General features: G+C 39.9%; 5 protein-coding genes across 15 annotated transcripts; 4 read left to right on the top strand and 1 right to left on the bottom strand.

Moving 5' to 3' along the window:
- The first annotated feature begins 5266 nt into the window (after positions 1–5266).
- Positions 5267–9330, top strand: LOC125760490 (chorion peroxidase-like). The gene is made up of 7 exons (XM_049420653.1): positions 5267–5765; positions 5856–5943; positions 6003–6335; positions 6406–7444; positions 7509–7697; positions 7772–7961; positions 8047–9330. Exons 1-7 carry the CDS (start codon positions 5669–5671, stop codon positions 8211–8213), a joined length of 2103 nt encoding a protein of 700 aa, XP_049276610.1. The 5' UTR covers positions 5267–5668; the 3' UTR covers positions 8214–9330.
- Positions 9331–9652: 322 nt separating this feature from the next.
- Positions 9653–10252, top strand: LOC125760491 (uncharacterized). Its single transcript, XM_049420654.1, has 2 exons — positions 9653–9820; positions 9882–10252. Exons 1-2 carry the CDS (start codon positions 9726–9728, stop codon positions 10216–10218), a joined length of 432 nt encoding a protein of 143 aa, XP_049276611.1. The 5' UTR covers positions 9653–9725; the 3' UTR covers positions 10219–10252.
- Positions 10253–10500: 248 nt separating this feature from the next.
- On the top strand, positions 10501–11858 carry LOC125765239 (heme peroxidase 2-like). Its single transcript, XM_049430156.1, has 3 exons — positions 10501–11319; positions 11391–11579; positions 11661–11858. Exons 1-3 carry the CDS (start codon positions 10501–10503, stop codon positions 11856–11858), a joined length of 1206 nt encoding a protein of 401 aa, XP_049286113.1.
- A 39417-nt stretch (positions 11859–51275) lies between these two features.
- Positions 51276–109661, top strand: LOC125764108 (lachesin). Of its 11 annotated transcripts, XM_049427969.1 has the most exons (10): positions 51276–51446; positions 53657–53744; positions 61501–62580; positions 67841–68179; positions 79301–79474; positions 91953–92081; positions 94914–95118; positions 95673–95821; positions 104849–104908; positions 105679–109661. In XM_049427969.1, the coding sequence occupies exons 3-10, from the start codon at positions 62469–62471 to the stop codon at positions 105858–105860; spliced, it is 1350 nt and encodes a 449-aa protein (XP_049283926.1). In that variant the 5' UTR covers positions 51276–51446; positions 53657–53744; positions 61501–62468; the 3' UTR covers positions 105861–109661. The 11 variants fall into 11 exon arrangements, with proteins under 11 accessions (XP_049283926.1, XP_049283924.1, XP_049283922.1 ...); XM_049427967.1 differs by lacking the exon at positions 53657–53744 and having other exon boundaries at positions 51276–51549; positions 61498–62580; XM_049427965.1 differs by lacking the exon at positions 53657–53744 and having other exon boundaries at positions 51276–51549.
- Positions 109662–137645: 27984 nt separating this feature from the next.
- Positions 137646–140823, bottom strand: LOC125764106 (uncharacterized). The gene is made up of 2 exons (XM_049427962.1): positions 139287–140823; positions 137646–139184 (listed from the first exon to the last, which is right to left on the bottom strand). The coding sequence occupies exons 1-2, from the start codon at positions 140541–140543 to the stop codon at positions 138150–138152; spliced, it is 2292 nt and encodes a 763-aa protein (XP_049283919.1). The 5' UTR covers positions 140544–140823; the 3' UTR covers positions 137646–138149.
- Between the last annotated feature and the right edge of the window lie 3356 nt (positions 140824–144179).

Here is a 144179-nt window from a genome sequence, read left to right on the forward strand (position 1 = left end):
CTCGATAACATTCGCCGAACGATACCGACACGGTGGATAGACAATGTTGATGCTGATTACTGACCCACGCGTACACGAAGATGAGAACGGTTTTACCATTCTGAATACTTTGCCCGAAACTATCTCATTAATATTTCATTCAAGATTAGCACCTTAGTAAGAGGAAGGATTTTTTGCTGTTGTTTTCCAAGGATTTTTGCAATTCCCGATTCGTTGTTTTTTGTGTGCCATTTCATTGGTCGGGACATTCCAGCGAATGAAGCCGTTTTCTGCAAGCAGCGCTAGAAGACGTTGATGATTTTCATAAAATTTTGTGTGACTTTTAGATTACTTCCGGGAGCGGAATGTACCGAAAAGACCGTTCGAAGTCGTGGCCAGACGGGCGGAAAATAGAGGATGAAACATTAGGCAGGTACCATTGCTGACGGTGGTACTTACGTGTCGATGCGATTTGTTATTATGGATTAATTTGCGTCAAGATGATGTGGTCATTGGGTCGGTAAGAAATGGTTCGAACGGGAGTGCTCCGATTGAATGAATGTATTTAATGGAGCATTACCGGGGGTCAGCGATGAAAATGAAAACGCTTAATCTTTGCGGCACGAAGGTGATGCTGCCTGAGGGTAGATTGAAGTTAGATAGTCGATTTAACGGGGTTTGTTGCTCAATAAACTGTCAACCCAAGGGACAGCTTAGGGTTTCGCAGAGGAAACGATTGAGTAATAAAGCTTCTGTATTAGTAATGTTAATATATTCCTTTTTCTGTTTAAATAATGTTTTACAATGTTTGGTAAAGGTAATAAGCTTTATTTACTTTTAATTGCAAAGTAATCAAAAAATTGTTTAGTGAATATTATAAAAAAATGTTTGAAAACTAATTTGAAAACAGTTTGCTATTTTTTGTATGTTTTTTTATCCTTAATAGAGTTTATTAGAGACTGCAAGCTCTTCAAATAGAAAATCTTCATTTCACTTCAAGTTGAAGTGATGTCAGTGATTTATCCACCAAGAAGGCAAGGATAATTGGCAAGCGACGGCGCTCGACCGTTAGAGCTTTGCAGCAGGTCCAGATCGCGACAATAATTTTCCTTATATAAAAATCTTTGGGAAATTAAAAAATCAACACAAATTAATGCATTGATCCGTCTACCACATACATTAGATTAATTTGATTCATATATTCATTTCAAGGAATACAATATTCATACTCAAAGTTTGATTGTTGACACAATCCGATGAAATGCTTTTTTAACATAAAGCTTTTCTCTTGATCAACCTCCGCCATTTTAAAGCACGTGCCAGAGCCCTCGCCGGCGAAACACTGCGCAGCGTACGGCAAACAAATGCACCACAATTGCATACTGCAGGTCGGATTATTTACTGGGCCACCGAAAATTCGTATAAATTTGTGGTTGCACCGACACCGCACAACCCGGTTCCAGCATAAACATGTACGCGTGCGGTGTTTTTGCGAAAGGATGTGCGGATGTATGCATGCAGCGCGTGCATCCCGGTTCGGTGCAGTTGCATCGATCGCAGCTTTACAAATATGTTAATGAATGTTAAACTCGCACTACATATTCATAAAATGTCGTCAGGACTGTCGTGAGGACTCTCGGGACGATCGAAAGACCTTTTTGGTTGGGCGACGAGAGATGAGTTAGGCGTTGAGTTGTTGGTTTTTGGGGAGCACGGTGGTGAAAGATGCACACAAACGCAGGCTTCAGACGATGTTGCGATGGTGCGATGATGATGATGATGTTGTTGTCGGTAAAATTATGGAGTAAGAGATGTGGTGCAGATTCACACCAACGGAATCAGGGTTTGAATGTTTGCAAAATGGTAGATTTATGTCCTGCAACAAAACGGATGGACGAACCTAGAGGCGACACATAATTTTGTATAATCACCACTGACAACACAATCACACATACACGCACACATACCGACACATACCGCTAGCATTTGGATGGCTGCAGCCACAAATGAATTGTTACATTCATCCGTACGCCAACTCCAACGCCCTTTTGCATATCCCCGGGAGAGTTCAAAAGCCCCTAAAGGATCCAACATGAAACGGACGGGGTGTGTGTTGACGAGACCATCCGAACGGAAGAGTGCGATCGTAGTGTTGTACATTGAACAACACCACAAACGCACAGCCAAACAATGCGCACTGGGGCGATAGAATCGTACCGAGGATTGTGTAATTACTGAAAATCTTTACACCCCGGGGCATTGGACGAGTGAGTACGGAATGGACCAAACGTATTCCCACTCCAAGATACAAAACAGAGATCCAATGCCCGAAAGCTGCCCTACCAAAAGTTACCCCGTAATCCGTTTCAGAGTGTCACTGGTAGTCGGCATTCCTATTCTGTAGGCTTGAGAACGCATTAATTTCAAACGGCACACGATGATGCCCAGAAATTGTCGGCAGGCGCCCAGATGCGGGTATGCCAGGAATGCAATTACGGTGCGTTTTGTTAAGGTTTGGGAGCAGCGTACTGAAAGAACCCCGAGCTGTCATTCTCCGATCGGCAACCGATCGTTTGCTTTGATTTGCTGCCAGTCGATGAGCGAAAGCAGCCACCCGGCAGCATTTGGTTGGAGCGACATAAAGCGTGAGGGTTGCAATTATGTCGTGCTGTGCCGTGTGTGTGTGCGTGTGGTGTCAGTTGGTGATAAATTCCATTCCCTACGCCGTACAATGACATTTCTTCGTCCCGGTTCTAGAACGGTACCCCGACAAGGATGCGTATGCTGACGGGATTCGATGAATAGTGTGTATTGCAGGAAAGTTAGAGTGATGAAACGAGGCTAATGGGGGAACGGGTTGGATGCAGGCAGATCGAAATGCACACATTTAATTTACAGCACCTTGTTCCCCCCCCAAGGGAGTCGGAATGTCGTTGTCTGAAGGAAGTATTGTTCTGTCATGAATGTCGTTAGTGGTTGAGATTGAGTGTTGATGTTTGGCAGATGGAAGTACCGGATCCGTCTTCCGGTAGGGTTTGTGGGGTGAGTTTGGACTACATGTGTAATGATAAATTGTGCCCGTCTTTAATCGCAGCATTTCTGTGTTCATCAATTCAACATAACCGTTTTGAGAATTGGTAGTGTAAACCAGGATTACAATGTGTGATTGGTCATTTGATCATTTGGTGGCTTGGAAGATCATAATAAAAAGTTGAAGAATATTAATTTGCATAATTCAATTCTTGAGAAGTTTCTATTTCAAAGAGAAGACGATGGATATTAATATTTGTTATTCAAAAAGAATAATAAAAGAAGACTGGTAATGCCAAAATGAGCAAAATTATACCACTCAAAAGGTGCAAATGTTAGATTCGCTCTTTTTAAGATGCTTTATTGTTATAAACTATCTATGGCAGTGTATTTTGAATAGTGTAAGTCATGGCAGCTAGCTTAGGTAAATTAATCTTTATGATGGTTGATTGTTAAATAGTGAATAAAGAACAAAGAAATTAAATCAAACAAATTCTCCATTATGTTGCTTAAAAGACAAATCAAAGGAAAATATTCATATCTATGCACATAACACCGCATTCTGCAACAATTCGTGATAGAACCTAGATAGCAACAGTGACGCATCAAAACAAAAAAACAATGAAAAAACCCAAAACCCTATTCCTTCGTTATCACGTTTTTCGCGAGCTTACAAACAAGTTGGGCGGATGTTCTGTTGAACAAACTGTACGAAACAGACTAAAAGAAAAAAATACATTCACAGTGTCCCTCAACTTTCCCCACAACGAACATACGAACGGGTGACACTGAGGTCGTGGAAAGGCGAGCCACCGAACGGTGAACAATAAATATTACCAAGTGGTTGTATTTATGGAAAAAGTTTCACGTGCAACACACAGCACAACTGCACCGCTAGCGGCCATACTTATGGGAGCGAATCTTGGGAAACTTTTTGCAAAACAGCGTTTCGGTAGATGTAACCCAACAGAACAGGATGGGCAATGAGCAGTAAGCATCATGAGCTTCGCATGATAATAACTATCTGTTCGGTGTTGTGTCACGGTTGTTTTTCGAACGAATGGTTAAAGTTGGGGTTTTGTTTGTTTGAAATTATATGAATATTTAATTACAATTTGTCTGTGTTTCATACCGTATCGGGCCACCAGAGTGCGACAGAAATGGTACGAAAAAGATAAACGCAGTTTATACTTTCTTCTTTCTTTCTTTGGAATGTTGATTGATCATCTCATTTTAGTTGTGATGGCTTCGATTGATATGGAACTTAAATGATGGTTGTTGTCGATCAACTAGTAGGTTATTTCCGCCGAAGGCGAATGAAGAGCGAAAGCAATAAAGCGCACAGCTCGTAGGAGAAACCGTCCAAATGGAGAAGAAGTACCAAGAAAAGTAGTTCCCAAGAAACTTTTTTGGACACACCTCAAACAAAGGATCATTTGGAAGAACTTCGAGGCTAGAACAGATGGTAATATAACGATTTAATTTTCGATATCAATACATTTTTTGGGAGACTTAATTAACGTAATATTCAAAGATAAAATCTGATAATATTTTTGTTAATACAGGGTTTTCTAGGGGAACAATGTACATGCACGATGAACTCTTTGCCGTAAAGCGAATTAGACTTCAACGATCAACGATCAACGAACCCAATGCGACGATCACACAAGTCTTCAACTCTGGTACATTCCCTTTATGCAGTAAAAGTTTTCATGGTCCACTCATCATAGGTTCACTTCGTACTTATATGGACCAATCGTCATTCCGTTTCTAGGGAGCTTATCCACACGTTCTCGGAATTTATGGTGTTGAACAGATCCGACATTCCTGTAACATTCCTTCCGCATATTTGAGATCTAATGATGCGGTGGGAGTTGGTTTTCGTTCTACTCTACGACGTATGTCGAGAATAGATAAGTGAAACAATGGAAGTTACTGTAAGACTGAAACCGCGCGATTCTGTACCTATGATATTTGATTTGTGTGTTCTTTAGTCAAGTGTGGCACAGAATAGCTTAGGATAAAGAAGAACGGAACATAAAGAAATATAAACACATGTTTTTTATTCTAACAAACGGGAAATTTGTAATCGAACAAATGTGTTTTTTGTTTAAAGTTATTATTTCATTTTTATATACTTTTACTGTTACCTTTGTAGCTCAGTTTGTGCGAAGGATACAAGGTTATGCAATTAGTAAAAAAAACATATTAGAAAAAAAGCATTACATCAAAATTTAAAAACGCTCACGTTTTAGCAAGTTTAAGTTTTTCTTCTCCTAATCGTTCTTGAAATTGTGTCCAAATTTTTTTAACGTTACTTCAGCACATTCCACACCGGAAACGCGGTATGACAAAACAGCTACCATCAAACGTCGGTACATGGCATTTATTTTGGTACGAATCGCCACTCCTAGAAAAGTGTTTGAGTTAAAAAGTATCTTTTTGCTACCGATAATGAGAGAATGAAATGAAAACTGCCTGTTGGTCAGGGTACAACAACATGATAACATGCACACGCTAACGGGCTGATAGTTTTCCAAGGGGGAAACGGTGACCGTATATAAATTTGTTCACCCACGAGCCCTCGCGTTCTATTTCAGCACGGTGAACCCAGTGAGGCGTACACACGTGCAGTGAGTAAGGTTCGCTGTGATCGAAGATGGTGCAGGTGTATAACGCTTTTACCCGTCGAACAAGACACTTGACGGTGTTGTGTGGCATCTTTGCAATATTACAACTCGTGGAAGCTGAATTTGGTATGGAACAGTGTGTCTGTGTGTGTTTGTGCAATGGTTGAATTTATAACGTGAACACGCATTGGGGTGTTATGCACTTTGTATTTCCAGACATCTACCAGCTTAATGGGAACTCGGTGACGTATTATGGGTACAATAAGCAGTGCGGTTTCCAACACAGCTGTTACGGCAATCACAGGTATGCAGTTCGCAAAGTGTTCAATATAAAACTGTAATTTAATTCAACTCTTTCGTTAGTTGTCCTTCGCTGGCAGGGCTGGAAAGCTTGGAGAAGGTAGCGCTGGAGCAGGTGATACATGAGCTGCTCAACAATGAAGTAGCTTCGAATGATCCTCGGTTTCTGATCGATGCTACGGAGTTTGATGATGGGTTCCATCAGACACAACCTATCGAACCTAATGAGCAGCTCGGTGTAACGCGTACTCGCACCACACAGAAGGTGCTGGAAGCATTGGCCAAACGGTTTGGGTGCTGTCAGCTGAGAAATCTGTTGGATGGCAAGTGTTACCCGAATGTAACGCTTCCCTGCTGCAAAGGAAATGAACAAATATATTGTGATCCTTACTATCCGTAAGTGTACAGTGATGAAAACCATTAGTCAATTTGAAGTCCATAACACTTGCTATCGTTTGTCCACCAGGTATCGAACCTACGATGGAAGTTGTAATAATCTAGAGCATCCAACGTGGGGAAGACGCGGCAATGGACTAAAGTATCCGATCGCACCGTGTTACAGTGATCTCGTATCGAAACCGGCGCGCAGCAAAAATGGTGCATCGTTACCACAAAACCGTAAGCTCATTGCCGGACTGGCCGATGTATTGCGCAAGCGGGAAATTAATTTCACCTCCAAGCTGAACATGTGCTGTGTATTTTTGTGTGAATTTATCAACTCGGACATGATCGGACGAGCGAACAGCCGTACCAAACGAGCGACCGGTGGTTTTCGTGGGTGCCGTGCGGATGGAACGGATCGTAGCCCATTCATAACGCCCCTTTCAAACCCACTGCTGGTAACGTCTAAAGATCGTTACTATGGGCCGCTTAAAGTGCGCTGCCTTAACTTAAGCCCGCAAGAAAAAGCCAACGATAAGTGCGAGCTAAAGCATGTGCCCGAACGTAATCTGCAGAGTAGTGCTTTAGATCTTTCCAGCTTGTACGACAGCAAACCTAATTATGACGACTGCGGTAGACTGAATCTGGAGCTTTGTGGTGCTACGAAACCGATTGCCAAATCGGAACCAAGTACGGTGCAGTTTATTGCTATTGCCGGTCTATTTGGTAAGCTGCATAACTACTGTGTGGATCGTGCCAGTACGTGCCTGCAGTCGCCGGGACCGGTACAGGAACGGTGCCGTGCGTTTGCGATAGGCGTTTACCAGAAGATTATATTCGAGCAGCTGCTGCCGGTGTTGTTTGGGGAGGAGTTTTACAACGAGTGTGACTTCAACTGCGAGTATAATCCGGACGTCGAGTCTGTTGTTTCCATGGCGTATCGGAATGCCTATGGACGGTTTCAGCATACATGGATACCGGAAACCATGCTGTACAAGCCAGGAGGGCAGACACAATCGTTACCGTTTAATGTGTTCTTCCATGAACCTGAACAGTTCGATTGTACGGGTACACTGGATGGGATTCTGGAAACTCCAATTCACATTGGAAACTTATCTAGAGCGGTAAGTACGGGTGTAGCGAAGGAGATTAGCAGCATAACAAATGTTTATAACTTCCCATTGCTAGAATGTGGACAAGTTTTATACCGTGGATGGAACACGTGGCACCTGTCTGCCTTGTATCGATCTGGCACGTAGCCGTGACTCGGGTCTCTGTCCACTGGTAACGTACAAACACTACATCGAGAAACTTTTTGGGGACGATCCCAACTGCTACGAGACGTTCGAGGATCTCAGCGATATGTTTAGCCCTGATGTAAGTCTCTTCACCTTTTTTTTTCTTTAAAGATCACATTAATTAACATTGCAATCATTATTTTGCCGCTGCAGGTTATTGAATACTTCTCCAAGCAGTACGAACACCCGACGGATATTGATGCACTGTTTGGAATTCTGGATCGTAGGTTCGTGCTAGGCGGATTTCTTCCTAGAATCGTTGCCCAAGCCACCTGCCTTGAGTTCAAGCGGCTCAAGTGTACGGATCGATTCTTCTACGCGTGGAATTCGTACCTTGGTGAAGGTAAGCTGGCGTTTTGCGTTAACTCGTAGGAATAATCGTAGTAATTAATCGTTGTATTTACGGTTTTACGTTGTACTTGTTTTAGGAACCCGGCATCTTATCAAAGTTTTCGATTTCACCACGCTGCTCGCACTGTTTACGGAGTTGGATGAGGTTCCACAGCAACCATTTTTCGTTGGTAGTCCAAGAATAGCGTCGAAAGACATTCGAGATTATGTGAAAACTTTAGACTATCTGTTCTGTCATCTGTAAAGTATGTTGTTAATATTAACCTGTAAACAAAAAAAAAACAACTAAATTAATGAATAAAAACAAATAAATGAAAAATAAATAAATCATATACAAATGAAAATAACGAAACAGAATGAGTTCTCGTAGCAGAGCATTTTTGCAAAGAATGTTCAAAAGATACAACAATTACTTTGTTTAGTACACATTAACTGATATTGAATTACTGTGCAACAATGACGGAAAACAAACAAACAAAAAACGCTAGCGAACACAAGAATGAAGTGAAAAAAGAGAAACTTGCTGTATGTTTATCAAAACATTATGTGCAGCTGTTCGCCGGTAAGCACGCGTGACACCAGCAAGACATAACGTAAAGCGCCAACACTGTAAACAACTGACCATCGGTTAAGCAAAACAACGAAACAAACTTCTATACTAAACGGAATCTTATAAAACCACCTGCCCTGAAACACACCATTCAGTAACGGTGCAGTTATGCAGATGGCACAGTAGTGATTTTCCCGCGTGAAGAGTGGTAATCGTGTAAATTAAACATTTACAGCAAAAGTTTCTATCTTTTATGATGGCATATACACACGGGAATTTAGTTCCGGTGCTAGTGTTAGCTCAGTGTCTGCTTCTGTGTGTACCCTTATCTTCAGCAGATCCTTTCGGTATGATATTTTTGCTCAGTTTGGTGTTTAGTTTTAAAAGAGTTATGACAAATAAATGATTTGACAAAGTAAACCAAGGGCATCTAAAACAGCATGCAATGACATTGAGAATTGAGAACAAAAGTATTGTTGAAAGTTGTCTGAAAGGCAAAAAGAAATAAGTTGTGCCGTACAGGTGTTGTGTATACGGAACAGATTGTTTGTAAGCAAGCGCACGGCTCAACTTCAAACGCCAAACGTGCTTTATCGTGGTGCGACTGTTTCTACGTGACATGGTGAAAACAGAAACAAGTATCAGTGACAGTGACCATAAAACATGGACTTTGAAGGTGAAGCAAACAGTTTGATAGAATTGAGGAACCTTAAGAATGCATTCGGTTTGAGAGCTGGTATTGTATGATGATGTGTGATGATTGCAAACGATTAATAGGAATAAAAAAGTAATGTTTATTGTTGGAATGGCGAAGTGGTAAAGGTGCAGTTCTCTACACCAAAGAACTAGACTATGGGTATCAAATCCGGACCGAATTTCAGTACATCTATTGCAGGAATCTAGTCTGCTACGGGCAAATCAAGTCAAGGAATGCCGAAAATGATAGTCCAAGATCTCACGAGGTGCCACAAAAGAAGAAGATTTGTTTTTAAGTAAATTCTTAATTTCAGTTCTTAGTCTTCAAATGTAAAACAATTTAGAATTTTAACTCGGAAAAGGTGTATTGTATGATGTTGTGTTTTGAATTCTATACTATTTGATTGATCTAAAATACGAGACGATCCACACAAAAAAAGAATTATATCCATATATCAAATTATCAAACTAATTTGATTGAAATAAAATGACTAATTTATTCTGTCTTTTATGATAGATAAATACTACTTATCTGAAGTTCCGGAATATTATGCTGGATATGACAAACAATGTGGATATGAAGCAAAGTGTTACAATGATCAAAGGTAAATTAAGCCTTAAATCTCTCGAGCAATATGCATCCAATAATGCTTCATAATTCACCAGCTGTCCAGCTCTGGAGCTGTTTGGTGAGTACGAAAAAGAAGCTTTCATCAAAGCGGTCGCCGAGTTGTTAAGCAACGAAGAGAAAGCCCAAAACAGTTGCTACCGCATTGGGCAAGGCGAATTCGACTATGGACTGTTTCAGACGAAACCCATCAAACCAAACGAAGACCTGGACGTGCGGCGTACCCTTACGACGGATAAGTTTTTGAAAACTTTGGCCAAAAAATTGGGAAAGTGTGAGCTAAAAAATCTGCTTGATGGAAAATGTTACACAAATGTAACGCTCTCTTGTTGCAATGGTGCCGAACAGATTACGTGCGATCCTGACAATCCGTAGGTGTTCGCGTTTGGATTCCTTTTCTTGTTTCTCCTTTTAACTCAGTTAGTGTCTATTTTCAGATATCGAAGCTACGATGGAAGTTGTAATAATCTAGAGCATCCAACGTGGGGAAGACGTGGGAATGCATTGAAGCATCCCATTGCACCGTGTTACAGCGATCTCGTGTCGAAACCGGCCCGCAGTAAATCGGGAGCACCTTTGCCACAAAACCGTAAGCTCGTTGCCGGACTGGCCGACTTCTTGGACAAGTATGGTCCTGTCACATCATCCTCGTTGAACATGTTCATGTTGTTCTGGATGGAAGTGATCAACTCAGATATGATCGGTCGGGCACATAAGCGTACGCAATGCCCAACCCAAGGTTTCCGTGGCTGTCGTGCGGATGGACGAGATCGTAGCGCTTTCGTCTCGATGCTTTCGAATCCTTTACGCATGCCGCTGGATGATCCGTACTATGGTGAGTCCGGTATTAGCTGTCTTAATTTTAGTCCACAAGAAAAAGCAAACGATCGGTGTGAAATCAAACATGTGGCCGAGCGTAACATGGAGAGCAGCTATTTGGATCTATCCAGCCTGTACGGTGAGACTCCTAACTATGATGAAAAAGGAAAGATGCCACTGTACCACTGTGGAGCATCGGAACCGGTCATTAGAACGGCACCAACCACCGTACAGAATACTGCCATTATCGGTCTATTCGGAAAGCTGCATAACTACTGTGTGGATCGCATACGATCCTGTCCACAGTCCAAGGGTTCGGTACAGGAACGATGCAGAGCGCTTACGATTGGTGTTTATCAGAAGATCATTTATGGACAGCTGTTGCCGCTTCTGTTTGGAGATGAACTGTACAATCTGTGTGGATTAGATTGTGAGTATAATCCATACGCGGAGAGTACGGTTTCGCAGACGTACAAGAATGGGCCCGGGAGATATCCTCACATATGGATTACGGATGAGGTAATGTACAAACATAAAGGCAAGACAGAATGGCGACCGTTTAACGAGTACTTCCGTAACCATGAGTCGTTTGACTGTACAGCAACACTAGCAGGAGCGCTAGAAACGCCTATCAAGACTGATCGAATGGTTGATGCGGTAAGATATTGGGATTTGGAGTTAAACTGTGAATAGGAGTAGCTTAATGTACTCAATATTTTACATTGCAGACTGTACACAAATTCTATACCGTTGATGGTGAACGGGGTAGCTGTCTGCCTTGTCTCGATCTGGCACGTAATCGTGATTCGGGTCTGTGTCCGTTGGTGACTTACAAGCACTTTATCGAACAGATTGTAGGAGAGGAAAGCAAATGCTACAATACTTTCGAAGATCTCAGCGACATGTTTAGTCCGGAGGTATGTGTTCGATGGTAAACTACAGGAAGAATATTAGATAATTGAATATTCACATTTACTGTTCCATATCGTTTTGCACAGTTGATCAAGTTCTTTGCACAGCACTATGAATATCCCGGAGACATTGATGTGCTGTTTGCAAGTATGGATCAGAGAGCTTACGCTGGCGCAAACATGCCAAAACTAGTGTCACAATCAATTTGTCTTGAGTTCAAGCGGCTAAAATGTACGGATCGATTTTTCTACTCGTGGAACCCTAATTTGGGAGAAGGTAAGTGATAATTTTACTCAACTCTTTGTATTGTTGTTGAAGCTAAAAATAATATTTCTTCCTCTAGGAGCTCAATATCTGATCGAGATATTAGATTTCACTGCATTATTGGCACTGTTTACCGACATGGAGGAGGTTCCACTTGAACCATTCTTGGTTGACAGTGCAAAGGCTGCGGCAAAGGATGTACGAAGCTATCTCGAAAGTGTTGACTACCTTTACTGTCAGATTTAAGCACGTTTCATGTAGGAAGATACATATTTTAACATATTTTATTGCAGTGTTTAAGAAAAGCTATGGTTATGGGTTTATGTTTAAAAATTTATATACAGATCATTTTAAAAAAAATTTAACTAAATTATATTGTAAATAAAACGAAAAGAAAATATAAACTATTATCTATATTATATCGCATTGAATAATTAGGAAAGTCGTTTTTAATATTACTGTAATCTCCTTTCTTAATATTCTCTCACGAAATCTTCCGTTTTACGTAAGAGATTTTCAGTTTGTGTCTTTAAGCTTGATTCTTTCCGATTGGCAAGCGTAAGAGTTACGGGAGTAATAAAAACTTCCTATTAAAATTTATTTTTGTATGATACAAACGCATGACCTGGGGCGCATGGGGCGGCCCGGTGGTGCATGTGAAAAACGGCGCCCGTCCACACGGCAGGGACCGGGTTCAAATCCCATCCGGACCGTCTCCCCGTAGCATGGACTGACTATCCTGCTACGTGGTAAAATAAGTCTTGATACGGCCAGGCCGTTCTAACCGAGCAAAAAAAAAAAAAAAAAAACGCATGACCTAAACGCACGAAGCATGATACAAACGTTTCTTCAATTTGGTTTGACAAATTTCGGAATATAGTTTGTTTCGAATGTTTCGAGAATGTATGGATGAGTCCTACCCAACGTGGTGTTGTCTATATCTCATACCGCAAAACAACATAAATCTTCTCTACATAGAAGAATAAAGCAAATCTGTAATAACTAAATATAAAGTAAGCCGTTTGTATGTCTCTTGTCCCATATGCCAAGCTAAGAATTCAAAATCTAATTTAAAGTAAGAAAAGGAAATCGTTTAAAGTGAATTGTTCCGATTGACGTGTTCAGCCTTATGCTTTTCACAATCTTGGCTTTGGGAAAACGTAATCTGAATCGCATTACGTTGTCTATAAAGTTGTTCTATTTGATGTAGCATGTTCACCATTCTTCTGCTACAAGTACGGAGTTATAGGCGGAAACCATATTCCCGGTTTAAAGAATTGAATTACCGAACCATTTTGATAGACTCGTTGTTTTAAGCTTTATGCGATAAGAATAAAACATTTGGAAGGATTCATAAGTTTTGTACTAAAACTTACTATATTCATTGTAGTAAGTACTACATTCTTTACCTACTTCAATGATAACTTCTCAAACATACAATGCTAATGTGGTTAAGTGCCGCAATTGTTCAGAAGCATGGAAGATCGAGCCGGGCAATGAGTTACGTATCAACATTCCATCTATTCTCGCACGTTGGCTATAAATCAGGATTAAGGATGATGAATGCGCTTTCCAACCGACCGGCCAGTGCATAATGGTGCTGTTCGAGAAAAAAGGGGAAGCCTTATTTTTTATTAACGGCTTTGGAAAATAGATCCTTTGGAGAAGTACGATGAAATAATATTGGCAGTAGATGATTTAGCATCGAAATCTCATATTTGTGGAATTCATGTATGATGAAAAGCATTTATCGTTTTGTTCAAGACTATTGCTATTCGTTCGCATCCCTTTTTGCGAGTATCGTCATTTGCATAAGGAAGAAAATAGATCATTGCAGTGCATTGTTTCGAAAGACTATAGCTTATAGTAGTGTAAACAGCCCATAGGATTATGGCAGAGGATGTATTTTTTTTATTAGTATAATATTCATTTATTTATTTTTGTCCTTTTTTGCACCTAACAATTTTTCGTCACTCACTACACTTCCAAGCTTAAAGTTCGTTTTCAAAGTATTTGAATTGCACTTGAAATATCTGCACTAAGGCAACATTTTAATAAAAGGAAAATGAATTTGTTCGCTTGGCCAGTGTTTCGCTTGTACCGCCAGGAAGTAAAAGCGATAGTTGTTGCAACATTTCTACGCTTCCGGCACTTGTTCGAATGTGTAAAGAAATGGAACGATTACGGTTATTAATGATTCCAGGATCAGGATCGAATTTATCATCATTACAAATGTGGCCAGCCGAATCGAATGCGCTCGTTTCGAAGACAGCTGAGACCAAGCTCGGTGTAGCGTACGAACGGATATCTCAAAACGATTCGTACCAATCGGCACACCGTACCGATCCATTCATCCGATTTAACATCGTTTGCAGTCGTTGCAATGGGTCATTAAAAAAAATCCCGTAACATTCCTTTCCCTCGGTCCGAGATTGCGATTATCGTACGTAGTGGATTGCTGTTGAGCTTGTTTGGCAAACGGTATTGACCAGCGATGACACCACCATTCTAGACTCCAAAAGCTCGATGCAGCGTAGAGAGCGAAAAAGGCTGATCCTGCAAACTCCGGTATGAATTGCGACCGTTATCGACTACCGACGCTTTTCTCACATTCCTTGTCCGTACAAGCAGGCGGACATGCGGCAGTTTTCTGAGAATGCGAACGGAAGAAAAACTACGAAAGCGAATCAGGCAGAGTCACACTCGTTGCAGTGTGAGTTTTTCTATTGGTTCTAGTAGGAGGGAGAGCTTTTTGTGCCTCAATCGTACAATCGCATGTGTACAAACCGTGTCGTTGTGTGTATTGTGAACTTTACCGTTTAAAAAAAATTCTTCTGTGTGAGGAAATAGCGGACACGACTCGGTTCGAGCGTTTGCGTAATTGAAGCAAATTGAGCGATAATTTTAATCATGATTTACTGAAATGTCAATTTGTCTACCGTTGCCAGTTGAGTTTGTGCATTTTGCAAATGGAATCGGCGTTGCCTTAACTGATTGTTCCGCCATTTGTTTGGTGTGAAATTGGCCCCAAAATAATACGGTAATTCGGTAGCAAAAAAAACCAAATTAAATGGATTAAAATAGAAAAATTTGGAATAAAGAAAATGTGACTGGAATGAATAAATGGTTAGGAAATGATGTTGAAGAGGACTGTTTTAGGAGTATCATAGACTCTGCCTGACTCTTTGTATGCCTATCACAGTAACAATCTTCGAATCTTAGTTTTAATTCAGAAGCTCGTGAAAGACTAACTGCCAACATATCTGGAATAATAAAGCTTGGGATCAATAAAGGTCCTCTGATATCTGAATTTGTAAAGCAAAAGTGCTAAACGTAAGGATCTTTCTTTTAGGATACACAGTTTCTTAAAGACATATAATAATTTGATCGGTATACTCAACAGAGTCTGCAGAGGGAAACTAAAACAAATAAATAAATAACCAATAAAGATTTATGGCAAGGCGATCTTCACGATCGTGGCGGCCTCATGGTGTTTGTGATAGCGGCGCCGGTCTGTACAGGAAAGGATGAGATGTTTCAAATCTCATCCGGACTGCCAACAATTTGCGATATTTCTTACACTCTAGAATTGAACTAACGTTTTGGGTGATGTTTGTTACTGGGTGAATCATCTTTGTAGTTGATAAGATGCTTTCAAATAATTTTCTTAGATAATTTTTAGTTAAGGAAACTACGTCTTAAAGTATAAGCGTATATTCACCATTAATGTCTGCGTTTCCTTCATATCGAACAAGCCCAAAATGTTTAACTCAGTAAATCAGCAACAGCATAAGAAATAGGATTAAAAAAATAACGACTCGTAGGAGTTCTGCTTCCAGGTGAACCGCTTTTGATGCATTATGTCGGACCAAATGTTGAGCTGGTGTAAAAAGGAAGAAGAAAAAAAAAAGCGAATGTTACCATGACTTTCCAGTACTTGGTTTTTCGATCTACGACGGTAACGGATGTAGCACTGCTGACACTGCCAGCACTTTGGAACGCTTCTTGCGCCATTTTCTTACAGTTAAAATGCTGCATCATCTTGGCAGCGCGTAGCGCACCCTCGGCCCAGTGTGCTTCGTTCGATTTATTTTCCATGGATGTTCCAGTGGTAAGAAAACATTCCCATCCCGTCACGGCATTCCCCGGATGCAAATCGTAAAATTCCTATTTACAATTCGTCGCTGGCGGTGAGCGAGAAGAACCGAGAACAAAAAAAAAAACAAACTTCAGTTCCGGCATGCGGAACAACGGTGGTAAGTATTTCGTTTTTATTTCCTTTCTGTGTGTGTATGTGTGTTGGTGGATGTGCATAAAGCACTTACTTCGAGGTGGGGGAGGAAAAAACGCAATATAAAATCCGTCCCCTGTAGCATTCCGCAACCGTGTGACTGTGTCGTACGCAACCATACACAAAACCCCCGTGCGCACCCCGTAGTGTTTGATTTATTTCTTCCGGTTGCCATTTACGGCGGCTTTTACGCTTTTACGCGGAGGTTTTCCACCGCGTGTGCGTGTGTTTGCATTGGAATAATGCAAAATGCATGATTTTGCCTTTTTTTGTTGCCGTGCCAGAGGGTGGGAGGGAGTTTTCTTTCACCCATCGCCACAGTCAGCTGTTTTCCAGTTTGTCGGGCTTTGGCTGGTGGTGATGCATGGCCCGGGATGATACAATCCGGTCAAAACAACGGACGTACACAGCCGGTATCGCTCTTTGTAAGAAAAAAGGAATTAGTTTTCTTTTTATTAGGATTCTTTCTTCAATCCCATGTGCTTAGACCATGTGAAAAACAAAGCGAGGAACCATTTCTTCCGGTTTCATTCCGGTTTTTGGTTGTCTTAGAAATGGTTGTCCCTTGTCCGGGCGGGCGGGTGACATCTTGCAAGTTGCAACGCGATGGACGGGATGCGGAAGTTTAATTATGCCAAAGTCGAAATCGTGTGCCCAGTTTTTATGGCGCAATATCAGATTGTACGCACATAAAACATTGCCGCGTGGTCGCGACGCAGCGAATGCTAATGCGCTCGATGATCGGTGCAGCGTTCAAGCCGCAATCCACAGCAACTGTTTGTGTTGGTGTAGGTAAGGGCCAGGTTTGATAAAGCGAATGGTGCGGGATGAGGTGAAGGTTTTAAAAATCAATGTAAATTCCAGATGTGCCGCTTGTTTGGTACACGATGTTTTCTACCAGAACAAACACATAGCGACACTGAACATGTTTCTGCTAGGAATGGTAGGAGGTTGGAAAAGTTTGTGGGACATTTGTGTTTATTTACTTTAATTGAAGTCTCATTGAAATAAACATTAATAAAATTGTAATAGAATTTCTTGAAAGTAATATAACATTTAGGAAGAAAACCTTATAAACCATTTTTCTTTGATCAAAAATTAATTAAACTATTTGAATAGCTACTGATAAAATACGTGTTTTTGCTATGTTCCCACCTACATAAGTAACTTCAATGTTACGTTAGAAATGGAATAATAATTTAAATTCATACGTTTCATATTCTATTCAGACAATACGTCGAAAAGCCAGCATCATTAAATTTGAATAAATATATTAAGTACATAAAACTCGTTTTATATTGTCTTAAATATTTCATCAAGGATTTTTTTATCAATTTTCTTTCCAAAGTTTGCACCAGCAAAGCAAGACGAATCACTGTAGAAAGTGGAAACCACTTTTATTGCTTTTGCGTGAGATGGTTCTTTGTTGCTTCAAGATTTCGCATGTTTCTCATTTCATTTTACGACTTTTCGGTGCATATACAAACAAGCAGCATGGTATGCGACGAAAAAGGGTTCAACATTATTTATCACAAGCGATGGAAAAAATTTAATCTTAATATACTTGAGCACTGTAATAGCTTCAGTATTTGTTTAATTTTTATAAGCTTTATTTGATCAGAGTTATTGAATTAGACAAAACTCATTTAGAAATAGACATTAGTTTAATTCTAAATTCAATCTCTTTTTCTAAAAATTTACTTTTTATCGAAAAGCTTTATTTTACTCGAAATCTAAAGGAAATCAGCGATTCCTTTTCCGAATGTTCCACCAAACTCGTAAGTAGTGGCGTAAGTCCACTGAATTATAATCCACTGATTTGCCGTTTGATGTTCGCACTGCAATCATGCCAAGACTTCCAAAAGGCGGACGCCAACTTCGTGCCAAGTACCGAGTTTGCCCTGAACCTGAACTGCATCGACCGCAGCTGCTGGTGCAAAGCTGGTAAAGATGTGACTGTTGACTTGGTTCCCGCGTTTCACAAATCCCATGCCCTGCCTGCCTTCTGCCCCACTGCCCGCTAGCAAACGTGATGCACTAACGAATGCTAATCAGACAAAGAGTTCCGACCCGGCACCATTAGCCGGGTGCAATGATGCTGCAGTAGGACAGTAATATGGCTCCGGAGAACATCGTTTCGCAAGCGCACATGGAACATTGAAATTTTGCAATCTGCGCTCCCTAGGGGAAAAAGTTGCATTTCTTCATTTCAGCTTTTTGTGTGCACACATTCGGTGGCAGCTTTCGGCAGGATAGTTTTCCCGTTTTTGGCCGGGAAATGTGAAAAAGCAACGCGCAACAAACTCTTGCGTACAGAAGGGTTGAGCTAGGCCCAAACATGAGCTCAGAACAGAACGGGTGGAGAGAAAAAAACTTGCCAGGAAAGCCTTCATAAGCCTTCGGAAAAGCATCCCCAGCACAAACGGGTTTGCCTTCTCTTCGGGCGTGTTTTTGGATTAGGCCTGATGTTGCCCATGCATCTAGCTTCCGGGAGGATCATCGTTTCAGCAAAAAAAAAAAACTGTTGCGGTTGTATCGAAGAAGGTGAAACCGAGTTGCAAGACACACACAACACTCGGTTCTCCGCAAAAGCAGCTTGCTTAATCTGGTCGGCCTGAAAACAGGTCCTGTGCTCAAAAGTTTTGCACCCATAAAACACTCAATAAACTGCATCTGGAATAAAATTTATTTTACGTACCGGTGGTTTGCACCGAACTTTTGGCTCGAGGTCGTGTTTCGACCTTTTTGTTGGGCTGGAAAGTTTCGGTTGTTTCATGGCTCGTTTTCGTTTCGCTTGCGTACCTGTGCTGTGGAAGAACCCAGTAAAGGAACTTAATGTTTTATTTATATATTAGATATAATGGTCGTTTGGTTTTACCATAAGCTACCGATCGGAAACGTGGTGGAAAACCAGTTTCTAAACCACTTCTGTATGGATTGGATCACTCGATGAAACGGCACATCTGCAAAAGTGGGTTTTAATTGTTGCATATTTATAGCAACGGAAGAAAGATTACAATGAAGTGAAATAAACTATTTGAACATGATATAATTTGCTCAATGTCGCTTAATGGGCAGCTTTATAATCATGTTGACCTGATCGAATGATGTATTGAAGCGAAAACAATCTTTCGTTTGTATATTTTGTGTTTTATATCACTGTTTGTACTACATTTTCCCGACACTGTATGTCCATCACAAAGTTTTTGTAAACAAATCAAAACCTGAAAGATGTTCTCTTATGTTCCCATATTCTTGATGAGCATGTGTTTCATTTCCTATCACGTCGGGAGATGTTTTTCAAGTTAACGAAAATGAATCCAATTTATCGAAACAGCATTACCCTGCACGACGGGTGAAAGCTATGCCAAAAATCTGCACACACGCTCAATCCAATCACCGTCACGGCCATCAGCCGGTAAAAGTGCACCATTAAACTCAGCAATAAACGGTCATCGAAGTGACTTTGGCTCATCTTCACATACACACACACACACACACAAACATACGCAGGCCAAGCGACAGCGCTTACTGCAGGCGTACTACCATTAAAACACACTGTCGACATACCGGCAACTGGCGTGATTTTACGAGCTTGCATTTTTAGGCCAACAGCTACTAGCCCCAGAGCCGGATGCATGGGCAAAACACACCCGATCTAGTCCGAAACCGGCAACGCGGCCGGTTATGGTGGAAGTCAAAGTTTTTGCCAGTACGGCCACCATTAAAACTGGCGCGGCTCGGAGGGCAAAGTGATTGTGAAAGTTCGCACATCATAAAATGCACCCATTTGCGGGAAACGCGGTAGATGAGGCGTAACAGCCAGTATACCGGTTTAGCGGCGAAGAGATATGAAGATAGTACGTGGTTTCAAATGCTGTTAGAGTGCTTTTCCTTATCGGAGTTAAAAGGAGCTATCGGATGAGAGTGAAAGTGTCTGATTGAAAAGCGGCTGCTTGTGTGGCATTTCAAGTTGAGATAACATTAAGCTTTGATTGATTATTGAATTTTTAATTTACTTTTGATGCAAGGAAGATTTTGTAATTATTTTTTGTTTAACTTTTAAATTTTACTTATTTCTTTATTATAATACGAGGGTGGATTTCAGTAACAACAATTAGAAAACCGTTTTATTTTACTCTGTTCTCCAGTTTTATCTGAATAGAAACTCAATAATTAGACAAATTTTTTAACAATGCAGAAGTGTCCAATTAAAACGTAACGGAGTAAAAAAAGTCAGATCAAAAATAAGTATTGCCAAATTAGTTTTGAGTAAATGGAATTTTCAACGGGTTTCCCACTGCACTGTACATTAACAAGTTGAGAAAAATATATCAAACTAAATGTTTACACTTAATGTAAGGATTTCTCAATTGTATTACCGAAAAATATTTTCTAAACTATCTTTTGCTTTAGGTTGTGTACTTTCTGCAACTTTCACTTGTGAAATATATTCATTGTGGAATAAATTGCGTTGAGTTTACATGTTGTTTTTTTTTATAATACCTGTTTTATTTAGATAAATTTAAACTATTACCTTGTTATCAACGTCAATTATTATTTATCGTATTTGTCACTGTTCTGTTATAGGCACTAAAACATTGATTTTATTTTATTGCTATTTTTAATTGTGTTAAAACTTCATACAGTATAATAATATTCCTTGTTCCATATCAAGTGTATTTAAAAATATTTCGACGTTACTATTGAGCTGATTTGTGTCATGTCTCACACCTTTATCCGAATTTTCAAGAGTAAAGAGTGAATTTCTACAGTATTTGGCAACATTGAAGAACATTGCAAAAGTAATCAAAAACCAAAAAAAAGCCTTTTTTCATGGGCTTTTTTAATGCAGCTTACCCCCGTAATGTATAAAAGAGAGGACAATACATTAAGTATATGCTGTTCGTGAAAGCCGATCCGACGATTTGTCGGAGATGATTTGCATAAAGCACCATGTTTCACTGCTAAACAGAACGATACCTACCGAACGAAGTGGATCGCTGTGTACAATTTATCAACAGTCGTGCCGAATGGAGCTGAATGTTGGAAAAGTGGAACCGGTTGAATGTGCTTGCTTGAAAGAAAACCCCGAATAGTAAACGACCATTTTTGGTTGATTTTACGTAGTGTGAGGTTATGGCCATTCGGCACGGGTAGGCCGCCGACAAGTGAAAAACATTACACACAACATTCGTTGTATCGTCATCCGGAGAGCGATTATGAAGATTAAGGTGTGCTAATTGTGGAAATGGTGCTATCGTCGCGGCCATTCGAAACGAGCTTTACCTTTGTTCGATATTTACATGGGCACAGCGTGTTTGTTTGAGATGCTTTCGATACACGCACGTCAAAAGCTGCTAACATGTGCTGTGATAGTTAATGTTGATGTTTTTACCATTTTGGACATGAATAAAATATGAAGCTGCTTCACAATATTTCGAGTGGAGAAATACGCGAAACGATGTCGTTTTCTACTAAAGTGAGTAAACGGCATGAGTTAATAATAGACAATTGGATACTTTGAACTAATTGAGTGTTTATTGAAATGTGTTATATACTGGTCTATGATGTATGTAAGTTATTTTTATATTTTTTGTAATTAATATTTCTTTAACGTTTTAACAATATTCCACTTACATTCCTTATTGTACTGATTTCTTGAACTACACAGTATAGATTGTACTTTAATTTCTCTTATTTGATTTCTTCTCTGTTTTATCGTCTTTAATCTCTCCTCGTAATGCTATTCATGTTTCTTTCTTTCCGCTTTTGATTTTACGACAGTTCTTTTTTCATTCTTTCTCTTCTCTCGTTAGCATGACTATTTGTATTAGCATGTGAAGCACTAATTTTTGTTTTTAGCTCAAAAATATAATAGTGATTTCCTAAAGGGAAATGAATGAATTATATAAACATAAATGAACACTTGGTTGAATTAATTATTTTTTATGCATACATTTCAGAGTTTTATCATAACTTATTTGTGTTTATAACAGTACATTTAATGTTTTGTTTTGATACACATTGTTGGTTTGTTTGTTAAATATTTTAATTCATTCATTAGTTTTCAAGATTTTCCATTAATATATCAATCGCATTACCCTCAATTGATGCGACTTAAACAAACCACAAAATGTTTCTGTGCTTAAAAGCAAAAACTGTTTTTCGGGGTGGCAAAATGTAACGTTGGCTCAACAGTCACATTGTGGTTTGGTGGGGCTTAAAAAGCTGTCTGAGAACGAAACCGCCAAAAAGGGAAAACTTAACATAGTGGAAAACAAACCCATCCCTCCACACCGCGAATGCCCTCGTACAGAAGCGGATTGTTTCGAGCACTGAAATGCGATCAAAGAAAAATCCGCTTTTCCACCTCAAACGGAAGTCCCAAGAGTCATGAAGCAACAGTTCTGCTAAAACCTTGCAGCAACAGTAAAGAAAGAAACTAAACCCTTTGCCACAGTGGTGCACAGTGTGCGTACCAAACCGATTGAACGACGACGAAACGACGACAAACGTGAAACACGCGGCCCGATGGAGGCGCCCAGTTACGCTCACAAGCAACACGTGGGCGAGTGTACGTGTACGTGGCATGGTAAAGTGTGACACAAGTACACCGACCGGAGGCGTTTTGTCGGCAATTGAATCGAATCGAATCAAGCACTCGTGAAACGCACTCTGTGTGGGAAAAAACCCCCTCGCAAGGTTCAGCGTTCCTTTCACTCGAGAGAATTGTGGTTAGGGTTTAGGGTTTTTGTATTCTCGGGCAGACGTGAACTTTGTGGTCACGGTGGATAACTTTCAAAAGACATAAGGTAAGCGTGAAGAAATGAGCGAGCAAGATGGATGACGTCGTACGGTGACACAAATGGTTTATTCGATGAATGTAACGCTTGAAGCTGACACCTCATTGCGAAGCGAAATCGCTGTTTTGGAAGATTGCCTTATAGAACATGCTTGGAAATGGATAGATTTTAGAATTGAACTGTTAATTGATATTCTAATTAATATTTTGATAAAACAATACAAACAAAGCTGTTGCATTATAGCAAGTGAAAAACATCATAGTTGGTTGTGTAATTAAATATATTTTGTTTTATTGCCTCAAAGTACGTGTTATATTATTCGAGCTTGAAACCAAATAAGCTTCTTTCCTAACAATGTTCTCATCTAAAAATAATCAATTTGTTGCCATGTTTATTTTCCTTAACAAAATGTATGCTAAATTTCAATGAATACGGAACGGTGACATCTGCTTGTTTAATGCAGAAATGTAATATTGATGCTGTTTTCGATGTTTCAATTATTGGCACCGCTTTTTTCTTCTTCTTCTTTCAATAACAATCATCGCCAATGTCCAGTGTGGCATGTTGTGAATATCAATCACTTCAACAAGTGCATGATGACACTTGGCAATATCTTCAGCGTCGGAAACAAATTACAAAACCGAGGCCACTTCCTTATTCAAAGCCCACTTGTTCTTGGCGCACTAATAGCACGGAAGGAGCGACGAAAAAAGCAACATCGAAAGCGGACACAAAGGCGGCAAAAGAAGAAAAAAAATAATAAAATATAATCGAAGCACCTTGGCTGCAAAGGCGACAATGAATGCGGAAGCATACTGTCATGCTACCACGGATAACAATATCCGACAGCCGAGCGAATGCAAATCAGTCATTCTGGGCATAATTGAATATTTCTTTCACCCAATCCGTGGCCCACAAGTCACTAAAGGACCTGCGATTCCGTAACGGCGCCTCCGTATCGAGAGTCGATCGATAGGTCAAAGTTGAAACAAAGTTTAAGATCGGAGGAAAGGGAACACAGTGACTGTTGCAAATGATTTCCAAACCATCGAAAGGCCAGGCAGAGGTAGTAGGGTAGCCTCTGCGGAAGGGAGAAACCAATCATTCCCTCAATTTTTCAGTTTTCTGATTCGTCGTTGCCATTTTATGCTGGGAAACACGCAACGGTAAAGTTCGATCCGCACAATCTGAATGGGATGGTTTATTTAACTTTTTCCCTTTCGGATGAGTCTTTGGAATAAGGTGAAGGAAATTAGGGAGAGTAAAATAACGCCTGAACACACTGGAGTGGATCAGCCAAGCGTGCGAACTCATAATCGGCACTTAGCGAAGCAGACTGACGCTCTGGATGGTTAGCGATTCGTGATGGCTTCGCTCGATGGTGTGATGAAGAGAATTGCTTCATGATGATTGATGTTTGTCAGGGTTAAAAGGGGCACGGGATGAGAAGGTGTTCCAGTTTTATAAAATGGAGATGTTTTTTTGTTTGTTTTATTCCACACAAGCTTCTTCAAGACGTGATTGGAAGGATGAACAAATGAAACGCTAAGTGTCTTCACCCAGCAGCCTAATCAGGGTAAACACGGAACCATAGACAAAAGGTTGCAGACAGATATGACTTTAATTAGAATGTTAAAATATTGACGACATTTTGGTGTTAGAATAATTAGAGGCAATGTGCTGTAGCGTGGGTTAAGCATGAAGGTTGATTAGCAGATAGCACTTGTTGACAGTTATTTAAGATGTTTGTTGACTTACGCTTTAAGAAGAGGTTTAGATATAAAAAAGTTATATTAATTCCAAGCAAATTCAGGCACATCTTGGAAACTTAGTGATGGAGTTGACGTTCTTCGTTTGTTATGAATGGTATCAAATCCTTTTCTCCGATGCACAGGATTGATTCCCCAGAAGTGGGTGAAGGAAAGTCATGGAAATTAAAAAACAGAAGGAAATTGTAGTGCCAAAAACAGGAACATATTTGCTTTACTCCTTAATATTGGAATCACATGCGTTTTTGGATGACTTCAAGGTAAATTGTTAAGCTCAAAATTCATTCAAATCCTTATTATAACCGAGGAGGTACTTAGAGTTGTAGATATGTAAATTATTTTTATTTTTTGTTGGAATGTAACAGAGAATTGAGTGACAAAAAACTAAATGGAAAATTAGCCTTCAATCACTGAAAGATTCATCACTGAACAAGCATCAATTCTCATAATCATTTCTCGCACATAATCCATATACCTTCCAGCCTTGTATATGTAAAAATTAATTGTAGATGAATTGAAGCATTAAACCGTTTACATACATAAATGTAGTGGATATTATAAGTTTGGTTCGACAGTTTATGGTGTATTTGCCTCTCAGTGAGCTTGTACGATAAGGTCGATTTTTCTTTTAAGAACCATTCTTCTCAGCTTGAAATTAAAGGCTTATTCATAGTGAAATATGCTATAAAAAGAAGTGAAAATTTCTTAGATTTCGTATCATTATGTATTCTTCCTAGAGCCACATAATCATCCCGATAGATAAACAGTATCGTGCAAAGCATCGTTGGGTCGTACAATATCGCTTCAAAATACTCGAACATATTATTATTTTTCTCTTTTTTTCGCTCTACTTTATAATAAAAAATGTTACATGTTTATACACCTACACCACACCACACTATCACCATCGCATTAGAGTTTACAGAAACTGTAAAAGATGAGCTAAACCCGTTCCATCTCACAAAGGCCTCCCGCAATGTGCAGGGATTGCAACGATTCACTGTCGTTGACACACAGACACAACACAAACCAAACGATGAAATGTGTTTGCATAAATCAGCAAAACGTAATGTGGCTTCGAACGTTCGGGCACTGTGTGTGTGTGTGTTGCTGTGCCCGCTTCTCCGTAAGGGTTGTCAATATTTTTGCTACACTTTCCACTTCGTCGCCCGATCCAACATTGCTATTTGGTTGGCGTTAGCTTCGCTTGCCCGAAGGGATGAAGTGTTGAAGTCAGCAAGCCCATCTTGGCCCGGACCAAAGCTGACACTAGAGTTCCTTCGTTCCAGGGTAAATAAATGTTCCAGGAAGCGGCAGACAGCACCCGGTCAACCAGGGGCCAGAACGTTGGCAGATGTTACGGGTGTGTGGCTAGGTAAAAGTCGGTATGGTTCGTTCGTTCGGTGTGCGTTGGAATCTGAGCCGTTGCGGATGTGGAGCGGGTGCTCCGACCGGGATGGAAACATCCTTAGGGAAAACTGCTTGAATCGACAAGGGAATTAGAAGGCACTTCGGTGACTTCTCAACTTTCCAGCATCGTCTCGTAGAGAGTAACTCCCGACAATCAAGTAGTGAGTCGAGAGTCTTGCTTAGGGTTCGAGATGCTGATGCCCATCCGTCGCCCACCAGCACATGCATTCGAAATCATCCATACACAGCTACACTCTCGCACACAAACACACATGCTTTCTATTGCAGCATGAAGCCCTATCAGGCTATGCTGCCGTTGTCCATTAGTGTGATGCTGCTAGAGTTTCCTTCCGGTGTTTGGGCGTATGCTCTCCTGGTCGATGGGATGCATTTCCGTGAGGCAAACGAACCCCCTTTTTCGATGCAACAATGGAGCAGGTTTTGTCAACAGACAAGCAAGAAGCGGTTGATGGGTGTGTATGCCTGACGAAGCAAAGAGGCTTAAGGGTTTTCATATTAAAACAACAAGTAGCACTAATGAATTGTTCGAGTGCGTTCGAGTTTAAGCGGAAAATATGATACGCTGCAAGCAGAATGGGGCTATTAGTCAGCAGAGGAAGTTAGTCATATGTTTTCAGGTTTTCACTTCAACATATTTGCGTTTCTTAACGACAATGGCAATTGATCTTAAGTCCTGTTTAATTACAATTCCACATTTTCAATGTGTACGGTACTCAAGGAAATGTTTGCAAATAGTTTTATGAATGCCATGCTTCGGAAGTTTTCAAAGATTATTATTTTAAGGTGCTAATTGCAGTACCGCAGGTTATATGTAAATGTTTAAACTTTAGTTTGATCTAGTTGCGTGTGTTTAGTGGCGTTACAATAGCAAAAGTTAAAAAAAAACACGATTCACTGCTCCTTTCAGTTATATTAACGAAACAATGATTTCTATTCTTTTGCAACGTCACATCATGCTACACATTTACCTTCATTTGCTTATTTATACTCACCGTACGTTAGAGCTGTATTCTTCTCCAGACAGCTAGCGATAATGAACATTCCAATGTGATGGATCTGAACCGTCGCGTGGCGGGCAAAATTCGTAACTGCAGACGACGTTCCGGTACAGTACAAAAGATTTCTTGACAGTACGATATATACTAGCGCACGGTGAACGATAACAACACCCACTCACTCGCCGCTAAAGGTTTTGCACGATTTGATACGGTCTGGTGCATAAATTGCATCCCATTTCAAGAATAATTGTCATCCGGCAGATTTATTCTCGCACTTTTTTTCCTTCACGATTTCCATTCCTTTCCATTCGTTAACCTTAAGCGACAAGCGCCTTGGAATCTGTCACAGTTTACGTACCGTCTGCTTGTAGTAAAGGAGTTTCAAAATATTGCTGACAAATAAGAACGAATTGTATTGCAACCCCTTACAAAACGGGGAACATTTTGGACGGCTAAAGTTAAGCCATGGCTGCTGTTATAATTGTGTACAAAAACGATCAGCGGTGCTTGCTGTTGAGAGAGCCACAAAAAGGGTAAGGGAATGTAGCGTTTAAAATTTTGTAAAAGAAAAAAAAATCGTTGACCAATATGGAACGTGATTGTTTTAAAAGAACTCACTTTCTTAACAACGGCGTCACCGCTCGTTTGCGGTTGGCTGGATCAGCATTTATGAAACAATTATTTATTTCATTTTGTTTTCAACCGTTTTGGTTAGTATCAGCCACATGGTTGTAGAAAGCTTGATTGATTAACTTTTGTTTTTTATTTTGAACCATCGCAAAATTTTGTTCTAATAATAAAACCACATTGTTTCAAAGATTCTTAAACTATATAAGCCAATAAGTAACCGTTTTACTTCTAGTGCTGTAACTAACATGTGATTAAATAATTATTTAACCTATGTGTATGTGCCTATGTTTAACTCTGTCAATACCATTAAACGTACACAATCTTGCCTGTTACATCGGCCGTGTCAGCTCCGAATGGTGACAACGTTCGATACATTATTAACGTGTGGAAAGAATGGCGTTAATCAAACACCTGTCTTCCTAATTATTTATCTTTTACGAATGCACAATGACACATGAAAGCAGCAGAAACAAGAACGACAAAAAAATTCAATTATGAATCATATTGTTTAAATGGTTGTAAAAGATTATCTTAACAACAATTCGGTTGAATATGGAAAATGAGTATTAAAAATTTTATTCTGCAACTCGTTTTGAGGTATTATTATGCTTCTAATTCTAATGTATTTTGCGGTACTTATTAGTAGAATCGTTAATTAAAGTTATTGGATGTTATTTATTGTGTTATTGCGTTGTGTATTATTCTTCAACTTTTTACCATTTTACAGAGTACAGGAGTGCACTCGAGTCCTTCGAAATTGAAGATCAACAGATCGAAAACGAAGGTTACAACTTCTATAGCCTGTTTTTGTTGGTAAACTCTCACTGAACTGAAGCTGCTCACCGATCCTGAATATGACCTCCTTTTGAAGCGGAAATGTGGAATTAAAAAAAATATTTATGAATCAACTTCGTTTGTGTCTTGCTTCCCAATATTTGACTTACTGTATGATCAGTTCTGCAGGTGATTTCATTTATTTTTGAATAGGAAATGAGAAATTTCATGGGTGAAATATTTTTTAATTATAATATATCACGTTGAATCTCAGTTAATGCTAATAGAAAACAAAAAGAAACAAAATTAAAGTTAAAACATAAATCTTTTCTCAATACCATAATACACAACAACGAAACAATAATTAAAATTAACCAATGCTTGATCCTAGGAGTAAAACTTATCAGTAGCTAACAGCACGAACATTAGCTGTTATTTACATTTCTATTGCTTTCTATGCACCTTCCAGCGATTACGAACTCTTCACCTCCTGCCCAGGCATATTACGCTTGAATTAATAATCTCACTATCAATCATCCTATCCCAGGGAGAAAATATCCGATCGGAATCGGTCACGGTGTGCGTATTTGTGTGTAAGTGTCAGTAGTTATAGGAGCGTAGGACGGAAAGGGAGAAAGCGTAGCTAATAAAATAAACTTTTCCCTTGTCTGACTTTTCCATTCCTTCTCGGCCATTTTTCATCCACTTCCAGCTACCACCCCCACGGGTACGGTGCAGGTCGAATGAAACTCGATCCGGTGCAAAATCGCTCACGTGTGCAAACAGTGCGCAATGTAATCAAATTTCCCTTCGCCTCACCGTGTGCCATCGTCTGGTTGGTTTCGTACTGGTTGGGCTTTTCCTTTTTTTTCGTTTCTCATTTTTTCTCAATGGGATCGCATCTGGGAGTGTTGTGAGGGCTTTTTTCCAGCGTTCCTTTACAGCGTTCGATCCATCATGTAGCAATGGCCGATCGTTGATGATTGGTTTGGAGTTTTGGTATCAGTTAGCTTCAGTGTTCGCGGTCGTAGAAATAAAAAGGCACCATAAAGACGGCGAATGAAAAGATATGCTGCCCGGCTTTGGCTTTGGCAAATGGTAAGAATCTCATAAATAAGAGCGTAACCATTGATCCGCCATCGGCAGTGTAGTCTGGATTGTGTTACGCGGGAAAGGAATCAATTATGTAGCGAATGAATACGATTGATTCTTTTTTTTTTGCAATACTATGAAGAAGGTAATTGCTTTTATTTGATTCGTTTTCCCGTGTGTTCATTCATGAATTAGTAGTATTTTTTCCTTTTTCCTTCGGAAACATCTAACGTTACAGTTAACGTTTGCTGCAATGTTGCGAAAACTATTGATCTGCTAAAGTGTGCGTGTTGGGAAAGATGTAAGACGATTGATGTTCGGTAAACCATAATTACAAATAGCGTTGGGAAAAAAAGGAAATGGGATTGAGTTCTAAAAAGAAATAAAATTATATAAAAAATTAAAGTGAAGGACGGAAACTAATCAATAATTATTTGATCAACAGTGCAAGTGTTTATTTTGTAATTGTAATTAGTTACTCCGTTTCATTTGAATTTACCAGCAGATTCTGAATTAAATTTCGATTGGATATTATTCGTTCTTTGCGTAGTACTATTGAATTATTCGTCATCCGATACAGAATTACACTTTTTTAATAAAGTAGAAAAAACTTTCAGACAAAAATAAATTGATTGAAAAATTTATTTTGAGTTATACTATTTCACCTCCAAAACGTCAGTTCAATTACTTCAAGAAGTAAATTAATAGGATATAACAGAATTACAAAACACTTACCTTTATTTTGAAGAAAAAAACGCTTAGAATCGCTTATCGTGGATAATGTATTCCTTCTGCGCTTAATAAAAAAGGGAAACAGAGATATCTATTATTTTTACTACCAAAAAGCTCAGATGCTTTATTTCTCCTCATTAAGTCACTTACACTTTACGACAAGGGTTGTTGTCGGCTAAGCTCGTCGAAGCTTTAAGTTCATAGCGGATGTGGAGCTTCGAACAACACAAGCCGTAAAGAACCGAAGGGATTTCCTTCTAACGGGCACTTAAAAGTTACTGTTAAAAATTGACCTACCTTTAGCCATTCTGATGAGTGTAAAATGTGTCCAAATTATATGAGTATTAGAGGAATCTTGAAAAGGTGATAAAAATGTTTGTTCATTAACCATTCGCTTTATGCGTTGAATGTATGTTGCTTTACTTTAATATTTTTATTGTAATTCTTTTTGAAACAAAAAGAGAGAAGAAAAAAGATTCTGGTAGATCTGTTTTACAAACCCAACAAGCACAACACGTCCAGACACCGGCTGTCGATGACGGTTTCTTGTAGGATTCTGATTGTATTCTTCTCGAAACCGAAACATAAAACATAAACATTTAAAATGGAACGTGACGATCTAGTACGATCACTGCTGGAAAAAGCTGTTACCGGTGTTCTGGGTAGAATAGGCAAATAAAACAGTCCGCCTTGTGCGATTTAGGTATTTGGTCGATGTAACTAGTAGCAAAACGAGCAAGAATGAGATGTAAAACGGTTTCCTTTTTGGGGCTTCTTCCACACGCCCTCCGTCTTAGCCGTACTCGAAATTAACAAGTTTGATTAATGGTTTAACTTTGGAAACTTTTCCAACCCCTATCACCCGTACAAGAATAAACGTCCCTTCCAAAAAAGCTTACTACAGAATCACCTCCACAGTCGCTCATAGCTGAACCGAAAGTTGGCACAAATCTCTTTGGAAGGTTTTTGAAAAAACAAGCGATCCGTTTACGGTGGTCCCCGGATCCCGGATGCAAAGTGGATCATCGCGTGAGAAAATAAAACGCAACAGCAATTTATTGGAATCGGAAACTTTTTCTTTTTCTTCCGGGTGCGCAATAAAAGGTGAGGTTGTGTTCGAGTGTGGCGGAGTGGCAATGGACAGAAAAAAAAAAACGTTTTCAATTTCTTACATCTTCATTAATTTTCAATTTAAGTTTCTAACCATCGTACCATATCGCGCAAACAAGGAAGATTGACCAGGAAGAAATCCGGCAATAGTGTTTGACTCTGAAGCGTGTGGTTTAGTACAGCATGTTTCAGCATTTTAACCACAGCGACGAACATAAATTTGTAAAGGTGTGTCAAATGTGTTTTTAACACAAAAACATCCCCCAAGATGTGTACATACTTTTGAGGTGGAAAACATTTTTCTGAGCAAAATGACGAATCGGGACTAAAACTTTACACCAACACCTGCCTCTGTGTAAAGTGTTTCGAAGTTCAAGCTACATTAGACGAAAAAAAGAAAATGATCGTTGAAGATAGACTTTATGTAAGCCCTGTCCACCGAAAGCGGATGAAATGGGATAAATTATGATTTTCAATTTACATAAATTAGTCCACCCTTTGCGTAGTTTCCCGCCTCACTCCGATGGGTAACATCGTTCGCATCCAATCAACCATGGCTTTCGACCATTGACGGGAGACACCCGTTCCTAACCATTCGAGATTATCCGTCCATCGCAGGTGACCATTTTATGACAGTTTCTTGCCTCGGTTGAACCAATGGAAAGGACCAAAGAACATCATCGGGGGAGAGAGAGAAAAAAAAACAGCAAAAAACGCCAACAAGACAATTTGTTTACGCGGTCAACGGACGAAAATGATGGTCGGAGTTTATTTCTTTCATTTTTATGAGGATTTTCTTCCGAAGGTTTTCCCATCGTTTATGACGAGGGATGAAGACACTCCATTAAAGATTCATGGAACCGACGCTCGTTTCGTGTTGGTGAGATGATTAGTGCTGGGCGACGGGAAGATGAAAATTGAATGGGTCTATTTTGTTTTTTGTTTTTTTTTTGTTTTGTTAGCCTTCATCTTGAACGGAGTGTAAATGTGGTATAATGAAATATTTTTCAGTATTGTTTGAATTTGTAGCTGGAAATTGACAGTACGTCTGTTTGACAAATTGTTTAACTATTTCATCAATGATGTATCAAATGTAAATTTATATGGGATTTATTATTCAACGAAATGTAATTTTACAAGCTGAACAAATTTAAAAAAGTACAGTGTAAAAAGAAATAATCATCAGAGGTACATTTTTTTATTTATTTTATTACATGATTACGGCTTTTGCCGTATTGTCAGCCACACACGGCTGAGGTAATTACAATTTTCGCAAGGCATTTCCTCCTTGTAATTTGCCTTATCCCGGGCATACTCGGTTGTGGATGTCTTTTGAGATGGTTGTAGTTGGTAGTGGTGTTATTATTGAGTGTAGAGTGTTAGTGTCCTATTTCGTTGTGTGCTTGGGTTATGCAGTTCTATTGTTTCATTGGGATGTAATGTCCATGACGGTTCTATTGCCTGGTTTGGTGGTGGTATGCTCGCAACTGCGCTCTGGTCGCTCGATGCTCGGGTCTGCGCGGCTGGTGGAGTGAACCAATGGCGATCTAGTCGTGCGCTGTTCGGTACTGAACGGGACTGTAACAGAACAAAGAACAGTTATAGTTTGTGGACAGCACAAAACACCCGGTCTGCCTCCCTTTTGCGGCTCTGGTGTTGTCCTCGAAGACGTCTGTTTCCTCAACGGCTTGGCTAAGGCACTACAACAAAAACATGTATAGACACAACGGCTAACAATAGGTGTAGGAAGGGGAAGGAGGGAAAGTAGGGATAGGATTCAAAGGATAAGACCGTTGTCCCTGGCGAAGCGGAAGACAAGCCTCATGTACCTCAGGTCCCCGCAAGCCAAAACATCCCGGATCGGTGTATCCGGCTGTCTGCCGATGGCCTCGACTGCGCTTATCAAGCAGGGTCTCGCAGCTTCGAATTCCACGCAGGACCACAGAAGGTGATCCACATCGTGGAATCCAATGCCGCAGCCACAGACTTTCGTCTGAGCCAGATTAATACGCTGTAGATGTGCATCCAGAGCGAAATGATTCGACATGAGTCGAGACATCATCCGAATGAATGCACGATCTACAGAGAGCCCACCGAACCAAGGCCGCAGGGACACTTGCGGAGAGATCGAGAAAAGGTATCGCCCGAGTTCATCCGCCTCCCACATGCTCTGCCAGCGAGACAGGAAAAGTTGCTGTGGAAAACGAAGGAACTCTTGGGCTGAGATTGGTCGGTCGTAAAATGCGCCCTCTCGGACGCCTGTTTTGGCCAGTGAGTCTGCCTTCTCATTGCCGGGAATTCCACAATGAGAAGGGACCCAAATTAGCGAGATTCTGTACGCTTTGTCGAACATTGAGCCAAGAAGTTCAATGATTTTTATGGTAAGGTAATCCTGACTCTTAATAGCCTTTGGGGATCTCAGTGATTCAATAGCACTAAGGCTATCTGTAAAAACGAAATACTGGTCCGGAGGACTCGCTGCTATCAGTAATAGTGCGTAAAAGATTGCGGCTAGCTCTGCGGTGTAAACACTACACGGCTGGCGCAATTTGTAGAAAGCTTCGGTGGACTCGCTAAAGACACCGAAGCCTATGCCCTCCTCAGAGGATGATCCATCAGTGTAGTACTGGCTTATTTGGTCAAGATGGCCATACTTGTTCATGAAAATGCCCGGAACTACCCTCGGGCGAAGATCATTGGGTATGGTCTTAATTTCCTCGCGCAGCGAGGTATCTGTAGTTAAAATGGAACTATAGGTCTCAGGAAGGGCAGCACGGTTTAATGCCTGTGGAGCGCTAGGATGCACTTGTAGGGTAACAAAATCTTGGTAAACTTTCAAGATTTTGCTCTTAGAACCTGTCTCTAGAAGCGCTTTAAAATTTCCTATTATGAAGGGATTTGACACTGAAGAACGGACTAGAAGGCGAAGCGACAGCATTTCAAAACGAAGTTTGAGCGGCATCACTCCGGTCATCACTTCTAGGGACATGTTGTGTGTAGATTTCATGCTCCCTAGTGCGAGTCTAAGACAACGATACTGTAGCCTCTCCAGCTTGAGGATAAGCGTATTGGGTGCCCAATGGAAGCATATGCTTCCATATTCCAAAACGGAGAGTACCGTTGTCTTATACAGTCGCAGAACATCTGATGGGTGTGCGCCCCACCAGAACCCTGTGACTGTCCTTAGAAAGTTGATTCTTTTACTACATTTTTGCACCAGATGGGCGACATGTTTACTCCAGTTTAGTCTAGAATTGAACCAAACACCAAGGTATCGAAAATTGTCGGTTGTTGATATCTTTTCACCATATAAAAAGACATCAATTTGCGGATCATATAATCTTTTCTCCCTATTTTTTTGAGTGTCACTAAAAGGAGAAAAGACTACCATCTCAGTTTTCGTCGCAGAGAACTTGATACCAAGGTTGTCAGACCACTCGGCAAGATTATCCAAGGTGGTTTGTAAAGCCAGTTGTATTTCGGCGGCGTCCCTGCTTGCGACTGATATGACGCCGTCGTCTGCCAATTGTCTAAGGCTGCAGTTTGGCGCTAGACAAGAATCAATTTCACTAACGTAAAAGTTATATAGCAGGGGGCTCAAGCAGGACCCTTGTGCTAGTCCATGGAAACTAGTCCGCTTTAATTGCACATGACCATTGTTAAAATTCATAGCTTTTTCCGACAAAATATTGAATAAAAAATTATTCAACTTTGGACCCAGCCCCGCATTTTCTAACTTTTGACTCAGTTTATATGGTGAGACTGAGTCAAATGCCCCCTGTATATCCAAAAAAACAGATCCCATGTTCTGCTTGCGTGCACGCGCAAGCTCTATTTCTGTAGTTAGAAGTGCTAGACAGTCATTAGTACCCCTGGCTTTACGAAAACCAAACTGGGTATCTGAAAGAAGGTTGCTTTTTTCCAACCAGTCTTCTAATCGGAAAAGAATCATCCTTTCCAGGAGTTTCCTCAGACACGACAGAAGCGATATTGGCCGATATGAATCGTGTCTTGATGGCGGTTTGCCAGGCTTCAAAATAGTGACAACTTTCACTTCTCTCCATTCTTGCGGGACGCTGTTGAACTCCAACATATTGTTGAAGATTCTTAACAGACGTTTCTTGCCTACGTCGGGAAGATTTTGAAGCAATTTGCTGCTAATCTGATCCAGGCCTGGGGAAGAATTTTTGCAAGATAGTAGAGCAAGTGATAGCTCAACCATTGTGAACGGTGAGTCCATCATAGGATCACTGCCAGGCGCATTTTGTATAAAGTTTTGCGCAGGAACGAAATCGGGGCAAAGCTTGTGGGCAAATTCATTCAACCACTCGCCAGAAAAGCTTTCGCTCTCATTGATGTTGTTGCTGTTTCGCATCCTCCTAGCCGTTTTCCAAAGCGAACTAAGTGAAGTGGAGGGGTCTAGGTTATTGACTCAGAGGTACATGTAGGAAATGAAAAAGGAAACATAAGAAGGAAAACAATGATGAAAACGGGTTCAATATGAGATAATTTCTGAGCAATATAGCAACAGTAGAATATTCCACCAATCAAACAAATATTTAGCTAAGTATGAGAAAGATTTATATAAAATTGAATAACTTTAAATTAAAAAAAAAAATAGAAAGATTTTTGAAGGAGTTCACAGTTTAAAACAATGAAACTTAAATTTGCCCTTCCCGTGCATGCGTTCCTTTGAATTTTCCTTTGAAATCATTTAATCTAAAATAAGCATTACATCCGCTTTGAAATTAGGTGTTTTCGGATGTATGGTGTTCCTTTCATTCCTAGATTTCATGTCCACTTCACGAATCATTCCGCTCCATAAAATCTGATCCGTATGAAATTTATAATGGCTCTCAGCGAATGCTTTACGATCTACTTTTAGCTGTGGTTTTGTCTATCCGTCCACAGACCTAATCTGGTGATTCACTATTCCACGACGGAAGATGGAATGCGCGCCACATGTACGATAAATGGTACGAATGGTACAAAGCAAGCATAAAAAAGAAACGTACACGATGCCATTCCATTTTTGTAGCAAGAACTTACCGTTTCGTACTGTAAGAATTGCAAACCAAAGATCGTCTTGCACATTTTCTGACACTTTGTATACTGTCAGTGGTGGAACCACTGTGTTCGCTGGATGTGAAATGGAAGCAGAGAACGCTCCGGTGACATACGTTGGGCTATGCGAAAAAGGTGCGACGACGAAACGTTGGATCAACGGAAAACTCACCCAACCGTAACGGTGGAAGTACACTTTTCCGTTCAAGTTTCTATTACATGTCCAGCGGCTTTCTACGTTGACACAACCGGTGCTAGCGAGCTGTCCAGTGTGGATTTGCACGTGTCGTCTTCCGCCACGGTTGGGGGTCAGGCGTACGGTTGCATGTAAGCCGGAAGTATCCGGCCAGCATGGTGTTTTTTTCCTACGTTGGAAGAATTCAGCAACGTCAGACATTGCAACCCGGTTCCAGTGACAGTCTGTCCCTTGTTCGGAACTTTGTGCGTAAGGTTTGCCGGCACCAGAGGGTGCACTGTCCGGTCTGGGAGGTCCCTAGGTTAAAGGTCTTTCGATCCCTGAAAGGGTAGTACTATTTGCACGCGTCACATCCTATCGCAAGCTGGCTAGAACCCCGGAGAACGTTAGGTAGAAAGACAGTGGCAAAGTTACGAGTCCCAAAACTTGCCTGCTGCTTTGCTGAGTAAGGGAAAAATAGTACATTCTTTCTCTGGTCAGTTACGAGCTCATGGGTTTTTTTCTTCCTTTTTTAATTCCTCATTCCAACAGTCTAACATTGAAGTGGAATTCAATTTTCCACCTGCGAATGAATATCATTCGTAATGCGACGAAAGTATAGAACAACCTTCAGGAATGAAGATATGCACTAGTACACAAGTAGGGTAGTGTGTGTGATGCGACACATCGGATAAAATCCGCCCTTTCAGATAAGATAAACCGAGGCGGAAATTTATTGTAAAAGCTTCGTGCCAGTGTCGGATTTTCTGATCATCGAATGTCCATGCCTTTTGGGAATCTTTCGTACAGAAAGCGTAACCATGTCTGGATTTCTGTGGGTGAATAGAAATGAATGGATTGAATAGTGTCGTAAAGGTGCTTTTGCTGGAGATGGAATAGAAAACACTGAAAGGGAATAAGGTTGTTTTTTTGTGAAAGGTAAGAAGATTTTTCTTCCCATCGGAATAGTGTTACCATTTGAATTTCGATCGAAATCTTACTACTCGTTAGAAGGCCGATTGAAGAAACACTTAACGGGTGAATGGTATAATCGTTTTTTTCTTCTCTCGACCATTTGTGCTTTTATTACACTTCAATAGGATAAGATTGCGTTTGAAGAACTCTTTGCGGATGTTTTAAAAGTCAAAGAGAGTTGAGATTAAATACCATCAGAATGATGTTGTTTGGAGGTTTTTGAGAGTGAAAAATCAAGGCCAAACAGTTATACTATAGATTTTCGTTTAAAGCTCGATTTAGTTCTAGTCAAACGATCAGTTGGTTTACTCTTTAGTTGCTTAAATTCCTTCTGTAGAAAGTGTCACCGTGTTTATTATTATGCACTACTATTTTGCTAATGTTTTGTTTTTTTTTTATTACCATAACTTCAAAAGGCCTGCCAAGATAAAATACCGGATCTGCTGTGTGAAGAATGGCATCGCTATTGTTATGGATTTTCCGCAAATTTTACTCATTTCAGCATGACATTGCTTTCTACATACGAGTTGCCAATATTTATTAGCATTCACTTTCAATTTTTACATTCTATTTTTGTTTGTCTATTTCATTTTATGTGTCTGTTTGTTGTTTGTTATATTATGTTGTCTATTTTAGATTTTTGCACACTTCTTGTACCTAATTTTGTACACTTCTTTTAGTGAAGAAAGGATATATTTTTTTATTACTATTCGTAGAAAGAGAAACAATCGGTTGAGAAACTATGATTGATGGATGGTTCACGTCCACGTTGGTTTGTGAATAATAATTATGTTCCAGAGATTTTCCTGTACCTTATGTATAACACAAAAAAACAAATCCAAGTAAGTACTACGAGACGAATGGTGAAGTCGACTAGTATTATATAAAATTATTAATCATTTGGTTATGTATTATCTCGGTTAGAGACTATTGATTAAAATAATAACAAAACAGAAAACTCTGAAAAGAAAACGTAGAGGAGGAGTCTATAACATGCGATGGACAGAAAAGAAAAAAAATGTATTGATCAAATAAATGAATATTCTGAAACATAAACTTAATCACAAGGCCCACACTCACAATACAATATTCGGTCGTATATTTTGGTCGGTTTCATTTTCAGCATACAAATAGAAACCGCCAAACCGTTTTTTGCTCCACAGCAAGCAAACGATTCAGCTTTCTTTCAAAGAAAAAAGAAACAATAACACCTACTGCCGGAAAGAAACAATATAAACCAACCGATCGGGCTGTTTAGCTGGAAGAAACGAAAAATATCTTCTCCGATGTAACCGATCGACGGTTCTCATCCGGAATCACAATCCGTAGTAACAGACACACACACACAACCCCCACTGGATGCTGTGGCCAAGGGAAGTAAATTATTTGCCACCCTGTCAAGACCACACCGTTGTCCCCGTCAGATATAAATCTTGGTGGGTTTTGGGAGCGCAACACGGCACGCAGTGAAATAAAACACCTCTTACTACCTTTAGGATAGAGTTTCTTTCACAGGAATCGTTTTTTTCTGCACTTCGCGTGTCGATTTGTTACGTTCGAAAGTTTTTCATTTTGGGGCAACGTGATGCGCCGCTGCCACTGCGGATGCTTTGCCCATGCGAGGCACGTGTTGAAGGCATAAGAAATCCACTGTGTGGTTGGAATTTAAATTTTATCTCGAGCACCCCCGGTAACGTTCGCTATTGAAACATTGTTGTTCACTGTTTGGTTTGGAAAGCCTTCTATCTCTCGTCACCTAGCGCGTGCCTTAGGTTTGGTCTTATATTTTGTGTGTGTGTTTGAAAAAAAAAAACGTAATCGACAGAAGGAGATAATTTATCAAATGGGATGAACAGTGAAAATAAATCCACCTCCACACCAGGTGGTTGCCAAATTTGGTGTTTTGTGTGATTGTGCAAAGTGGTATCGGTGGAAAATGTTTTGAATGCGTGAGTTTTTCAATACACGAATGAAAAAGGAAAGGAAAAAAGGAAATACAAAGTCAATTAGGTAATTCGATATTTCTTAACATATCTGCAATGCTTACAGAGGAGGCAATGAATTTATCCCCAAAAAGAAGTTTTTTGTAGGTTAAATTGAAATACTAATTAATAGGTTTTAATCAATACTAATTTGCTGCTGATTTTGAGAAAACTATTGACTGATGCTATTTGTTGCATTTAAACGAATTTTTCAAGTTTTTGAATATTATTGAACAATTAAATGAATTTTTAATACAATTCTAATTGTATTACCCGAGTACGGAAGAAATATAATTAACAAACTTAACTCTAGTATACGAAAAGATTGCATTTCTAGAAATTAAATTCTTTTATTCCCTTTTTTTTAATTTTAAACGGACATTTTTAGCATCAAAATAAGATCTTCTTTCCTTCTTAGAAAAAATAAAGAAATTAAAACTGCGATAAAGAGCGCAAGCTACGGTTAGTAAGTAAAGTTGCCGCGAAAATGATCCCCCAGGGAGTTCTTCATCTGCAGACGACAAGCACTCGTTTGCAAAATAATCTTGGGACTCATTGAAAAATCATCCAGTCTCTCAATCTGATTCACGTTGTACGTGTTTACTCCTTTTTTTTGAGAATTAAATACCACTTTGTTGTCGGGTTCCCGGTGGAACATTACCTCGCCTGCGCTGGTTTACCGGAGGCGCTCTGCTGCTGTCAGACCGACTAACACCGAAGGAAGGTAAAGCAACATCTAGTAAAAAAAGATTTTAGTTCCTTTGGAGTGTTTCAGCGATGCATCTTTAGATGGTTCATTAATTATTTTGTTTAAAAAGCGACAATGTTTGCTTGCGGTATTGAGCGAATTGCGTAAGCATAATGCTTTGCCTGGCGTTAGTTTTGCTAGTGCTTTGGTGTACATTTTTGTCTGCTTCCTCTACGAAACCACAAACCGATTTCAGTGAAAGTTAACATTTTGCCACGTAAAACCTTTCTAGGAAAAGGCGCAAAAGTATAAGTCCCCTGAGAAAAGAGTACCGTAAACGTTGCACAAAAGCGGAAACACTCAGGTCCGATTATCAAAAAGTTCGGGTCCATTAAATAGCCGAGCCGAGTCCTAATGGATTATCATACCCGGGGAAGGCGATAAAGATGAAGCTTTTAAAAACACGCTCAGCGATGATGAAAATAATCAACCGCATTCTGTAGAATGTTGGATGGTTGTGCTGCCTTTACTACCACAATGGATTGTGGTACCAACTGAGACGAGGTTAAGTTTCGCGGGAGCTTTTCATGATAAGTTACTTCTTTTTTTGAATTTGTCCCCGTTCTTTCAGGTTATTCATTCTGGTCGTCCATAATTTTTGTTGCTACACACCTGTCCGAGTTGATGGTTTGGGATGGTAAAAGAGTGTCGATCAAAACGTCCAAGAGCTCTTAGTGACCCTGCGTTTTCTTTCATCGTGGCGGTATGTTGTGCTGTCACCGTTTGTTGGTAAATGAAAGTTTAATCTTTTGTCCCTTCCATTCGATTAATAGCCTTTCCATTTTGATTCGAGCCATTGTTTTTCGGTGGTTGAGAATTCTCGTCTACGGTTAAATCGTGAGGTTCGTACTCTACGGGAAACGAAATAGTATGTGTTGATGCCATGATCTTCATCAGCTACGTCCTGGTTCACTCGTGTGGTTTGGTGTGACCTTCTGGAAGTTGTGGAAATCGATCAATCGGTTGGAAACCTGGCCGGTTGGTTTACTCCATTCTCGTGCAAAATGGTGCTGATGGTTGATGAGGTTGACGACGGAATAGTACGGTACCCCATAAATTACCCCATGACACAGGCAGTCAATCAAGCCGACGCCACTGACAAACCGAGCTAACCGACAAGAAACATACTTAATGATCCAGAAGATACTGGGATTTAGACAACCTGGGAGAGAGAGAGTGAAGCATGTGCCGGATGTGAGGTGTTGGTACATGTTGGTTTAGTACACGGCAAGCGATCCGTACGCTAGTCTTGATATCGCATGCTGTTGCCAACCCTTGTGTTGCTCATACTTGCCGAAGGGTGTCTTGTGGCAGCAGGACCATTGCCTGCTGGACAGCGGTGCGGAATGAAACCCGTTCGACTTTACCGAGGTCAGCTTCATGCGTTTGGCATGCTATCAATCTTAATTAAAAGCATTTTGGTTTGCGATTTCTGTCGCGACCGATTGTGATAAGAGCTGTCCATCCGTTTTATTTGATCCATTTCCGGTGCCGAAACAAAAAGCGAAGGATCGCGGACGGACCACGGACCACGATGATTGACAGTGGAAGGCGTTTCCCAAATCCCCGGGAAGTACAGTCACTGACCGGTACGCATCGCTGGCAAACCGGTCAAGTAGATTTGAATAGATTGCAATGGTCGATTGATGTGTCATGGATTAGCGGAAAATTGACGGAAAGCGTTTTATCAAACGTAACGGATTTGGGTGGCGATTTGGTTGACTTTCATTTAACCATGTCTTGGACGGCTCAGCTTTCATAAGAAGTGATTTGAGGGCGTGTCGTAAAATGAATTTTATTATTAAGCCTGATATTTTCCTTACAACTTTGGAAACGGTTCTTGGGATGGGATTTGCAAGCGGTCAAGTGAGTCAGTGTTTGAGTGTGCCCAACTGCGTCTAATATGTGAGTGTTTGGGGACTAACTTGAACACTTGAAATAAACCCCCAAAAAGCCCACACCCTTTTCAAACCACAAGTAAGGCCATACACGAAAAAAAAGATTTGATTGAAAAAAAAAAACAAATTATTAGGGTAACTATTTGTACATAAATACAAGAACTAAGTTAAAAAAGCGTTTTAGAGCAGAAAATACATAAATTAATAACATTGTTTCCAATGTGTGTAATGAAATGTGCATAGTTCTTTCGCAATCATAAAAGATACCGGATAATGTTCTTATCCAACAATACCAACAGAAACCATTGAATGGTTCATGATATCGTGTCAGCAACCAATCGATTCCAGAGCAATAAAAATAAACATAGCAAGTGTCAAAAACGAACTGAAAAATATGATATTATATGAAATAACATCTTCGATAGCTATCGATACAAACAAGCGCAATGGGTAAAGTATGCTGTACCAGCAGGCAAAACCCATCGATATCGGGACAATATGAAACATCATAAACTGTAACGAAGGAGAAAGCGGTTGTAGTAAACTGGCACGACTCTAACAGGGAGAGCCATTTCATTTCGTTTTTATTTCCATTCGCAACAAACACTATCATCAGCTCGTACCAGTCTATGGTTTCGTACCGGAGCGTTTGACTCGAATCGTTTTTGTAAGAAAGGTTAAGAGACAAGCGGAATAGCGAAACTCAAGAAATCATTTTCCACAAACCGTTACCCGTAATGGGGGGCGACTAAGGCGGGCAATAACTGAACGGTTATCGGTTTTATCGATTGTTAACAAAGTGCAAGATTGTTGTGCCTTTCCCTTTTTTGCTACCGCTGGGAATGTTCCCACGTTGAAAAATCCAGCCCAGTTATAAGCGAGATTATCGCAAGTGAATGTGGAAAAAACAACGGTTAGCCGGTTTAGCCGTGAACAAATACGCTTTCGATTGGATTTATTAAGGTAATACGAGTAAAGCCGTAACAGGTCGCCGAAACAGGCACGAGTTAGCCGGGTGTGTAAAAGCGGGGGAGAAAAAGGATCGTGTTTTATTTTACAACACACCTGACCCATTCTCCGTGGCGAATGTTTTCCTTTGGGGGATTACCACCTCCTAAGCGACCAGGGAAGCTGTAGGCAGGCAGGTTACCTTTCCTTAGCAGTGGTGGTTTTTCCACGGAATGCCCTCACACCATCCGTTGGGATGCTTTGCGTGGGTTCTTGAACGATGCGGGGTAAAAAATGAACTTTCCAGCCTGCTTGACGTCTTGGGGTTGGGGAATTTCTTTTGCCAAAATGGAGACCCTTCCTGTACGCCGCCGTGACTGGGCCGTTACGGTACACGAAACAAAACGCATTGATCCTCAGCAAAATACCAAAAGGGCCAAAACATTGAACCTGGGATGTTGAACCCGATCCATAAACAAAGCATCCGACCACGAAAGCATACCGAATTGACCGATTCGGCCGAAAACGCTGATAAACTCCTGACCATTCTGAAGAGGTTAGCCGATTGAACAGTCTTTAAATTTAACGATCTGACCGCGCTGGAAGACTTTTTGTTGCTTTATCGGCAATATTTTAACGATCAGCTATGAATGGTTCAATAGTTTTTTCGAGGGGGAGGTTTTCCTTCGGTTGGAGAATTGTTGCGTCTGTTTACCAGGGTGCGTTTGTGTGGTTCGGCTAAATGATGTGCAATCAAAATTTAAGTGGTTCGCCGAGAGTGGGCATGATTTTTTTGCTTTGTATTTCGTTATTAATGGTTGAATTCAATGGAGTGGCGTAATGGCGTGTATTAAGATATTTTATTGAGAAATAAAGCTGATAATTTAGAGATGAAAAAATTGACAATCGAATCAAAAGTAGAATTTAATGTGAATCTTAAGTATGATTAGTAAACACAATGATTTGATTTATTACTGTTCGATAGCTCTCAAATAATAGGCAAGACTCGTTTCTGTCATTGTTTAAAACCGACTTAACATTATTCAGGTAGAAAGATAACAATTATTCCTATCAGTAATATGGTTGTTCATAATCTTAATATGAATATGTAAAAGTTATTCTTTTTTTATAGTGAATCTTTATGTATTTATGCGTTCCTGGAAAGTGTCCAAACTTTTGAAATGAAATCATTTTTGGGTACACGAGCTTCATTCGATCCTAAACTAAACTAAAAACTAAATTCGATCCCCGTCACTAAACGCTTGTCGCGCTATTTAAAAAGAATGCTTTAAAAAAATTCTATAAATTTGAAATTCTCCTAAGGCCTTTGCTTTTTTTGGAAAATTTAGCAAAATTTATATATTAATGTATTTTAATGCGAATTTATTGAAATACGTTTCTTTTCACTCAAACAATGCTTTAAATAAAAACAGAACAAAAAATAAAAAAAAATATTTTTTTTTAAATTTGAAAAAATTCCTAAGGCTATAGCCTTAGCAACATGGCGTTTGAAACATGGCGAAGCTTGAAGTCGCGCCAGAATCGCAAAATTATTTTGGAAAATTGAGCTACATTTGTCGCGTTCGCAAACACGACAATTGCTAAGCATGTAGTGACGGGGTTAGAGTTTTGTCTAGAGCTCGAATAAGTAATTTGATCGTAAAAAACTGATTGAAATAGTTAATACGCAATGCAAGCGGTAATACACCAGCAACATTGTTTGTTCATGAATATTTGGTTATTTCTCAATAAACGAAACACACTAAATCTATTTCAATTTTTCATCATCACCACCAAGCGAAGCTAAAAGAAAAGGTGATGAATTGAAGACGCCATTTCAAAGGTGAAGAAATCTTGGCGCAATGCGTCCGAAATTTCCCGGAACAAAGTCACTTTTCTCGGAACGAAATGGACGTCAACAGTCAAGCTGCCCGGGCGGGGCAAGGAACACACAGCGAGAAGTGCAGAAGCAAGCAGGTGAATTCAATTTTCCATGTCCCACCCTAATTCCCTTGTTCACCTTTCATCATCACCAGTTGCCAATGTGTATTAGTGTGGGGTTTCATGGCTCTGCTGGTTTCGGTGGTTCCCAGGAACCAGCAGCATCAACATTATCGTAATCTTGTTTATTGCACACCATTTGCGAAAGGGTGCAGAGTGTGGCGTAAAAAGGGGGAAACAAAAGGTGAAACGACTGTTAATCTCACACCGAAGCGACAAATACTGCGACAAAGTCGCGAAATACGCCTCCAGTCCTGGGGGCGTGATCTTGTCGTGGGCAGAACTGAAAGCTGGAAACCATCCACAATCCAACCATCGTGATAGTGGTGTCGCAGGTTCTTCTTGAAGATTGTAAGCCGCCACCGAAACCATTTGTCTTGTTGATTTCCGGGCTCTTCGGGCCCGTTTTTCATCGTGCACCGTGGTCGTACGAAAACCGTGTCGCTTCGTGTTCGGAGTGGAAAGAAACAAAAAAGCTGAAACATTACAAGGACGTGTGATTGTGTGAGTGGTTGTGCGTGTGTGTGTACGAGTGCTTCCGTTTGCCATGGCTGGGTGACAGGTGACAGTGGTGGTTCAATGTTTTGTGAACCTTTTGTTCGATGAAAAATGATCCCAATGCCGGAGGTTGTGCAAAGGACATCGATTGCTGGGACGCCAATTCCTTACCGCTACATAGGTAATATGCCGGGGCTACGGAATATCCTTTTCCACCGGACCAAAACTAACATTATTGGTTGTGGTTGTAGCAAAACGGTAGGTGAGTTTCACCTCACCTGTACACAGGTTCAGGCAGGCTGGGTCTGGAACCATTTGAGCCTAGTTGTTCTTATGAGCACCGGAGAGCTGCGTGTGAAGTTGACCAGAAGTAAGTTGTTTCCTGCCCCTGACACGCAGTTTTCTTCGGTGGGAGTGTATTGCAGCTTCAAGTGTGATGAAAGATATGCGAGCATTCGATTGCACAGTTTACCCGGGGGGTTTTTGCACGGTGTTTTATGGGGCCGATTGGATGGCCGTTGTACACCATTGAATCGGAAAGCGAAAGGCGTATAAAACGCTCGGCATGGGGAAGAATTTCCGTCATTGAGGTAAAAGAGTGGGGTATGTGAATAAAAAAAAGGGCCATATCTAGGGTTCTACGAACATCGTTTTTCATTTTTATGCTTTAATAAATTATGTTTCTCTCGATAGAATTGATAAAAGAAAAGATTAGTTGTTGTTTTATTCCTGTATGAAACGAAACAAATGATATTGTTGAGTTTCCTTATTTGGAATGATTATTGAAATTGGAAATTGAGTGAATGAAGCATTTAACAGGGTTTTCACATTTACTCATGTAGAACTAAATTTATTATATTGTATGTAATTGCCTTTAAATATGAATTAAAATAAACAACATACCGTTTAGTAAATTTAACTAATTATCAATAAAAAAAGTCAAACTCTACATACTTCCAGTCGTGCTTATCCTGAAGATGAGTTTATTGTTTTCCAAAAGATCGAGCTCCAATTAAATTCCATGGTTTTAAAAGAAATCTTTGTGCGATCTTCATGATCAATTAACTAAAACAATGTTCTAAATTCAGGCTTTTAATCGAAAAGTTTAGAAGCATTTTTGTTACATTTATTCGTCGGCTCACCCATTTGTTGCATTAGAGAGCATTGATCAGTAATTGATCTTCTGCTATGTGCACGCGGCCGCATCGAAGGTTAAAAGTTTGCTCTTACAAACGGTTCACACGCCGGATAGTCTTAATTTTCCCACCAACCAATCAATTATCTTCCCTTCCTTCTATCTTCCTTGGACTTACCCTTACCATCCGAAAGGGGGTGTTAAATGCATTACCGGACAGGAAATTGCGATGGGGCAGCTTATTGAAATTTCCCTACCCTTGCGTTAAGAAGCCCATTTTGATCAAGGCCATAGGCGAGATGGAATTGAAATAAGGAAACCAAATGCTGCATCACCTTCCGAACAGTTAGGTTCACTAATTTGCACCTTCTTCCGGTTTAGGCCGTTCGGGCTTCGGTCTAGCATATCCTTCAAGTGTTCCGATCCTTCTGGCATGTGCCACAACGCAGCGGGGTCAGCAGGAAGCACCGTCAACGGTGGCATTTAAATGCTTTGTTTACCCTGCCATACCGGACACGGTACGGCGCAGGAAGGTCTTACCGGACAAAAGGCATCAAGAACCGTGCCCGCCGTACGACAGTAAGTACTCTGGCCGAGGAAACACAATTATTCCTAACTTTATTACCGCATTCGACGTCACGTAGTCACGGTCCCGCTGTCGGCCTGCACGGCGTCGTACTCCGCACGGGATCAGATTTCCACGTCCGTGTCTTACGGTACGAACAAACAGTCTGAACTGGCAATCAGAGCCCGTTTTGGACTGTTTGCTTGTTTGCTCACTGTTCGCTTGATGATGGACGCTGTGGATGGAGTTGAAGGGCATCGTCCCGATTACGTACCGAGCAGGTATGATACCTGAACCATCCACTGTGAATGTCCACGATGACAGCGCATTTCATCAACCTCCGTGTTGGATGGGACAGTTCCTAGCATCTTGGTCCGGCATTTGCTCAAACGTTTCGTTCCGTTGAGACGACAAACAACAGCTTCCCGATGGTACCGTCTGTTGTGTGGTCCCCTTTTTCCGGATCACCTTTTTTCCCCGCCTCGGACAGGTAGCTTGTAGGTAGCTTTCCTTAGTTAGCCCTAAACGAAGCTTCTGGATTCTGTGTTCCCCATTCGCTGCATTTCCTGTGCGACGACAGCGGGCTGTCGACTTTTTTTTCCCAAAGAATAAGCTTACAATCTATGCACTTCCTGTAAGCAATTTTTTTTGGTGGAACGGAAGATATTAAATATTACAATCAAGCTTATTACAATCAAGGTAGTAGGTACGGGCGATGGAGGATTTGAAATTTCGGATGACAATTTTAATGTGGATTGAGGCGTTTGTTTTTTTATTTGTAGACTTAAAGGACGAATTTCAACATTGCTTCTGGTAATATGAAACAAATAAAATATGAATCTTTAAATTTGAATTCAAGCTATTAGTCGATGGTACTGAAAATGACACCAGATTACTTATAAATTATATAAAGCGAATAATACAACATTAGCTACTCACTGAAAACAAAACTCAAACGAAACGACTAAAAATTGCAAAGATCCACAAATCCTGTGACATCATTTACAGCTCAATCCCTGCATCCGTGTTGCCAGTTCGTGTCTGTTACTGAGTTTGTGCGCTTTGTCCAACATCGCAGCATTGACCGGCTCGTAATGAAATTAAATTGTTTTTGTTTACCCCTCTTCGGTTCTGCATTGCAGAAAAGTTCTAATCCGCTTACTGACCGCTTCGTTTTTGTGTCTATTCGTGTCCCATATTACCGACCCATCCGTCATCTGCCGTGATGGACAGGATCAGTTGGCGTACTGTGAGAAAAGTTACTGGTCATTCATTTCGTTAGTTTTCGGACGATCGGCATTGCTTCGGGTATAGGTTCTTTCGCACAAAACACACAACGACTCTTGGGCTCCCCCGGATCCCATCGCAGAAAAGAGAACCTAGGGAGCTAGTGCTACGAACGGTTGAACCACTCGTCCCACACGGGAATGTAAGGCTTCAGCTCAGGACTTGGGATTTATTGAAGCATTTGTTACATTCCATCTTCTCCTGCCAGCCGAGTGTCAAAGGACATTGTGGCACAGCCTCGCCGGAGGACTTTCGCCCGACTCTCGATAATCCTGGAGAAAAAAGTTATAGCATCGTGTTGGTGAATCAAACGAAACAACAGTCCGTGGGTTGGGGTATAAGGGTGGTTTCAACGCCCAACAGATCCAACAGTTGGCTAATCCCATACCCGGTTGGGTTACATTAAGCTGTGCCGTTGTGCCGCTAGACCGAGCGAAAGAAACTACAAGCTCGAAGCGATACGAAGGCGCGTGGAATTAGTACAGGAAATTGAGAAATGGCTAATACCCTGCAGGAGCTGCTGCGGCACGAAATGTTTGTATGAGATGATACGTTTCCGGGTTCTAACGGTTCGGGGCAATCGGTTGAACAAGCAAACGAAGCGTTGAATTGGCTGAAGGAGATGAAATGCATACAAAGCGGTAATTATGGTCTTGAGTTGTTTGAAATTAGTGAATGAGTGTATTGGGTGACAATACGCAGGGATAATGGAAAAATAAGCAAGTTGTACGGAAGAGCCAGAAACGGCTGTTCAAGGAAGTAATTACTATTTCAATTAAACAGCACTATGGTACGATTTTTTTTTTGCTGTATCGTTGTGAATTTAACAGTGAAGATGATAACAGTAACGATGTTTTACTTCGAACTTTGTACTTTAATTTTAACTTATTAAATTTTTTATCAACTTATCGATGCTGTACTTCAACTGTTTGTCAGTTTCAACAAGAATCATATGTCCTCTAAACAAGTCTAAACCCGTTATTTGTTTTTTCACAGTCAGTGCCCAATATTTTTAGGTTATAAAAAACATTCTTGTAATGAATTATACGAAGCCATTGTAATAAAAAAGCAATAGTGACGACATCATTAAAAATAAATGTCACGTTGCACAAGGTTTTAGTCTAGAGCTCGAACATATGCGAATAAGGGATAAGGATAATGGAATTTGATTGTGGCGAAGAGGACAAGGATATTTTTATTTAAAATTTCTTGATCTTGTACATTTTTGGTTTATTGAGAAATTTTTTCAAATGTTCTCAAAAATACTTACTATTATTTTAAACGAATACATCGTTTTCCCAACAAACAAAAAATCACAACTGAAAATGTGTTCTGCCCAAAACCAAATCGGTTCAGCTGTTGCATCGCTTATAATCATTAAACTTTTCTGCTTTAAACCATTCCCCGCTTTTTGTGCAACACTTGACGCTCATCAATTCAAAAGTCGCCCGTGAATAACTGGGCAGAAAACATTGGGCCGCTTCCTTCCGTCTTGTTATTCGACACGATCATCCCGGAAAGTATCATCATTATCCGAAAATTTGTTTTCTATTGGCCCACCCCAAAAAACGACTTCGGTTGGTGGGAAACCAGCCAGGGTAAGAAAGCATAAAAAATATAAACAGAATAAAGAGAATTCTTGGAACGTTTCCTTTCTTCTCTTTTTTTTTGCGCTTCCAAACCTGCCGATAAGGAAAAGCAAAAAAAACGGGTTATTTACCCAAGCTGAGATGAATTTCATCAGTGGAAAAGTAAACCGAAGCTGAGTGAAAAAGGAAAGAAAATATTTCCTTTCCTGCGCACGAACGGTCACCACGGTCAGGATGGGTGGTGTGCCTCAAGCAAAAAAAAGGAACTTTCCCAACCCGAGACAAGATTACCCGCCTCCGTGATTGTGGATGCGGATGCATGAAATCAATCATTTCCTGTGATATGGGACACCATGGTTGGCGTGCGCTTTTCTCACAGTCTGGCCCATAAACAAGCCATCTCTTGAGGCGGGCTTCCAGGCACGAAACACCACGTCGCTGTAATAGTTCTGTTTTGCAATCGATGTTACAACTAAAGAAAGCCGCTCGACGGGGTGTCTTCACTCTATGTTGGCCGGAACAATACTGTCCCAAACGCACAATGGATGCATGTTGGCATACCTCATGCCTATACTTGAAGTAACCGTCTGCAAGAACGAAAATCTTCGGCATCTTCAACGAACGTGTATGTTCCAAAACATTTGAGGGGAAAACGGACACGAACAGAGAAGTCACAACACGAGAGCGAAAGCTCCACTTCGGTTAAAAAGCTTACCTTCGTGTTGTTCGAAATTAAGGGGAATATTGTTCAAACGAGCAATAGCGAGAGAGAGAGAGAGCGAGTCAAGCTTTGTCCAGGACATCCAGCCAACCTATTCCGCTGGAGAACGATTGCATTTACCACTGTTTTGATGTTCGGAGCGGAAATGGAGCCCTTTTTCCCTTTTCAACACACGCACACACACACACACACCGACACGTGGGTTCGCGAATCGGCCAGGTGTTTCGGGCGACCAGTGCAGTTTTCGGTGATGGGTTTTTCGGTTCAGTGTACGGTTTGGCATCGAGCCCGAAGGACACGCACAAAGGATACACCGTTACCGATTGCCGGCAATCTCAACAGCAAGCGTGTCAATGCCACCTGCTACTAAGGCTGGCCAAGTGAGTGTGGTGAGAAAAGTTTTTCAAACCATCTCAAGAAAAAAAAACGTAGACAGAACGGGTGATGGTGTTTTGTGGAAGCAAAAGCTGAAAACATTGCGGCACCCGTAACGTAAGCAAATAAACGCTAAAGGACGGAATTATGTGGTTACGGTTGGTGGCGGTACAACGAAACATGAAAAGGAGTGTGAATAAAACTTGGAACGAAATTTATGTGCAAAACTCTCCGTCCCTTTTTTTGTGTGTTTTGGGGTGACTCGAAGACCGATGTGTGGTATGAGGATTTTCTAAGGAATGCTTCCAATACTGTGTGTGTGTGTGTGAGTGTGGGTGACACAAAAGGAAACATTAACTTTTCTCCCCTACCGAAGCGGTGGTAAGGTTGACCGGTTGATTATGTGATCCGTGTCCGAGTTTAAACTTGAAAGAAATAACAGTGTTGCTGAAGTTGTAAAAACCTTACGCCCATTCATCTTGTGGCTCGTGAAACCTGTGCTGGGGGTCAGATCTCTCTGTGTGTGAGGTGCTGTATGTGACAAACGAGACAGTGTGCAGTGTGGGTAGAAGCTAAAGGCAAGGATTTATGAGAATTGTTACCAACAAAAAGGATTTATATCCATAGGATTATAGCAAGTTATCAGACTAATGTAAATGAAATTACATTAAAAATTCAATACAAGAAACAAAACAACCAAAGCGAAATGAGCCTGAAAGTATGCAATACGCGTAACTAAAAGCTTTTGATACCGCTTGAAGGGTTTTGTGTAAATTGGAAAACATCCCAATAATGGAAATTATATTTGACTGTAAAATAGAACAAGTATAACACTTACCCTAACAATCGTTCTACGCAAACTAACCTAACACTCAAATGGTACAATGGTGCCCTTGTTTATGGTTGTGGTTTTGTGGTGTTGCAGCGCATCGATAAAATGGTTCACATTTATTGTGCATTTTCAGTTGCCACAAAGTAACTACCTTTAAATGCATTATCCCGTTGATACATGGTATCGATTGTTCATAAAACCCATAACCACTGTATATAATTTAAACAAATCCCACAAGTGTGCCGCATGGAAGACAAAAAGGGAAGCTCAAATGCAGATGCAAAAAAACTCACATAAATGTTAACATACAAAAAAAGTGTTCAGCAAACTCATACATTTCAAATAACCTCAGGCAAAACTGCAGCTGGTATGTAGAGATCGTACAACATTGTTTGTGATGTCGTGTAGCTCTGCTGGTTGTCGAGGTGACACAGCCAATTTTCGGCTTTTCTATGAACCTGAAACATTTTTGGGTGATAGATACAGCAATGAAAAAAAAAAACAAACATTCACACAAAAGGATTCACAGAAACATCGAAGAAAAAAAAGCATAAGGGCGTTGATATCGTTCGGAGGGGGAGGCGTTTTTGGGTATACCGAAAAAAAATCTCCCATGCTCTCAATCTCGCCAATTCCATTTGGCAACACGCGGAGGAGGGCAAGGTTTTGTTTTTCTTCTTCCTCTCTGTCTCCCACAAAAGCCTCACAATGAAAAAAAAGGTCCAGGAAATAAGCCCTCCGAGAGAGGAAATTGTAATAAAAATGAATGGAAAGAACTGACACCTCTAATCAAAGGCTCATTCACATCAATCGTGTTTTGGATTCGTGTTTCCTTTTTGTTATGCGTGTGTGTGTGTTAGTGTGCGCCAGTCGGTTGTTACTGCTGCCCTAAATATTTGCCTAGTGGGATTGTGTGTTTTTTTTTGGTCGTGGAAGGTTGTACGAACCAAGCTCCATTTGCAGCACACATTTGCTAAAAGGAAGAAAGGATAATTGTGACTGTGTGGGGAGCAAAATCCACGATGAAGCTACTCGGGTGGGGGTAGAAAAACGCCGGTACAACATAATTGACGTTCGATTCTACTTCACACTCATCCCATCCCATGGCGGTATGGTAGCGATCGTTGTTGCCGGGGCGTTTTTTTTGTTTGGTTCAACAGTTTTTGTAGAACATAAAAGAGAAACGGAGGAAAGCGTGGCGATAAAAAGTAATAGAAACGAGCTGACGTTAGCCGTGCGAATTGCTGATAGGAACATGATCACAAAGCATCGATATGCTAATTATGTGCCGTAGCACTAGGAAGGATGTCCTTTTTTTGTGAATGATTTTATATCTAGTGGGGGGTTGTGCGGTTTTTTTTCTCTCGTTCTCTTTGTGCAAACGTGTTAAAGGTGACCAAACGTAATGGGGACGATAAACCGGAAAGTGATAAAACGGGTTGTGTGTGTGTGTGTGTGGTTTTGCTTCCGACGATTGCCGGTGAGTACGTGTTTATGTCATTCCGGAATGGTGAAAATTTGATTCCGAAAATAGACAACCATTTGCGTTTTGAGGAGGGAGGTTAGGAGGAGGAGTGGAAAGCCACACAAGGTGGGAAAATAAAAGGTGTCGTACTTGATCCCTGATAGCAGCCAGTGGTTTCGATTGATGGGCCAAACACCCGGGTAAGTGGACACATTTAGACGCTCGGAAATAGAATGTGGTTCGGTGGAAATGAATTGTGCCGATCACTTGAGCGAGACAGTCTCTGAACTCGACTGTCAAATGTTAGGTCAACATATTTGTAAGCAGATGGGTAGACGGTAAACTAGGTCAAACCATACTAGACAGGTGGAGGGAGACAAAAATTTGTTCAAACATTCATGGTTGGGTGGATGGATTTGGAACCGAGGCAGCCATGGAACCGTGGTCTATAAACGTGCGCTAATGAAAGTCGACGGAAGGGATGAAAATTAACACGAATATCCTTTTCGGTAACGGGCATTCGTATGTGGTAGAAGGGGGAGGGTGATAAAAAAGCGACATAAATGGAAACCCTCAAATGTCCGCAGTGGTTGCGGCTTGGTGCTTAGTCCGAACCATATAACATACGGATGAGCCCACTCAGGTATTTTATTTTACATGCCTCTTTTGTGATCCTCCAGCTAAGGCTTCAGCGTGTATGTCTGTGTGCCCAGTTTGAACAGTAATATTCAATGTGTTAGTAACCCCCGGTGCAAAAATACCCTGAATGGCTTTCCCGCTGTGGTCCGGGGTTCACCCTGCAATCCATGGAAGATTCGGTTTCGAGCTCATAAAATCAAGTTATGAGGTTGTTAAAAGATTGTCGCTCCACAGAGGCAAATGGAGGGGATGGCAGTGGTCCAAAAGGACACTTTGACACGTCGTCTTGGTGTACGAGCACTACTACGCTTTAGTTCCTTTCACCCTGTTTCGTAGGGGACACAAAGACACTCCTCAAAAAAAGCCGGTTCCGGTACGAGTTTGGGAGTGTGTATGCAAGGCGAGAAAATTGATCACCTATCGGGAAAATGGCAAGTAAGAAACATGGCGACGATCGTTCTCTCGTTAGTGGTCGGCAGGTTTTTGCCTATGGAGAACTTTAGTTTCGCTAGCGCACAGAGCTTTCGCTTCGGGTTTGTGCTTTGTAATCTGACAGATTTATGGTTCCCCACACCCCAAACCGAAAGCCCCATGCTGCCGGGCTCGTGCCGGAAGCGAACTCGTGCAGCAGCTGCACCATTCCGTTTCAAATATGGGAAGCGCAACCGAACAAAGCGTTTGTCGTCGTTCGTGTTCATCCTTTGGTTTTGGCTACATCCGGCGCAGTTTTGCTAGGCATTTGCGACAGCAACCTCGACCGTCGATACTCGTAGCACCAAGCGCTACGAAAGGAACCCCTCGGGGGGAGGTTTCTCCTAACCACCGCCAAAAAACCTTAACATGCGCCACCATCTTTCTCTGCGCTATCGCCGGAAGTACTCCCGGAACCGATTGCTATCTCCGTTTCCCGTTCCGCCATGTCTTTCGGCATCTTCTGCCGTATGGGATCCAATTTTCGGTTTGCGAAGCGGTAGCAGGTGGTGTCCTCTGGCATCAGTGGTTATCACAAACATAAATTTATTTCGGGCTCGGATGGTTCGGCTGTACCAGTGTGGTCCGAAAATGCGGGGGAATAGCAATGGAATGGGAAAGCGGACGACGAACAGCAGCCGCAGGTGGAAGTGAATTAATTTTTGAAGGCCATCATCTCTTGGCTGTGTGTTTGTGTGTGTATATATTGATGAACCCTGTTAATGGTATGGTCCTGCATGTCGGCCATCAATTTTCCGGAACCTTTCAATCGGTGATTATTTCCGTGAACGAAATATCCTACCATAAGAGCTGTTCTGTTTTTCGGGAGAGTTTCCGTGTACTTTGGTGGTGCGAATTTTTTTTCTGCGTATTCACCATTTGTCTGTACTTAACACCGTTCATTCCATCTGCTATTCTAAGTTCAAAGTGACAGATCAAAGTAAGGCCCCTGCCCCGGCCGGTGGGTTCAGTTGAAACACAATACCAGAATCTTTTCGCACACGACACGACACGGAAGCAGCCAAAATGCAATTTCTAGCACCATTCAACATGGTTAACAGCGTTCGGACAGTATTATATGCTGACCGATGTCATCAGATTGGCACCTCACACAAAGGCGGTACTATGACCGACTGGCAGGCATGAAAATTTATCGCATTTGATCCCCCATTCGATGGTTGTTGGCTGTCGGTGGATTGTCGGTCGACAAAACGTGTCCGGGAATGTGTCGGCATCATCACCTAACCTTCCTATGGTTAGGTCATGGCAATGCGTTTTGCTATCTGATGTGGGACAACATCATTCGAATGACATATGGGGTAAAACATGGAATCGCATGCTCACGAATGAAGCTGTTTCCCGTACATACGGGTACGAGTGTTCGAGAACACGGAAGCCAGCCATTTCTATAGCTATGGACAAGTGATCATTTAAGAACTGACATATTTTTTTTCATTCTTTTATGACGTGTCAGGTCGTTTTGCATTACCATATTTCATTCCGATTGACTATGGAGATGAAATTCAAAAGCCAATAAGAGGTTTAATTAAAACACGTAAAAATATCACTTTACTGTGGTATATGAGGAATTTGTCATGCACTTTGCATATATTTAGACAAATTAACAATAAATAGAATTTTAGGAAACTTTACAAATATTTGTTTTAACACCTTTCAATCTATAAAACCATTCTTTAAAGTATGCTGTGTTGTACACAGTTTGTTGGAAATAATGTCTAGTCAACCGTGCGGCCTTTTCGCTCGTCCTGTTGATCCATCAACCTTTGCTTGGTTAACCGTAAATAAATTTCCCTTGACCGATGATGGCTTGAAGGATCGCCGTCAAACCATACAACCGCTTATGGCCGTGCACGGATGACCGTGTCTGACTTCTACACCCATTGTGGGTCACGAATGCAACCAAATTGCTCCAACATACATACATAAACACACACACACACAGACACTACGATTGAAATAGTACGGGTCCACGAGATGTCGGTCGCCCGAATGGACACGCATGATTTGACACAATCGCTGCGACAATCGTGTACAGCAACAATCGTTCGGTCACAGATGTGTCAAAATATCGATCACACAATTGAGCTTTTTAGGGTGTGATCTGACACATTGATGGGGCAACATTTTAATGGTACACCGCAGAAAATGGGACAGAAGGGGTGGGTAGGGTATCGCTGCTGGAAACAGATCCGGTACAGCTTTAAGCTGCTTATTGGGGCATTTAATTCGATGAAATAAATCTATTCGACCGGAATCAATCATTTATCAAGGGTTGTGTGTTTGACACTTAATTTCAGCTCAAGGAGTTCGATCAAAGTGGACTTTTTAATTAATTTTTTTTTGTAGAAAATTTTAATAGAGTTTGGATAAAAAAAAAATTTCTCCAAGCAAAATTACTCTTATCGAAAAGAAAATAATAATCCTTTGTCCATTCAAAAGCTCTTAATTTAATTTTCATTATTCCAACCATGTAATGGATTACTATTGTTGGCGCAGGTTACACACGTTAGCTTGTGCAAGTGCATTCACAGAAAAAGCTACAAACTATAATCTACTACAATTAGGCCGATTAAATAATTACCCTCGGAAACGGTAAATCAAACTCTTCAAACCCCATTTTCAAACCGATGCATCAACTGCTGCTGCCGATTGCTACTTACAGTTCCAGGAAAACAAAAACCAACCCCTTCACCCATAAAGCAACCCTCTGTTGGGGTGACCCCTTGAGTACACACACACACACCTTAAGACTTGGCTGGTTGACGCCCCCGTTCGCTGACAAATGGATTAAAGTTACCGGCACTCGACGTGGGGGCACTCGTATGCACCACCTGAAGCCACTGTCGAATGCACCGGGAAAGCATAAACGAGTCCTTGCCCGAAGTGGTAGCTGAAAACTGGCAGAAAGTTATTACATTCTATCATGAACATGGCATTCGTGGCCATTACATTTAGGAGGGGGGAAGGCCTGTATTTGTGAATGGTGGCATGTTTTATATTTTTTTCTTCTTCTCGTTTCGCTTCCTATTCTACCGCCTATTTTATTGCACTCAATACGAACGGTACGGAGTGGTTGCAATCGGAGCACATTTCGACACTCGTTCGAAAATGTGGCATTCGAGTAGGGGCGGCATAAATACGCTACCAACCAACAAAAGTGGAGAAAAATCTACGATAGTGAAACAGATTGTAAAAAAAAAGCGAGTACTACCTAGAGAGTGGCCACCATTTAAGGGAGTGTGTGTGTGTCCTTGCTTCATTTTCCACACGATGCACCAGGCTGTTTGGAGTAGAGCAAAAATTTATTCCACCAATGCAACCCATACTGCACCGAGCTGCAGTAAATGAGCTCCGAATCGAGTTGCAATCGGTGTGGTTTTTTGCTTCTTTTCTCCCAAGCGGCCACTCCATTCTATCACCTTTTTTTGCCGTATGTTCTGAACTAAAGTTCACTGAGAAAAAAAATACATAAATAAAAAAGCGGTTCGTTTCACCATTCCGAGTGTATGGCTTCCGGGGATGGAGTTTGGATGTTTCGTCCTTTAGGTGAGTTTCTTTTATCTTGCCATTCCCTTTTTTTTCACAACCCCGTTTGCAATTTTATGATTCGCCCTTCGAAGTCGGAACGGGTGGAAATAAACAAAAAAAAAAAAAACGAAACGAAAGCAACTTTCATTCACTTTCCACCACCCCGAGGGTGACAGAACTTGAAAGCTCCCACCAGTACGGTGGGCGCTTTAGAAGACGAGTGGGGAAGTCTTCCATTTTTGCTCTTAAATTGTTAGATATTGTGTAGTGTGCCTCCGGGCAGCCGTACAGCTGAGATGGGAAATCGGAAATGAATCAGTTAGGGAAAGGCACTCGGACGAAATTCATTCCCTCCCACAAAAGGATACATCCGGTGTACTTGTACTCTCTGGACAGCTGGACTTTGTTTCCAGTTCGGCGCAGGGTATTTTCCAAAATCGATCGACTCTAAAATGATGTCCAAGTGCAAGAAACAATTTCCGGAAAGTTTTCACTCGGCATATAGAATAAAGCTTCACTACCTGTGTGGAAGTTTGAAGAATGAAAGCATCGTTTTTGAAACGATAATTTACAGCAAGAAATAGCACAAACTGATAACGACCAAAACTCGGGTTCGTCGCTTATGCGTCAGGTGAATAAATATCACCTTTTTGATGACTGGTTTGTTGACATTCCTCAAAGATTGTTTGTTTGTTTGTGAGTAGTCTGCAAACGAAAGCCACTGGTCGTTATTCTCCCGTTTGCTCACCGATGATCCCGGTCGAAATAATTACGGAGAAAATAGCTTAACGTTAGCGAAGCCGATCGCCTTCGGAAAAGTTAAATCTTCATTTGAACTTCGACATAGCTGCTTGATCATACCTAAAAAAAGGGAAGTAAAAACAGTTAGTCTAGTACTTCGGATGACGGCTTACGATGAGTGCTTCAGGTGACGGGATGCCTTTAAAGGTAACGCTCTCAATGGTAGAGAGTTTCGGTATCAGTAGCTGCAGTAACTTTGTCAAACTTTTGACGGCTTAGTCGGAATGGATTGCGTCTGTTCGGTGCTTGCAGGCACGTGCTGGTCGGTGAGGTGAGATTGGAAACCTCCATTGGCATTTTAAACGATTGGGTCGTTGAAAGAAGCACATCACGCCCATCACGATGCCGTGCGCATTTCGGCAAAGGCAATGGAATGTAATTAAAACCGTTTAGTGTTAATTAAACCTTGTCGATCGATCGTCGTGGTAGAGGGAGTTTGGCTTGTAAAATGGAACGTAACGAGACGGTGAGTGGTGCGTACACAAACGACGACCGTTAGTTCACTCGTTCGGGAAAGGATTAAGATTGTAGCTCCGTACCGAAGGAAGGATGGTCTAGAATTCGTGTGACATTCGTGGCACATTGGAAGCGTGTTCTTTGATGCGCCCGTACTTGTCCGTCCGCGAAAAGTGCTACAGTTTGGCTCCTAATGAGAAGTCATCGGGAACGGATGGAACCAGAAGTCTCGAAACACATCGGCAAACGGTGCTGAGAAGCATGCTGCGTTACGATCCTAGTTGATGGTGATGATGGTAAATTTAGACGAACCGTGGGTTCGACCTTTCCTCGGAAGATAATGTAATAATCCTATTAGGGGGTGTTCAACGATCCTGGCCCAACGGTCTGTATGTGTGCGTGTGTGTGTGTGTTTTATAGACGGTTCTATCTGCTTGCGTTACGTTATGTCGTTCGAGTTTCGCATAATTATGATTGTGGCTGTAACGTGACGCAGCTGATATTGTTTTAATATTCTGCACCATACGTTAGCCATCAATGTACCAATGGTTGAATGAACGATGAACGAGACATAGGTGAAAAGTTCTATTGGTTAATGTACAATTAGTGTAGGGAAAGCTTCCGAGAAATATAAAGTTCAATTACAAAAGGTTTTGTGTCAATGGAGCCCAAGCTTTGCGATTCATTTGATTAATTTTCTATGTATTTCGTAAATGGCGATATGAAAAATTCTCGCAATGGAATTATTGAAGTTTTTAATACGTACTATGGGGTTATTAATTTAAAGAAATTATAAGAACTTGGTAATCGTATTATCTGGCTACGGGGAGAGTAGCATATGAATCAGTTAGCAGTATTATTATACATCAGTTTTCGCTTTCTGTAGATATAATTAAGTTATTAATCATTTTTTAATTAATTATTGTAGTATATTAAAATCAGTTTTTAAAATACAAGGAGGAAATGCCTTGTGAAAAATGTACTTCTTCAGATTCAGAGGCTGACAATACGGCCGAAGCCGTAATAATTAATTATAAATAAATAAATAAATAAATAAATCTAGCAAGGACCCGTAGCAAGGACTGACTATCCGGCTACATGGTAAAATAAGTCTAGTAAGCCAGAAATGGCCGGCGTGACCTGTAAGGTCGTTAAGCCAAGAAGAAGAAGAAATAAATAAATAAATAAATTTAAATCAGTTTTTTACTTCTTTTTCTACAGGCCATAAAAATTCGTTCGATCCTTTACAGATTCTAGCTTTAGATCTTCATTTTACAATGACAATATCAAAGATATTTTATAATAAAACAAACATCATATGTGATCATCGGGTTAGCAAAAATGTTAAATCCCAAAACCGTTCCTTTTATCCGTTTGAGTGGACGATTGCTTAAAACGAAGCGAATGGTTGGGATTTGATCACACGTTTCACACCCGTAATCCCAACCGATGAAAGTGGCAAACGCTATGGCTAAAGATCACTGTTGAACACAGGTTTGTACTTTGATCCAGTCAATCGCTTTCATCGACACGACTGTCTTCCACACAGTTACCATCGAATCGGCTTAGTATGTTGTCTCGTTCCGAAAGGAAAATACGATAGAATCCACTTCACACTTCCGTGTTCTGAAATACACAAAACTGAAAGGCGAAATGGCAGAATCACCCATGTGCACGCTCGGTCCACTTGTTCCGTCTCCATTGTACGGTGAAAAGTGATTTTTCGCGTAATGCTAAAGGATTAGCGGATGTGGTTCGAATAGAGGGTGAAAGAAGAAAAAAAAAACGCCCAACGAGCAACAGAGTGCATTTCGTTCGTTGTTCTGATTTTTATTTTTCCCTTCCTCCACAGCAGCAGCAGTAGTGAAGGCAGCGGAAAATGTATGCAAACGTTCGATGTGTTTGACTGGCGGTAAAACGTGATCGTTCTTAACAAAAAAAAAACTTCCACACAAGATTTGGGAAGCAAACGGTAAACCGTGAAAAGCAAAATAAAGGAAAGAAATCTTCGATTGTGCACAAGAAAAGTCGTAACCCCGTGCGTTACAGGTGCCAGAAAATTGAAGTGTGTGTGTGAGTGGTATGCTTCTTTAAATAAAAAAGGCTTTTTCCCCGCTACGGAGGAGTTCCGGTTGAAATGTGGTGCATGTGAAAGGTTTCATTTGAAGCTGTAATTTCTGTTTTCTCCGGTGCTTTTCCAGGGGACGGGGCTTAGTGGCATGCATGGGTGTACCGCTTGTGTGAGCGGCATGTGGGGTTAAAATGTGTGCTCCCAGTCAGCGACCGTGTTCCGTCGGGTCTAATGGAGGGAACAGCGTGAAAAATCGCCGTGAGTGAAAAGTGTTGTTTATTTTATTCAAATCTACCCACGGTAACGGAAAGAAGCAAAGCTTAAATCTATCGGGATGGCACCGGAAGTTTCCCCCCGGTCCGGTGGTCGTCGAGTTGTCGTCTTACTTTTCCGTTTCAATCCGTACCAGGGTGGAAAACTCAAACGTGACGCGATCGTTTAAAGTGTAACCCCATTTTCCGGCGGCTGAAGGGGTTTTTTTTTGCGATTTCCAACAAAGTAGTGACGGTACGCGGTGCAAACAGCATTTTCCTTAACGAATCCCAAAGCCGTTCCCCCTAAATAGATGCTTTGCTGTGCGGGACAGTAACCGTGGCCAGAACACGTAGGTTTGTGTTGTTTTGGAGACGATAGGGGAAGAAATAAAAACTTCACACCGCGCATACCACTTTCGTGACCGTACCTGTGCGCGCTGAATGTAAAATCGGTTTTTACAGGCCAGAATTGAACGTGTCAGAGCGAAAGTCGATTCGATGCTTTTACGCCGCGCGCCGACAATGGAGACGGTTTGCATGCAAATTGTGCTCGTGCTGCTGCTGCTGATAGTTCACCGGCTGGATGGTTCCCTTTCGCCGGCACTGCAAGGTAAGTTTTCCACTCAACCTGGATGATGATTTCGTTTGTTGTATTGTGGAGGTGGGGTGGGTGAAGAGTGTAGCATGAATGAAGCCGTTTTCTGGTAGAGGTTTTAATTTAAATTCTTGCAAAGAAGATTTGATGCTGTTGTGTCGCAAAGAGGTATTTTTGCGTTCTGTTTTAGATCGGAGGAGGAAGCTGATGTTTGTTTCGGAAATAGTTTTAAAAGCAACAAATTTTGCAATTATTTGCGAAATAATTCCAAATATTTGATGAGCTACTAGCAGTCACAAATTGAAATTTATGATGTTATTAAAAAACCGTGTATAAGTATGCAAAATATTTAAAAAAAAGCTTAAGATTAAGGGACAAAATAATTTAGTAACCTTGGTATAAAACATATAAAAACCTTGTGAAATAATATTTAAACGTACTTCAATCATGCTTGGTAGGAAAATGGATTCAAACTTTTGTTCACGTTCTACCTGTAAATGGGAAACAGTTGGAACAGTTTTCTCGTACAGAACCGTTGATGCAATTGAAGGTTAACCTTGAAACAGGAGACTCTCGTTGACTCTCGTATTGTATTTCAAAGAAAATCTTGAGATTTTCTCTGTTTGATTTTTTTTTCTTTATAAGCATTTCTCAAGCCATAGGTAAATGCTACAAGCGAGACTTTAAAAACTCATGAAGTAAGAAAGCTACTATAAGATAGCAAGTTCAATGCAGTATACTGAATTTTAAATTGGCAATTTTTGTAAAGGTGTATTGAAGAATTAAAATCGGAACAGAAGTTGATTGTACGCTACAAGAATTAAATATAAAACTCATTCCGTGTGATATTTTAAACGGACTATTCGGATCGAATATTTGAGGTAGTTTTCCAACGAAGATTTAATATAAAAAGGACCTTTGTTTTGTTGAGCTTCCTGGTTGTATAACTCTTCTTATCCCACTCATCAGTAAGTTCGATAATTGTCCCATATTTCAAGTAGAAGTAACCCCTCCTGGCACGCTGATATACACATTCAATCATTATTTTCAACAAAAGCGCTCCGTAAACACCGTGTTCGGTTTGGATCACTCGAAACGAAACACTTAATCAATTAAAAAACTTTTGAACATTGCAGCTCTCAACGATGCCACCGGCACTTACGCTTTGCAGCGGTGGTCAACATTTTAACGAGCTCGTCCCAGAAACAGTAACCTCATAACCGATGCTTTCTGTCCAAACGGTGTGCAGCATAGGAAGTTGGTTGGAAGCATAGGAAGAACCGTTCTCACCTACTACAAATGTTGCTTTGCTTCACGCAAACACAGCTCACCCAGCTGTTCTTTCGGACCGGTTGTAAGCGACAAAGTTCTGGTCCACAGTAAGGAGTTGTCAAATTATAGAAAGATTACGTCTCTTCCGCAAGAGTCCCATCCCGAGAGTGCCGGACGGGCGGTAGACAGTGGCTTGCATTTTATTTCCAACACTGACCAGACATGGCAGTGAGGTTTTGTTTGTGGATGGTAAACTTTTGCAAACACATACCGAACCGTACCCGCTCACCATACGTTCAGAATCACATCGGACCCTCTAGCAAGCTGCATGTTACGACGAAGCACAACCATTGCTGGTGCTTTCCCATTAAGTACCGAAAAGTGTACTACATGGCAAGCACATCCAGCTCATGTAAGTGGACGGTTGGTAGTGGTAGTACGCCTTTGGTGTACCACTGCTGTTACAGAGCGAAGCGAGAGAAACATTTCATTCATGTTTATTCTCCAATTAATTCATTAGCTTTATGGAGATGAAACACCAACACGGTGGTACACTGTGGTGGCAGTCCGAGTATCCGGCCCGCAACGGTAACTTGATGGGTCGAAGTTCTGGCAAACACGGAAAACATTTACAAAGTCCCACTAGCGCTTCGGACAGTGAATTCAAGGGGGTAAAGTTGTACCTAACAACTGACACTATTGTTGCCGTGAAATGGAGCATCGGTACCATTGTGCTGCGGTACATTGTAAGCGAAGAAAGGCGAATGTAATGCTGCCATCGGTTTTTTTTTTGTAAACAAAACTGTAGCTCAAAATGGAAAAGCTTAAATTAGCTTCCAGGAATGGTTGTTCGTTGAAATTAATGGCTTGTCGTATGATGTAATTTCTTGTTCGGATAATTTGACTAATTGTTGAATTTCCATTCCGTAGCTCATTACATGAGATCGCTTTGGTTCCATGAAATAGTAGCTTGAATCATTACGGAGATTTTGTATGTGACAAGATTGATTCGTGTTGGTAGTAGTTGGAAGTAATCGATTAAAAAGTTTTACATCAAAATATTCATCGTAATCACAACTAACATATTCTAATAGATCACCAAATATTAAATCTGTTTTGTTTACAAAGTTTATGATTTGATTTCTAAATCTACTTCCAGCAAAACAAAACAATCCACTGGAAATGTAGTTAGAAAAAATCAAATCAATATCCAGCCTACAAACCTCGATGGTACTCGATTGTGGCGAAAGGATTGTGTTGTCCGGAAATCTTCCTTTTGTGTAAACGGTTTCTTCGCTTCAAACTGTTTCACCGTCTGCCAGAAGTGGCGTTAGTGTGATGATGTTAGTAAGCCAATCGATATGCTCGAAGGCATGGAAAATCGTGTACTGTACGAGTTGTTTTCTCTCCGTAACCCGAACCGTAAAACACACTGAAGTATGTGAATCGGTAACTCGTAATCGGTAAACACTTTTCCTTTCCAAACCACTCGTATCCGCCATTTGACATCGTACGATCTATGCAACAGAAAGCCGATGGGACTGTGTATGTTTTTGTGGGTTGAGTGTTTTGATTTTGTAACAATTGTTTTAAAAATAAATAAAAGTTTTGCCAACAAAATCTCAATTGTGGTGATCAGAGTTGAAAAGATAAAAGGAAAAGATGATGGACTGATATTTAGTGAAGTAGAAAAGTAGGAAATGCATGTTAAGCAATAACTCACAAAGGTTTAGTTTGATAAAAGAACATTTCTTGTTATAAATCAAGTAGATATTTCATAAGATTTTCCAAAGTAAGAGGTAGTCTCCATAAATAGGAAAGCAAGCGTATGCAACCAAACTAACGAAAAGATTTAAAAGTTTTCTGTTGACGTTTAATTAACATCTAAAAATTCTCTCTTCTTCAGTTAACGATGTGTATGATCGGGCCGACCATTGCTGGCTTATTTATTTGTAGCAAGCAGTTGACTACCCAGAGTGCTTACTTCTAGTGGACAGTCGGAATGGGATTTGATACGCGTTCCAGTCGTTTAATAACGACGCCAATAACACATACACCAAGGAGTTCCTATACTTCTTCAATGCATTTTTTGACATTTTTTTATGAATTTGAAACATAACAAAAATTTATCTTGAAACTATTTTTGGAAGCAATAAAATCATAATTACCTTCTTGCTTTAGTAAACTTTGATGAAACTCAAGTAATCGTGGTTTTAATCGATTCATCTATTGCTTCAACCTTCCCGTGTGATAAGCTTTCTGATTTTTTTTAAATTTTATTTCGCTTATTCTATACCTGTGTGCAGTGATTTGATCTACCCAAGAGCCTTCAACTTCAAGGATTTTTTACTTCCCATTTGGCCTCAAGAATATTGGACTCCTCCAGAAAGTGGATTTTAAACATAACAAGGAGGGGTAAATTTTGACAGAATTCTCTGAACTGTATTTGAGAATTCGATAAAGTTTTGTTCTATTTTTTCCCCATTGCCTCTAACCTTCCAGAAATCCTTAGCATTAAGTGTGCGCTTATTTCTCTGTACACTGCTCTGGTTACAGTTCACTGTTGATTTGATTTGGTTGGACCCCATATTCTGGGGGCTTTTTGCTGCTTTTTAATGCATCGCTTTTTTTGTTCGGCTTTGTTTTTCTTTTTCACCAATTTTTGTCTCAGGAAAAAAGCCCCTAGCTCAGTCAAAAAGTGTATCCTTCTCCTTCACCACGAGCGCCGGTCGGTACCGGACCCGCACCGGAAGCCGTACTCGGTGGTTTTGTGTTTTAAAATTATTCATCAACTTCGGCCACCGGAAGTAACGGAACGATAAAGCCAGAGATAAATCTGAAAGCATTTAGGTTCCCATGCCCATGCACCGAAGAGGTCATAGAGGAGGAACGAAAACGAAGCTTGGTAGGAAAAACCGAAATGGGGTGGTGAAAACTTTCATATGAATATGTTAAACGAATGTTACGGTATTTTCCGGTGCCAGGGTCCAGCCTGTTCCGATGCCAGACATTCTATTACATTATGGTGTTGGGTTCGAGTTGCGGTAGGCGGTTGTGGACGAGACCAAATGCATGGACCAAAGGATTTGTAGATAAAATCCCAACTTTGCAATCAAAACCCTTTTTTCCGTTGAACGGATAAATCTCCCAGACCGGTAGGGATAAAGTTTGGCTATGGCTTCAATTAGCGTAGGTTATTTCGTTTTCGGGGAAATAAGAACGTACCCTCACAAAGGGTTTGCAATTTAAAAAAAAAACCTATATAATGTATAGAAATAAAAGAAAAGTCATTTGGGATCAGATTTGATGAAAAATGGGAAAATATTTATTTAAAATTATTATGTAAATACCAACAAATAAAATAAAAAACTATATACCACAAACGAAACGAAAATGGAAATGCAATTGGCTCGCGTTGAAATAACGAATTGGGATTACGATTTTTGTTTGTTTGTTCAGGAAATAAGATTTTTCTTTGAAATTGTACTGTGTTTTTATAAAAGGAGTATCAAACATACTGATCATGACAGAGTCTCTAAAATGAAATAAAAAATGATCAGATGAAAGTGCTTTTCTCGTGATTTTTCGTAAGCGGTTTTGTAATTTATTTAATTTAAATTAAAAGAGATTTATTTTTCATGGGATTTAAAAAAAGATTCTGCAACTACCTCTACATATTCTACTATAACTTGAAAAAAAATCAAGAAATGGATTAATTTTTTTTTATCTTGATGTGGAAAATTCAGAAAACAATGGTCTGATAAACAAAGTAAAGTTGCTGTATAAATTAGTTTTTCAACAATTTCTTTATTAACAAATTATTGTTTTAGAAGTGTCGATTAGCCTTTTCACCACAATCCATATTATGTAAAATTGCTTTAGTTTACTATTTACAACAGATATTTCAATGTTATATGGACTAAAGTATATTAAAATAAAAAGAACTTCGCCACCGAATTCTGCAAACCTTAGCAAGTGAACCCTTATGCTTATACATTCACAGATTTAAACCAATCGCAGCAAATCCCGGTCGACCTCGAGCCAGAGTTCGAGGGCACAATCCAGAACATCTCATCACCAACCGGGCGGGAAGCGATCCTGACCTGCTCGGTCAAGAACCTCGGCCGGTACAAGGTCGGTTGGTTGCGGGCATCCGACCAAACCGTTCTAGCGCTACAGGGCCGTGTCGTGACGCACAACTCCCGCATCAGCGTCGTCCATGAAGATTTTCGCACGTGGCGATTGCGAATTCGACAGTTGCGTGAATCCGACCGAGGTTGCTACATGTGTCAGATCAACGCCAGTCCGATGAAGAAACAGATCGGTTGCATCGACGTGCAAGGTGAGTGTCCATCCTCGTCAAGTGTGCTTTCTTGCTTCCTACGGGTCGATTGAACTTGAACCGTGTAGTGGGAACTCATACTCTACTCATGGTACCACTTTCGCGCCTAACAGCAAATATGTGGCGCCGGGAGGGAAAAAAAAAACAAAGAAGAAACCACTTCCTCTTGAATTTGCCTCGGAGCGGATCGGCTGCATAACAGCTTTACCCGGCACTTTCAAGAGCATTTTGCTGTGCTGCCTATTTCGTGCATTTGTTTTTTTTTCTTGCTCCACCCTCCATAGCGTTTGCGTTCACGCGTACCTTTATAGACGCGTTTCACGCGTAGCGCGTAGAGCTATGTGCGGCACAAAATTAAATTAAATATTGACCGTACACCATTGTGTGCGGGTTGGTTCAAGCATCCTTTTACGTTTTTGTGAGTGCGTTCGTTACGGTGTGTACATGTGTGTTTTGCAAAAAGTTTTTCCAACCCTAGTGCATCCTCCCTAGGGGGGGTGGGGGAGAGAAAGGGTGGTTTAATAGGGGGAGGAAGGGGGAACTATGTTTTTAATTAAAATTGTATTATCCGTTCGGGCCGGGTGGATCGAACGCGAAAAGTTCGATTGATGGAACCATTCGAAACGAAGGTCTTCTGGGGGTTTTTGGGGCAAGGGAAAAGGACGCGTACCAGTAAAGTGGGAGTATGTTAAATTTAGGAATATTTGCATCGATTGGAACGCCACCGGATGAGGGAGCAATAAAGGGACAGCACGGGGTGCTTTCTGTTTCCCTTTTTGGGGTACACCCGTTAAAACTTTGCCCCGGCAGGGTTTCTGTTCCACAAGGGTTAACAGGGAAGAGGAAGATTTGCTTATATTTATGTATGAATTAAGTGCTAGGTTAAAAATAAATAAAAGGCAAGTTAAGAAATCATCCCTAAATCAAAAATAAAAAAAAAATCAAAATAATTCTAAACGAAAAAAAAATCTGCCAGTGTTGCTCATCCCTGGAATAAAGTATTGGAACGCACTTAACCCTTTATCGATAGAAAATAGAAGCCACCTACTTCTTCCTGCCTCCAAAAGCGACGAATGTTAAGGATTCGATTTCACTACGTGACCCGATAATGAAGGTGGGTGATGCCGACCCATTTAACGTTTATACAGGCCATCCGAACGACCAATGCTTCATTCCTCTTTTGTTGAAGCTGAAAATTTGCGAATAGCAAAATCAATATTGAATATATGATTGGAATTTGGGATACAACTTTCTGAGAGGCGTACGGTGTCCCTTTGTCGGGTTTGGCAGACTTTGCTAGATGACGCTACACTACCCATCCCTTGGCCACCCTAGCCGTGGGATGGTGAAACCGGTGACGTACGAGCGAAAATAATGCACCCAATACATGCACAATTTCACGATCCTTAGAGAGTTTTGAACGGATCGAAAATGAACCGTTTATATTTCGTAGGATCACCCTCGCCGGGACTTCTGGCACACGAAATCAAATAACGGAAAGTATTTTTTTTCTTCTTCTCCCTTTCTTCGGAATATGTGAGGGTGGTGATGCGATTCGATTTAGTTTCATTGCTACCATTTCTCGAACAATTTCTTTTCTCACCCACCAGCGCGCTGTGGGAAAAGTTGTCTGTGATCGGCTGCGGTGGGGCTTTGTGCAGGAATTTATCCACCAGATGACAGATCCCAGATGAGACCTGTGCGTCAAGAATTGTACCATGTACCGTAGCAGCAATAGCAGCAGCATGTGGTTGGAAGCTTGCTGCTAACTTGTTCGATTGCATTATCAAAGCACGAAGCGGATGGTAGCACAAACGAAAAAGTATGGCATTTCATCGCTAGAATCAGTACAATATGAGAAATGCTTGTTATAAGATTTGGTACGATTCGGTGCGGGTGTTCAATAAACCGTACCCGCCTGGGCTGTTGGAATTTTCTATTGATATGGAAGCTATCCTTGGTCGAATGATGACATTTAAACGATTGTCTGATAGAAGATGTTAGCAGATTCCACTATACCCAGAGGTATACAGGGAGAGAATATGAAGAGGAAATGTTTGCAATACAAAGAAATAGCAAAAGTGTATTAAATCTCTTAGCGTTGAGTACGTGCGTCAAAAGCTAAGCATTTTTTTTTTAAATTGTCAATCACCAAGAGAGGGAGCTCAAGAATTTTCAGGATTGTGTCGTCTAAAGGGCTCATGAAAATTGTGTTTATGATAAGTAATTGCATACAGTCAGGCGCATCAGTACATTTCAGAGGAATTATAAAGAAATTCAATTTAAAACGTATTTGCAATAACAAACAACAAGATTGCTCAAAGATGCAATTTTGAACTCCTTGTAGAGAACTAACTATTCACAAGATTCACAATAATTTTAATTTAACATTTTCAAGAACCCTTTTCCTTTTATGCACGTCAAAGGATATAGAAATGAAATAGAAGTTATTTGCCTGATAAGATTCCATTAACTTTTATAATTAGATTCAAACTAATAATCCAAACTTTTCCCAAAAGACATTTACAAATGATAGCGTGCGTTGGAAATTATACCAAACCGCTTTTGTTCGTGATAGTTTAATGCCAAAAATGTAATGAGCACAAATAAATATTTCATCTACAAAATGGTGTCCTTTAACACATCGTACGGAATAATCAAAAATGGAATCATTACAGTAGCTCCTAAAGAAAATAATCCTCAATAGTCTTCACCTCTATCAAAATGCGATGTGTTGGTAATGTATTAATCATAAACCAAAAATAATGCGATTTACCCGAGAACGGTAAAGGAAAGAACAAACATAAGCAATCGAGTACAAGCACGAAACAGCATTCTCGTTGCATATCACGAATTGAAATCTATTTTCTAGAACTTGCAGTGCCGAATTTGCAGAGCTCTACTTGAGCTGCAGTTAATATAACGATTATGTCCTCGTACACGCACAGTTTCACTTATATCCAGACAACACAAAATAGCTCTTAAAGATTTATCAATCAGTAGTAGAAAAAAGTATTCAAGATTTCACATCTCCAGGAAACATCTCATAAACACTCAACAACAACATACATCACTTTCCTTTCTCGTATCTTGTCCTTACGACACACTAATTGCTGTTCAACTTCATAATTTGTCTAAATAAAGCTTCATTAGATCTTTTATGAATGGCCGCATATATACTTTACCCACCACAAACAAAAGCAGAACAAATAGAGCATTAATAAAGTAATTCCTCCAAAAAAGTCAATGTGCTTCGATCGTTTCCTTTTCTGCGACCCTCGTGTGCAAGGACAATGTTGCTAATGAATTATTCAAAGCCCTAACTAACCGCAAACGGTCACCGCGTCGCAAGAAACGAGCGTGAAAGCGAACCGCAACCGAAGCATTAGTGAAGCTTGCTTGTAGTAAAGAGCACATCACATTGCTGCAGTAACCGGCCACACTGATCGGTATTTGCTGTGTGTGTGTATTCGTTTTTCTTTTTCTTTTTTTGCTTGTCCCGCAGGATGTGCAAAAGTTGTGCCAGTCGCTTCATTATACCGTTTCCGCAATCACCTGCCGCAACACGAACCGGCTACGTGTAGGAGAACGAACATTTTTAGGGTTTTTTTTTCACCCTTCACTTATGATTTGCGAACTCGATAAATGCAACTCGTCCTCGTTACGGAGTATCGACACCGGGAAGGACAACTTAATTATCGTGAAGCAAAAGTCGAGTTCACCAGACGAAGAAAACCGAAACGTGCCACATTCCACGTGTTGCCGCAACAAATCCGACGTTCGTTTACCCATTCCCTTCGCCCTTTTAGCCGCCGGTCTTAGGGTTTTGCTGTTCGAAGCTAAGAAGTTGCCAAATCCTTTTGCTCATCTCATTTACCACCCTGGTTGAACAGGCATGATGACGGTGTGGGATACTGATACAGTCACACCCTAGCACAAACCGTGATTGGCTCTTGCACGAAGGTGCCACCAGAAAACTATGGCGTAAGAATTTGCTTTCAGGCAACTACCGACACTACCGGGTACGGGTGGTGGCTAATACCTTTCGGTACGGTCGGTTTGCGTGAGACGGCGAAAAGTTTACCCATGCTGCCTGGGGTTCGCAGCTTGTGGTTTTGTGTGCGAATTCTTTTCGGTTTTTTTTTGTGCGGTCGCCGCTTCCCATTTGTCTTCAGGTGGGTTAGGGCTGGTGAGAACGAACAGAAAGTAAGGGCGGAAATACCTACGCCGACAAAAATCAGTGAATTATCTCTTTCATTTTCATTTAATTAGCACTCGTCCCACAGGGATTGTTGGATTATTTGTTAGGTGTGTGTTATTTTTGTCCCACATTGCGAATGTATTTTGTTACCCTCTGTCTATCAGAAAATACTTGATGACTAGTTTATGTGTGAGTTACGCCTATAATAACATGAACACTTTTTATGAACGTTCAGTAACTATATAAAAATGAATTGTTGAGTTTAATTCAATGATCGACGCTTCTTTCACTCCTTTTCAGTGTCTTTTCTACAGCCGTTTTTTTAACAGTAATTTTCACAGTAATATCACAGATATTGCAACAATATTGCTCCTCAATTTAATTTTTTGATAAATTATACAACATTTATGATTAAAGTGTAAAGCTTTGAAGATTTACATAAAGTGCTTAACGTACGATCGTTGCTTTTCCCACACTACATTGATGCGTTCATTTTTTTATAAAATAACTTCTTCCATCATTTATTAATCTCAAAAACTTATAAATGTTTGAATACATAAATGATGGTTAAAGGAATGCTTATGATTTGATTTTAATTACTTGTTAAAAAAAATATACCACAAAGATTGTTGAAAACTGTAGATGAAATGCAATACATCATGGTACATGAATTTATTTCAAGGAATTTATATATAACTCTTCCTCCATCGTCTCTTTCAATACGGTATTTTTATTTGTTATGCATTTTCCAAAATAAACTTACTTGAAAAACATCTTTAACTTGCAATTTGCACCTTTATACTCGTGTACTGTTTTATGACTACACTTCCTACTGCATTTATGGTTAGTAGTTCAAAATGGTTCGAAAAAATTTGAATATATGAAGATGGGTTTTTGTTTGTTTCCGAGCCAGACAAGTGGGAAGATTTATTCTGAGTGATTTTTTTCTTGCTTAAACTTTTCCGGCACTCAATTTTGCATTAATGCTTTTTGTTTTTGTTGCCTACGCGCCAGTTTTTCATCATTGATTTGCTCCACTTTTGCACCGTCAGTTCCGTCCATTTGGGAGCTAAACAATAACCCAAAAAGGATGAAGCTATGACAGAGCAGAGCGTCAGACAGTTCGTATGTTTGAGACACCAGTTTTTTGGGCAATGGCAAGAAAATGGCGATAGCGTAGAAAAGGATAATTTCGCTTTTCGCCACAGCATCGTAAGCGCCTTCAGTAGTTCGCTTTTTGTTTTGTTCCTATCGCAAAACGTACGAGAAGCAATTGAATTCTATTTTGAATGCACTTCTTGCATTCGAGTCTAAATAAGCTATTCTCGCAACACCATCGTTCCAACGTTCGAATAATCGACCAAACCATACAGGCTTTTTCTGTGCATAGAGGGAAAGAGAAAAAGAAATCCTTGATCTAGAGAATTTTTCGCTTCCCTCAGCTTCTTTTAGCCCAATTGGTACAATTGAAGAAATTGCATTCCAAAGCTTCTCGGAAAAGGGCCGGAAAAAGCGAAGCGCATGAAAGCATTGGACGGAATAATTAAACAGAGCCGTCCGCCGGGACTCCCAAGACTTCCGTTGTCGGATGACTTTATTGGGAAAAGATTATCCCAGGGCCAGAAAACTAATCACATTCGGGCTCCAACCACAGGGTGTCAGGTTTCGGTGGTGCTCCAAGAGATAAAGGTGGCTGAAAGCTCAAAGCACTGGTACGGGGGAGTTAAAAAGGGCGGAATAATTAAGTTGTTGAAATGATTCCTGCTGTTGCTGAGGTTTTGGTTTGGATTTCAATCGGGATGGATTTTGTGTTCATTTTCTTCTAGAATCCTAGTTTGCAATTATTTCCGACGAGTTTCTAACACCCGGTCCGATAATGAAGAAAACATTTTGTTCGACTAAAGATTGTTTTTTTTCTGTCCAGTCGGCAGAGCAGGCAATTTGTTCTTCATTAGCACGGGTTTTGTTTAACACTAGGCTGGTCCATGCAAAAAGTAGGAATAAAAGAGTATTTTTTATGAAAATTTTTGAGAAGCGCTTAATGGTGTTATTAAAAAACATTTTCTGAATATGCTTAAGATCAACCATAAGATAAGTTGCTATGTTGCCAAGTAAAATAACATAAGGAAAGGCAATGTTTCATTTATATACAAGGAAGTCAAGGAAAGTAAAAAATGGCGGTTCACGCCCCTGTAGGTTGTAGTGCCAAATAAGAAAAAGAAGGTCTATTGAAGTGTTTCTTTTGTAATTCCGAAATAGTACCGACAGAACGATCTGGTAAATTTGGCTTTGTATCAATTAACTATTTTTACCCTATTAACAATACCTTCACGCTATCATGCCATATTTGCGTGCCCTTCAAAAATAGACACCTCGATGCTAATGAGGAAGGATCGTCTTGTACACTAAAAATAAGTTCATAACAACCAGAATAAAATATTTGAAGCTAGTCGGTAGTAGGTATATTAATAGCATTTACTTTCAAATACCTCCAGTTGTCATGTCATTCTTAAAATACCACTCACGAACATTCCGAGAGGGCAGGTCACCAGGGGGCATAAATAAGCCACCCGTTACAACCGAAGAATGGTTTCGATAAATATTTGTCTAACTTATTTTCTTCCTTGCAGCAAAAAGTGGGATCGAGGCCACGTGAATGGCGATGGGAAACATCACATAGCATGCCAAAGAGCAGTAATGTGTTTCTTTTTTTTTTGTTTAATAAATATTCATGTATACCACCTCACAACATAAAGGCCAGCATCAGCATACACAACGCTGTCTCGCAGCACGACACGGCAATGTTCTAGCGAATGTTTTTATTTTCCAATGGTGATTCATCTCGCTCTCTTGATGTGGAAGCTCAAAATGATCAAAAGCAAAGAATTTTTACCCAATGAGCTGCCAGATGATGGGAAATGCAAAGCGGCAAAATAATTCCAAACATTCAGCGCAACATACCAATGCCAATGAGCGGTAGCTCTCCCCGGTACCGGGGATGAGTCTTTTCTGTTGCGATGTGTCCTTGTGACTGTGCGACGTATCTTTTTTGCTTTTTCAAAATCTTCCTCGAAACACTGAACATTTAGAGTGGTATTCTTCTCAAATACCTTCCTATCATTGCCAATTGAAGGTACCGGAATGGAGCAAAGTACGCTCCACTGTTTGGCTGGTGTATGCACAAGATAACGGAAGGAAAGCCACCGTACCGTGGCTTGCCATCGTTTGCAAATGATCCGAAAATCGGCACCCTTAAGATCCGTCGGATGTGATTCCGACATCCCGAAACAGGGGTGGGAAAAGGAAGCATTATGCGAAGGGAGGAGGGGACACAAATCGTAAGGTGAAATCATAAAACCCAAAACAACAGGAAAAAATCTTCCTTCTTATGGCGTTGTTCGTTGCATGCTTTCTATGGTTCTTTATAGGGAGGGAATTTTTCCATCCTTGAGGAGGAGGGTGCAGAAGGGTGCAATTGGGAAGTGTAAAAAGGATTCATTTGCCTCTTTGTGGAATATTTTTCCTTCTTTTTTTTCTTTCTGCTTCATCATCCGCTTTACACTTCGCTCCCCATCCGAAAGCATTCAAAACAGCCACATTGTCGCTATGCTTTGCCAGCATCGGCTGGAACCAGCATCTATTCGGGTATGTTGCCATTTTCCCGAACTCGAATCATCCATTTTCCACACCCTTTGAACAACCGGTGCAAAATGCTCATGATGATGGTGTGGTGTGAGGAAGCGTGTAAAAACCCCGGCACCAGCGATGGCAAATAGTGGCAGAACAGAAGGAAACGGCGAGCAGGAATCTTTTCATTAACGACAATGAAAGGCACCGGAAGCGGCACTCACACACCTTTTTTTTGGTCCTAAACGTCCAAGCGCGAAAGGAAAAGATGCCCTTCACTTCCATCACTCCATCGCATCGTGATCGTGTGGGCATCAAGACAAATAGGGCACGAAAAGGTGGTTTTCTCCGGTTTCGGAATCATGAAATTACTTTGCCCAACAACACCGCTTTGCTCTTCGGTTACTTCGGCAAGAGGTTTGTGCCCTGCATTACTGAGAGATTCGTTTTTTTTCTTCTCTCGTTCACTTGCTTTCTTCGTTCCGTATTTGCAAAACCGTATCCATCTGATTTCGCGCCAGTATCAGTCTTATTCAGGCCTACCTTTTTCTTTATCTTCCCCTTTTGCTTTAGCTCTTGGTGAAGAGCATTCATTGGCACATTTCTGCCATATCTCTGGTGGGTACTTTCATAGCTTCCGTGCCACCGTGTCTATACGGTACGGTTGGGTAGTTTTCGTTTTCCACATACCCCTACACTTACACACACTCATAGTACACCTACTGTTCAGCGTGCAGCGATTTTCGAGGTGTAATTACTTTCCCGGGGTTTGCACCAGGAGTAATTATCCTTTTTTTGTGTTGCTTCCCTGTTGCTGTTGCTTTGTTGCACCCGTTTTGCTGCTACTGATTGCTCTCTTCTATGGCCGTGCAAAACGTGCTAGGGCAAAAGGGGCAAGCAATTTTCTTCCCCCCTCTGTGACCCATTCACATCGAAGGCACAATCTTTTCCTGTATATTGTAACGTTGTTTTGTTCTCAAAAAAAAGAAGGAAAAAAAGAAGCGACTCGTATTCACCCGCCAGGGACGTAATCAGACGAAGCCAGAAAGTCCATCCATGGTCGCGGAAAGTACGTATCGCTCCAGAAAGGGTTGTGGTGATCGTCCGTCCATCCACTGACAGAGTGCAGGAATAAAGCAAAAAAAAATCCTCACTCCTTCATGCCTGTTGGATGGTGCGGAACCATCAGATCCAGTGGAAAACTGAACCAGTGAGTGAGAGAAAAACACGAAATGGAAAAAGTTGAGCGATTGCAATCCACGCTGGACTAAGGGTTCATCCTGATAGTGCAGCTCGATAAGAGCATGATTAGGTTTTGGCTTCCGCAATAGACAGTCACTACCGGCAAAGGATCTCGTTTCGTTTCGGTACCCTTTTTGTTCTCCGTTATTTAATTCACTTGCAAAGATTCACTTTAGGTGCCCTTTTTTCCGGCAGCGCAAGCTGCGGTCCTGTAAGATGGTCCCGTTGCCAGTTCATTAGCTCGGGTGAATATTTTAATTACAGACACTAGAGCGGACTTTGCACAGCGATGGTCTTTAGTTGCTTTAAGCTTCATTCATGTTTAGCGGGTTGTTTTAATAATTGCGTGTGAAATATTCTAAACAAATCATTTTGAACCACCAAAAATGGGAACATTTGTTTAAAAACTTATATAATTTAATCATATACAATTGACAGTTTTTAAACATATTTTTAATGTGGGGAACATGAAAATTCTAAATAATTTAATAATTTATTTATTTATTTTAATTCAAAATTTTTTACCTAAAACTACATTAACGTTTGAGAGCATGTTGATTACTAAATTCTTCGATTCTCTTTTTATTTTTTAAATATAGAATGATATTAACGATAATATTAATTAATAAAGTCCTCGTTAACGGTCGAGTGAGAAGAGCTTTCTGTCGTCCTGATGCTTACGTCATCAAATGACCATCAAATGTCATTTGTGGAATAGACAAAGGTCGCTGTATTAAGTGTGGGTAAAAGTAAATTTCCATTTTGAAGAGGTCGTTGTTGCGGCTTTTCTAAAAATGTGATAGCAAAATATTTGTTCAAAATATTTATTTAAAAAGTAAGCAAGACATCATCTCTGTACTTCATTTGAATGGGCAATTAGAAAGGGAATATCTCTGTGCACCATTGCCAATTACTGCAAAATAGCAAACTCCATTCTACGCATTGCGTAATGTAATTAAGCTTTTAATAATGGGAACCTGATAATACAACACAACGAATTCTAACTTGGTTTCAGTGTAATAAAAAACCATCATATCCTTTGAAATTTTATCAATGTATCTTCATCAACAATACACTAGTATTTGTTTAATTAAGAAGCCATTATAATCAATCTTACCTTTTGAATGCTGATTCTGTGAAGGTAACATGGTTATGAGGCATTTTCAAGAATGTTAATCACCAACAACATGAATCTTTGGAAAAAGGGTTCCATAATCAAATCATCACAATACATGCTCAACTTTCATCCCAGAAACAAAGGCCACGTGTGCCTTTTGCTTAAATACCGTACCATCAGCTCGATTCAAACGGGCTGCACATTCTGCACATACCACAATGCACCTGTCAAAGCATTTCCTTCCCATTAGTGCAACAACATGACACTGCTTGTGACGTCTTCCCGGTCTTCCTCTCGTCCCGGTAGCGTCGTTAAGATCTACCCATTGAACGCTCTCCGATGTCGAGTTAAACATCATTAAATGTGAATATAATATTCAATGTTCAATATCGAATTACTCTCGCTTTCCATCTGCCCGGTTCGGTTGGTTCCGTAGGCTTGAAGCTTTTACGCTTCCAGTAGTACGCACAATACGCAACAACCTGCTCGGATTATTCCCCCCAGGGCTTACCGGAGGCATCTGGCTGATGGTGATGCCGTTTGCCTCCTGCTTCGTGGCAGGCTGGTGCCACCGTTTCGTATGCCAAAGTAGCTGAACGAGGTGAATCTCTTGAAATTGAATATTGATGAAACCGAAGTACAGCTCCGGGCTTTAACATTTTGCGGCAAACGGCTGCAAGGATTTCAACGATGAAGCTTAATCCGACCATTGAAGATGTGCACGTAAGATTTCTTGGATTAGTTGCGACAGGACGAGTAGTAGTACATAAAGGTTTTCGTCGAAGACAAATCTACCTACCTACACCTGAGCGTACGTTAAGATGCTCGATACACTATACGATTGTGTTTGCTTAACTTTATCTTCAACATAAGCCAGCTCTGATTCTTCTTTATATCCTTTTCATCCTCTATCTCTCTCTCTTACACTCAACAGTTCCACCGGACATTATCAACGAGGAATCATCAGCGGACATAGCCGTACAGGAGGGTGAAGATGCAACAATCGTCTGCAAAGCCGTTGGACATCCGACGCCTCGCGTCACCTGGAAGCGAGAGGACGGCGAGTACATGCTGCTGAGGAAGCCCCAGAGTCGCGAACTAATACGAGGTAGGTGAGAATGGCTACTTGCTTTTGCAAAAGGACCAGTTGCCTCGTGTTTGATGATGATGATGGCGATCATCGGTGGTTGGAAGGCTACAAATCCTATTTACATCTTACCGGTTTTGATGGTGGTTTGAAGTACTCGTATTCCACCAGAACAATCGACAGATTTTCCCAGACTGCAGTGAAGGATAATTAATTAATCAACAAATTGATTGTAATCGTGACGGACTTTCCGAATACTTGCAGTGTGAGTGTATGTGTTGTTGCGTTGATTTCTGTCTATAGCAATCCCGTTGGTTAAAGAAGGATTATCCGCACTTAAGACCACTCGAAGCCATTCTGATGATGTGTTCACAGTGCTTAGCACTGGATTTAATACTCAAACTGGTGAAGGTGAATAACTTCTCACGGTGCACTGTACTTGCGTTGGACAAGGGCTGGATCTTAACACTAATTAACAAAGCTAAACCAAGACTAGTGGATAATTTGAACACACATCACGATGGCCTTCCACTTCACGCACTAGTTTGAGAAAATGTTCCAACTCTTTGCATTACCAACTTTAGCTACCTTGTAGATATAATTCGCTGGAATTGTGGCTGCAGGGCAATCGAAACTTTCTTTACTCGTATCCAAACGACTTGTTCTTCAAACACGACTACAGCACTGATGTTAAATGAAGTGGTAATAATGAGATTACCATTACCATCATAATTTGATGCTTGGTATTGTGTGACGTTGCAAGATGAAACCTTGCACATACTTAAGCTTTAAGTACTTTGTCTTTGCCCAAAGCAAATGTTGTACACAGTGTGTCATTTGCAATACCATTTCAAATACTTTGTCAGGTGCAACGACTTTAAGATACTTCTACCTCTTAGTGATTAAAATTCTTGCCGATTTTAGCACATTGTTGTGCATAGTAAAGAAAAAATCGGGAAAATTTTATTAATTTCAAAATCATTATTGGCTCCTTGTATTGACACACTAAGACTTATGAGCTTTCTCTGAAACTATAAAAAAAATCAATAACGAATGTGCTTAGGTTTCGCAAGAAAAAATATTCTACTGCTATTGCAGATATTATGAACTGGATGTCATTCAAGCAGAGGAAGTTGGAATGAAAATGATTCCAGGATCCACTATTCAGCAGTGGATAGAGGATATTGCAAAGCATCACTACATATTGTTTGCATAACTCTACACTCATAAGCAGAAATATAAAATTTCCAACTAAATTCAATTTTACAACCAGACACACATATCAGTTGCTGGTTCTGAGGAGTCGATTGAATGCAGAAAATCGTATGTTCGATACACTAGAACTAATACTTTAGAATAACTGTTTGATGATACTATGAGAGAGAATTTATTAAAAAAAATTGAAATATTGCTTGCAACTGTGGAAAACTTATATAAGGAATCAATCCACTTTGGTTCGTACGCCGACCCGGGAAAGGGCATCTTCTTCCGGGTGTAATCGGCCAGATAAAGCAAATTTTAACGAATATTTGTGTATACACTGTCTAAAGCTCGTCGTCGAGTGTGTTCGACGGTCATTAAACATATTATTCTACAATCTTTATATGAAGTATAAAATTTAATAACTTTCATTTCCATTTTTTCTGCATTAAAAAAAATCCCAACCAAGTAAAGAAATAAACCAGGTGAAATATGGTCCATATTTCCGTTGAAAAATATGTACTTTTCTCGAACAAAAAAAACATTAGTGATATACTCAGCCATATTTTCCAGATACAAGAACTTCTCGAAACATTATCACTCACCTCAACACGGGAAGCAAGACATGGAATGTGCACTTCGTAATGCATGTTTGCAGCGAAAACAAATATCTCTCCCATATCCCTCTCCCTCTGGTGCTGTTTACTGCTGGCACATCTTTGGCACGTTGGTTGTGCATGAAAAGATACCTTTTTTCGTTGTTGTACCACCACTACTCCTAATACCCCCATTATAAGCGAATCATGTGCGGTGCCTCCGCATGTAATATGTCAACGCGAACGCGGCAGGTTCGCTGGTTGTAATGTTGGAAAAACACCACCCGTTAACCGGAACCGGAAACATAAATACGACATTAAACTGTCACACGAAGATGGTACGAAAGGGGGTAGGAGTGGAGGGATGTCTAGCGACCAAAGGGAGCAAAATGGCAAAATGGTTCATTCAAAAGAAAACTACTAATAAGTGTCACTTTGACGAACATTTAGTACCGAACGCACTACGGCTTGCATGCAGTACCGCGTGTAAAGTGCACAGTGCAATAGAAGACAAAATGGATACCCCGTGTCCTGAAGCATGCAAAAATGATGTGCTGTTTATAGAGGTGGAAGAGAGGGGGGGGGGGGAAGAAATGGAGGAAGAGAAAATGGGAAAAGCCAGCGAGGGGAAAATATTCGCATAATTTATGCTTAATGTCGTGGGAAAATAAGATTAAATGTCGTCGTCTTCGGTTTGGTGAGCCAGTTTTGGTACGATGTGTGCTGCTGTGCACACCGCTTTCCACTGTCATTTTCCTCCGTTTTCTTTACCGCCTGTGGCACAAGGGGGTATCTCTTCACGGGGGTTGGGAGCAAATGCCATGGTAAAACAATGATAAAAGCAACTCCCAACTGTAAAACTCCATCCCGTGTGCGTTGGAACTTCGAAAGAGCATTCGAGGGATGCTTCTTTTTTTAGGTTTTGTGCATGTGTGTGTGTTGGTGTGTCTGTTAATTCCATTTTCTTTCGTTAACGCAAGAAGGCACTCATGCGAATCGTACAAACACAAGGGCACACACACACCCACTCTCCCATAGAACCACGTACGAAAGAAGCAAAAGTGTGCAGCTAAAGCATTAGCACCGTCGTCGTCGGTGCTCACGGTTTCGTGCACGCATTGGCAACGGCGAAGGTGCATGATGATCCAGAACATTTTCCCATAAACGGGTTTTGGGGATGACAGCGGGCGGGCTGGTTGTCTCTGACACAACCCGTCACGGCAAGGGGTCACATAATGCGCGCAGGTGGCGGGTGGCCCGGGAAAAAAGGATTTCATTGTTTTCAGTGTTCAGCGCCATAGCTGCTGAGTTGCTTCTGTTGCTGGCTGGGGCTGGTGGCTTATGACTTGGTTCCAGTCTTTTATGTTGCCACCTACGTCACCTTGCTACTCTCCCCCGCTACCTTAGCTTCCCTTTTTGGGTAAGACTGGTGTCCTTTTTTCCAACCACCCGAAACGAAACCACCTGTGCAAAGCTTTTCCTTTAGCACGAGTTTCCCTTGTTTTTCCGTACTTTTCTTCTTTGACGGTTGTCTCTACAAACTCTTCCTTCCTTGTCTTTACCGTGGTTCCTCCGTAGACATACACACGCATACGTGCACAAATTTTCGAGGCAAACATTTTATCCTTAATGTGACCTCCCTTTCCCTCCCTCTTCCATTCCCCCCTAAACATCCCCTAACGGTACCTCTTTTTCCCGCGTGGGAGAAGCGTCATCCGTATGTTGCCCGGTTTTATGGGCGCAAAATGGTGCAGGACTAGAAAATGCAATATTTTAGCAACACCTTTCGCGCACTCCGCGTATGTTCATTCTTGGGTGCTGTCGTTTTCCGTTTTTTTAATGTCAGACACGAGAGTTTTCTGATGCTGCACACTCTAAATTCATAAAACGAACCTGAGTGCGTAGTGTTGCGTGGATTTTTTTTGTCGTCTTTGTACACGTTTTCTTGCTCTACAGGACAGGTAATGTTTTTGGCAGCATCGTTGAATTTCCAATCGAGCAGAAATTCAAGATTTGTACCGTAAGGCTGTAGACCGTAGGCTGTAATATTTAAAGCATTTTCTTACAAACTAAAAGGGGTCTGAGTGTGGTAGAGAAAAAGGAATATATTTGCTTTTGTGTTTTTTTTTACTGTTCGATTGTTGGAATGTCAAACATTCCAATATCATAATGACAAAACTATTCGGGGTAATAAAGGTGGTGATAATAAAGGAAGGTGATCTTTAGCTTCTATTAAATATGCTGCTTAAAAACTTAAATAAATTAACTAACTTCCTATCTTATATAATCAGCAATACGGTCATGCCACTCGTTATGAATCAAAAACAAACTTCCTATCTTATCTGATCATAAATACTTTGTATGGGATTTGGAATAAAATCTACCCTATATCGATATCCTCATTGTTTAAAATAATATTTGTGTTCCTCTACTCAGTATAAAGTCTCTCATAATAATACTGGGGATTAAAATCTGTTCACAAAAATATAGATTGTTCATAGGTCTAATATTTAGTGCAAATTATTCGCAGGTACATAAACATGGCATAAAAGGCATCAGCATAATGTTCAATTTAAGCATATATGAATAGCAAGAAAGGATTACGATCGAAATAATTAACCTTATCAAGATAACAATAGAAGTTTCAAATGAATTTTTCTAATTCATTGTTTAACTAATGTCTGTCATCGTCTTCGCTTCGAATGTGTCTTCATTCAACAAACCATATAACGGTCAAAACGTTTAATTCTCAAAAGCCAATACTGACGAGTGAAAGGCAAAAAATGCATTATATCATTCCGTCTGCTACATCCACTATAATGCAAATATCAATTCTCTCCATCACCTACCTACATGACACGAATCTTAATGGAAAACTCTTTTTGCTTTCCATCACGCGTCACTAAAACAAACAGAAAAACCCAAACCATCACACCCGACCGAGGTGTCGTGTTTGGTTTTTGTAATCCGTCTATTTTCCATTGTTGCTACCGGAACGTGGTGGAAAAGTTCACTATGGCAAGAAAAACATATGTCCACGTTTCCTCGCTAGTTTTCGCAACGCTGTGTACTGTTCGCACTAAAAGCTACCGCTCATCATCCACATCATCGTCATCATCAACGCTCCTCCGTAGCTTCATTCTCATCTCATTCGAACGCTTTCTCCTTCCCAGTGTGTCTAACAATTCGTACGCCGGGAGGCGGTAAGTGTGAACCTTCCTGAGTGAATTATTCAATTTATTTCGTAAGGACATGATTTACTCGCTTTCGCTCACATCTACCAAGCGGTGCGTTGCCGTAGTACCCGTGGTACGGTCGGTACCATTTGCCAGACAGGCGTGCAAGAATCGCGACCCGGATCGCCTTGTTTCGTGGTTTGAAAGAGTTGAGCGTAGAAAGACAATGGATCGCTTCTTCCGGGGCCCGGGATGGTACGCGAGATGGAAAAGCATCCGTGTTAGGTTTTTGGGTAGTAAGCGGTAGGCGAGAAAAACGCCGGGATAAGCATAATGTACACATTTGCATAACAAATGTAAGGCAGCCGGCGTGTACTTCCCTTTTCGGAAGCTAGTGCGTTTCCCCTCGTGCCGTGCCCGTGTCGGCAGGCAAGATGAAAAATGAAATGTATCCTGCGCTAATATTTGACGTGATCTTCACCGTAGTGTCGGTCGGTGGTGGCGGTACTGGATTAGACGAATGATATGCTTTACGCCCGCTGTGTATTTTCTTTGCTGGGCCCCGTTTTTGTTTTGTTTTGTGTATTCCTTTTTTATTCCCACCTGTCTGTGCATTCATTTCCGAAACGCAAGAAGACAAACGGTCTGTATCTGTGACATTAAGTGATACTTCGCAGTGGTTTGCTGACTGACTGACAGATTTATGACTCGCACTACCGCTTGATGAGCTGGAAGAAATGTTTTCTAAAAACTGTGTCCGCGGTGTTGATTTGATGAAATAAAAAGATTTTTTATCTTCACATTAGGTTTGAAATCAGCTACTCACAAATTTTACTTTGATTTAATTTTTGTGGTTAATAAATTAGAAACAATTTCACCTTTTTGTGGATTATTATTTGAAGAAAAACAGTTGGATCTAGGTTTTTTTCTTCGCAAAAAAGAAACTAAATTTAATACTTAAAGCAAAGCGTTCCTCAATCAATTAGCCATATTATTGTAATCATTTAAACTGCACTTTAATTATGAACAATTAATTAAATTAATTAATTTAATTATGAAACGAATTGTTCTAAAAAAATCATCTGGAGCTCTAAGAATTCTTAAGTTTGCAGAAAGATTAAAACACATTATTGAGTGACAAAAACATCATATATTTCCAAGATATTAAAATAAAGTTATGAAAACTAATCGCAACTTTCTAAGAAGATAGCTTAGTACCCTTGCGATTGTTAATCTTCATTTTGACACAATACAAACACTAACAACAATGAAAGTTTTAACTCAGAACTCAGTTCAACTGATTTAATGAACTCTTCTGACGCTTTCATTAACCTTTCCCGCTAAAAAAAGTCTAGCTCATGCTTGCACAATGTCAGAATATTCATTTTCAATAATTTACATTTTATGATAAGTCTTAAGCGAGCATATTTTTCCTTCCTTTGTCTTGGGCCCGAACCAGTTTCCCATACCCATTCCGGTTATGGAGAATAATTAATTTCATAACCTTCGCAACGTGAAACGTGATTTCGCGTATGATTTATAGTGCCGAACAGTACTTCAACTGGAGTTTTTCCACATCCACCTCCTGGGACTGTCTAAACGGTTTTCTGCTTGTGCTTGAGCTTGGAAAACAATTTCCCACCCACTGTGAGTCATCCATTGATTAATGTGTTTCTAGCCATTGCCCTCGTTCTAAACATCCCTATCCCCCTGTCCGGACATACCGAGTGGGCAGACGGAGTGGGTCCACCAAAAAAAAAAAAAAAACGAAAGCTGTAGACGATGGGCAGAAATATATTTATACATCCCTCGTGAACCATTCGCGTGAAACGCACGTACAACGGATTGGCCGCTTCCAGCGAACTGGCGCGAAAGGAAATGGTTTATTAAATCAAGCTTCATCCCGTCGAAAGGTATCCCGCCCATAAGACGGGTATGACACTTTCTCATTATCTGGCCACCCGCTTTTTATACCACAAACTCTCTTACACACACACTTATACAGCCGACGTTGACAGTGATTTTCCCCGGGAATCCCTCTGGTCAGTTTTTATGGGTTCAGCCGGATCGTAAAACATAATACCTTCTCCGATTGGGTCGTTTTCAGACGACGTTAGTCCAGCGGTGGACGTTAGTGCTTCACGGTCGTTACGGAAGTGCAAAGCTCAGTTAAATGGCGGTACGCTTGAGATGCAGCTGTACGAAACGCGAAGCCTACGCCGTCCCATCCTTTTCTTTCGCGAGTGCTTTCCCGTTGCGGCGAACGAAAACCCACGCCATGAGCTTGGAAGACTTGGCTTTTCACAACCGTGAGGTTGATTTTCCGGTTCAGATTTCATGACTCTCGATCGAGTCCCGTACTCCGATGGTGGTGGTGTTTTGAAGTAGTAGATGGGGTTTACCGGGTTTTTTTTACTTCTCATATCGCCATAAAACGCGCCCTCACGAAAGGGAAGCTTACCGGGTTTGAAAAGTAAACTGCCAACATGGGCGAATCTTTCTAACTCACCTGACACAGCAAAGGTGGTAGATTGAAAAGACACGAGAATGCACGTAATAAATTAGCAAAAATGCTCACCATCTTGATGCAGGACGGGAGATAAACATAATTCAAGTTGCTCATCGCTACGTATTCAAAAAAACCGCTCCAAATGGCGAACAAGAGATCACCGTTTCATGTTTGAGTAAAGCGAAAGCGGACTAAACATTACCATTTGTTTGGTCCATCACCATTGGTGTAGTTCATCCTTCAAACAAACCCATCACATTCTGCTCTCCTCACGTTCGGCCCCTTTTGCCACTGGATGAAAACTTTTCCCCTTCCCCCAGAACCCGGACAGAAAATGATTGAAGATTCCTCAGAAATTGGTTCGGTCGGGTCCAGCGGCGCACGGTTTTCTCGGTTTTAATATCCGGACCAATTTGATGACGCATTCACGTTGCAAGCCCTCTCCACGTTCAGTGGCCGCATCATCTTCCCTTTTTGTTTCGTACGCTTTTGGTGCAGCGACCCGAGCAACCGTGCGACCGACAAATGATCTGGAAAACTGGACGAAATAGAGTGAATCTTCGCCAACGGCAACTTCCTGACAAGCGGTAGAATGTTTAGTCGGTTGCTGTTCCCTCTCTCTCTCTCTCTCTCTCTCTCTCTCTCTCTCTCTCTCTCTCTCTCTCTCTCTCTTTCGCTTTCTGGTTTCATTTTGTTTTTTCGTTGTTTATTAGGGAAAGACTTTTTCTACGTACGGCCATTAAAATTGATCCTACGTTGTGTGGGCATTGTGTACTTCAAAGTACCTTTCTTCGGTGTCCTGCTGTGTTTGTGGATGTGTAGGAGACTGTGGCGCATCTATTGCCGGAAGTTTTAGTGGCTAAATATGATGCTAAAATTATGTTTTATTTTGTGCCGTGTTCGATACGGCCCGTTGTGTTGCTTATGATTGCTGTGGCTTGAAGGGCAAAGTTCATTAAACGCATGCTATTGAAGTGATGAAGAGTGAAAGAAGGATAATTCATTTGTTCGTTTAATGGATAATCTGCTGGAAAGAGATGATGGATTTTTCAAATGCTTTGAATCATTTGCATTAGGTAGATATGGGTGATTAAGCATTTAAGCAAATATTATGATGAGATCATAGTTAAAAAATGATTGAAAGATGTATTTCTTTAATTTCAATTAAAGTATTTAAAGGACATTTAAACAATGCTTTGAACAATTCTATGATATCTTCAATAATACAAATCTAAATTAGATCTGAACTTCAGCTAAAAAGCAACTAAATTTTTCTCAATACAAATTTACCGTGAAAACTGTAACTAATTAAAAATTCTCATGTTGATGAAAACAATATTCAGGCGTCCATAAACTATTTCTCAAAGAAAAAAGTATAAATAATTAAAATGTGTGATTTATAAATATTCTTCCATTTTGATATGATGATAAAATTTAATACTACCCACACCATTCTTTCCCACATTTTCCACAACATCTAAATACACACGGACACATATTGTCCACAAATAAAAATAGTAGAATTAAATCCCTTTCCATTTCTCATTTCGTCTCGTGTATCACCACAGCTTTGGTGAAATAAAAATTGAGAAATAATTTACTTTCTCTTGATTCATTTTTCCAACACACTCACACCAACACCCCATATAGACCGACACCGTGTCCACTCACGGGTTTCCTTGGCAGGTATGGGAAAATCTCATCCCAACTACCAACTATACACAAACAAAACCATAAGGACGAGTTTTCCGGCAAACTATTTCACATCGATTCTTCTTCGCTGCTGTACGAGGTTTTCCTGCTGTGGGTTCTACACTTGCTTTCAGCTAATGGTTCCGGGGGTTTTCATGTGGACAAGATAGCCTAGATTTCTTTGTGTGGATGAAACACTAACGGGATGTACCGAGCGGGATGGAGTTTGTAGCCAAGACTGCAGCACTGGATTTTGTTCAACTTCACTGTTACGGTTTTGTGAACGTTTCGTGCGCCAGTTGTGCACCGGAAGGGTCGTTTAGCTCGGTATAAAACCACGTGCCTAGAAGTTGCGTTTCGATCCGATGCCGATGGAATGTTTCTTTCTTTGTTTGTTTTGCTGTGAAAAATTATCCTCGTAAATTCAAACCCTCTGCACCATGCCCCGCACTCTACCAAGAGCGAAAGTTGCTTAAAACCAAAACCCCAAAACCGTCCTACCTCAAAAAAAAACTCCCCAAAAACCGAAGAGTTTCTTTGGGGGGAAAACTGTTATTGAGGAAAGCCGTACATGGCTATGGTAGTTTGGAGCTTTCCGTTTTTCCGCGTTTAAGTGTGCCTCAAGTGTTTATTTGCCTCATGGTTTCTGCCTTTCCCCGAAACCAACTTCGCTTCACCGTTCGCTGCTGCCGGTGGATGAAATCTACCGAATGGAAAGTTTCCTTCACGGGTAAAGCTCTCGTGGGGGGTATCTTCATAAACGAGACGTAAAATAAAGCTACCACCCACAAACACATGGCACATCCTTCCTCCGTCCGACAGACCGGACTGCGTGCCGGTGAAACACGGGACAGGAAATCGATATCGATTGTTGTACGATTTGCCCGCCAGGGTTGGGGATCTTTCCTACCGAACTTAAACGGTCACTTTCTTGGAAGGACACTGATGATTGGATTCCATCTTCAGACGCCAATATAAAGCCGGCATCGTACCGACAGACGATTCTGCTAACTGTCTCCTCATAAAATTGACAGCGGCACCCGACGATTACGGCATGCGAAACACAAGCACACAAAACATTGGGACGGTTCCGTTCCGGTGGGAAAATGATAGTTTTTCAGCTAGCTTTAGAAAGCGTTCGGCACTGTGGCACCGTGGCACACACACACACTTTTCTGTGGCTGTAAAAACATTAGGTTTAAGATGAACCCTACTGGGAGAGTGCCCTGTTGCTCCGTGTTGCTCGTGAAGATGTTCCGGTTTTTTATGAGCGGTACAGTTTTCCGATACACTCTTGTCGATGATGTCGACCGGTGCTTTGCTTTTCATGTTTACGATTACCACCGGAAGCTTGTCGCAAATGTTTGATTCGAAGGATGAACTTATCCCAATAAAGGTTTTGACAAATAGTCAGTATTTTACATCTCGACATTGACCAAACAAAACCTTTCTAGTGGTATGGTTTCCGTTACATTTTATGGAACTAAAAAAAGGTTCTGTTTGAGTGGTTAAAAACATTTATATGAAACATGTTGTTGGATGTTAACTTGGGAATGAAAGTCATTATGAAATTATTGTAGCTATTCCCTTGAGTTAGCTTTATCCAGTTTGTACTTCATTTGATTTATTTGCGCACTTATGTATTACAAGGATTTATGTATTTTCGGGGAGCGAAAAATACACGGATTCGTAGAGTTCGATAGGGATGGGTAGGGATAAATGTTTAATCTTGCCAGAAGTCTTGAGTCGTCTATTTCCCCAACTAACAATTTAGCTTCGAATACACATTGAGAATCATTGAGCCTATGGGCGATAATTTGAAGGCTTAATAGTAAACAGATAGATCTATAGTCAAGATGGAACGAAATATTAAGCGAAAACGAAAGAAGAGCCAAACGAATGAAGCGACGTTGAAAAGCTTCGACCTTGTTGGGCTGTACTTTGGAATTGCCATGGCATAGAACACAGTAAGACTCTAGTAAAGTAAGGACGTAGCTTACATTAAAGAGCATGTCGGATTATTTAATTCTTCAAACAGCTTAGAAATAAAACCTAGCATTCCCCAAGCTTTATTTAGAGTATTTCTTAAATGTACATCTAAACTTTGTTTAGTGTCTAAAATAACCTCTAAATCACAGATTTCGCTGTTACTTTTGATGTATAATGAATGCTTTGTAAATGTGTGAAAGGAGGTAGTCTTTAGAAAATGTAAAGGATTCCATATTTACTTCCGTTCTAACATTTTCTTTCAAAACCATGTTAATCTAAATAAAAATTTGAGTAAAATCTAAAATGTTGTTTAAATTGCTGTTATACTTGTTAATTAAAATTGTGTTCTCTCGTATGTCTCAACACCTACGAATACTTGACAGTAGTCTACACATTTTCCAACTCTAAGGTAATCTCCTTGACTTGCCTATAAATATACGCAAATGTATTACCTATCGTCATAAATTGCATTCGATTTGCAGTTAAGCTCGATTGTGCTTTGCATCACCCAACTTCCACCGTATTTGTGCAGCAGAAACACCAAACCCCATTAGCAAAAAAAAGTACAATAACACACAAAAACCACAACCGGCAAGCAACACAAACTCAACTCAAAGCGAAGTACATTTCGATTGACTGGTGGCAAGCGTTACCAACCGTTACCTTCTTTACCGATGACCGATACCCCTGTGTTTCGTGTCCTTCTACTGTCCATGAGCGATGACGAAAGCACCAAAAAACACACACACACTTTATAGCCACACAGAAACAGGGAAACTTTCTCACCACTTACGTACCCTGTTATGCTCCAAACGGGCCGTCAATCTTTCGACCAGACCGGGACTCGTGCGCTTCCCGTTCTCATTGTCGTTCAATTCATTCGCCCATCGCATGGCTGCACGGTTGTTACAAAATCCCATTAAAGTTCCAATTACATAAATTTATACCCGCGAATGAATGTGCTGTTCGGAAATGGTTCACGAGAATACGAAACCCTGCGGAAAGAAAAGGTGCTGCGGTTATGCTCATGTGTGCTGGCCTCGAAAGCCATTGACCAGCGCACAGTCAGACATGCTCCAATCCGGTGTTTAAGCTGGATGAACAATTATTTGCCATTCCAGTGTTTTACTAGCTAGAAGCCGTTAGAACTGTATGTTGTTGTTTTTTTTTGGTTATGCCAATCCATTCCTTCTCGTAAAACTTGCAAGAAACGGAACGGTGGTTTTTGTTTCGGAAGCGACGTTAAGTCGTGGCGGCCCCCGTTATTTGTGTTGCATGTACGTTGCTTTCACTTTATTCTAATTCCTTCATCATTCCTTTCTTCTTCTCTTCTCCAGTGGAAGCATACAACGGTACCCATCTACACCTGCCCAAGCTGGAGCGAAGACAAATGGGCGCGTATCTGTGCATCGCGTCGAACGATGTTCCACCGGCCGTTAGCAAACGTGTATCACTGAGCGTTCACTGTAAGTACAACGGCATCGTACGCACTTTCTATGCCCATGCCAAAGTCCAACAATACGTCTGTCAAGTTTGAGGAAAAACACAACCTAATAATGAATCGAGGAAAAGCAACAATGCATTTACACTGGGCGGGCTGCAACCTATCAACAGACCCGCAGGTAGAGGGTATGGTCTTGATATATTCAACTCGTGTATTTGTTCGAACGGGTTCGTTTATGACCGTACCGGTAATATGTATTGCTGGAAGATACTGGTGACGAACGGTCTATGGAAATGTTGGACTCATTTCCCAACCATCTAAATCAGCCTTTAGTGGTTTTTCTTTTTGTGTGTGTGTGGTATGATCGCATAGGATGGTTTGATGATTGTTCATGATGATTCCATGTACAAAACTAACCAGAATGGGCATTTTTTCTGAATACTGGTGATTAAAATAAATCATACGTATTCGAGAACGTTTTATAAAGTTTTTAAACCGCTTTATCGAATTTTGTGTGTGTCGTATTCTGAACAGGGAATATATTCAATGCAATTGAAGTTGAGAATCAATCATAACTATTCTCAAATTGACAATGGAAAACGTATTTTGTGAATTTTTGTGGTAGCTTCGCCTGCCCTACATGACGTACATGAGTACCGTGGATTAAATCTCATCCGAACTCCTGAGGCATGATTGACTATCTTAGTCAAAGAAATCCAGACAGACCAAGACCAGGACCTTGAGGTTGTAGTTAGTGTTGGGTCAAGTAGTTCTTTTGCATGAGCGGAGCGCACCGCTATCGCTCTCTAAAGTGTGAGGTGAGCTTGAGGTAGCTCCACACGGAGCGCTGCACACAGGAGCGAAGTTTCGCACCACAAAGGGCGCTGCACGCAGGAGCGATTGTGCGATGCAAATTTTTAGATGTTTTTATATTTTAATCTTTTTTTTTTATTTGAAGCATTATTTGAGTGAAAAGAATTTTATTTCAACCAATTGGCATTAAAATAAATCTACATCTATATCTATATCTATATCTATATCTATATATATATAATTCTCGTGTCGCGGTGTTAGTGTGCAAACTCCTCTTAAACGGCTGAACCGATTTGTATGAAATTTTCGCTGAACGTTCGTTAGGTATGAGAATAGGTTTAGCGCTATAGTTCGTTTCGCTAGGTGGCCTCTGGCCAATATTATGACTTCTTTTCTGTTTTTCCTACGGGTGTTATCAAGTAGGCATAGCCATTTTTTCAACACGAACACTATGTTGAACACTACTGAAATCATCAATCAAAGTAGGTACACATGACGATTTATTTGTGCAATTTTATTCATTAAAGCATAAAGTGAATGATAAATAAGTAAAAACGAGTGTGTAAATAATAAAAAAAATGTTGTGTAGTGATTTGAGGCTCAGTGGTATATGTGGAATCGGCGCCTTACACGGAGGGATCTGGTATTAAATCCCATTCGTCAAGGAAAGCCAGAAATGCCTCCTGAAGTAGCAGAAAAGAAGAAGAAGAAGAGCCACAAAAGAACAAAAATTGCTTTGATTGGGAATATCATTTGGATTAAGAATGGCAATAATTTAAAAATTTTCAATTGATCAACGATATTCTCTAATCGCCACTCTAATAATACCATACGAATCAAGATTGAACACTCAAAATGTTTGCATTAATTACAAAAGGCATGTTTAAGGGCAAAGCTAGGTTTGCCGGGTAAGCTAGTCAATTTATAAAATTTTGCAAAATTACTCAAAAAAAGGTTAGGCTATAGCCTTAGGAAATTTTCAAATTTTTGGAAGATTTTTATTTTTTTATTATTTTTTATTCTTTTTCTTATTTAAAGCATTATTTGAGTGAAAATAAACTTATCTCAACCAATTCGCATTAACGTAAATCAATTTATAAAATTTTGATAAATATCCCAAAAAAGCTAAGGCTATAGCTAGTGTTGGGTCAAGTAGTTCTTTTGCATGAGCGGAGCGCACCGCTATCGCTCTCTAAAGTGTGCGGTGCGCTTGAGGTAGCTCCACACGGAGCGCTGCACACAGGAGCGATTGTGCGATGCGCTCCCAGGAGCAAAGTTTCGCACCACAAGGAGCGCTGCACGCGGCAGTGATTTCGTACCTCTTTTTCCCGTGGGCTGTGCGGGAGCGCGCACAATAAGATGAGCGGAGCGATTGAGGTACCTCTTTCGGTCTTGACCCAACACTGGTTGAAGTACCACAAAAGAAGACGAAGGTTTTTTTTATTCAAAAGTGTGATTTGATTTGTTAAAAAAAATTAACCTAAATATAAACATTTTAATCACAAAAACCAGTTTGAACTCACAAAACAATAAGTTAAGTTTTAGTATATGAAAGTACTCTCACCAACCAACTGAAACATTTGAATATACAATCACAAATGTCAATTTGGAAACGGACTCTCTCAATATGACAATTTCATATTTTAAAAATGACACTGACGAAAATGGAACATATGTCATTCATGCAATTCATGTGAAAATATATTAAGCCTTTCTAGCACAACACATTTCACACAGTTTCCACGACAATTCCATGAATTTAAATAACTGACCGTTCGATTCTGTTATGCCATACAGTACATCGATACCTGCCCATCAACATTCTGTGGATGGTTTGCTATTTTTCGAAATGAATGAGGCTAGTTTTTACCTACAACAGTGGTCGAGTAAAATTGCGTATCGGGTTTGGCATGGTACATTTTGTAAAGTATTCAGCACTAATTTCCTCCTATTCGGGTTGTTTCTATTCATTTCAAACTCTTCAATACTGTGATTCATTGTGCTCATGTGCGCTGCTCGATATCGATACCATCATCACCAGTTGCACCATCGGTACGGCCAACGAGTCAGCTGCTGGGCGCTCCGCTCGGTTCCGACGTGCAGCTCGAGTGTACGGTGGAAGCATCACCGATGCCCGTGTCCTACTGGTTGAAGGGTGGACGCGTTCTACCGAACAACTTTGCCAGCGCATCGAACGGCAATTACGAGCAACCGAGCCTAAGCCGACCGGAAATGCTGCTTGACGGGTAAGTGTGTACCGTGGTTGCGCGCTGGGAAACGCTGGAAAACCCCAAACTCATCATATTAACACGAGCAAACGAGCTGAAAGTTAAATTTTCCGAAATGCCACTTCGTTTCTTTCCATCAATTTGCTATACCCAGAACGTGGAATGCACGGACTGTAATTGATTTCTTCCGGCCGTTTTTCTTGGAAATTTGAAAGCACTGTATGTGCTTCGATGAAGGCCTTTCATTTACAAAAAAGTAGTTGATAAAAAGTACCTTTTTGTCAAGTGAATTGCATAACTTCAGTGGAGTTTTCCTCCCAAAAGGAACATTTCATCACGGAGCTAGCAAAACATGAAAACCGCGTGACAAAAACAATCTTGTACACTCTGTGGTTTGTGTGGGGGAAGCATAATAATCGTCCCGTAACTTTGTCAACAACTTGTTTGTTCCTTTTTAACAAGTGTTGTCACCCCGGGTGGGCATGAAATGACGGGAAACCCCCATTAGCGATTCAAAATCGCAGCGAGATCGTACTAATTTGACTTCACTTCCCACTGTTTTGCTTCCCTAGACCCAAGTACGGCATCACCGAGGATCGGCACGGGTTTCGCACCAACATGCGGCTGGTGGTACGATCGTTTTCACCGGTTGACGTTGGGACGTACCACTGCGTCAGCACCAACTCGCTGGGGCGGGCCGATGGCACTATGAGACTGTACGGTAAGTTCTTGCTACTCTTTAAACCCATGTTCATGGTTGATGCGAGCTTTCATTCAGGTCCTTACAGCGGTCGTGGTCTATTTCTTACTATTTATTTGAACAATTTTGTTCCTTTTAAAATCAGAAGGCAAACAATTATGCTTCATCTGATCTTTTTACATTCATTTGGAACAACCTTTATACTTGTTAATGTATTTTAAAATTTAAAAATCCTATTGTAAAGTCCACACTTGTTCATTCTTAAGATACGGATGGTTCCGGCGTAGCCTGGCGTGTTAAACTAAATCCCCAAAAAACAACACGAATCCACTGTCTTGTTTCGCCATTATTTGACCCTATCCGCCCATCATGTACTCTCAACAGCTGCTTCACGAACCGCTTAAGCTGGAACTGGTTCAAACATTCACCGTCAGCATGACAGCGTACTGCACACCACATTAAATGATCAAATTTTGCTATTTTCCTCCACCGAAAATTGTTTCCCAGCATCATCTCGCCCTGCGCTGGAAAAGCTGTTTCTCTCGAGTTGATTGTTTTTAACTTATTTCTTTTATTTTCTTCACCTTTTCCACCCACCTTCTCTCTCTCTCCTGGCCAGGTTTTTTTTTGTACCATGTAAGTAATTTCCTTTGCCGGCTCGTACCTCGTGTGGCAGCCCTAGGTTTACGATTATCGCTGTTTAATGGCGAAACCTGTTGTCTCGTTACGAGCTTGCGGAGAAGTAAATTGATTGTTCACCGTCGTTTTCTCTTCTACCGTCGCATGCACCGAGTGCAACGTATTGGGCGAGTTCGAGTACGTTTTGCTCGCGGGTGCTGCATGCCATGCTGGGTACGAAGTTGCTGTGACTGCAAGCTGCAGGCAATTATGGTGGGATTTTGGGTTGTTTTCCGCATTACTGAAACACTGCTGGTTTCCACTGGGAGAAAGCAATTTTCCCGATGGTTGTGCCTTCGGGGTGGGAAAAGTGAAATTACAAATTAATATGGCACGTATGGGGCAAGTGCTTCCTCAGGGATTCACATTGAAAGGAATTGTTAAAATACCAGGCAGTGCGCGTTGATTTTTGAGATTATTGGAAACATGTATTTTATTTTTAATTTTTGAAATGCAGTATAATATTACAGTTTCACAGATATTGAGGTTATGTGATGGTCTTCGCTTCGAGATTTGAAATGTAGCACGAGCTCGATCAAAGTTTAAATTTGTTACTTTATTCGTTATAATTCTAAAAATATTCAATTAACTTTTAGTTTTTTTTTTATTCTTAAAGAACGGCCTGGCCGTATTGACCTTCAAGTTTTCATTTAAAAGAAAAATAAATTTTCATAAGTGATCTTAAATTACGAGTGGTATACGAGCCTTTACCTACATCATTCAGTGATCACATAAATTGCGGTTCGCAACTAATAAGTGATACGTCACCATTCGTTTCGATTGACGTAAATGATGATGTTCACTTCAACGCAGCCGCTGGTTTGTTGCACTTTTTCCATTCACTCTCCTCCCCCACTCCCTACGGGTGCTAACTCGTATAGTTTCCACCCAACCAGTCGATGGTAATCGGTTAATTGGAAAGCGCAAGATTGTACCACAAGCATCGACACTTGCGAGCGTATCATGTCAATATGCATATTAATTAACTTTCCACCGAATCGTCAACAACCGGGCGTCTCCATTTGGTTGATGTTCAAAACGGAACGCATGGTTAGTGTACCGACAGCTCATAAATTATGACATTTTGAAGTTTAGTTAATTTTGTTGCTTCTGTGATGTTTTTGCATCCTCCACGCTGCTCCCCTTGTGTTACGCAAACCCCTTCAATTTACTCTTTAGAACGCACCGATGCATTCACGATGTGGCTGTTTATTGGCGTTTGCACACCCTCTTTTGTGTGTGCGCGTTTGTGTGGACATGTACATATTTAATGTTGCGAAAAAAGAGCAAGCAGTCAGTCAGATTATTAGATTAATGCAGCGAAGTTGACAAGCGTTCAACACTCCCGAATGCAGCTCATCCATTCGAATGGGGGTTGGGAAAAATGTGCAAGCGAGCGAACGGTCATCAGCATTATCATGAATAAATTAATTATGTGTTTACGCTCGCACGAAAATGTGTCATTTTCGTAGCATCGCAACCCTGCGCGTCCTAAACCACTGTCCGCACCACCGGGATCAGTAATGAATAGAAAGCATTCAGTTAGATGAATGTCCTTAAAGATACGACGCTGAAAGTTGGCCATGAACAGAAAACGATGAAATGGCATCTTTCTTTCTGTTATTTGCACAAACTCGCAAGGAGGCGAGTGCCATTCGTCATCGTTTGTCCACTGGCATACCATGCATTTATGTTTTGCAAATTGTACAGTGCAGAACAAACGCTGTTGCTACTGTAAGGGAACTTTAATGCAAAGAAGAATTTTTGTTGTTGGTGTAATACTTGGTAGAATTACCACAGTTAGATTACGGTGTATGGATTATTTTAAAATATCAAAACTTGTACATTTGAAGCGGTCCAATAATGCCGATTTCATTACGTTGATTATTAGTTTCATAAAGGATCAATGGATACTATTTTATAACAGCAATAAAAAAGATATGGAAATGCCTTTCAAAATCCTAAATACAGCATACAAAAATGACATATTTGAACCGATAAAGATTTATGTTTCCTCTACTTACAATAATATTCGTTGCAAATATTTCGTTCATAAGTGTCAGAGCGAAAACTGCTATGAATGGAAAAAAGAGAAAGAAAATGACTTAAAATAAATATGAATGCAGGGAAGGAAGCAAAATGTGAAAGACACAGCGGGAAAGTGCATATAAAATCAACGTCCCTAAGGATGACAGTAAAGCAAGAAAAATACGACAATCCCTCCCACGAACAAACTCCTTTCGCATCTTAGCCACGGTCGTATTTTTCCATCTCGATGGCACTGTCCATTCGTGGAACTGAGGAAGCCAACGACAAATACTCACACACACACGTCATGGGTGGCGCAGAGGAAGAGAACTAAAAGGAAAATCTGTATTTTTCTGCATTACTTCCACTTCCGGTAGCCTGCTAAATGGGGAAAGCTGCGAACGAGAAATCAAGACGTCCGCTAGTGGTGTAGACTCGTGGTAAAATGTATCACAATATCCCACCGAAGAATGAGAAGCACGTTATTCTTCTTTATATTGTTGCACTTTTCTACAATCTGCCGCCCCTTGCTGTGTGTGACCGGTTTTGTAGGACAAAGTATGAAAAATTATGCCCGGCAAGGTGAGAATGTTGCGCGAATGGATGGCTCATCCGATTTAGTGTCATTTTCTCACCTACTTTTCTGCCTAATCCTGCCGGTAAGGTGAGCTGCGAGCATGCGAGATGCACGGGACACAATCGCAGCACGTGATTTGAATAGGAATCCAATAAAGCTTCAACATTATGATGGATTGTTGCGCACTGGGCAAAGTGGGTGTACGGTGGGTGTACTACGGTGGGCACAAATACAGTGACAATATACCTCGAGGATGAATCGAGACATTTCAAACAAAAGGTAAATAATGATGGAAGACGGTTCGCATGGTGGTAAACGTGGACGGTAGACGATTTCTTACCATTTCCAGTACGTGCTTACAGAGCTGGCAGAATGTGTAAAGGTGAGATTGTTCCTATCTGCTAGGAAGCAACTTCAATGACAAACAATTACACGAGAAAGATTTTAATGCGTGAGCTTAATGAGGGGTTTTCGTTTGGAGAGTCTTTGAAATTGCTTTGGACTCGGAATAAACTAAGGACGAAGGATATAATTTATTTTATTTGCTAATAAAAGTTTCGTGTCTCAATTTCTTTCTTGAAATCAGTGGAAGCAGAAATCCAACTTGAAAACATTGACAACAATACGAAACATTTTACATGCACACATATCAAACATATTTCAGAGGTTTTTCATTTAAAATATTATTTTAATCATAATAAGGCCACTTTCTTAATATACTAACTCCTCGTTTCAAAGTTCTACATTGCGTGAACTCTTTGCAATTTTTTTTTCATCTGGAGACGTAGCGGGTTCAACAGAAACCTAACAAACGGACAGCACGGCGCACAATGTGAACAGGACGAAGACAATGATGAACTTCATGGTGACGGATAGATTTTTATTTAAGTTACTGAAGATAGAATGAAAATCTTCTGAGTACTATAAAACAACGTATCCGCACGGTGATAGGATAAAAATTATAATAGAAACAGAAGCAGTAGTATAATTCTTGAAGAATATTTCTCAAAAATTGATTTTGCGACATTATTTTGTGAAAAGAGATATGAAAGACTTTCTCCTTATTCGTTTGTATTAAAACAACTAAAATATTAATATTTGTATTGTAATGTTAAGAAAAGGTTCCATGGAATCGCTCGACATTCGAATATTTCGTGACCCGTTTGCCAACTGCGATGGTTCAATACTCGGTAGATTTCGGTGAAAACATAATTGCTTATTTTCCTGAATAATATTTGGAGTTTTTCTAAACCACTCTTATCATTTAATGTTTGGTCATGTAGTCACTTTGGGAGCAGGAACGCAAAAATTCAAGTGAGGTGTCGAACCCTCACTCCATTTATCAAGTGACTGCGAAATTCTCTAGAAACCTAGAACAAACATATTATCCAAACAAAAATATTAGTATGGTTTCGCGTTGCCCAAAGCAGCAAATTGATTCCAAAGAACAAAGTAATAAATTTCAAAAATTTCGTAAAAATTTCCACAAAAATGCAACGGATGATTTTTGTTTTATCATGAACACTTGTGTCAAGAGGTGAAATACTGCTGCACGTGCGGATTTACGTGTTTTTTTAACATCTTCATATTGCAGGTTATAACTATCAACAGATAATGATGTCTAAAGTGTGTAACAAAGCCATGTACACAATAAATTTTGGAGAATATAATCGCTAAAAAATACAGTTCACTGGTAGCTTATGTGAATGAATAAGTTAAAGTAATTCAATAAAACTTCAAAATATTTTGCACATTGATGCTATAGAGCTGACATTCACATTTAAAAACAGAAAAAAATATACAAATGCACCTATCAGAAAACAGTCGGAAACGCAGAACAATTTTGATTGCATTTCCGAAACGAGTTCAAGCATATTTTCTTCAGCTTTATCTCAGTTTCGGTTGTAACCATATTTCACATAAACCTTACCCATACAATCAACCCCCTAACGATATTGCCGAACCGATGCCAGACAGACATAAATCGTGTAAAATAAACATCACACGCAGCAAACGATCTGCCACTGCAAGCGCATGCAAATGGCATTCACCGGTACCGGGAAATGTGTGCTACGTGATTCCTGGATGCCCGGATGAAAAATCATTCTGATTGCACAACGTCGAGTATTTGCGCCGAGGAGCCACCATTTGCTTGAGACGAATCATCAAACATAAGAATTTACCTGGCGTGGTGATCTGCTTGTGTATTTTCTTCGAGTGTGTGCTTCAGAAAAGTGCTGAATTTTGAGATTTAGCATTGGTAACATCGGCTGTTTCTTTTTTGTATCCTTTTCCACAACATGCCGCTTAGCCTGTTCGGGTTTTGGGTTGTAGTCGTATCCTTCCCTCGCTCTTATCGATCGATACAACAAGCGCAGTGGTTTACATTATGGGTTGGCAAAACGGATGGCTGCACGGTTTGGGGCATGGGCTCGTTTATTCTGCACAAAACCGGAAAACAATAATCACGGGGCTCTGTTTGCATCGATTCTTGCTTCGGTTTGCGCTATTGACGCTGAAGATATTGCAATCAGTGGACGTAAACAATGTTTATGATCCATTACTGCAGTCGCAGAAACGTGGCAAAATCTTGTTTATCGTTGTGCTTGGCAAAAGGGCGTTGGGTGGATGTTGTAATGGTTCGTTGTTTGTTTTGTCGAAACTGTTTCCCCAGCTCAAGCTGGTTTATTGTTACTACGAGGCATGTGCCAGGTGGTTTACTATTATTTCTGGGTTTTTAAAACATTACAACTCATCTATTAAATTAACATTATTTTAAATTAACGCAAATATTCGACTAACAAACTGATGTAAACAATTACTTTTTGTAAACTGAATGTTTCAATTACAATTATATTTAGAGTAAACTGAACCTTAAATGGTCAAACTACCAAACTCTTCCAAACAAAGACCAACATGCCAAAGAAAAAAAAACTTAATCGTCACTAGTACAAGCTCTTTGAAGTCGCAATACACTCATCCCATTGGAGCTGCACAAACAAATTCGCACAGCTTTAATTGTGTCCCAAATACAAGCATTTATACTTCTAAATTCCAAACATTCCAAAAAACAAACGGTCACGGTGTCACGGTGGCTTATTCATTCCCGTGAAAATTCCTTTCATGATTCAATCGCATGCACAACCATCGCACCGTTGTACAGCGACCGTGTCAACTGTGCTTTGGGACTTTAGTCTGGCGAAATTTGGTCCAACCAGACTTTCACTTCAATAATTCGCACCTTATCAGATTGAAAGATTATCCCGAGGTTATGCCGTGCGGTGGGAAGCTGATGGTGAATTCTATTGTCGAACACACGATACAATCCCTATAATCAGCACCATCATCATCATCATCATTGTGAAAACAATCAAAGGACTGTAATTAAAATGGAAAGAGTCATTGCTCGGGATAGCAAACAAAAAAAAAACTTCCACCACGTACTGAGAGGAGAGATTTAGGTTTCCACCTCGATCTGCTCGACACTGCGAATGCTAATTATATTTTGTGATTAGACCCAGTGTCCATTCAAAAGCAAAGTACAAAAAAAAAGGATAGGCACTGGTTACGGTTGTCGTTTCGATTTTGATTTTCGGGATTTCTATAACATAAGGTGCCTTTGTGGCGGGAAAGAGAAGCACCAAAAACCAAATAGAAAGAAGCATCAACAACTTTCATCCTAAAGCTATTTGAATGGAAATGGCTTTACGACTGAATCGCACAAAAGGGCATCATCAAAAGGGGTTTTTGTTTAATGCTATTCTTTCGCTGAGCCGTCCGTTCACGAAACCTATGTTTGCACTTACCGGTAAGGGATTTAAATTTCATCATTATTGTGTACCCTAATTATAGAGCAGTTGCAAAACGAACTTGCATTCTGCGTAGAAAGAAAATACATTTCATGATTATTTTAATTATTTTTGAAGAAAAAAAAACGTTCTGCACATTCATCATACGCTTTTGATTATTTGGGATTAGTATGTACGCATTTCTGAGGATTTTTTTTTCAAAGTAGCTTGTCAACTCTATGTGATTTCCTTTTCTATTGTTATCCAATCGAATTACAATTTTGGTTTTTTTAATGCTGTTGAATTTCCCATTATTCTTCTGCTGTTTGCTAATTTATTCTCCAGATACGTCTTATTTATTGAACTATGCCAACGTCCCGCATCACGATGCTGTAATGCGGAATTTTAAAAACTCATAACCTGTCAAATAAATTTTAAGTGCTATAAGAAGGCATAATGAAATTCTTTTGCAAAAAACCTTAAATTAGTTGTGTACTACACAATAAAGTGTAATGAAAAAAAATATATATATATTCATTATTTTTCGTTATATTTTACCCTTTGAAGCAGCTTTTATATTGGAAATAAGATAACAAATTTTGTTACTCATGCTTAGGTCTATTGCTTGCAGTGTGATTGAAATATTCGCTCCAAGGAAAAAAAGCACAGCTACCGAAATAATGAAAAAGGCACTATGTACAAAGTGCAATAAAAAAATAAAAGATGAGCTTCAAAGTTTGAATGGACTTTTTGTTCTATTCACCTCTGCCTTCCTGTTTCCCGGATCGCGTCCACCCCCATTATTGTGCCGTAGGCTTTTAGCTGCGAAAGAGCATTAGCTCATCAAACCCTCTAGCCACTCTACCGGTACCGCATCACTTTGGCCATTTGTCGCATTTTCAGGCGCATTACGCCCTGATCCGTGGACGTACAACATCATTATCGGGCGTGAACAAAACGAATGAACGCGCGTCGGCACCGAAATGGCAGCTCGTCAGCATCAACATAATCATCATCAGTGACGACCGCGGCATGGTGTGCGTTGGTCATTGGACCGAATGGTCGTGAGCTTCATTGTTGCGTCAATGGCTCAATAGAACGAACCGGAAAGAGCTACACGTTTCTTCCTTTAAACAGTGCAAACGAAGGAAGAAAAAAACGAAACACACACAGAAAAACGCACAATAAAAGAAGACGAATAAATCTTCCAAAATGTAGAACACAATCACAGGCGCGAGAACCGGGCAGCAAAAGGGAAAGCTCCGTCACACTAAATGAAAAAAAAATCCCATTCCCACGCATTTGCCACCATCATCATCAAAGGGAAGGATTTCCACCCGGATTCGGTTAGGTTTCCGGTAGCGGGCTGCTGCTGTTCACTGTTTTTGTGGATGGAATTTTCGGTGGAATTTGTTTTCATTGGTGTTGCTTTGCTTTCGTCTTGTTCTGTTTTCTTCTCCATCGTCACATTTTTGACCCGGACAAAAAGGTTGGAGTTTGTTCTTGTTGTTTCTTTGTTCGTTAATTCTTCCCATCACACTAAAGAACGCAATGGGGAACAAATTTCGCACACAAATTGATGCATTGTATTTGTTTGGGTTTTTTTGGTTTTGTTTTCGTAAAGAATGTCACCGATGGTAGACGATTCGCACGCATTTTACGTTTTTCTTTTACACTCCTTCACGTTCCCACTGACCAGTGGTTGAAGTTGTTATCGGGACCATTCTATTTCTTGCTAAAAAGGAAGCTCGCGGAAAAGAGTCTCCACTGACAAAAGATACAACATCATTACATTCGCCTCGGTGGACGCGTGTGTATGAATGTCTCGCTCTTTTTCGACACGGATGTTAATCGTGTTTCCGGTTTAGTTTTTTTTCGTCTCATGTTCTCTTAATCAACCGAAAACCTGACAACCAGCAACCATTTTCATGCGCTCTATATATTTCTTCTGTTTCTCTTCCTTTTTTAACACGATAGAAATAAAAATTCATCCGGGCGGTGCGCAAACAACGGACGATCAATTAAATATAATTGGAGGTAAGTGGTTATACGGCTGCTTCTTACAAATGTATTCATGCCCATGCACGCAATCAAACACGGTTCCTGTTAGGGGTAGTTTTGGGAAGATTTTTCTATTTTTATCCAAATAGAGGGAGAAAAAACTGTACCCAGCTAACCATCGTTTTGACCAGCATGCGTAATGAAGCGATAGAAGATAATGTTGATGGGACATGTTTCGTTATTTTTTTTTGCAAGAATGGTTGTAATCACGTGGGCGCACGTTGCAGATCGTTGATGCTGAATGGCAGTTTTAGGATTGTAATGTAACGAGCGTAAAAATGACGCTTTTTGGTGTGACAGAGCGTTAAGGAATCAGAACAACATAATGGTTCTTAAGGCAATTTATTGTGTGAGAAACATTCGAAACTGTGACACTGGATTTAAAAAGAAAAATCAACAGTTCCGTATTATTTCAAACGAGCTGTTGAAATATGACGCAGCTCCGTTTCATTTGAAACTTTATTTCCACTCATTATACATAAAATATTTATTTCAATATTAGTACGAACACATTTCTAGCTAACTTTTAAAATTGCTTCGACTAACTACATATCATTTTGCGATTACACTGTCTATTGAAAAAACCATTTAAAAACAATTTTTGGGCCTTGATTAAAAAAAAAAAATCTGTTCACTACGAGAGGAACAATCACCCAATTAAATGTTAAATATAAATATTAGCTTAATTTCCGCACCTGGACAATGCATTCCGAATGTCATCTTTAACGTTTATGCTTCGTTCACAGGTCTAGCGGAAGCGGCACGAGGTCGTGGAAATTCCGCCACCAGCTCGCTACACCCCAACCGAACGCATCATTTTCTACCGATGGTGCTACTGCTGATCGTATCGCTGGCACTCGGTACGATACGAACGGTCATTTCCGCCAGCAGCGACAGCAACAGCCAACGTCGGAACGGTAACAGATGACACAATTTCGACATATCCGGTGCGTGATATCGAATCGGTAGAAGCTGTTGACCATCATCCACGCTTACCCCCGAATCCACCAGTGGGAATAAACGGCAGTGAATAGAAATGGCGTGGGAAAATGACAGTTTCATCGCTAGCTACATCAACACCTGTCCCATAACAAAAATGGCCGAACAGCGGTGTGGTAACGATTAGGTTTTATTGAACTTTACTCAATGGCAACAATAATATTTCGCCAAGGGAACGAGAACAAGGACGGTCAAGGCACGGGAGTGGATGGCAACATGAAACGGTTTTCATTTCTTCCCACGTAAGTGATTATTACGGGAGTACGCAGAGAAAGCGAACCAGCTTAGCAATGCTAGAAATGTGTAAAAATGTTTCCTCCTTCAAAGAAGTTTTCGATGTACAAAAAGTGGTTTTCTTTTTATCTTGCAAATACAGGCTGCATTTGTGGAAGAATTCTGCTTAGCGCAAAATGAAAACTTTCCAACATTATTTACCGTACCGTTGATGGAAAACTTGCATGTGGTCAGTAACGGCAACAGTTGTGCATATTCACCATCCAACCAACTGTGTTCGTACAGTTTTCGTACAAACTTAGTCCTACGCTCAGGCAAGTTTGTTTTTTTTTCTTCCTATGTTTTATAAAGTACTGGGCGTCTCCATTGATCGGGCGTCTCCATTCACTGGGCGCCTCCATCGACTGGATAGAAGGAGTGTTTGAAATTCAATTTCTTTACAAAACTCTGTAAAAGATGAATGGAAAAGTTTTTGAATGATGTTTAACTGTGAATCAAATTTAATTGCCGTCTACATCCGTAAAGCTACCGTTAAACTGTGTAACTTATTGGTTCCGCAGATGGAACGGTGAGATTAAAGCACCTGGACGAAGTAAAACATACAGCAAGCAACCATTCAAAGGATCAGTTTTTTTCCTAATTCTTCTACATTCCTCCTTTAATAGTTTGTTCAAAGCTTCACGGTACATCGTACTGAAGGAAACATATCTCTCCATTGCTGAAAATGGGCTTAAAAATGAAATAGAAATCAGTGACTAATCCATATACTTTTTTATTATTTTCATATGGTGAAGCAGATGCTTATGCAGAAGAAAGGCATAGCGATTGTTCATGCAATAAAATCAAAAGAAGGGAACATTCTTGTTGAATTTCAATTTGAGATAACTATATGAAACACCTTTTGACAGGAAGTAAGCTTTTGTTTACATTTCCTCACACCTCTGATGCTTGCTCTCCTCCTTGCCTGTCCCGCTTTCGTCAAGCAGGAAACTGATCACAGAATGAATAATGTTAAACCAAATGACACGAAAACTTCCAATACAATAACGATAAACAGATTGATCTAAGCAAGGAAATACGATCGACACATGAATGATCGTCAGATCCTTTTCATAAAGGATGGAACACGATGCATTGCAATCTGGTGGTGAAACATTGTAAATATCTAGAGGTAATTAATTCCACCAGATTCCATGCAGCACACAGCGCAGCAAACACGCTACAAAGCCAGGATGATCACCGTGTTGTGTATATTCAACCCAGAACACGATGCTTTTGCTCACGTACTCTATCCATCCATCCTGCTACGCTCTTTATTTTACTGTACTGTTTGCGAATCGAAAGTTTGTTCTCATAAATATTCGCCTTTTAACTCTACGATGCAACGCTGACCCGTGCGTGCCAAGGGTGAGTATGAGGTGACCACAGCAGCTATAACGAGATTTATCGGTGCATACAAAATCCTCACTGCAGAATACTCGAAACACAAAAACGCACAAAACGATGCAAAGAAAATTGAAAAACATCAGAAACCCCTTATAAAAACCTCAAACCAGCAGTATTGATGGAGCAAAATGTTAAGCTCACGGTACAGGAAAAAAAAAACAAATGAAACAAAGCCACAACACAAGACAACAAAAGCCTGCAATTGGGAAGCAAGTGCAACAACCGAAAACATGGTAAAACACAACAGAGAGGGAAAAAAATAAAGGACACGAAACTCGATCCCTCCGGTGGATTGGTTTGCTGGCACATAATTTATGACTGAATTTCATTCGAAGGGCGAGTAATTAATTATGAAAATTAATGATATCTCCGCCATCGCCACACTTCTGGACCTGGTTCGATCGTGATTACCCGCTTACTTGCTTTCGGTGGCGCTTGCAAATGCGAACTGAAACAGAATTTTGGGTTCCATCTTCAAAGCTCTGTTTGGTGGTAAAAAGGTTTTCCTGTTTTTTTGGCTATTCACACAAACATTGGCTGGTTTAATTTTTATCATGTTCTACTGGTTCCTATTTTTCTGTACCATCGATCATATTGGGAAACCTTTTTTTATGCTTGCATCTCAAATGAAAAATATTTTTTGTCGCTGTATTTTGTAGTTCCGTAAATATCTTTCACGGGCTTCTACAGCCATAGTGGAAATGTTAATTTTGATACAGTCAATGATGTACTTACCGCTAGCTGGAATCGATGAATGTAGCAAACTTTTTTTTCATAACCAGTTAGCAATTCATTTCCTTGTATGATTACTTTATGAGTTGCTCTTTTTCATCATTCGCATTTGACGAGCTGCAAACACGAAGCTCATTATCGCTGCTATTGACCAACATCCATACAGGGCTGTTACGCTTTGTATCGGTTTGTGCGTTTCATTTAAGGTTGATTATTTTAAATTTTGTTTCCCGAATTGTAATGGTATCAGCGTGTTGAAATTAACACACTTCCCGTACGCTGTGGTAATTTTTGTCCCTGTTCAATTATGCGTACAAACATTCTCGTCCATCATCCACATAATTAACATCCTATCGCAATAAAGCATCGTGTTCTACAACTTGTACCATACCAAATAGCCTATCAATAACTTCCACACATTGACCGTAAAAGCTTGTGTTTTTTTTCTAGCTTTAATGTTCACTAGTGTATAGAACGATGAGCATTTCTGTGGAAGGCTTCGTTTTCGTTTGCCATCAAGCAGAAGTTGTTGGTGCAGAAGACAATTAGGAGAGTAAAACACAATCGAATTGAGCAAAAGCTATATAGGCTTATGAAGCGAAAGCAAAGCGAAGCTACATAAATAATCAATTTGAAACCGATGCTATAAAACAAACAAAAATAAAGCCAGACCGAATGCAGAATGAGTGAGTACATACAATGAGTAATTATAAAGCAAATTGTGAAATATGGATAAAATGTGAGAAGAACTATAATTAAAAGAAAAAAAAAACGAATAATAAATAACAGTGCAAAAGAAAATGCAAAACAAACAATAAAACTAGAAAGAAGGTAAATGAAATGATTTACCCATGCTAATAGCAGAAAAACGATAGTTAAATACGAAGAAAAGAGAGAGAGAGAAAGAGAAAGATAGGAAATGAAAACAAAACAAGCAAACCACTTACATAAATCATAAGCCAAAATGGGAAGAAGAAAAAAAAACAACAAACAAACAAACAAACAAAACGTATCAAAGCTGTCGTACATTCATCTCGATATTCGAATATAGAAGTTTTAAGGCCTGCCCTGTACATATGTGCGTTACAAAGGTGTTACCTAAGCTCCCATCTTTCCCGTTCCCACATGCCCACACTTCCCTCTTGCCCACCCCAAAAGCAACAGACAGAAAAGGGTGTGCGCAGATAACAAACGTAAAAGGCTAAATGGAAACACCGACCGTTAGTGTCGGTGTGTATGAGTAACGTAACCTGTTGCAATAACTCAGACGATCAGAGTGAAGAAATAAACGAACAACCAAAAGCATCCCCAAAAAACTTACCTGTGTGTCCAATTGGATTGCATTCGCACTGGGAAAGAGGTTTGGCACTTTACGGTGAATTTCTGTTTCACTTTCTTTCACCAACATCCCTCCCCAAAAACAGCAACAGAAGGTGTTCGATCCGATCATGTTTGGTGCATTCCGGTTCATGGCTGACAGCTGAAAGATGACTGGCCCCGTTTTGGTTCATCCGTTGATAATGCTGCTGCTGGAAGTGGATTCCGGCGTTCCGACAGCCGGGTGGCCAACGTAACAGGTACTGTGTGTTTCGTTTCGGCAAAGGAGTAGAAAAAAACGAGATACAACTTTTTTTTCTCGTCCCGTTTTGTCCATTCCAAACCCTAGAGTACCAACCGTCAGTCACAGCCGGAAATCCTTGCGAGTTGACGGGTTGGCATGTTCTTGCTCTTGCTAGCTAAAGGTATATGTATAAACGGCGTACGATTCGACGCTCGTTGGCTTCCTTTTGTTTGAGGATCAGATTGTTGAGGCGAAGCGGAAAGCTTAGCTCATCGTTCCAGACACGTTCCGGGTGGCGGCCAGGCACAATCAAGCCGGAGAACCAAAGCGAAACCAAACGCGACCTCATGATGACCTCGGTTGATGTAGAATAGTTCGTTTTATTCGTCCGTTCGGCTGTCAGACTAAGCTTTGATCCCCATTCACCATGGTCACGGCTTTGCTGCATATATGTGTGCCGCCGGAGATACTATTTCAATCTCATCATTCCGCTCCGCTGCTCGCACACCAAAAAGGGCATCGCTGCTATGGAGCTTTCTGGCCGGGGGTTTTTTTTTGTTCGTACTTTGCTCCTGCCACATGACAATAATCTTCTGCTACACTCTTCAATGGCACTGTTTCATTTGGTTTGTTTCAGCTTCCTGCTTCTATTCCCTTTTTTTTGTTATTTGGACACGGTCTTTTTTCGTACGGTGTATGTACGTTATCTCACAGTTGACATTTAGTTTCAGCGCGTCACACACGGGAGCGAGTAGTGTCGCGTTCCCTCATCCGGAGCAGAAAGAATCGAGCAGGAATCTCACGGCAAATGACAGCTGACAGCAGCTGGCAATGATCAAACGGGCCACGGGTATACACTAACAACGAAACGCAACCGAACGTCAAACGTCAACTTGCTCACGCTTAACTTCGCCTTCTACTAGGCGACAGTATCGTAGCAGTTGGTTTACTGGTTGTTTTTTTTTCGTTTACCTGTCACCCGAAGACACGGCAAGTGGCACATTTTGGGATGCGGGAAGCTACGTACACAGGATTGTTTCCATTTTTTTTATTGTTCCAACAAAACTAGAACTTTGCACGGACGACGACTCGAGCCAGATCATAAAATATGAGAAACAATGCATCCGAGCAACTGTGTTTGACAGGATGCGCTTTGGGACTACGGGCAACAAACAAGCAAAGAAAAAATCAAGCAAACTCGAGCTATTGCTACTGGGCAGAAAGTAACAGTCGCGGAAAGGTCGCCGTGGTAAAGGAGTAAGACTTGAACCGGTGAATAATTTATGCTCCATCGGTTCAGCACACCAGGAAGGTAGATGCGGAAGAGGTAAAAGCTTTATGATATCGTTCTGTTTTGCGAGTGGTTTTCCGTCGTTTGGTCCACATTTCTATTAGTCTCAGCCGATGGTGTTTTCAATGCAGGCCAATGATGCTGTACCAAATCGCAATGACCGCCTGTTTGTGGGTGTGTTCGGAAAAGGGTAAGAAACTCTCCGGGACACTAGTGCATTGGTAAGTGTTTATACTAAATCTTAAATCGGGTTGACTTTGGTTTGGTAAGAAGCTAAACCCCGAAAGGAAAAAAAAACGATTTTCAAGCTGCATTTGTGATTATTTTCTCTACCGGTAAGTGATGATCAATATTGGATGGAACACTGTGGAAATGCTAGATGAAAATTTAACATGCTATTGGTCACTATTGGTTTAAGGTATTTGATTTTCTTCACCGATTTTCAGTAAGAAATATTAATTTTCTTTTTTTTATCTAAATCTAATTTTTTTATCTGACTTAAGGAACAACTTCAGAACATTTCCCCAAACATGATTCTGTTTATGAGTAAATCTTTAACAAAACAAAAGTGGTTAATGGACCTTATGTTTGTGGACTTTATTGCGTCAAGTCAAATGGAGCTTTAACTTTTTTCCACCAATACATTCATGTCATTTATTTAACATTTATTTAACAGGTAGATAAATGAATTTTCACCTATCAATACGTATTTACGTTATTTATTCCTCAAACATGAAACTTCTTCTTTTGGTCAATCCCCTTTTCGGAAGCTATCAATAAATTCCGTTTATCGATTTCCAAAATAAAACATTCTTATCCTGTATCTATACCTACTCTTTGAGAGGCGAAAAATTTCATCTTCCATCAAAGCGAAACTCTTCCTGTGGTCGGAATTAAGTTACCGATTTCGACACAACATTTTCCAAACTTCAAACCCAACTCATCTCGGTTCCGTGGTCTCTCGGCCATCGGCACGACATTGCTCTAAAATATCGATTACCCGTTGACCGTAATGTGCTGCTAACGTGCGATGGGTTTCGAACGTTTCCTGCCCGGGGCTGCCCGGTGGGTATTGGATGCGTATTGTGGATGGCTCGGTTGCTGGAACATCATCCTTTTGGGTTTTTCGGTAAGTGATCGTAGATAGTACTCGGGGTACACCAACCGAGCCTAGTACGATGGGGGCCGGATAAAGTCTAGCGTCTGAATATTCAACAGTTTGTCGACTGGTTGGCTGTACCTGCTGGTACGGGTAAAACCGATACGGTGCCTCACAGTTCTCATGCAACAGTTTGGCCCTGGTTCCTAACCCATTTCCCTGGCCCGCTAAACCGGTTCATCATCATCACCCGATTGTTGTTGGTCAGTTTCCGCTTTCAGAGTTCAATAATTTGATAAGCAAACTTTACCGTCCGGCCACACCGGAATCTAAACCATGTGCCGGTGTGGAGCATGGAGCATCACCAAAAAGGTTCACTTCTTCTAGGTGGGGGAACGAAAATTACCACCAGCACGAGCACAACCGAGCCAACTTCTGTCAGGTCTGTCTGTCTCCGAGGTAGTAGGCAAGTTTGCCTACTCGAATCGTATCCGTAAACGAACGAAAATCGAACACAATTAAGATCCCATGGGGAAGCAAAAAGCTTACCGTTTCTGGTCGCTTCGTAGAGTTTAAGCCACGCGTTCGAATGCAAATGGCCGTACTTGGCAAATGCCCTTGTTTCGCCATGTCAAACGCCTTATTCCCATTATTTTACCGTTTATTTCCACTTCAATCCTCATGCCACCCACCGCCACACTCCTTCCCCTACTGCTATAACTCCCCCCCCCCCCCCCCCCCCCGGACCCAGTAGAAAGACAGATGGGGGAATCAAGTCTCGCCCGCGTGTCGACGTGTGACGGGCTCATGGCGCATTAAATATAAATGTCAATTCTAAACCGATTCAAGTGAATGTGACGCCCGGCACTGTAGATGCCACCCCGATGGAAACGAAGGGGGCCCACATTGATCGAGTGGGCGACCCAGTTCGACCACGAGACAGATGATGCAAGCTGTCAAAAGCCATCAGTTGTAGGCTTTCCATCATATCCATATATTGTTATTGTCGTTGCACGAGAGTTGTCATGGCCTGGTTTTGCTCGTAGCAGCACGCGGCATATGGAGCAGAGGACAGCATATCAAGCATAATGTGTGCCGTTTGGGGGATTTTATCGCTTTTTATCGAAACAGGTTGAAATGGATTGAATTAAATGGAAGAGGCGGGTGTGTTCTGTGCTGTGATTGAAGCAAGTATGCAAATCATGCAAAACATTATAAATAGAAAGTCGCTGGAATGGAAGAAAACTTACAGTTGATTTGATTGATTTGACAAATGTATTTAAATTATTACAAAAAAACATTTTTTCTTATAAGGTTATGAAAAGTTTCGTACAAAAACTGCTTAAACCATGAACAGTACTGTGCCGCTGCGTGAATACACACCTCACATAACGGAGATTTATCGTCCTTTTTGACAATGGTTGAATAAAATATTATCATACCGTCACAACGACCGATCGCATACGATTAGCCATACGGCCGCATACACTTTTCCACATGCGACGCTGTACAGGGGAAAAGGAAAAGGAAAAGAAAAATCAACCCACTCGACCCTGGCAAAATCCTGACTGCGGAAGCCATCCAGCATTCCATTGTGTTGCAATCGCAGCAAAGCGAGAAAGGGAAAGGACTTTCTTTTCCACCAAAGATGAAAGCCTACCGAATGTTTCTTATCAGCACGTTAGGAGCGCTCGGTTGTAAGAGATATGGGTGTCGTTTTTGGGGTGAAAGGTGTGTAAAAGATAAAAATTTGATGGATCGTTCGTGTGCCGATGTTATATTCTTTTTTCGGGGAGCTTTTGGGACGTTTCGGTGTCCTAATATTGAGGTGAAACGTGCCAAGGATAATGCACAGCCAGCGATGATGTCCGAAACCGATAGAATCTCCTACTGGAAGAATGAACGAAAGGGAAGAATATTGAAAGTCAGGGGTCAGGTCGGTGGGAAAGGGGGAAGAGAGTCTGTGAAAGAGCTTGTAATGGCAGATGATGATACATCCTTGATAAAGGTATCCTTGATGAAGTTTTGTTTCGGCCCCAAACGATCCATTCCACCTGGAACGTACCAAGTGTGGCAAAACCCGATGGAGGCGCCCAGTCCCTCAACCCTGAAAGGATTGCTAAAAATGAATTATGCATTAAATTTACACCTTTCTGCGTCCCGGACCGATCAGTCCCCTGCCTGTTTCGTCGGGCTTTGGATGTGTCTCTTCTCACCGTAGTACCGTAGTTCCTTGATAATACTGACCCCCCGAGAGTAGGTGAAACCGAACTTCGATCGCATCTTTGTGTTCCCATTTTCACCGGTGCTCCCATTATTAGGTCGATAAATATTTGGACAACTTTTCCAGACACAAACCACCACCCATTTTGCCTGAAGAACAACAAAAACCCCATCACTGTCCGAACAGCAGATCTCTGATATGCGGGCGCACGTTAGCTCCACCACGAAGGCATACGTATCATTCGAAGGAAATTAGAGAATCGATTAGGATGAAGCGGAATGGAACTTTGTGGGGTGGTACTCTGTGTGTGTATGTGTGTGCTTTTCTAACGAAGATTTAAGGCTGTTTGCTGTTTGAGAATGTGTGTGTGTGTGTGTGTGTGTAAGAGAGAAGCTAACGTGTAGCTGCTTCTTGAAGTAACTTTTTCCGCAAACATACGTGCGTTCCGGTTGATTAACGGATGCCCTCGAGAGTGTTTCTTCTTCGGATCATCCATAGAACCGGCCGGAAGGTTAGCAAAAGAAACCGTTGGTGGTGGTTACGATCCGCTCCACTTCGGCGAAAGGTAAATGTTTGCGCAGAAGTTTTGCCCCGACACGACCCACATCGAAGCCAATGTTTCTGATGATTGTTATTTAATTCTCATATATTAGCGTAACAGCCGGCTCAATAAGTTCATATTAAATCCGTGTTCGCTTTGTTCCGTTCTGGATATCTATATCAAACAGCTCATCTAGCTCGGCTACGTTTAATAAGGTAGATGGATAATGGGGTTGAGGGGGAGTCTCATGGACTCTTGCACTGGCGTTCGATTAAATACAGCAAAAGTCGTTGATCGAATCTTATCGACATATCAAAGCAACGTAAAAACGTGGTGTATTTGTTTTTAAGTGAAAGAAAAATGATTGAAGATTTTAAAACAACTTCGTAAATGACCTTTTTCTTCTTTCTGAGTTTCTTTAACTTTATTTACCTGCAGCAAAGTTATTCAGTCTTGCATACGGGGGTCAGTCTTGAGGTGTACCACCGGAGTAAAAAGTGTTGGATAATGTACTGCAACTAACACCAAAAGATTTTGTCCTAAAAACATGTAAATGATCACTTGCTTTATACCTTGACAAATCATCTGAAATTGAAGTTTAGAAGTTATCCTCGATTATTTTCTATAACCAACAAAATGCAATGGTTTAAGACTATGATTTCATCATACTACAATGAGAAATGGCTACATTGTTATCCATCTTAGAATCCTCAATACTGACTCGGGGTCTTTATTGAAAATCCTCTATTTTTGTGGTACGCGTTTTTGTGGAATCGACAAGTTTTCAGTTCTAGTACTCATGTACAAAAACATTTAAAACATGAACGTTATTCAAAACTGACCAAACGCTCTTAGTCGCAGTCTTAGTCCGTGTGTAAAGTCTTTTATAAGTCATCCACATGAACAGAGAAGGTGAGGTAGTCCCAAACTGAGATAGAGTGATGGAGTGAGAAAGGCCCGAATAATGATTGGCAGACGACAGCTGCAGTAGAAAACCACAATACAGGAATCAGTTAAAACAGGAAGCCTCATGCCTCAGCTCCTTCGATAGTGTTGATATTATCGACACTCGATCGGTATGGTTTGTTGGTTAAGATCGTCATCCCTTATTATCTCATTCATCGTTAGTACAGTATAGTAGAGTTCATTAGCGTTCTCGTTATTGTGTGTTATAGTAAATTGCTTTGCGTTAAGTGTGTGTTAATGCTGCAGAAGCATTTGCACATTGTTCATAACAATGATTCATTATCATTACGAGTACGCCATTTAAACGATCCGATTACTGTTTGTAACCCATCTAGAGAATCCTGCATTTTGATACATCAAAGCGCAATTTAAATCATCCAACGAATCAATCATGAAAAATGTAAAATCATTTATAAAATCTGTTTATTCTTTATTATGTTCTTAAAGTATCAAACATGCCGTCAGATGTAATCAATAGGTGATAAAATTAAATTCACTTCAACACTCGGAATCACGGGCTCGCCAGTAAACAAACAGTGTACCGAGTTCATTAGCACCATTCGTGGTGCAGTTTTTCATTAATAATAACGATGGGTAAGGTAAAACTAATAGCACCTCAATTTGGAACAATTAGTCGTTAATGTTACGCGTAACCATTTCAATTGGATGAATATTATAATAAAAATGGATGCATTGAAACCGAAACCACCAACACATTCGCCCTTTGATGTTTTTTGGTGAGTGTTGAATCGGTTTTAAATGTTTGAACAATGTTTCGTTATGAATCGTAACTAGGCGTTATGCGTAATACGTGATAACTGTAGGTTGTCCCTTTGAACGATCAATCAATTAAACCTTTGTAGCTATCAATTTCGTAACCGTGTAGTATTTAACCTCAACCAGTAATTTATGAGTTTGTGCATCGATTAAAGCAAAAAAAAAACAGTAATGCGGAACTGTTGCACTAGTTCGAAAAAAAATAGTAATCGGATTGTGTGTATGAAATTATTTGAAAATATAACCTGTTTTTGATTTCTTTGAAAATTGATCTGAAACGTGTCGAGGTATATCTGATATCGTTTCCCTCTTTCTGGTGCTTAGGTAAACTTAATTCGATTCTTTTATAAATACGTAAAGCTTCCAGAGGGAAAGATTCTGAATCTTAAATCATAGCGATATCGTCATATTGCAGTTAAACTTGAAAAAAAAAATCCGGAAATTACTCAAAGTTCACCACTTGGAACTAAAAATCCCTATAATATGCTTTCTCTTCTCTTGTGTTTTTTCTCCTGTATACACCTATTTTCTCCATGTTTCACCTTTCTTCACACCTTGCATCAGCCACATGTTGATCTGTTCCGCTTCATATCACAACCGATGACCACAGGAATTACACTTCAATTAATTTCCCACGGGACCGTCTGTCTTCCCATATCAAAAACCCGGGTTTGATGTTGAACTGTTCGAGCAAAATCAAAATTATCGTGTACAGCATGAGCAGCTACGAGTGTCCAAGCATCCGGAACGTGCTGTTGATCTGCTGCCACTGGCTGAAGGGTGTAATCTAGCAACGGACCGTTATCCATGCGTAACGGACAATCTTCCTTCCGGTTTAGAGGGTGTGCATAAATCGCATCCCTTCACCGGTGTATCCGTACCGGTCGTCCATCTTCGTCGACGGCAACCGCACAAAAAAAAAAAAAATACACACACACTACGACTGCCCCGGAACCGAGAGATTAGACATCATAAAGGGTGCATGATGGTTCGTGTTGGGTCTATGTGTACATCGGGCGGACAAATTGAACCGGAACGAACCGGCTTCCGGGAAGGAAGGAACACAGTCGGGTATCTCAATTTCCGGGTCGCTCAATTGTCGAATCGTTCTGATCACCTGCGTGCCAATATTGTCGATTGTTGTGGTTGCGTGGATTTATGGTTGGCATTTAAGCTGCACCATAAATCATGCGACACGGAACGATGTCTCGGTTAGCGTTTCACAGTGAAACTGGCTGCGTTAAATGCGATAGGAACGCGATCGGATTTTTACTTTTTCACGCTGCTCAATTTGAAACCCATTTTTTTCTTGGTGCCTAGAGGATTGTATGCGGAACCAAGAAATAAAAAAAAAATGCTCCGATAGCGTCTAATCTTGAACGCCATGCCAATTCGGGTTATTCATGGGTTTTTTTTTTTTCGCGTTTTTTTTCGCCCTCGCAAATGAAGTCCTTGATGCCACAAAGACATCAGCTGGTCGCATTGCAGGGTGGGTCGATAAAAGTTCAACGGAACGAAGAAACGTGAAGAAAAAAAAAACTAACAGACTTACCCAATTTCCCACCGTCATCGGCCTAAAGTGGATGGTATAAATCATATTAATATAAATTTATTGCCGGTAATGTATGCAATTTGTGTGAACCCTTTTTTCCCGTGGTAGCTTTCAGCCACCATTTATGGCGTGCCGTTTCTGCGAGAGAAAACCACCCATCGTTTTACTTCATCCAAATTGTTTGAAAGGAAACAATTAATTTTATTTTCTTTGTTTTTTCGAGTGACACAAATGTGAATCAAACTTTGTTTTTCCCGCTTTATGAATCAATTTCGACACAGGGAGCGAAAACGAATGTTTCTCCACGTGCATCAGTTGCAGTTATTTGAGATATTGTTAATTACAAATTTGAATAACCGGAATTAAGTTTAACAAACTTATTGAACTCATTTAAAGACTGTATTGAACGTAATCCATTCCTTTAAAGTCTATTCCACTACCAGCTCCATTGCAATTCAAAAACTGCATCAATTGTAGTTTTCCAAAATCAAATATCATTATCATGAAAAAATATACGCAATTTATTAATAACTTCAAGTTTTTGTAAATAACGTTCAGTAATTTGTGTATTAAAAAATTTTAAAATTTCTTTGCTCACAACAATTCTAGAATTTTAATTTGACCTATCACACATAGCTGTCGCTAGCAAACCGGTTTGCTGTGGTAATGTTGAACTGTGGCTTATTGTTTCACCCCGTCACTAAACGTTTAGCAATTGTTGTTGCGTTTGCGAACGCAATTCTAGAAAATTTTGGGAAGCTCCATATAATTTTTTTTCGAAAAGTTGCTATATGTGTATTTTCAGCGAAAAATCGCTGTTTGAAGCGTGACTTGACGCACCCAGTAGCGGATCAAGCTTGTCGGAGGCCCTAAGCGGAATGGTATATGGGGTCCCAAAAGTATGGTCGCACATCGACAGCTGAATTTTGAAAAAAAGTGACCAGGGAGTTAAGTGGTTTCAACAGTGCTGACCGGGCGGGAGTCATTTTTGGAGGCCATTTTTGAGAAATTTTGCAAAAAAAAGAAATTGATTTATTTTAATGCCAATTGGTTGAAAAAAGTTTGTTTTCACTCAAATAATGCTTTAAATAAAAAACAGAATAAAAAACTATAAAAAAATTACAAAATTAGAAAAATTAGAAAATTTCCTAAGGCTCATTTTTGCGCCAAGTTTTGGCTATAACTCGGTCGGTATCCAACGGATCGCCAATCTTTAACCTGTGGTCGATAGATGGCACCAATGGCTACATTTTCTTCTTGGACGGCCATACCGTCAGATGTCTGTGCCAGAAGTTATTCGAGGAACCAAGTTCCTTACCCTGTTTTTGAACAATTTAGCAAAATTGAAAAATGTGATATATTTTAATGGGAATTTGTTGCAAAATGATTCTTTTCACTCAAATAATGCTTTAAACTAAAAAAAGAATAAAAAATCGAAAAAAAAATTTCAAAAAAATTTCAACTCGAAAATTTCATAAGGCTTACCCCTTACGTTTTTTTGAGAAATTTTGCAAAAAAAAAATAAAATTATTTTATTTTAATGCCAATTGGTTGCAATAGGTTTCTTTTCACTCAAATAAGGATTGAAATAAAAAAAAAGAGTGAAAAATAATGAAAAAATCAAAAAATTCAAAAAAATGAAAATTTACTAAGGGTCATTTTTGCACCATATTTTGCCTATAACTCGGTCGGTATCCAACGGATCGCCAATCTTTAACCTGTGGTCGATAGATGGCACCAATGGCTACATTTTCTTCTTGGACGGCCATACCGTCAGATGTCTGTGCCAGAAGTTATTCGAGGAACCAAGTTCCTTACCCTGTTTGAGAAAATGTAAAATTTTCCTCATTTTTGCACCATATTTTGCCTATAATTCTGTCGGTATCCAAGGGATCGCCAATCTTTAACCTGTGGTCGATAGATGGCACCAATGGCTACATTTTCTTTTTGGACGGCCATACCGTCAGATGTCTGTGCCAGAAGTTATTTGAAGAACCAAGTTCCTTACCCTGTTTTTGAACAATTTAGCAAAATTGAAAAATGTGATATATTTTAATGGGAATTTGTTGCAATATGTTTCTTTTCACTCAAATAATGCTTTAAACTAAAAAAAGAATAAAAAATCGAAAAAAAATTTCAAAAAAATTTCAACTCGAAAATTTCATAAGGCTTACCCCTTACGTTTTTTTGAGAAATTTTGCAAAAAAATAAAATTGTTTTATTTTAATGCCAATTGGTTGCAATGGGTTTCTTTTCACTCAAATAATGATTGAAATAAAAAAAAAGAGTGAAAAATAATGAAAAAATCAAAAAATTAAAAAAAAATAAAAATTTACTAAGGGTCATTTTTGCACCATATTTTGCCTATAACTCGGTCGGTATCCAACGGATCGCCAATCCTTAACCTGTGGTCGATAGATGGCACCAATGGCTACATTTTCTTCTTGGATGGCCATGCCCTCAGATGTCTGTGCCAGAAGTTATTCGAGGAACCAAGTTCCTTACCCTATTTGAGAAAATGTAAAATTTTTCTCATTTTTGCACCAAGTTTTGCCTATAACTCGGTCGGTATCCAACGGATCGCCAATCTTAATAAAAATTTACTAAGGGTCATTTTTGCACCATATTTTGCCTATAACTCGGTCGGTATCCAACGGATCGCCAATCCTTAACCTGTGGTCGATAGATGGCACCAATGGCTACATTTTCTTCTTGGACGGCCATGCCCTCAGATGTCTGTGCCAGAAGTTATTCGAGGAACCAAGTTCCTTACCCTGTTTGAGAAAATGTAAAATTTTCCTCATTTTTGCACCATATTTTGCCTATAACTCGGTCGGTATCCAACGGATCGCCAATCTTTAACCTGTGGTCGATAGAAGGTACCAATGGCTACATTTTCATCTTGGACGGCCATGCCCTCAGATGTCTGTGCCAGAAGTTATTCGAGGAACCAAGTTCCTTACCCTATTTGAGAAAATGTAAAATTTTTCTCATTTTTGCAACAAGTTTTGCCTATAACTCGGTCGGTATCCAACGGATCGCCAATCTTTAACCTGTGGTCGATAGATGGCATCAATGGCTACATTTTCTTCTTGGACGGCCATACCGTCAGATGTTTGTGCCAGAAGTTATTCGAGGAACCAAGTTCCTTACCCTGTTTTGAACAATTTAGCAAAATTGAAAAATGTGATATATTTTAATGGGAATTTGTTGCAATATGTTTCTTTTCACTCAAATAATGCTTTAAACTAAAAAAAGAATAAAAAATCGAAAAAAAAATTTCAAAAAAATTTCAACTCGAAAATTTCATAAGGCTTACCCCTTACGTTTTTTTGAGAAATTTTGCAAAAAAAAATAAAATTATTTTATTTTAATGCCAATTGGTTGCAATAGGTTTCTTTTCACTCAAATAAGGATTGAAATAAAAAAAAAGAGTGAAAAATAATGAAAAAATCAAAAAATTCAAAAAAATGAAAATTTACTAAGGCTCATTTTTGCACCATATTTTGCCTATAACTCGGTCGGTATCCAACGGATCGCCAATCTTTAACCTGTGGTCGATAGATGGCACCAATGGCTACATTTTCTTCTTGGACGGCCATGCCCTCAGATGTCTGTGCCAGAAGTTATTCGAGGAACCAAGTTCCTTACCCTATTTGAGAAAATGTAAAATTTTCCTCATTTTTGCACCATATTTTGCCTATAACTCGGTCGGTATCCAACGGATCGCCAATCTTTAACCTGTGGTCGATAGATGGCACCAATGGCTACATTTTCTTCTTGGACGGCCATACCGTCAGATGTCTGTGCCAGAAGTTATTCGAGGAACCAAGTTCCTTACCCTGTTTTGAACAATTAAGCAAAATTGAAAAATGTGATATATTTTAATGGGAACTTGTTGCAATATGTTTCTTTTCACTCAAATAATGCTTTAAACTAAAAAAAGAATAAAAAATCAAAAAAAAAATTCAAAAAAATTTCAACTCGAAAATTTCATAAGGCTTACCCCTTACGTTTTTTTGAGAAATTTTGCAAAAAAAAATAAAATTATTTTATTTTAATGCCAATTGGTTGCAATAGGTTTCTTTTCACTCAAATAAGGATTGAAATAAAAAAAAAGAGTGAAAAATAATGAAAAAATCAAAAAATTCAAAAAAATGAAAATTTACTAAGGGTCATTTTTGCACCATATTTTGCCTATAACTCGGTCGGTGTCCAGCGGATCGCCAATCTTTAACCTGTGGTCGATAGATGGCACCAATGGCTACATTTTCTTCTTGGACGGCCATGCCCTCAGATGTCTGTGCCAGAAGTTATTCGAGGAACCAAGTTCCTTACCCTGTTTGAGAAAATGTAAAATTTTCCTCATTTTTGCAACAAGTTTTGCCTATAACTCGGTCGGTATCCAACGGATCGCCAATCTTTAACCTGTGGTCGATAGATGGCACCAATGGCTACATTTTCTTCTTGGACGACCATACCGTCAGATGTCTGTGCCAGAAGTTATTCGAGGAACCAAGTTCCTTACCCTGTTTTGAACAATTTAGCAAAATTGAAAAATGTGATATATTTTAATGGGAATTTGTTGCAATATGTTTCTTTTCACTCAAATAATGCTTTAAACTAAAAAAAGAATAAAAAATCGAAAACAAAATTTCAAAAAAATTTCAACTCGAAAATTTCATAAGGCTTACCCCTTACGTTTTTTTTGAGAAATTTTGCAAAAAAAATAAAATTGTTTTATTTTAATGCCAATTGGTTGCAATAGGTTCCTTTTCACTCAGATAAGGATTGAAATAAAAAAAAGAGTGAAAAATAATGAAAAAATCAAAAAATTCAAAAAAATGAAAATTTACTAAGCGTCATTTTTGCACCATATTTTGCCTATAACTCGGTCGGTATCCAACGGATCGCCAATCCTTAACCTGTGGTCGATAGATGGCACCAATGGCTACATTTTCTTCTTGGACGGCCATGCCCTCAGATGTCTGTGCCAGAAGTTATTCGAGGAACCAAGTTCCTTACCCTGTTTGAGAAAATGTAAAATTTTTCTCATTTTTGCACCATATTTTGCCTATAACTCGGTCGGTATCCAACGGATCGCCAATCTTTAACCTGTGGTCGATAGATGGCACCAATGGCTACATTTTCTTCTTGGACGGCCATACCGTCAGATGTCTGTGCCAGAAGTTATTCGAGGAACCAAGTTCCTTACCCTGTTTTGAACAATTTAGCAAAATTGAAAAATGTGATATATTTTAATGGGAACTTGTTGCAATATGTTTCTTTTCACTCAAATAATGCTTTAAACTAAAAAAAGAATAAAAAATCAAAAAAAAAAATTCAACAAAATTTCAACTCGAAAATTTCATAAGGCTTACCCCTTACGTTTTTTTTGAGAAATTTTGCAAAAAAAAATAAAATTATTTTATTTTAATGCCAATTGGTTGCAATAGGTTCCTTTTCACTCAAATAAGGATTGAAATAAAAAAAAAGAGTGAAAAATAATAAAAAAATCAAAAAATTCAAAAAAATGAAAATTTACTAAGGGTCATTTTTGCACCATATTTTGCCTATAACTCGGTCGGTGTCCAACGGATCGCCAATCTTTAACCTGTGGTCGATAGATGGCACCAATGGCTACATTTTCTTCTTGGACGGCCATGCCCTCAGATGTCTGTGCCAGAAGTTATTCGAGGAACCAAGTTCCTTACCCTGTTTGAGAAAATGTAAAATTTTCCTCATTTTTGCAACAAGTTTTGCCTATAACTCGGTCGGTATCCAACGGATCGCCAATCTTTAACCTGTGGTCGATAGATGGCACCAATGGCTACATTTTCTTCTTGGACGACCATACCGTCAGATGTCTGTGCCAGAAGTTATTCGAGGAACCAAGTTCCTTACCCTGTTTTGAACAATTTAGCAAAATTGAAAAATGTGATATATTTTAATGGGAAGTTGTTGCAATATGTTTCTTTTCACTCAAATAATGCTTTAAACTAAAAACAGAATAAAAAATCGAAAAAAAAATTCAAAAAAATTTCAACTCGAAAATTTCATAAGGCTTACCCCTTACGTTTTTTTTGAGAAATTTTGCAAAAAAATAAAATTGTTTTATTTTAATGCCAATTGGTTGCAATAGGTTCCTTTTCACTCAAATAAGGATTGAAATAAAAAAAGAGTGAAAAATAATGAAAAAATCGAAAAATTCAAAAAAATGAAAATTTACTAAGCGTCAATTTTGCACCATATTTTGCCTATAACTCGGTCGGTATCCAACGGATCGCCAATCTTTAACCTGTGGTCGATAGATGGCACCAATGGCTACATTTTCTTCTTGGACGGCCATGCCCTCAGATGTCTGTGCCAGAAGTTATTCGAGGAACCAAGTTCCTTACCCTGTTTGAGAAAATGTAAAATTTTTCTCATTTTTGCACCATATTTTGCCTATAACTCGGTCGGTATCCAACGGATCGCTAATCTTTAACCTGTGGTCGATAGATGGCACCAATGGCTACATTTTCTTCTTGGACGGCCATACCGTCAGATGTCTGTGCCAGAAGTTATTCGAGGAACCAAGTTCCTTGCCATGTTTGAGAAAATGTAAATTTTTTCTCATTTTTGCACCATATTTTGCCTATATCTCGGTCGGTATCCAACGGATCGCCAATCTTTAACCTGTGGTCGATAGATGGCACCAATGGCTACATTTTCTTCTTGGACGGCCATACCGTCAGATGTCTGTGCCAGAAGTTATTCGAGGAACCAAGTTCCTTACCCTGTTTTGAACAATTTAGCAAAATTGAAAAATGTGATATATTTTAATGGGAATTTGTTGCAACATGTTTCTTTTCACTCAAATAATGCTTTAAACTAAAAAAAGAATAAAAAATCGAAAAAAAAATTTCAAAAAAATTTCAACTCGAAAATTTCATAAGGCTTACCCCTTACGTTTTTTTTGAGAAATTTTGTAAAAAAAATAAAATTGTTTTATTTTAATGCCAATTGGTCGCAATGAGTTTCTTTTCACTCAAATAATGATTGAAATAAAAAAAAGAGTGAAAAATAATGAAAAAATAAAAAAATTCAAAAAAATAAAAATTTACTAAGGGTCATTTTTGCACCATATTTTGCCTATAACTCGGTCGGTATCCAACGGATCGCCAATCTTTAACCTGTGGTCGATAGATGGCACCAATGGCTACATTTTCTTCTTGGACGGCCATGCCCTCAGATGTCTGTGCCAGAAGTTATTCGAGGAACCAAGTTCCTTACCCTGTTTGAGAAAATGTAAAATTTTCCTCATTTTTGCAACAAGTTTTGCCTATAACTCGGTCGGTATCCAACGGATCGCCAATCTTTAACCTGTGGTCGATAGATGGCACCAATGGCTACATTTTCTTCTTGGACGACCATACCGTCAGATGTCTGTGCCAGAAGTTATTCGAGGAACCAAGTTCCTTACCCTGTTTTGAACAATTTAGCAAAATTGAAAAATGTGATATATTTTAATGGGAATTTGTTGCAATATGTTTCTTTTCACTCAAATAATGCTTTAAACTAAAAAAAGAATAAAAAATCGAAAACAAAATTTCAAAAAAATTTCAACTCGAAAATTTCATAAGGCTTACCCCTTACGTTTTTTTTGAGAAATTTTGCAAAAAAAATAAAATTGTTTTATTTTAATGCCAATTGGTTGCAATAGGTTCCTTTTCACTCAGATAAGGATTGAAATAAAAAAAAGAGTGAAAAATAATGAAAAAATCAAAAAATTCAAAAAAATGAAAATTTACTAAGCGTCATTTTTGCACCATATTTTGCCTATAACTCGGTCGGTATCCAACGGATCGCCAATCCTTAACCTGTGGTCGATAGATGGCACCAATGGCTACATTTTCTTCTTGGACGGCCATGCCCTCAGATGTCTGTGCCAGAAGTTATTCGAGGAACCAAGTTCCTTACCCTGTTTGAGAAAATGTAAAATTTTTCTCATTTTTGCACCATATTTTGCCTATAACTCGGTCGGTATCCAACGGATCGCCAATCTTTAACCTGTGGTCGATAGATGGCACCAATGGCTACATTTTCTTCTTGGACGGCCATACCGTCAGATGTCTGTGCCAGAAGTTATTCGAGGAACCAAGTTCCTTACCCTGTTTTGAACAATTTAGCAAAATTGAAAAATGTGATATATTTTAATGGGAACTTGTTGCAATATGTTTCTTTTCACTCAAATAATGCTTTAAACTAAAAAAAGAATAAAAAATAAAAAAAAAAATTCAACAAAATTTCAACTCGAAAATTTCATAAGGCTTACCCCTTACGTTTTTTTTGAGAAATTTTTGCAAAAAAAAAATAAAATTATTTTATTTTAATGCCAATTGGTTGCAATAGGTTCCTTTTCACTCAAATAAGGATTGAAATAAAAAAAAAGAGTGAAAAATAATGAAAAAATCAAAAAATTCAAAAAAATGAAAATTTACTAAGGGTCATTTTTGCACCATATTTTGCCTATAACTCGGTCGGTGTCCAACGGATCGCCAATCTTTAACCTGTGGTCGATAGATGGCACCAATGGCTACATTTTCTTCTTGGACGGCCATGCCCTCAGATGTCTGTGCCAGAAGTTATTCGAGGAACCAAGTTCCTTACCCTGTTTGAGAAAATGTAAAATTTTCCTCATTTTTGCAACAAGTTTTGCCTATAACTCGGTCGGTATCCAACGGATCGCCAATCCTTAACCTGTGGTCGATAGATGGCACCAATGGCTACATTTTCTTCTTGGACGACCATACCGTCAGATGTCTGTGCCAGAAGTTATTCGAGGAACCAAGTTCCTTACCCTGTTTTGAACAATTAAGCAAAATTGAAAAATGTGATATATTTTAATGGGAAGTTGTTGCAATATGTTTCTTTTCACTCAAATAATGCTTTAAACTAAAAACAGAATAAAAAATCGAAAAAAAAATTTCAAAAAAATTTCAACTCGAAAATTTCATAAGGCTTACCCCTTACGTTTTTTTTGAGAAATTTTGCAAAAAAATAAAATTGTTTTATTTTAATGCCAATTGGTTGCAATAGGTTCCTTTTCACTCAAATAAGGATTGAAATAAAAAAAAGAGTGAAAGATAATGAAAAAATCGAAAAATTCAAAAAAATGAAAATATACTAAGCGTCAATTTTGCACCATATTTTGCCTATAACTCGGTCGGTATCCAACGGATCGCCAATCTTTAACCTGTGGTCGATAGATGGCACCAATGGCTACATTTTCTTCTTGGACGGCCATGCCCTCAGATGTCTGTGCCAGAAGTTATTCGAGGAACCAAGTTAATTACCCTGTTTGAGAAAATGTAAAATTTTTCTCATTTTTGCACCATATTTTGCCTATAACTCGGTCGGTATCCAACGGATCGCTAATCTTTAACCTGTGGTCGATAGATGGCACCAATGGCTACATTTTCTTCTTGGACGGCCATACCGTCAGATGTCTGTGCCAGAAGTTATTCGAGGAACCAAGTTCCTTACCATGTTTGAGAAAATGTAAATTTTTTCTCATTTTTGCACCATATTTTGCCTATATCTCGGTCGGTATCCAACGGATCGCCAATCTTTAACCTGTGGTCGATAGATGGCACCAATGGCTACATTTTCTTCTTGGACGGCCATACCGTCAGATGTCTGTGCCAGAAGTTATTCGAGGAACCAAGTTCCTTACCCTGTTTTGAACAATTTAGCAAAATTGAAAAATGTGATATATTTTAATGGGAATTTGTTGCAATATGTTTCTTTTCACTCAAATAATGCTTTAAACTAAAAAAAGAATAAAAAATCGAAAAAAAAATTTCAAAAAAATTTCAACTCGAAAATTTCATAAGGCTTACCCCTTACGTTTTTTTTGAGAAATTTTGTAAACAAAATAAAATTGTTTTATTTTAATGCCAATTGGTCGCAATGAGTTTCTTTTCACTCAAATAAGGATTGAAATAAAAAAAAGAGTGAAAAATAATGAAAAAATAAAAAAATTCAAAAAAATGAAAATTTACTAAGGGTCATTTTTGCACCATATTTTGCCTATAACTCGGTCGGTATCCAACGGATCGCCAATCTTTAACCTGTGGTCGATAGATGGCACCAATGGCTACATTTTCTTCTTGGACGGCCATGCCCTCAGATGTCTGTGCCAGAAGTTATTCGAGGAACCAAGTTCCTTACCCTGTTTGAGAAAATGTAAAATTTTCCTCATTTTTGCAACAAGTTTTGCCTATAACTCGGTCGGTATCCAACGGATCGCCAATCTTTAACCTGTGGTCGATAGATGGCACCAATGGCTACATTTTCTTCTTGGACGGCCATACCGTCAGATGTCTGTGCCAGAAGTTATTCGAGGAACCAAGTTCCTTACCCTGTTTTGAACAATTAAGCAAAATTGAAAAATGTGATATATTTTAATGGGAACTTGTTGCAATATGTTTCTTTTCACTCAAATAATGCTTTAAACTAAAAAAAGAATAAAAAATCGAAAAAAAAATTTCAAAAAAATTTCAACTCGAAAATTTCATAAGGCTTACCCCTTACGTTTTTTTGAGAAATTTTGCAAAAAAAATAAAATTGTTTTATTTTAATGCCAATTGGTTGCAATGAGTTTCTTTTCACTCAAATAATGATTGAAATAAAAAAAGAGTGAAAAATAATGAAAAAATCAAAAAATTCAAAAAAATGAAAATTTACTAAGGGTCATTTTTGCACCATATTTTGCCTATAACTCGGTCGGTATCCAACGGATCGCCAATCTTTATCCTGTGGTCGATAGATGGCACCAATGGCTACATTTTCTTCTTGGACGGCCATGCCCTCAGATGTCTGTGCCAGAAGTTATTCGAGGAACCAAGTTCCTTACCCTGTTTGAGAAAATGTAAAATTTTCCTCATTTTTGCAACAAGTTTTGCCTATAACTCGGTCGGTATCCAACGGATCGCCAATCTTTAACCTGTGGTCGATAGATGGCACCAATGGCTACATTTTCTTCTTGGACGGCCATACCGTCAGATGTCTGTGCCAGAAGTTATTCGAGGAACCAAGTTCCTTACCCTGTTTTGAACAATTTAGCAAAATTGAAAAATGTGATATATTTTAATGGGAATTTGTTGCAATATGTTTCTTTTCACTCAAATAATGCTTTAAACTAAAAAAAGAATAAAAAATCGAAAAAAAAATTTCAAAAAAATTTCAACTCGAAAATTTCATAAGGCTTACCCTTACGTTTTTTTGAGAAATTTTGCAAAAAAAATAAAATTGTTTTATTTTAATGCCAATTGGTTGCAATAGGTTCCTTTTCACTCAAATAAGGATTGAAATAAAAAAAAGAGTGAAAAATAATGAAAAAATCAAAAAATTCAAAAAAATGAAAATTTACTAAGGGTCATTTTTGCACCATATTTTGCCTATAACTCGATCGGTATCCAACGGATCGCCAATCTTTAACCTGTGGTCGATAGATGGCACCAATGGCTACATTTTCTTCTTGGACGGCCATGCCCTCAGATGTCTGTGCAAGAAGTTATTCGAGGAACCAAGTTCCTTACCCTGTTTGAGAAAATGTAAAATTTTCCTCATTTTTGCAACAAGTTTTGCCTATAACTCGGTCGGTATCCAACGGATCGCCAATCTTTAACCTGTGGTCGATAGATGGCACCAATGGCTACATTTTCTTCTTGGACGGCCATACCGTCAGATGTCTGTGCCAGAAGTTATTCGAGGAACCAAGTTCCTTACCCTGTTTTGAACAATTTAGCAAAATTGAAAAATGTGATATATTTTAATGGGAATTTGTTGCAATATGTTTCTTTTCACTCAAATAATGCTTTAAACTAAAAAAAGAATAAAAAATCGAAAAAAAAATTTCAAATAAATTTCAACTCGAAAATTTCATAAGGCTTACCCCTTACGTTTTTTTGAGAAATTTTGCAAAAAAAATAAAATTGTTTTATTTTAATGCCAATTGGTTGCAATAGGTTCCTTTTCACTCAAATAAGGATTGAAATAAAAAAAAGAGTGAAAAATAATGAAAAAATCAAAAAATTCAAAAAAATGAAAATTTACTAAGGGTCATTTTTGCACCATATTTTGCCTATAACTCGGTCGGTATCCAACGGATCGCCAATCTTTAACCTGTGGTCGATAGATGGCACCAATGGCTACATTTTCTTCTTGGACGGCCATGCCCTCAGATGTCTGTGCCAGAAGTTATTCGAGGAACCAAGTTCCTTACCCTGTTTGAGAAAATGTAAAATTTTCCTCATTTTTGCACCAAGTTTTGCCTATAACTCGGTTGGTATCCAACGGATCGCCAATCTTTAACCTGTGGTCGATAGATGGCACCAATGGCTACATTTTCTTCTTGGACGGCCATACCGTCAGATGTCTGTGCCAGAAGTTATTCGAGGAACCAAGTTCCTTACCCTGTTTTGAACAATTTAGCAAAATTGAAAAATGTGATATATTTTAATGGGAATTTGTTGCAATATGTTTCTTTTCACTCAAATAATGCTTTAAACTAAAAAAAGAATAAAAAATCAAAAAAAAATTTCAAAAAAATTTCAACTCGAAAATTTCATAAGGCTTACCCCTTACGTTTTTTTGAGAAATTTTGCAAAAAAAATAAAATTGTTTTATTTTAATGCCAATTGGTTGCAATAGGTTCCTTTTCACTCAAATAAGGATTGAAATAAAAAAAAGAGTGAAAAATAATGAAAAAATCAAAAAATTCAAAAAAATGAAAATTTACTAAGGGTCATTTTTGCAACAAGTTTTGCCTATAACTCGGTCGGTATCCAACGGATCGCCAATCTTTAACCTGTGGTCGATAGATGGCACCAATGGCTACATTTTCTTCTTGGACGGCCATACCGTCAGATGTCTGTGCCAGAAGTTATTCGAGGAACCAAGTTCCTTACCCTGTTTTGAACAATTTAGCAAAATTGAAAAATGTGATATATTTTAATGGGAATTTGTTGCAATATGTTTCTTTTCACTCAAATAATGCTTTAAACTAAAAAAAGAATAAAAAATCGAAAAAAAAATTTCAAAAAAATTTCAACTCGAAAATTTCATAAGGCTTACCCTTTACTTTTTTTTGAGAAATTTTGCAAAAAAAATAAAATTGTTTTATTTTAATGCCAATTGGTTGCAATAGGTTCCTTTTCACTCAAATAAGGATTGAAATAAAAAAAAGAGTGAAAAATAATGAAAAAATCAAAAAATTCAAAAAAATGAAAATTTACTAAGGGTCATTTTTGCACCATATTTTGCCTATAACTCGGTCGGTATCCAACGGATCGCCAATCTTTAACCTGTGGTCGATAGATGGCACCAATGGCTACATTTTCTTCTTGGACGGCCATACCGTCAGATGTCTGTGCCAGAAGTTATTCGAGGAACCAAGTTCCTTACCCTGTTTTGAACAATTTAGCAAAATTGAAAAATGTGATATATTTTAATGGGAATTTGTTGCAATATGTTTCTTTTCACTCAAATAATGCTTTAAACTAAAAAAAGAATAAAAAATCAAAAAAAAATTTCAAAAAAATTTCAACTCGAAAATTTCATAAGGCTTACCCCTTACGTTTTTTTGAGAAATTTTGCAAAAAAAATAAAATTGTTTTATTTTAATGCCAATTGGTTGCAATAGGTTCCTTTTCACTCAAATAAGGATTGAAATAAAAAAAGTGAAAAATAATGAAAAATTCAAAAAATTCAAAAAAATGAAAATTTACTAAGGGACATTTTTGCACCATATTTTGCCTATAACTCGGTCGGTATCCAACGGATCGCCAATCTTTAACCTGTGGTCGATAGATGGCACCAATGGCTACATTTTCTTCTTGGACGGCCATGCCCTCAGATGTCTGTGCCAGAAGTTATTCGAGGAACCAAGTTCCTTACCCTGTTTGAGAAAATGTAAAATTTTCCTCATTTTTGCACCAAGTTTTGCCTATAACTCGGTCGGTATCCAACGGATCGCCAATCTTTAACCTGTGGTCGATAGATGGCACCAATGGCTACATTTTCTTCTTGGACGGCCATACCGTCAGATGTCTGTGCCAGAAGTTATTCGAGGAACCAAGTTCCTTACCCTGTTTTGAACAATTTAGCAAAATTGAAAAATGTGATATATTTTAATGGGAATTTGTTGCAATATGTTTCTTTTCACTCAAATAATGCTTTAAACTAAAAAAAGAATAAAAAATCAAAAAAAAATTTCAAAAAAATTTCAACTCGAAAATTTCATAAGGCTTACCCCTTACGTTTTTTTGAGAAATTTTGCAAAAAAAATAAAATTGTTTTATTTTAATGCCAATTGGTTGCAATAGGTTCCTTTTCACTCAAATAAGGATTGAATAAATAAATAATAAAATAAGGATTTGCAACAAGTTTTGCCTATAACTCGGTCGGTATCCAACGGATCGCCAATCTTTAACCTGTGGTCGATAGATGGCACCAATGGCTACATTTTCTTCTTGGACGGCCATACCGTCAGATGTCTGTGCCAGAAGTTATTCGAGGAACCAAGTTCCTTACCCTGTTTGGAACAATTTAGCAAAATTGAAAAATGTGATATATTTTAATGGGAATTTGTTGCAATATGTTTCTTTTCACTCAAATAATACTTTAAACTAAAAAAAGAATAAAAAATCGAAAAAAAAATTTCAAAAAAATTTCAACTCGAAAATTTCATAAGGCTTACCCCTAACGTTTTTTTGAGAAATTTTGCAAAAAAAATAAAATTGTTTTATTTTAATGCCAATTGGTTGCAATAGGTTCCTTTTCACTCAAATAAGGATTGAAATAAAAAAAGAGTGAAAAATAATGAAAAAATCAAAAAATTCAAAAAAATGAAAATTTACTAAGGGTCATTTTTGCACCATATTTTGCTTATAACTCGGTCGGTATCCAACGGATCGCCAATCTTTAACCTGTGGTCGATAGATGGCACCAATGGCTACATTTTCTTCTTGGACGGCCATGCCCTCAGATGTCTGTGCCAGAAGTTATTCGAGGAACCAAGTTCCTTACCCTGTTTGAGAAAATGTAAAATTTTCCTCATTTTTGCACCAAGTTTTGCCTATAACTCGGTCGGTATCCAACGGATCGCCAATCTTTAACCTGTGGTCGATAGATGGCACCAATGGCTACATTTTCTTCTTGGACGGCCATACCGTCAGATGTCTGTGCCAGAAGTTATTCGAGGAACCAAGTTCCTTACCCTGTTTTGAACAATTTAGCAAAATTGAAAAATGTGATATATTTTAATGGGAATTTGTTGCAATATGTTTCTTTTCACTCAAATAATGCTTTAAACTAAAAAAAGAATAAAAAATCAAAAAAAAATTTCAAAAAAATTTCAACTCGAAAATTTCATAAGGCTTACCCCTTACGTTTTTTTGAGAAATTTTGCAAAAAAAATAAAATTGTTTTATTTTAATGCCAATTGGTTGCAATAGGTTCCTTTTCACTCAAATAAGGATTGAAATAAAAAAAAGTGAAAAATAATGAAAAATTCAAAAAATTCAAAAAAATGAAAATTTACTAAGGGACATTTTTGCACCATATTTTGCCTATAACTCGGTCGGTATCCAACGGATCGCCAATCTTTAACCTGTGGTCGATAGATGGCACCAATGGCTACATTTTCTTCTTGGACGGCCATACCGTCAGATGTCTGTGCCAGAAGTTATTCGAGGAACCAAGTTCCTTACCCTGTTTGAGAAAATGTAAAATTTTCCTCATTTTTGCAACAAGTTTTGCCTATAACTCGGTCGGTATCCAACGGATCGCCAATCTTTAACCTGTGGTCGATAGATGGCACCAATGGCTACATTTTCTTCTTGGACGGCCATACCGTCAGATGTCTGTGCCAGAAGTTATTCGAGGAACCAAGTTCCTTACCCTGTTTTGAACAATTTAGCAAAATTGAAAAATGTGATATATTTTAATGGGAATTTGTTGCAATATGTTTCTTTTCACTCAAATAATGCTTTAAACTAAAAAAAGAATAAAAAATCGAAAAAAAAATTTCAAAAAAATTTCAACTCGAAAATTTCATAAGGCTTACCCTTACGTTTTTTTGAGAAATTTTGCAAAAAAAATAAAATTGTTTTATTTTAATGCCAATTGGTTGCAATAGGTTCCTTTTCACTCAAATAAGGATTGAAATAAAAAAAAGAGTGAAAAATAATGAAAAAATCAAAAAATTCAAAAAAATGAAAATTTACTAAGGGTCATTTTTGCACCATATTTTGCCTATAACTCGGTCGGTATCCAACGGATCGCCAATCTTTAACCTGTGGTCGATAGATGGCACCAATGGCTACATTTTCTTCTTGGACGGCCATGCCCTCAGATGTCTGTGCAAGAAGTTATTCGAGGAACCAAGTTCCTTACCCTGTTTGAGAAAATGTAAAATTTTCCTCATTTTTGCAACAAGTTTTGCCTATAACTCGGTCGGTATCCAACGGATCGCCAATCTTTAACCTGTGGTCGATAGATGGCACCAATGGCTACATTTTCTTCTTGGACGGCCATACCGTCAGATGTCTGTGCCAGAAGTTATTCGAGGAACCAAGTTCCTTACCCTGTTTTGAACAATTTAGCAAAATTGAAAAATGTGATATATTTTAATGGGAATTTGTTGCAATATGTTTCTTTTCACTCAAATAATGCTTTAAACTAAAAAAAGAATAAAAAATCGAAAAAAAACTTTCAAAAAAATTTCAACTCGAAAATTTCATAAGGCTTACCCCTTACGTTTTTTTGAGAAATTTTGCAAAAAAAATAAAATTGTTTTATTTTAATGCCAATTGGTTGCAATAGGTTCCTTTTCACTCAAATAAGGATTGAAATAAAAAAAAGAGTGAAAAATAATGAAAAAATCAAAAAATTCAAAAAAATGAAAATTTACTAAGGGTCATTTTTGCACCATATTTTGCCTATAACTCGGTCGGTATCCAACGGATCGCCAATCTTTAACCTGTGGTCGATAGATGGCACCAATGGCTACATTTTCTTCTTGGACGGCCATGCCCTCAGATGTCTGTGCCAGAAGTTATTCGAGGAACCAAGTTCCTTACCCTGTTTGAGAAAATGTAAAATTTTCCTCATTTTTGCATCAAGTTTTGCCTATAACTCGGTCGGTATCCAACAGATCGCCAATCTTTAACCTGTGGTCGATAGATGGCACCAATGGCTACATTTTCTTCTTGGACGGCCATACCGTCAGATGTCTGTGCCAGAAGTTATTCGAGGAACCAAGTTCCTTACCCTGTTTTGAACAATTTAGCAAAATTGAAAAATGTGATATATTTTAATGGGAATTTGTTGCAATATGTTTCTTTTCACTCAAATAATGCTTTAAACTAAAAAAAGAATAAAAAATCAAAAAAAAATTTCAAAAAAATTTCAACTCGAAAATTTCATAAGGCTTACCCCTTACGTTTTTTTGAGAAATTTTGCAAAAAAAATAAAATTGTTTTATTTTAATGCCAATTGGTTGCAATAGGTTCCTTTTCACTCAAATAAGGATTGAAATAAAAAAAAGAGTGAAAAATATTGAAAAAATCAAAAAATTCAAAAAAATGAAAATTTACTAAGGGTCATTTTTGCACCAAGTTTTGCCTATAACTCGGTCGGTATCCAACGGATCGCCAATCTTTAACCTGTGGTCGATAGATGGCACCAATGGCTACATTTTCTTCTTGGACGGCCATGCCGTCAGATGTCTGTGCCAGAAGTTATTCGAGGAACCAAGTTCCTTACCCTGTTTTGAACAATTTAGCAAAATTGAAAAATGTGATATATTTTAATGGGAATTTGTTGCAATATGTTTCTTTTCACTCAAATAATGCTTTAAACTAAAAAAAGAATAAAAAATCGAAAAAAAAATTTCAAAAAAATTTCAACTCGAAAATTTCATAAGGCTTACCCTTTACGTTTTTTTGAGAAATTTTGCAAAAAAAATAAAATTGTTTTATTTTAATGCCAATTGGTTGCAATAGGTTCCTTTTCACTCAAATAAGGATTGAAATAAAAAAAAGAGTGAAAAATAATGAAAAAATCAAAAAATTCAAAAAAATGAAAATTTACTAAGGGTCATTTTTGCACCATATTTTGCCTATAACTCGGTCGGTATCCAACGGATCGCCAATCTTTAACCTGTGGTCGATAGATGGCACCAATGGCTACATTTTCTTCTTGGACGGCCATGCCCTCAGATGTCTGTGCCAGAAGTTATTCGAGGAACCAAGTTCCTTACCCTGTTTGAGAAAATGTAAAATTTTCCTCATTTTTGCACCAAGTTTTGCCTATAACTCGGTCGGTATCCAACGGATCGCCAATCTTTAACCTGTGGTCGATAGATGGCACCAATGGCTACATTTTCTTCTTGGACGGCCATACCGTCAGATGTCTGTGCCAGAAGTTATTCGAGGAACCAAGTTCCTTACCCTGTTTTGAACAATTTAGCAAAATTGAAAAATGTGATATATTTTAATGGGAATTTGTTGCAATATGTTTCTTTTCACTCAAATAATGCTGTTCCCAGCACAGCAGGGCGATAAACCCGTGTTGAGCTCTCGGACCGGAGTATCAAACTCCGACCGAGGGTGAGAGAAGGTAGAAACTAAACTAATTTATCCGCGGCCAACCGAAATAAAAAGGCTTTTTGTTCCGGTTGTGAGAAAGCTTGTTTATTTAGGGCTACCTCCCCGTAGCCCCCTTTTATCGTACATGCTGCCTTAGCGATACATAAGCGATACATTTCCTTGACGGCGACGCATAACCGTGTTTTCCTCGCGTTTCTCAACCCTTTACATATTCACCCTTTATCCTTTCGCCCTACTTCTTATTCATATTATTAATTCCTGTAACTATGTAAATTTATCTAATTCCTCTAATTTCCTGTAATCAACTATTTCACTATTATTTCCTTATTTGCTTATAAATGTAATAATTTTAGGGAGGATTTTTCGCGCCGATCCCCGCATTGTCCTTGCATTATCTGTCTGCGCCTGCAGGAGCAAGCGAGACAGACAGAGACGCTTAACTTCCCTCTCACTCATCGCTTCACGGTGAAGCGATGCGAGAGAGGTAAGCTTAGTCTCCTAGCTTATCTTTACGTTGAGAGCGGCTAAGTCCGCTCTCCTGCTACTATTCTCCTAAGCTAGGGACCTTTTTTGAGCGCGGACAGCGGTTCCTAAAAAGGACATAATTTCCGTCAGCGACATCCTCTCCCCCGTAATTCCTCGTAGAGGTGTTACAAACAATAATAAGCTGACGGAATTATGTCCTACCTATTTCTTCTTCGGCGCGAACCTCCAACCGTGCGACCTTTACCGCTGGTCTTCTAATAAATAAACTTCCTACTCTTATCGTTACGGATCGAACCTGTTTATCCTTTCCTTCTTGCACTTGCGTAATTATCCCCCTTCGCCACCTTCCGCGTGTCTGCTCATCTGGAAATGCTACTACGTCGCCTATGCGCAATTCTTTCACTGGTTTTAACCATTTCTCTCGCGTTACCAATCGAGGTAGAAATTCTTTTATCCACCTAGACCAGTATTTTTGTGCAACCCATTGGGCTTTCTTCCAATGTGTCTTTAAAGCTTCAGCTTCCGAAATCTCACAATGAATTGGTTCTGCTTCTCCAGAACAGTCTATTAGAAATGGTTTGGTGTGAGAGGCTCATCGTTTTCGTGGTCCGCAGGACATATTATTTATCATGAATTGCATATAGGTTTCATTAAATAGCGAGAGAACGCTGTTTACTTCTTGTACCTGTGTCAAAGACCAGTCTTGGTTTACGTATAGGTTTGTTGTACTTTACTATAGCAAAGTTTGGTACATAATTAGCCTTGGGACTAAACTTATCTCTTATTGTCTCACTTCGATCGTTTTCACGCGCGCAATCTTTTTTGCCGTATGCGTCTGTTTCCTTACGGTGTAATTTTTCTGACGTTCCATCTCGTGTCAATTTTCTTTCCAGGCTTTGTAGTCGCCTCAAAGACTGACCACATTCTTCTGGTATACTGACGACTTCCGTTTTCCCTATCTCGTGAACAGTTTCTGTTTTCCTTATAGTTTTTTCTATTTCCACCCTCTTTTCGTCCTTGGGCTGCGGTATCTTATAATTCAATTTAACACCGAAATCTTCCTTTGGGACGTGATTTCTCATCGTGCTCGCTATATCCTTGTTAGCATTTTTTGCTTCGATTAGAGAAAAGAGTTTTGGTTGCTTGCTATTAAGATAATTTGTTCCTAACAATACCCATCCCAAGTGGGTTTGAATTGCTATCGGTCCGCCTGCTTGCCCAGTTCTGGTTTGCAATGCGCATATTAGATGCGCATGTGGTAATCCGATAATTAGCTTCGGAGCTCCATCACGATAGCTTTGTAAATCGATGCCTCTCAAATGGCGATATTTTCTTCTAAGTTCCATTCCGTTAACTGTTTGTTTTGGCAGCACCATAGATTCTACTGTCCTTAATCCATCAAGGCTTATAAATCTCCCATCCTGATCCTTAACCGAGATCGAGATGGTTTGACTTTCCGGCTCATCTTGTATTGATCCGTTAGTCCAAGCTAGCGAAAATGGTCGTGGAGATCCATTTACCTGCAACTCTTCTTTGAGCTCTCGATGTATTAAACTCGCAGATGAACCCGTATCCATGAACGCGAATGTGTCGACCTCCCTATTATTATGACGAAGCGTTACTGGGATGATTGGAAAATATAACTCAGGCAAATCAGTACCGTGGTGAATATTAACGTTCTCAACCTGTCTTAAGCCAGGCAAATCAGTACCGTGGTGAATATTAACGTTCTCAACCTGTCTTAAGCCAGGCAAATCAGTACCGTGGTGAATATTAACGTTCTCAACCTGTCTTAAGCCAGTAGGAGTTGCTCTATGTAGTAGGGTATGGTGTCTCGCTCTACATCCGTATTGCCGACATTGTGGTGGCAGAAAACAATTTTGGGCGTCATGATTCGACTGGTTGCAACAGTTTGTGCAAATGCGCAACCGCCTAACCGTTTCCCATCTTCGTTCGACCGACATGTTTTGAAATTGAAAACATTCTGTCGTCCTATGATTTTGGCCACAAATCAAGCAACCCATTCTACGCCTTGGTTGCGATTGTATATTCGCTTGGAACTGTTGTCGCGGTTGAGCACGAAAATTCCTATGACCTAACTGTTGGTTGTGCTGATGCGATTGTGAATTCACAACATCATTAGCAACATCCGCTGTTAGCATAATAGCTAAATTTTCGGTGGGCTTAAGCCACTTAGCAAAATCCTCGAGAGTCCTAAGCTTGCTTCTACCATAATTCTCGTTGTCTGCCAAGATATGATTGTACCACTTGTGTTTTAAATTAGTGGGAATCTTATTTTCCAAGTCCTTTAAAAGACGTTGGTCGTTTAAATATTCTGGCTCTCCTATAGTGTTCATGTTTATGACCAGGTTGTTTAACGCATGCATAAACGTTATAAAACTTTTCGGCTTCTGCATCGTTGGGTTCTCTACTGCTAGCAATTCTTTTAATAACGCACTGTATATCAAATCAGGCGTACCAAATTCCTTCTCTAATCGCTGTAAAATTCCTTCGATGTTTTGCGCATCGAGCATCAAACCACTCACGCATTCCAGGGCATCTCCCTTCAGAGCCTTTTGCAGACGATTTAAATTTTCCAAATCTGAAAATTTAGCCTCTTCACTTGTTTTATAAAACACTGATTTGAAATGGTTCCACTTTTTAAAATCACCATTAAATTCAGGAAGCTCCATTAAGGAATCTCTTTTAGACCGCTCGTTTAAAGCATCGACCAATCCCTTTATGAGCAATTCGGAAGCAGGGCTTGAGTTGCTTGTCGATGCGCTTGCGACTGTAGCACTTCCATCTTGCAATTCACGTTTCTGTCCCTTTTCCTTGCGCAATTTCTTAGATTCTGCCTCTTTTTCCGCTAATTGCGTGACTAATTTGGTCTGTTTTTCTTGCGATTCGCGTTTCGTTTCTTCATGTTTTTCGGATAAGTCCTTATATTCCCTTTTCAACCTCTCTATTTCTTTTCTCATTTCGCACACATCACTCCCTACTTCCTCCTCAAATTTGGTAATTTTCTCTTTAGTGTTTGCCATTTTACTCACGGTTTGTTTGCGGGTTCGTCGCTTCTTGTTGTGCTGCTACTACTGCAGTTGCTGCTACTGCTTCGGCTGCTGATGCTGCTACTGCCGCTGCTACCGCTCCGGTTGCTGCTGCTGCTGCCACCGCTGCTGTCGTTGCTGCTGCCGCTGCTACCGCTCCGGTTGCTGCTGCTGCTGCTGCCGTCGCTGCTGATGCACTCTTTTAAGCCGGTTTAGGCTTAACCACTGTTTCTGCTGCCGCTGGAACCGTCGCACTATTTTTTTTTTAAGCCGTTTTAGGCACCACTGTTGCTGCTGCCGCTGGAACCTTCGCACTATTTTTTTTTTTTTTTTTAAGCCGTTTTAGGCACCACTGTTGCTGCTGCCGCTGGAACCGTTGCACTTCACTATCACTATACCTTCCGACCGGGAATGAGCGTCCTCCGGTCTTCACAGGGCGGTTGCCCCTCTCCTTCCTTTCGCTGACCGGGAATAACGTCCTCCGGTTTCCACAGGGCGGTTGCCCCTCTCCTTCCTCTCGCTGACCGGGAATGAGCGTCCTCCGGTCTTCACAGGGCGGTTGCCCCTCTCCTTCCTTTCGCTGACCGGGAATAACGTCCTCCGGTTTCCACAGGGCGGTTGCCCCTCTCCTTCCTTTCGCTGACCGGGAATAACGTCCTCCGGTTTCCACAGGGCGGTTGCCCCTCTCCTTCCTTTCGCTGACCGGGAATAACGTCCTCCGGTTTCCACAGGGCGGTTGCCCCTCTCCTTCCTTTCGCTGACCGGGAATAACGTCCTCCGGTTTCCACAGAGCGGTTGCCCCTCTCCTTCCTTTCGCTGACCGGGAATAACGTCCTCCGGTTTCCACAGGGCGGTTGCCCTTCTCCTTCCTTTCGCTGACCGGGAATAACGTCCTCCGGTTTCCACAGGGCGGTTGCCCCTCTCCTTCCTTTCGCTGACCGGGAATAACGTCCTCCGGTTTCCACAGGGCGGTTGCCCCTCTCCTTCCTTTCGCTGACCGGGAATAACGTCCTCCGGTTTCCACAGGGCGGTTGCCCCTCTCCTTCCTTTCGCTGACCGGGAATAACGTCCTCCGGTTTCCACAGGGCGGTTGCCCCTCTCCTTCCTTTCGCTGACCGGGAATAACGTCCTCCGGTTTCCACAGGGCGGTTGCCCCTCTCCTTCCTTCCTTCGACCGGGAATGAACGTCCTCCGGTCTGCTCGAGGTGGGTGGCCTACTCTCGTCCTTCCTTCAGCCGGGAATGCGGTCCTCCGGTCTGCTAGAGGCGGGTGGCCCTCTCTCGTCCTCCTTCCAACCGGGAATGGGGTCCTCCGGTTCTCTTCACCACTTAGCGTCTTCCTTCCTTCCTTCGACCGGGAATGAACGTCCTCCGGTCTGCTCGAGGCGGGTGGCCTACTCTCGTCCTTCCTTCAGCCGGGAATGCGGTCCTCCGGTCTGCTAGAGGCGGGTGGCCCTCTCTCGTCCTCCGTCCAACCGGGAATGGAGTCCTCCGGTTCTCTTCGGCGCTTGGCGTCTTCCTTCCTTCGACCGGGAATGGGGTCCTCCGGTTACCTCGTGGCGGGAAACTTTCTCGTGCCTTGGAACGTTAGCAAGTACTACCTTCCTCTCTGGAGCCACCAATGTTCCCAGCACAGCAGGGCGATAAACCCGTGTTGAGCTCTCGGACCGGAGTATCAAACTCCGACCGAGGGTGAGAGAAGGTAGAAACTAAACTAATTTATCCGCGGCCAACCGAAATAAAAAGGCTTTTTGTTCCGGTTGTGAGAAAGCTTGTTTATTTAGGGCTACCTCCCCGTAGCCCCCTTTTATCGTACATGCTGCCTTAGCGATACATAAGCGATACATTTCCTTGACGGCGACGCATAACCGTGTTTTCCTCGCGTTTCTCAACCCTTTACATATTCACCCTTTATCCTTTCGCCCTACTTCTTATTCATATTATTAATTCCTGTAACTATGTAAATTTATCTAATTCCTCTAATTTCCTGTAATCAACTATTTCACTATTATTTCCTTATTTGCTTATAAATGTAATAATTTTAGGGAGGATTTTTCGCGCCGATCCCCGCATTGTCCTTGCATTATCTGTCTGCGCCTGCAGGAGCAAGCGAGACAGACAGAGACGCTTAACTTCCCTCTCACTCATCGCTTCACGGTGAAGCGATGCGAGAGAGGTAAGCTTAGTCTCCTAGCTTATCTTTACGTTGAGAGCGGCTAAGTCCGCTCTCCTGCTACTATTCTCCTAAGCTAGGGACCTTTTTTGAGCGCGGACAGCGGTTCCTAAAAAGGACATAATTTCCGTCAGCGACAAATGCTTTAAACTAAAAAAAGAATAAAAAATCAAAAAAAAATTTCAAAAAAATTTCAACTCGAAAATTTCATAAGGCTTACCCCTTACGTTTTTTTGAGAAATTTTGCAAAAAAAATAAAATTGTTTTATTTTAATGCCAATTGGTTGCAATAGGTTCCTTTTCACTCAAATAAGGATTGAAATAAAAAAAAGTGAAAAATAATGAAAAATTCAAAAAATTCAAAAAAATGAAAATTTACTAAGGGACATTTTTGCACCATATTTTGCCTATAACTCGGTCGGTATCCAACGGATCGCCAATCTTTAACCTGTGGTCGATAGATGGCACCAATGGCTACATTTTCTTCTTGGACGGCCATACCGTCAGATGTCTGTGCCAGAAGTTATTCGAGGAACCAAGTTCCTTACCCTGTTTGGAACAATTTAGCAAAATTGAAAAATGTGATATATTTTAATGGGAATTTGTTGCAATATGTTTCTTTTCACTCAAATAATGCTTTAAACTAAAAAAAGAATAAAAAATCGAAAAAAAATTTCAAAAAAATTTCATCTCGAAAATTTCATAAGGCTTACCCCTTACGTTTTTTTGAGAAATTTTGCAAAAAAAATAAAATTGTTTTATTTTAATGCCAATTGGTTGCAATAGGTTCCTTTTCACTCAAATAAGGATTGAAATAAAAAAAAGAGTGAAAAATAATGAAAAAATCAAAAAATTCAAAAAAATGAAAATTTACTAAGGGTCATTTTTGCACCATATTTTGCCTATAACTCGATCGGTATCCAACGGATCGCCAATCTTTAACCTGTGGTCGATAGATGGCACCAATGGCTACATTTTCTTCTTGGACGGCCATGCCCTCAGATGTCTGTGCAAGAAGTTATTCGAGGAACCAAGTTCCTTACCCTGTTTGAGAAAATGTAAAATTTTCCTCATTTTTGCAACAAGTTTTGCCTATAACTCGGTCGGTATCCAACGGATCGCCAATCTTTAACCTGTGGTCGATAGATGGCACCAATGGCTACATTTTCTTCTTGGACGGCCATACCGTCAGATGTCTGTGCCAGAAGTTATTCGAGGAACCAAGTTCCTTACCCTGTTTTGAACAATTTAGCAAAATTGAAAAATGTGATATATTTTAATGGGAATTTGTTGCAATATGTTTCTTTTCACTCAAATAATGCTTTAAACTAAAAAAAGAATAAAAAATCGAAAAAAAAATTTCAAAAAAATTTCAACTCGAAAATTTCATAAGGCTTACCCCTTACGTTTTTTTGAGAAATTTTGCAAAAAAAATAAAATTGTTTTATTTTAATGCCA

This window comes from Anopheles funestus, chromosome 2RL (genome assembly GCF_943734845.2).
Source record: "Anopheles funestus chromosome 2RL, idAnoFuneDA-416_04, whole genome shotgun sequence".
Classification (NCBI taxonomy): domain Eukaryota; kingdom Metazoa; phylum Arthropoda; class Insecta; order Diptera; family Culicidae; genus Anopheles; species Anopheles funestus.

Coding starts and splice junctions, on each gene's coding strand:
- LOC125760490 (XM_049420653.1), top strand. CDS start 5,669: ATGGTGCAGGTGTATAACGCTTTTACCCGTCGAACAAGACACTTGACG. Junction 5,766..5,855: donor ACTCGTGGAAGCTGAATTTG/GTATGGAACAGT, acceptor TTGTATTTCCAG/ACATCTACCAGCTTAATGGG. Junction 7,445..7,508: donor TTGGAAACTTATCTAGAGCG/GTAAGTACGGGT, acceptor TCCCATTGCTAG/AATGTGGACAAGTTTTATAC.
- LOC125760491 (XM_049420654.1), top strand. CDS start 9,726: ATGATAGATAAATACTACTTATCTGAAGTTCCGGAATATTATGCTGGA. Junction 9,821..9,881: donor AAGTGTTACAATGATCAAAG/GTAAATTAAGCC, acceptor ATAATTCACCAG/CTGTCCAGCTCTGGAGCTGT.
- LOC125765239 (XM_049430156.1), top strand. CDS start 10,501: ATGTTCATGTTGTTCTGGATGGAAGTGATCAACTCAGATATGATCGGT. Junction 11,320..11,390: donor CTGATCGAATGGTTGATGCG/GTAAGATATTGG, acceptor TTTACATTGCAG/ACTGTACACAAATTCTATAC. Junction 11,580..11,660: donor GCGACATGTTTAGTCCGGAG/GTATGTGTTCGA, acceptor CGTTTTGCACAG/TTGATCAAGTTCTTTGCACA.
- LOC125764108 (XM_049427967.1), top strand. CDS start 62,469: ATGCTTTTACGCCGCGCGCCGACAATGGAGACGGTTTGCATGCAAATT. Junction 95,119..95,672: donor CCGGAAATGCTGCTTGACGG/GTAAGTGTGTAC, acceptor TTGCTTCCCTAG/ACCCAAGTACGGCATCACCG. Junction 95,822..104,848: donor TGGCACTATGAGACTGTACG/GTAAGTTCTTGC, acceptor TTAACACGATAG/AAATAAAAATTCATCCGGGC.
- LOC125764106 (XM_049427962.1), bottom strand. CDS start 140,543: ATGGCAAACACTAAAGAGAAAATTACCAAATTTGAGGAGGAAGTAGGG. Junction 139,185..139,286: donor CTCCTACTGGCTTAAGACAG/GTTGAGAACGTT, acceptor GGCTTAAGACAG/GTTGAGAACGTTAATATTCA.